Source organism: Manihot esculenta, chromosome 12, assembly GCF_001659605.2.
Source record: "Manihot esculenta cultivar AM560-2 chromosome 12, M.esculenta_v8, whole genome shotgun sequence".
NCBI classification, from domain to species: domain Eukaryota; kingdom Viridiplantae; phylum Streptophyta; class Magnoliopsida; order Malpighiales; family Euphorbiaceae; genus Manihot; species Manihot esculenta.
Genome location: NC_035172.2, coordinates 5,041,085 through 5,170,387, shown reverse-complemented (window position 1 = coordinate 5,170,387; position 129,303 = coordinate 5,041,085). Strand labels below are relative to the sequence as shown.

The window sequence follows — 129,303 nt, the reverse complement described above, 5'->3', positions numbered from 1 at the left end:
AGTCCATGGCCTTTCTCACAATGGGGAATCGACATCCTGGGACCTTTCCCCAAAACTACGGGGCAAAGGAAATTCGTAGTGGTGGCTGTGGAATACTTCTCGAAATGGCCAGAGGCAGAAGCAATAGCCACAATCACAGCTCGCAAGATGATAGATTTCGTATAGGGACATATCATCTGCAGATTTGGCATACCTAGAGTACTTATCTCAGACAACGGCAGACAATTTGACTGCAGCATTTTCAGAGCCTTCACGACGAACATGGGCATATGGCATAAGTTCTCCTCCGTGGCTCATCCTCAGACTAATGGCCAAACAGAAGTCACTAATAGAGCTATCCTTCAAGGATTAAAGAAACGGCTGGATGGCGCAAAGGAGAATTGGGCAGAAGAACTCAATAGCATACTATGGGCACTCCGAACCACTCCCAGAGCGCCCACTAAAGAAACACCGTTTGCACTTGCTTATGGCACAGAAGCCGTAGTTCCAGTTGAATTGCAGATCCCCACTCATCGAGTCCAATTCGTTAGTGAGAATACTAATGAGGATAAGTTAAGAAGCAACCTGGATGCTCTTGAGGAAGTTAGGGAAGAGGCCCAAGTCTGAACTGCTGCTTATCAACAACGGGCAGCACGGTATTACAACCAAAAGGTTAGGGAGAGAAGCTTAAAAGTGGGAGACCTGACCTTAAGAAACCTGGAAGCTACAGGAAAAAGAGCGACCGCGGGCAAGTTAGCACCGACCTGGGAAGGTCCTTTCAAGGTGACAAGAGTGGTCAAGCCAGGGGTGTACCGAATCGAAGATATGCAAGGAAACCCCGAGCCCCACGCTTGGAACATCCAGCACCTAAAAAGGTATTTCCCTTGAAATATTTGTAAAGAAAAACATTGTATTTTGACAAATATGAGTAAATAAAAATTATTTATACCATATGAATTATCTTTATGAATAACATTCCTCCATAAAAAAGAAAGAACAGGGCTCAGAAAGATCCCTCGAAACAAGGCCTCAGTTAGGCACAAAATCAGCTGAGATGACGAAGCAACAGTAAGGCCAATGAGCCTGAATCTTGTGAAAAACCTCAAGAAGGCACAAAAAATTGCCGGCGGGCCCCGAGGTCACCCCGGAACGGCCGGTGAGGATCTTAAAGATGCCTCCCGGAGCATGAAGACCGGGATCCCCTAGAACTCCCGGGAAAACAAAACAAAAAACTGCCGGCGGGGCCCCGAGGTCACCCCGGAACGGCCGGTGAGGATCTTAAAGATGCCTCCTGGAGCATGAAGACCGGGATCCCCTAGAACTCCCGGGAAAACAAAATAAAAAACTGCCGGCGGGGCCCCGAGGTCACCCCGGAACGGCCGGTGAGGATCTTAAAGATGCCTCCCGGAGTATGAAGACCGGGATCCCCTAGAACTCCCGGGAAAACAAAACAAAAAACTGCCGGCGGGCCCCGAGGTCACCCCGGAACGGCCGGTGAGGATCTTAAAGATGCCTCCCGGAGCATGAAGACCGGGATCCCCTAGAACTCCCGGGAAAACAAAACAAAAAAACTGCCGGCGGGGCCCCGAGGTCACTCCGGAACGGCCAGTGAGGATCTTAAAGATGCCTCCCGGAGCATGAAGACCGGGATCCCTTAGAACTCCCGGGAAAACAAAACAAAAAATTGCCGGCGGGCCCCGAGGCCACCCCGGAACAAAAACAGCCAGGGTCTCGTAAAGATCTCCTAAAAACAAAAATGGTCGGAGAAGGACTTAAGGGCCTCCCAAAATAAAAATTTCCCATATCATATGCAGGGACAACTTATAAAATACAGTTCCGACCTCATAAAAAAGAGAGGAGCCCAGAGCTACCAAGGCAAAATCAGGTTCCGACCTCCTGAAAAGGTTCGGGGCACAACAGCCAAAAAGCGCCGACCTCAAAACAGACGCTAACGCTAAAAGTTTGGCTATCGGGCAAAATGCCGAGCTCCCAGCTCGGATAGACCTATATTAAGCTCAAAGTCGAGCTCTCAGCTCGGATAGACTTGCATCCTCAAAAGCCCAAAGTATGAAGGCCAAAACAAAAGGCCGACGAGCTCCCAGCTCGGATAAGACCTATACTAAGCTCAAGGTCGAACTCCCAGCTCGGATAGGCTTGCATCCTCAAAAGCCTAAGGTATGAAGGCCAAAACAAAAGGCCGAGCTCATAAACGAAGAAACCTATAAAGAGGATAAATGAAGGAGAAAAAGGCTATACTCCCAAAATCAGTTTATCGGGAACAGACATCCAAATTCACAACCAAGAAGGAAAGACTAAAAGCAAAAAATAGATATGCTAGTCGCCATTAAAAGGTATGAGATTTGATCTCTCAAGACTATTAGCTAAGAGCTGAGCTCGCAACTTAAGATCAATTCGGAGCTTATGAATGAGGATACGTAATGTACGTTACAAATACGAAAAGTAGAGATAAAATTCCAAGATATATGAAGAACAAGAGTAGTTTGGAAAAAGAAAGCTGATATTTCATTAACATAGATATTACAATTTATCTTTCTAACGAGGTGGGAGGGTAAACAATCCTTAAATGACTTGCATCAGTAGGAATATCCTCGCCTACATTATTTCTATTTACAGCCACATCTGAAGGAAGCTCGGTATCTTTTGGATCAGAGCTCTCAACATTAACAACAGGGGCAACTTCTGACCCAAGGTGGAGGCCCTCCTCCTCAGAATCAGGGTCATCTTCCTTTGACCCAAGGACTTCCACGTCCTCCTCCTCTAGCTCAGATCCCTCTGAGGAAGACTCAGCTGGCCGGCCTTTGTCCCTCCGGCAATCTCCTCGGGGCATAGGAAAATCATCCTCCCCATATAGCACTGGCTCGCCATCTGAGTCCACTTCGGGCTTGCGAAGCTCGGCCAAAGGAGTATCAGAAGCATGTCTAGCTTCTCTTAAACCGCGATTGAAGCCAGTTACATACATACGGAAGGCTTTCTTAAGAATAGCCGATTTCATTTCACCAGAAGCTTTATATTCATTGAGATGTTCCTCACAGGCCTCAGCTACAAATTCCTTAAACTCAGAAGAGTCTTTGTAGTCCTGAAGATGAGCCTCACAGGCCTGCTCAATTTTCCTCTTCAGCTCGTCAGACTCCTGATACTCCGCTATACATTGCTCACGCTTTAGTTGAGCCTTATCCTCAACATGTTTTACTACCTTGAGCAGGGCTAAACACTTATGTTCCAGGGTCCTGACTTCATGGTTGAGTTGTTGGTGGCGAAGGTTGAACTCTTCAGCCGATGAAGCCAGGTCTCTGATACGATCAGAGCTCATACTCAATTCCTGCTCAAGGACCTCCACCCGAGCTAGGGCCATTTCCCTCTGAGCCTCCACTTCCTTCAGCTGAGCTTGAAGCTCTTCAAAATTAGCCTTTAAGGCCTCATATTGTTACTGGACCTCAGCTTTTTGCCTCACGGCCTCATCCCTTTCGCCAAGGGCCTCCGTCATAGAGGACAGCTGCTTCAAAACTTCTTTACAACGAACCTCCATTACAGCTGCCCTCTCATCAGACGCTTTGAGAACCCTGCGAGTCTGAGACAGCTCTGCTTCTAAAGACTTGGTATGCTCTGCTGACTCAGCCGCCTTCTCATCAGCCTTTTTAAGGGCCTCCAGCGCAGAATGCAACTCCACCTGGAGGGACTGGATCTGCTCCCGAGCGGCTACCAGATTACCCCTCGCGTCATTTGTTGCAGATAAGTTCTCCTCCAGACGCGCCTCTTCAATCCGGCGGTCTACAGACTCCTGGAGGGAGCGATCACGGACGTCCACCTCCATAAAGAGGCCCGTCACCTAGTACGGAAGAACAACTGTCAAGAAAAGGAAACAAAGCAAACTGAAAAGAAGTGAAAAAAGTAATTTACCATCAGAAGCATTTCCCTGATCGTGGATCCGAGCTCCTCACGAGAGCGAGATCGGAAGGATGCCTGCTCCTTGGTAGAGCTGGCTAAGAGACCAGTCAGGGCAAGAAGGCGTGGATCCGAGGCCTCTGTGATTCCGCCGAACATTCGCTCCCGGAGAAGTTCGGCAACAGCACTGGCCGGAGACTCGGAGGTAATGCCTGACGCGTTCAGAACATTGTCAGTAAGAGATAACGAAGGCATAGCAGAAACACCTTTCTCCTTCCCAATGGGAGGAAGAGCTGGAGAAGATACTGCAGCAATCCTGGACTTCTTCCGAGCAGGAGACGGGGCAGATGTTCCGGAGGGGGCTGGACGCTTGCCCCCGGTCTTTGATGAAATGCCCTCAGATCCCTCAGGCTCAGTCCTCGCAGGGGCAGGGGCATCTTGAGCAGAAACCTCTGAGATTTGGTCATCTAGGAGGATGATCTCCATCCCTGTCCCAGAGGCCTCCTTGTCTTCAGCAGCAGGGGATTTAGATTTTCCCCCTGGCACACCCCCAGGAGAATGGGCAATACCCTGCTCCACTTGTTCAGCACCTTGGGTCTGCTCCACAATAGCTAGGGAGGCTTCCCTCACAATCTCTGAGGAGGCTGGAACAGATCTAGACCCTTCAGCAGGCTTCGAAGTTGAGCTCGATCCACCCCGGCTAGACTGCCGAGATGACTTGGTACTGCGAGAGCTCGGCTTCGAAGCTCTAGAAGAAGCTTTGGCGGGAGGTCGGCTAACCTTCTTGGAGGAAGCAGCTTGAACCATCTCCTCAGCAATCTCAGTCACTGAACGCCCATCCCCAAAGGCGTCGAAAATGGCATGCATATTATCCCGAGACAGGACAAAGTTCTTGGGGAACTTGATCTCATCCATTTTTACCTCAGAAGCTGCAAAAGAAACGAAATTATAAAAAATCAGCATACTTTCCGATATTATGAGCAAAGAAGAAACAGAATAGTCGGACAAGGCATTATACCCGTGTCCCGGATATCCCTAAGATTGAACGCGAACATACACTTCTCGACGTCATACTTCCTCTCAACGGAAGTCAGTCGAAGCAGCTCGACCTGCTCAATAAGACTCAATTGGGGCAGCTCGTTGCAACCCGGAAAGATCTCCCCCCAACTTAGATCCACCTCCCACGTTCGGGCGGACCCTAATTTTAACTCCGCCACAAGGAAGTTCTCCACCCATCCCTTTATGGAGTCTTTGTACCCCGTGAAAAGAGATAACCCAATACGGGGGAAAAAATAATAGAAATTTTGAACCGCCCTAACCAGACGGAAAAAAGTGACAAACAGACAGGCTGTGGGTGTAAAACCCCAACTCAGGCAGATAGACTCAAAACAGGACATGAACAAAATGGAATTTGGGGATAACATCCGGGGAGTTACCCCGAAGTATTCAAAGACCTCAATAAAGAAAGGGGTAAAAGGAAACGGTAGACCGAATTCTCTCTGCTTCAAGAAAAACACTATACGACGACCCTCTTGGGGATCCACCAAACCCGGAGGGGGAGGGTAAGGAAGGACTATCCTTTCATTTGAAAAAGGTGCTCGAATGAGATACAACGGGGCATCTAAAAGTCTCTGGGAAATATACTTAGTTATATTGGAGGGTGTAATATGTGACTCGAGATTAACAACATCAGGAAGCTTTAAACTTGCCATGGAAGAACAAGGAAGCGTACTTGAGAACACAATGGGGTGAAAAATGCAGAAGGAGTTGCAGGAAGACAGAGAGCAGAAAAGAGCTAGTTTCTTCATAAGACAGAAGGAATTCGAGATGAAAGGCAATAATGAGACGGAACGTTGATCTGAACAGTTTTGTCTTGGAGCGGCGCGATCATTAATTACTCTCAAAGTTTACCCTCTCAACGGTTAGATAAGTAACCGGTGAGAAGGTAAAGGGGCAAAAAGATTATTGCTAGGCTTCTCCACATCCGTCAAGGGCCAAATCCGTGATTATAGCCCATCAATCAAAAGCCCATTCACCACCTACATAATACAAGCCCAACTCGCCAGTCAGAGCAACTTAGCCCGCAAGAACAACTCAACCTGCAAAATTCACCACTTCACCACCTCCATGGTAAATACCAAGGAAACAGAGGGGCAAGCCACGAAAAGACTCAAAAGTACAAGCAAATGGGAGCATGATAAAGGTCAGACTTGCTCATCGCTTAAAAAGTTATAAGATTTGACTTATCGTTATTGAACAAAAGCTGCGAGATCGGAAAGAGGCGATAAGGGCACCTCGGAATCATACAGAGCTGAGAGCTCAGAAATCAACTCAAGGATTAAAGACCGAGCTCACAGGTCGGATCAGTCCAGCACGAAAAACATAACTTGAGAGCTCGGTCGGCTACAGGAGGTTCAAAGCTCAATCCATCAAGTAAAGACCGAGCTCACAGGTCGGTTAGTCAAGCTCGGAAAAGTAAATCGACCGTCCAATTGGTTAAGTAGGCCCGGAGCTCGGCTCATCGACTAAAAGCAAGAGTTCACGAAATATGGTCAGTTCAGCTCGGAAAAAAACGAAACAAAGTTTAGTTGGCTAAGGCTACGAAGAAAAGCAGTATCAGTACTTCATCCATGACAGAGAAAGAACAAGTATGAGTAAAAAACAAGAATTTCATTAAAAGAAAAGTACATTACAGCACGTTACAAAGGCCTACACTACGGGATGAAAGACTATCCTTAAAGGATTTACATAACCACATACATCATCATCTACGTTTACATCACTGACATCCGCTCTACTATCTTAGTCTTAATTCCGGGGACTATCCTAGTACGGAAAGCGAGCTCTACAGGTCGGCTGAGCTCTGTCTTGTTATTATAGGGGAACTGGACAAGTTGATTCCCATAAGCATTTCTCACTGTTCCCCTAGGCAAACGTTCGGTTACCCAAGTGTGATGCACGGTACATTCGAACAAGCTCAGATATTATATGCCGGCCGTGCACCACGCATGAAAAACATAAGTCTTCGAGTTACGGCACCGAAGAGATCACAAAGCATACATTCGAAGAAATCGCTGGAGACTTGACTGAGTGCAGCTGATCTCAGTCCCTCATAACGTAAGCACCCCACACTGAAGGAAACAATAAGCTGATCTTTCTCGCCACTTCCATTTATATCAAAAGAAGATAACAGGGACATCAGAGAAATTTCTTTCTCCCTCTTGAGGGAAGGCAAAGTTAGAGCAAACTCCCCAGCAGCCCAGAACCTCTTTGGAGTCCGGACAACAAGCAGAGGAGGAGGCCGGCCAGACGACCTGGGTAAAGCAGTCTCAGCAGCTTGCCGAATAGTCCCACCCATCGGCCGCCCTACCAGAAGGATCTCCAAAGCACCGTCCAGACTCCTTAGAGGTAACATCAAATTTTCAAGAATTTTGAACTGACCCATTCTTATCTCAGGTACTGCAAAAAGTTTCAAAACAGAGACAAGTCATGTAACGACCCGGAAACCGATACCCCTCTGTAACGGCCCGAACCGCCACCGGCGCTAGGATCCAGATCGGCTTAAGGCCGCCGGGACCCGTAGCAAGCCAAACATACCTCCTATCACCTGGTCAAATCCCATACATGATCAAAACTTTAACATAAAACTCAAACATCTGATGTACAAACCGAGCCTGACCTGTATGCGACATAACTGAAAACATAAAGAACCCCCTACTAGAGCCCTCAACAAAACTCTAGCTGGGTCAACATAACATACATCAAGCCGGAGTCACATCCAAAGAACTAGAACCTAACCTGTGCATGCATCAAACCACAAACATAAGACCTCCACTAGGGTCCTCATCCATTACCACAGCGTGGTAAACAACACATGCCACCAGATTAGTTCAAGCACAACTCAACAGTAAAACATAACATCATGTATTAAAAAGGGGCTAACCAAGTCTTAGGGCCAAGCACAGTACTAATCTATAAACACAACTCTACTAACTTTACATTACATCTCATTATCTTAAAATCAACTTATATTACATTACATTATCTTAGTTTACAATACATGTCCACACAACTCTAATCTACTACAAGAGCAAGACCTTTACCCTTGACGTCCTCCTGGACTACTTCTGACCTACAAAACTGGGGTTAGGGGAGAGGGGTGAGCTGAAAAGCCCAGTGAGTAGAAACAAAGAAAACAGTTCATTAATTACATGCTCTCATGAAATGCGTCATAACACAAAGAAATCACATAACTGTAGCTTGTCCGTCTCGGGGTTCATGCAAATATCTACTCCCCACGGACCTGTTTCTGAGAGTTCTTTTTGCTAGCATCCTTTACTCTCAAGGATCGGACATGACCTCAAAATTCCCTCTGTCGGTGCCCGGCTCCCCCAAAGGAGCTCACACAGGACTTTCACATACATGACAGGGTACCGAGTCCACAGAGAGCTCACAGGGACTTTCCTATATGTACTTGTCCGGCTCTCAAAGGACTTACCCAAGACTCAATGACAGAAATGGGCTATTGAAGTCGCCTTGGTCCAAACCTCCTGAATCAACATCAAATAATGCAATGCGCCATATTCGTGAAACTAGTGCAATCAACCTATTACATATAAACATGATGCATGAGCATGCTTTAGGCATTAGATTTCGTACATAAAAGATTAAGTTTAGTTCTACTCACCTCTGGCAGACGCTGACTGACTCTGCAACTGCTAGCACTAATGGCCTCCTCGATCCCTCGGGTCCGATCCTACACAGGTGGACTCGAATGAGGTGCCAACTCACTCTAAACAGCTCATAAACATACCCCTAAAAACCCTCTAAAACATCACTTAAACATGCATAGAAAACACCCAAGAAACGGCTGGACAGGGCACTTTCGGCGGCACCTTCGGCGGTCGAAAGTCCCTTCCAGAGACGAAACTCGGGTAGGTTCGGCGGCAGGTTCGGCGGCCGAAACCCCAGGACAGAAACGAAACTCAGCCTTCGGGGGCACGTTCGGCAGCCGAAAGACTGCCTCCCATGCAGGTTCGGCGGCCGAACCTGGTCCCCTCTGGACGACAGGTCCGATTCTGCCAAGCCAAAAACCAAACTCAAAACACCCCAAATCCTTACATACTCTCTCCCAAACATGCATACTCACTCCCACATGCATAAAGGGGCATAAACTAACTTAAAACCCCAACAAAACATCATGTAATCATACATTGGGCACAAAACTCACATAAACCCTATCATGCATATCTACCCAAACACATACATCAAATCTCCTTAAAACTTACTTAAAACTCATTAAAACATAAAGAAAAGCAGAGATCTATACTAACCTCTTGGAGATTGAGGGTTGGTGTGACCCGAACCTTGGAGATGTGGAGGAAACTAGCTCCGGGGTCTCCAAGCTTCAAATCCTAGATCCAAGCTTAAAACTCTTCAAAACCAAGGATAAAACTCATAACACTTTGGAAAGTCAAAGGAAAACTTGAAATCGACCAAGGGAGGACATGAACTCACCTTAGCCCGAGAATGGGGAGAAAAACTCACCCATTTTCGGTCTGAGGCCTTTTATAGGCGACCGGCTGAGTCACCTTCGGCGGCCAAACCAGCACCCTAAAGTCCCCCATGTTCGGCGGCCGAACTTGAGGTTCGGCAGCCGAACCTGGTTTCTGCCCAACTCAACTTTCGGAAGCCAAAAGTCCATCCGAAACCATCTCATGTTCGGCGGCCGAACATCACCTTCGGCGGCCGAACCTGGGTTCTTCCTCCTTGGCCTTTTTCTCTTCAAAACTCAATTTTCTTTCAATTAAAACCCTTAAAATCATTTGAAAATATTTTTAGAAAATACATTTTACCCTTCTAGAGAGATCCAACACCCTAGATTCCGCCGGAAGGCAGGAATCCCGATGCCGGATTCTAGCCAGGCATTACATTCTTCCCCCCTTTAAGAACATTCGTCCCCGAATGTTCCACAAACAAACAGGCATCTCAAATCATAGCATCAATCATACATAAACAAGCAAGCAAACCAGCAAGCAAAACCTAAAAATCTCTCTCCTGAAAGAGAGACACAGGCACTGCTGGAGCAAAAACTCCCGGTTCTCCTAAGAACACTCTTCCAATAGGAGACACCTCTAGCAATACCCAACTTCTTCTGAAACTCATCCATCTTCTGCTGCGCTACTCTGACCTTACTCTTCTCTTCTCTTCTCTTCTTATCTTTACTAACTGGCTTCTTCTCACTGCTAACCCAAAACTAACTCTAACTCTCACAGGTAGTACCTGAAATTCAGATCTATCTTGGAAAAACAAATAGCTCCTACTAGCTGTCCCAATAGATCATCCATCCTGCATGGGAAATACCTGCCATTGGTAGTGACCTTGGTCAACTGTTTACAGTCGTTACAAAGTCTCAAGGATCTACCCTTCTTTTCCCACAACAACACTGGAACACTCCAGGGTAAGGTACTAGGCCGGATAAAACCCTTGTCTACCAAACCTCACCTCTATTCTGACTACTACCTCACTCTACGCAGGCGCCATCCTGTAGGGAAGGAAAGAAATGGTTCTGGGTCCAGACACCACTCCTACTCCAAACTCTAACTCCCTGACAGATGGTAAACCTGACAACTCGCCTGGGAAGACATCTAAGAACTCTCTCTAACAACTGGCACTGAGGCTGGTTCCCTGACCTGACTGCAAAACTCTCAAACAAGAGCTATAACCCTCTGACAACCCCTCCTACGTACCCTACGAACCTGATAGGCTGACCTCAAACCTCTAGGCATCCCTACCGTGTTCCCTCAGAAGAAAATCTCTGACCCATCCTGTCCTCAAAACTTGACTACCTTATCTCTACAGACCAAGATAGCACCATGAGCAGAAGAACCCAATCCAACCCTAAACTGACGTCCAGACAGTCAAGTCTAGGACCTCAAAGTCGGGTGGAAGGCATCTACCCTCAACTGACACTGAACTGGACCGGCAGACTGACTCTGCTACAGATGGATCACACTTGAGTCCACTGACCCAAAGAGAACACTCTAGCCTAGAAGCTATCACTCAACCCCCTACGGCTCCTAGAGCAACCAAAGAAAGAGAAAAACACCAGGGTTCACAAAACATACACATCAGAACATTCAAAAGTGAGCGTACCTGACACCACCATGTTCGATGTGTCTGCCTCTTGCTGAGCTTGGGTGAAGATCCGAGCTGAAGCTGACGGACCTTCTCCACGGGAACCTTCAGAAGAAAAGGCTGACCCTCTTCCTCTGCCTCGACCACTAACCTGAAGCATGGCTGAAGCTGCTGGCTGAGACTGTGCTACCTGGGGCACAGTAGGACACTCACGTGCCATGTGCCCTTCCTGACCGCATCTAAAACATAGATTAGTCCCAATCAGACAGACTCCCTTGTGCGGCCTTCCGCACCTCAAGCATCTTGAACTGCCTGAGCCAGAGCTTGAGCCACCAAAACCCAGACTAGCCTTCAACCGATTCCAAAACTTACTCTTCTTTGACTTTCTCAGGCCTTTGCCCCCCTTTTTAGTGGTGTTTCCCCACCTTTTATCTCTTGAGGCAGCTGTACTCAGAGTGGAGGGATCAATCCCTCCTGAACCCGAGATCCTGGAATCCTGAGTCCGAGCATCCTCCTAAGAATCTCCCATGCCTTCCTCTGACACTCTGATTCCCAAACTGACATCCCTTCTCTGAACATCCATCTCCACTTCCCTCATACTAGCTGACATTCTTCTTGGAGCCATTCCTTCTCTGCTTTCATCAAAAGACCTTCCAGGGTCCCTTGATGTTCCCCATCTGCTGACTCCCCACGACTGCGCTCTTGGCAGAGCAGGGGGAAAGGTATCCATACCTTCCCTCTCAGATGGAACTCCAATCGATTCCACAGATCGACGAGCACCTCGCATTCTGGCTCCTCTGAAGAACAACACACCAGCAATCAATCAATCATACAAGACAGGACTCAACATCCTATCCTAGTGGACATGATTCTTCCTATTGTGCTTGCCCTTCTATGACCTCTAAGTCAACCTCTTTCCGATGTGCAACACACCGTACTCTCGAGGCCCAAAGCTCTGATACCATTCTGTAACGACCCGGAAACCGATACCCCTCTGTAACGGCCCGAACCGCCACCGGCGCTAGGATCCAGATCGGCTTAAGGCCGCCGGGACCCGTAGCAAGCCAAACATACCTCCTATCACCTGGTCAAATCCCATACATGATCAAAACTTTAACATAAAACTCAAACATCTGATGTACAAACCGAGCCTGACCTGTATGCGACATAACTGAAAACATAAAGAACCCCCTACTAGAGCCCTCAACAAAACTCTAGCTGGGTCAACATAACATACATCAAGCCGGAGTCACATCCAAAGAACTAGAACCTAACCTGTGCATGCATCAAACCACAAACATAAGACCTCCACTAGGGTCCTCATCCATTACCACAGCGTGGTAAACAACACATGCCACCAGATTAGTTCAAGCACAACTCAACAGTAAAACATAACATCATGTATTAAAAAGGGGCTAACCAAGTCTTAGGGCCAAGCACAGTACTAATCCATAAACACAACTCTACTAACTTTACATTACATCTCATTATCTTAAAATCAACTTATATTACATTACATTATCTTAGTTTACAATACATGTCCACACAACTCTAATCTACTACAAGAGCAAGACCTTTACCCTTGACGTCCTCCTGGACTACTTCTGACCTACAAAACTGGGGTTAGGGGAGAGGGGTGAGCTGAAAAGCCCAGTGAGTAGAAACAAAGAAAACAGTTCATTAATTACATGCTCTCATGAAATGCGTCATAACACAAAGAAATCACATAACTGTAGCTTGTCCGTCTCGGGGTTCATGCAAATATCTACTCCCCACGGACCTGTTTCTGAGAGTTCTTTTTGCTAGCATCCTTTACTCTCAAGGATCGGACATGACCTCAAAATTCCCTCTGTCGGTGCCCGGCTCCCCCAAAGGAGCTCACACAGGACTTTCACATACATGACAGGGTACCGAGTCCACAGAGAGCTCACAGGGACTTTCCTATATGTACTTGTCCGGCTCTCAAAGGACTTACCCAAGACTCAATGACAGAAATGGGCTATTGAAGTCGCCTTGGTCCAAACCTCCTGAATCAACATCAAATAATGCAATGCGCCATATTCGTGAAACTAGTGCAATCAACCTATTACATATAAACATGATGCATGAGCATGCTTTAGGCATTAGATTTCGTACATAAAAGATTAAGTTTAGTTCTACTCACCTCTGGCAGACGCTGACTGACTCTGCAACTGCTAGCACTAATGGCCTCCTCGATCCCTCGGGTCCGATCCTACACAGGTGGACTCGAATGAGGTGCCAACTCACTCTAAACAGCTCATAAACATACCCCCAAAAACCCTCTAAAACATCACTTAAACATGCATAGAAAACACCCAAGAAACGGCTGGACAGGGCACTTTCGGCGGCACCTTCGGCGGCCGAAAGTCCCTTCCAGAGACAAAACTCGGGTAGGTTCGGCGGCAGGTTCGGCGGCCGAAACCCCAGGACAGAAACGAAACTCAGCCTTCGGGGGCACGTTCGACAGCCGAAAGACTGCCTCCCATGCAGGTTCGGCGGCCGAACTTGGTCCCCTCTGGACGACAGGTCCGATTCTGCCAAGCCAAAAACCAAACTCAAAACACCCCAAATCCTTACATACTCTCTCCCAAACATGCATACTCACTCCCACATGCATAAAGGGGCATAAACTAACTTAAAACCCCAACAAAACATCATGTAATCATACATTGGGCACAAAACTCACATAAACCCTATCATGCATATCTACCCAAACACATACATCAAATCTCCTTAAAACTTACTTAAAACTCATTAAAACATAAAGAAAAGCAGAGATCTATACTAACCTCTTGGAGATCGAGGGTTGGTGTGACCCGAACCTTGGAGATGTGGAGGAAACTAGCTCCGGGGTCTCCAAGCTTCAAATCCTAGATCCAAGCTTAAAACTCTTCAAAACCAAGGATAAAACTCATAACACTTTGGAAAGTCAAAGGAAAACTTGAAATCGACCAAGGGAGGACATGAACTCACCTTAGCCCGAGAATGGGGAGAAAAACTCGCCCATTTTCGGTCTGAGGCCTTTTATAGGCGACCGGCTGAGCCACCTTCGGCGGCCAAACCAGCACCCTAAAGTCCCCCATGTTCGGCGGCCGAACTTGAGGTTCGGCAGCCGAACCTGGTTTCTGCCCAACTCAACTTTCGGAAGCCAAAAGTCCATCCGAAACCATCTCATGTTCGGCGGCCGAACATCACCTTCGGCGGCCGAACCTGGGTTCTTCCTCCTTGGCCTTTTTCTCTTCAAAACTCAATTTTCTTTCAATTAAAACCCTTAAAATCATTTGAAAATATTTTTAGAAAACACATTTTACCCTTCTAGAGAGATCCAACACTCTAGATTCCGCCGGAACGCAGGAATCCCGATGCCGGATTCTAGCCGGGTATTACAAGTCAGAAATAATTCTCCATCAAGATGATAAAAGCAAGATTAAAACTAACCTCTGGGGCAACAAAGCAATACAAACTCAAGCTCACCTCATTCCGTTTGAAGAAGGCGTCAAATGGATCCTTTGCAGATAAAACAGAACAATCTCGCTGGAGGAAAGAAGCAGACAGAGAAATGGAAAGGAAGAACCTCTTGTTCCAGCAGAGGATTTGAGAATGAAGAAAAGTTAGCGTTGATATATACCCGGAGCCTGAGGCCTTAGCACGAGGCAGAGCTATGCTAGACTCTAAGCTAACGGTGTCAGAATTTTAAAGATATTCATGGAAAAGGAAAGAAAGGACATGTCCAGATAATGATGACAGGAAAGCAAAGACAGCAAAGAACACGAAAAATGGAGAAAAGCCAGAAAGGGGAAAGAGCAGATAGGATTCAGAAACTGCACAACGACAGAAAGATGAAAGGATGTTATTAAGGCACCTGAACACGAACAGACACGGTCATAATGGTTCTTGATATTCACCCCCTCGGCAGTGGGAGCAATAACTACCGAGAAGGTGAAGGGGCAATTGATGACCGCTGGATTTCTTCACCCCGGATCAGGGGCTTGACCACAGCCAAAGGCCCATAACGTAGAGGCCCACGCACCCGATATGCACAACAAGCCTGGCTCATGTAACCTTCAAGGTCGGGCTCAACCAAGCTTCTTCACTCAAATCGGCCCAGTCCGCGACCAGTAGGCCCTCTCCTCTCAGGTTCAGCGTCCGGCCCGACTCTCGGCCCAGCCCAGTATCCAGAGCCATACTCAGACAGCCTCGCAGATCCGCTCGAGCGTACGCACGAGGAGAATCAGAGGCCGTTACGCATGGAGCAGGCGGCTGATACCCTCGTACGCCCGAATATGTATGTCAGAGACGCGTGTCTCAATCCTGGAGAGGCCTTTACACGTCACCAGTAAGCATAGCGAAATGGATAAAAGGGGGATCCCCTCCCTTAAAAGTTTAAGTTTTATTCTCTAATACAAAACCCTTGTAAAACCCTATTCTATTGGATCTCAGATCATCACACATCATTATTAATTAAAAAATTATTAAATTTTTATTTTTTATTAATATATTATAATATTATTAAATTGATATATCATCGTGATGTATCTTATAATTTGTATAATTTTTCTTAAAAGTCCACACGGGTTACCATCACTCTTGTTAATATTATAACTATTTATAAAAAAAATTATATTTTTATAATTAATCTTTAAATATTATAAATATTTACAAATACATTCATATAATTTAATAATATTAAAAATTAAACTAAACTGTATTATATATATTTTATGTGAAAGTGGATTAAAGTGAAAAAATTGGTTCAAATAATTAAAAAAAGTGTATTGTGGGTTCAATTCTCTATTAAAAAATAGGATTTTTTTTAATTAAATGAGAATAATTTAATTTAAAAAAGTGAATTTAAATAATTCAATTTATCAGTTTGATTAAAATTTAGTCAGTTTTTATTGAATTGATTCGGTTCTATTAAATAGAAAGTTAATAACTTAAATTAAATTAAATTATAATTTGATTTTTGGTTAAATCAGTTTGATTTTAACAATCATAATTAAATTTTTTTTATTTAGAGATAGGGTGACTATTCGGTTGGTTCAGTTAAAAATCGAACAGAATTGAATAAACTAAAAATCAAAATTTTAGTATTTATGAAAACTGAACAGAATCGATTTTGATTAGAAATTGAATTAAACTGAATTGATTTAATTCGATTCAATTCAATTCGGTTTGATCGATTTTAATTTTTAATAAATATTTTATTTTTTAAGCTTTATTTTTAATATTTTAAAATTTAATTAAAATATTTTAATTTTAATATAATCTAATTTTTCTATATTATAGAAAATAATATATTATTATTATTAATCAGTTCGGTTCGATTTTTTTAATTTTTTTCTTATTAAAATCGAATCAAATCGAAATAATTAAAATTTTTGAAATTAAAAATCAAATCAAATTAAAATAAATAAAAAATTATGCTGAAATTTTAAATTAATTTAATTCAATCAATTTTTTTAATTTAAATCGAATGTTCACCCTTCCTTTTTTTGAAAGTATTTTAATTTTTTATAAAAATTAACTGTAAATTAATTATAATATAAGAGTAGAAATTAAATTATAATTTTTTTAATATAATTTTTAAATTATAATTTTTTAATATAATTTTTAAATTATAAATTTTTTAAAATATAAAAATTAAAATAGATATTTTATTAAATTAAAAAAATTAAGGTGCAGTTTACTTTATTATTTATTAAAAAGTCAAAATATAATAATTAACCTAGTAATATTTTAGGAAAAAATATATGGATAAAGTATTATTATTATATATTAATATAATCTGAAATAAACAAGTAACAAATATAAAATAAAATAATAAAATATACTTAAAATTATTAATTAATATTTACTAAAATTTAAATAACAAATTATTAAAGCTAATCCTAGATTTTTTGTCGGAATCCACAACCTAATCCTAGATTTGAAGTTTTCTCTTTTTAAAGATATCCTCGAATAATTATTTTTCTTTGTCAAGAAATAATTAATGTTGAGGTCATTCTTTGGGCAAAACTTAGATAATCAATGACGTCAGCAGCAAGCATTGAAACAACTGAAGTGAAATTCTCCCTCCGCTGTCTGTGATTTCACACGTGAAAAATTGTGGGTTTTTTTTAATCGGAAAAAAACCCTGGTTTACAAAATTAAATATTGATTCTAGAAAATGCCAATAAAAATCTTTTCTCCCCTTAAATTATTGAAGATAAGAAAAGGCTAAAATTAAACTAAAATTTTAAATTAATTTAATTTAATTAATTTTTTCGATTTGAACCAAACGTTACTTTGTTTAAGAGTATTTTAACCTTTTTATAAAAATTAACTGTAAATTAATTAGAATGTAAGAGTAGAAACTAAATTATAATTTTTTTAATTTAATTTTTAAAATATTTTGTTTTAAAATATAAAAATTAAAATAGATATTTTATTAAATTAAAAAAATTAAGGTGCAGTTTACTTTATTATTTATTAAAAAGTCAAAATATAATAATTAACCTAGTAATATTTTAGGAAAAAATATATGGATAAAGTATTATTATTATATATTAATATAATCTGAAATAAACAAGTAACAAATATAAAATAAAATAATAAAATATACTTAAAATTATTAATTAATATTTACTAAAATTTAAATAAGAAATTATTAAAGCTAATCCTAGATTTTTTGTCGGAATCCACAACCTAATCCTAGATTTGAAGTTTTCTCTTTTTAAAGATATCCTCGAATAATTATTTTTCTTTGTCAAGAAATAATTAATGTTGAGGTCATTCTTTGGGCAAAACTTAGATAATCAATGACGTCAGCAGCAAGCATTGAAACAACTGAAGTGAAATTCTCCCTCCGCTGTCTGTGATTTCACACGTGAAAAATTGTGGGTTTTTTTTAATCGGAAAAAAACCCTTGTTTACAAAATTAAATATTGATTCTAGAAAATGCCAATAAAAATCTTTTCTCCTCTTAAACTATTGAAGCAGAAAATGTCTATATAAGAAAAGTCTAATTTTTCAGGAAGTTATTGTTTATCCTTGCTACTCATCAGCGGTTCAGTCATTGTTTTCGTTCCCTAATCCACAAGTGCAACGAACAAAATAAACTTGACAAATTATTATTAAGTCCTTAAATTTTTAAAAAATTAATTATATAAAATAAATATTTATATTATTTAATTTTTCATATTAAAATTAAAATAAATTAATTAATAATTTTTTCAACAAAATTATTAATTTAATTTTATAAATATAAAAATATTTAAATTAAGTGATTTAGCAACTAGCTATATAGCCAACACAAAAGATTGTTGCCTATTTTGGAAGGATACATCACAATTGCTAAAATTAGTAATAAAAATTTTGCAACAAAAATATAAATTTATTATAGTAATATATGAATTGCTACATATTATTATTATTATTATTATTATTATTATTATTATAAAATTATGGTTATAATTATATTGTAATAAAATTGTGATTGCTGTTAAAAAGATAATTATTAATAAAAATAAGTATTATTAAAAAATAATTTTTTATTAATATTCATCATTATTATTATTATTATATATTTTTATGTATCATTAAAAATAATTATTATATTATTATTTATTATTTTTATAATAATAAAATTTATATTAATAAAAACTTTTTATTAATAATTATATAATAAATTATACAACAATTACAAATTACTTTTAATTTTTAATTACTTTCATATATATTTTATTAAATTTAGTAAGTAGATATATTGAAAGGGTTAGAGCAACGTGAATCCTTTCAAAAAGAAAGGGCCATATGAAATATGCATAATATATAATTTTGAAAAAGTTACTTCAATATTTATGAGATATTTCAAAATTCATATATATATATATATATCATTATTTTTAAAATTTAACATTTTAGTCTACATATTTTGCTATGTAAAAAAAATTTCTTTTTTAATTTGTTGAAATCAAAATATAAAGATTAAACTATTTATTTTTAAAAAATTAATAAATTTTAATTTTAATTTTAATATAATTACTAAAAAATGAAAAATATTATAAGATTTTATCAATAAACAAACAATAATTTTATGCTTTTATTTCACATTATTAAAAAGTTAATAATTTACTTTTATCGATTATTTTTTTTATAATTTAATAAATTATATAGCTATTTTTTATTTTTTATGGTTAAATTAATGATTAAAAAAACAATATATATTTATAGATATTTAAAAAATAAATTAACAAAAAACTAAATGGATTCACCCAATTAAATGGAATCAAAATATAATAATTAAATTATTAAATTAATATATCTCTTCAAAACTCGTATTATAATAAAATATTAAATGCGACGCAATCGATTTAAGTAATAGAAAGGAACTCATTTTTTTTTAAAAAAAATAGAAATAAAAACTCACCGTTACGTAGGTTGAGAGAATCCGACATAACATGATGAAACCAAATAAGATATCAGCTTCTAACGCAATAGTCAATCTCTTAATCCTCTTCGAAATTTTTAATGCACATATTGTATATGCAGGACTCTCTCTCATACTGACAAAAAGTATAAATAAGGTTTTTTTCTCTCTCACACTCATAAAAAAAAAACTCTCAAACACATCCTTTTACAAGCATTCTCTAAAAGTTTTATCTTTTTCCTTTCTATTTAATTTTTTTTATACTACTAAAAAATTTTAAATTTGATTTGAGTATCTCAAAGTCTCTATCGGAGTATATTCAATAAACTCCTGATTAATTTTTATATTTTATAAATTTTTTCTTTAAAATCAGATATAGAGAGACTTATATAAAATTTTAAAAGTATTCATCACTCATAAATTAATTATGAATTAACGATTAACCCATTAAATCAATTTATTATTTAGGTGTACACATTTGACGGACACATAGAGAAATTTAATTTTTGAGAAATACGATAACAATATTAAAAATAAATAAAAAGGTTTTTTATTTTATTTTTTATTTTTTTGTTTTTTTTAAAGTCCATAGCATTTCAGTGGTGAGGGTGTTTCTGTGGATCTAACTTATCTCTAGTTTTCAAGGAGGGCTATAGTTTATGTTTGGTATTAGTATTCTTAGGACCACGCCACCACGTCTATTGAATCCCATTTCTGTAAACTGTTTCAAGGCCGTAAACCTCTACATCATCCCCTTCTTGGTGGATTGATTTGATTGTGATTTGTTTGATTGGATAGGCTTCTTAATTTTTAGATTGATTTTTTAATTTGTATATCTAGTTTTAAATTTGGCTTTAGTGTAATTTATATTACAAATGAAAAATCACATTAGTGATACTAAAGTCGTGTCTCGAAAGATAAAATAATTTCAAATTTAAATCTCACTTGAAATTATTCAATATAAATTTTATAATTTATATTATAAAGACAACACTAGCCAGAATTTCGTCCATAAAACATATAATTATTCAGACCCGACTGTACGCATGAAACTATGTCGACGTCCGTTCTCGTACTAAAAATTATACATACAACGTAAAATAGTTATCATAGTCGAAGGTAAATAGATGACGAGAGCCAGAGCCACAACAGCACATAGCGATATCACAGCAGCACGAGTCTCATAAATCCCACACGACATCTTCCCGATCTTTATCTGAACAACATCAACCATTGAAATCGTCAAAAACACCACCCCAATCGTCGACGCCAACACCGACAAAAGTATCATGAAACCTCTACTTGGCTTTATCACTTTATATTCATGAGCTCGATCAATACGTATAGTTTCTTTGGTGTCTTGGACATTGATGAAAAGCTTGAGAGATTTCGCCACCAGGCTTGAAAGGAGGAAGCAAGCAAACGATAGTACTTCATAAAGAACAAGCCTCTTTTCCATCTTGACGTCCGGTGAACATTCCGGTCGATTATCAAGGCTTTGTTGAGTGGGAGATGCAAAGGCTAAGCCCAAGAAGATGGCTATTGTGAAAAGGGAGTTCACAGAAACGAGATCATCCAGTGCGCTTAATTGAACCTGTTTTGATTTTTCAAGTTTTTCTAATATTTCCTTCTTCCAGTTGCCGTCGTTTCCGACCAGTGGGCGTTGATCAGGCGTTTCCCTGAATTCTCAAGAATATATATACTTAGCTGTATGTAATTTACACAAACTGAAATCGTAATTAAGCAAATGGAAACAGAAAATAATTAATTTAAGTACCTGTCCATAATGTTTGTTGTTAATGCAATGGAAGGACAGTATGCAAGTTGAAGTTGCTATGGGATTTATGAGACTTTCTGCTTTGCCACTTGCTATATATAGCCAGAAATTTGTTTCGAAGGATGAGCAACTGATCTTTCATTCATGCTCGTAGCTTCAGATATTGAAATCCAATAATTTAAATTACAGCTCCATATTGATCGTAACACCAAGACTTTTTAAATTTATTTAAATTTATTTATTATCAAATTAAATTTGTAAATATAATTAAATAATTATTATTAAAATTATATAAAATTAAATAATTATATTTTTAAATTGTGTGTATTAATTAAAAATAAGGGTATTTTAATTATTTTATATATTAATATATTTAATAAATAAAACGTGACTAAATAGTTAATCATTTAAGAATATAAAAATAAAAATATTAAGTAAATAGATAAAATTTTAACACGAAATTTAAAGTTATTTAGGTGAATTATTCAATTAAATAATGTTTAAATTTTTATTATTTATTTATAGAATAAATTTATTTTAGTAAATAATTTATTCGTAACAACCAAAAAAAATAATTAATTAATTCATACATGTCACCTAACCACTGATCCTGAAAGAGCAAGTCAAATTAATGTTTTTGTCTCGTTATATTAAGGGGACAAAAAAGGTTACTGGCTTCATTGATGTCTACGTTTCATCTAAATAATGACCTCGCAGACCACGTGATTAGAAAGTTTAATTTTGTAGATAGATAGTAAAATTTAAATTATAATATTAAAATTAAAAAATAAATCCATTTAAAAAAATAAATAAATATTTTTACATGGAAGGGAATTACTAAATTATTTTTGAAATTAATAATTTTTTCAATATTTACTTTTTTAATTAAAAATTAAAAATTAAAAAAATAAAATATTTAACTTGTCAAATTTATTTAAATACACTTACTATAAGATAGTTAACGGTGAATATCATTTTTTCCGATACTTATTAAATAAAAATATATTAAAAATTGAATAAATAAAATAAACTCATTTGTAATTTGAGATAAATAAAAAAGTAAGTTCATTATTTATTATTATTATGAAATGAGAACAGTGATATTTTTAGTATGATTTTTGTTCTATTAATTTATAATAATAGACTTTTTTATCATAACATAATAAAATGTTCTTAAATGCTTATTACAAAGGAAAAAAAAGTTAAAATATTTATGTTAAAATTGTTATATTTTTATAAACTTAAATTTATAATAATTTTTTTTAAAAAAATAAAAATCGAGAGTTGTAATAGTAAAATTTAAAATTTTTCAGATTTATTCGGATACATCTATTATCAAATCAAATTATTCGGATACATCTATTATCAAATCAAATTAAATTATGAGTGCAATAATAAAATCAATAATAAAATTATTAAATTGTTAATTGAGTTATTTTATAAAATTTAGAAACTATATAATCGTCTATATTTTTATTAAGTTCTACATATTTTGGTAGATATGGTAATTTTCAAATTAACAGTAAATGCCTTCATCAGCGGAAAAGAATTACACCTAATCCAATTTTTTAAATATGAAAGTAAGATATTTGCGAATTTTATAAATGTGTGACATTTAAAATAAATTATTTGTTCGTAACAACCATAAAATAATTATTTATACAAATAATTTATACCTAACAACCAAAAAATAATTACTTAATTTCATTCATAGCATCTAACCACTGATAATGAAAAATCTAAGTGAAGTTAATTAATGTCTTTGTCTCATTATATATAGAAGTTTGTCCAAGTTTTATTAAAAGTATGACCTCGCTGATCAGGTGGTTAGAATTTCTTTTGAATTGCAAAATTTAAATTATAATATTAAAATTAAAAAAATATTTTTACATATTTCTCCGACAATTATTAACAAATAAATTTATAATTATTTTTAAATAAAAATATAATTAATATTGCATATTCTCTTTTTAATATATCTTACATTCATTAATTATTACATTAATTTTAAAATTAATAATTTTATTATTTCATGTCATACTACACAAGAATATATCATCAAGTTAATAATTTTTTTTTAATATGAGTTGTCATTTTAACTTATAATAATATATTTTGATATTAAAAGATCTTGGAGACCTACTAAACCTTGTGAATTTGCAGGCAGGCGACTAGAGATTTTGCATACAAAGTCACAGCAGACAATCTCTCTGACGCCCATGGCAACCAGAAGTTTAAATCGGATACTAGCAACTGTGATGATCTCTTCTGCAGCCCTCTCTCTCACCCCCAAGCCAGCTTTTGCCTGTACAGAACCAACTTTCTTTCTCTCTCTCTCTCTCTCTTTCTCTCATATAAGCATATAGATTTAACTCTTCTCCTTTGAAGCAGACTTAACTCATCCGGCAAGCACAGACTCCATCATTTTCGATGCTAAGGAGAAGATGAAAACAATGGGTTACCACTCATTTTTCACCAAAAAGGATCATGAAAGGTAAAGAATAAAGATTGTTTCTTCTTTATTTTGATTTCTTCTGAGCTTCAGCTTGATTAACTATGGCGTTGCTGCATTTCTGATACGAATATGAAGCAGTGGAGACAAGGGAAATGAGATGCATGATGAGATCAAATGTGGCAACGTTGTCAGTCGAGTGTTGCAGGTGGTGATTAAAGACTACAAGTGTCCAACACTTGATCATTCTGTGTCAGAATTGAATAAAACTAACTGTGGAACTTTCCCTCTAGAGAAAGGTTCGTCATCGTTTTCCCTGTCTGAAGATGAAGAATGCTACTGTTTTTGTATAGAAATTAATTTTGCTAAACGACATTTTGGCAATTTTGATGATTAAATTAACAGGGAAACTGTGAAACAAGTACTAAAGGATGAGAATTACCATGTTGAAAAGATGTATAGTTCAGAGGTTTGGTACCGGGATGTTAAAAAGGGTAAAGGTGCTATAGCAACAGATGATCAGATTTTACAGGTAACTGGTTGAATGCTCACCGTTGATTATGGCATCGAATAATTTTTTCATATATACAGGTTACAAAAATAATGAGATTTTACCTTGTTAATGGCAGCTGAGGATCCACTACAACCTTTATAATGATGCCGGAGATGCCCTTTTTAACAGTTTAAAGCACAAGACTTCTTCGGTGGAAGTCCACTTGTGCCATCAGACATTTGGGCCAGGTGACAAAAATAAAAAAATATAAAATATAAAATATAAACATGGATCCTTGAATTGTTAATCTAACTTTTTTTTTTTAATTTTAATTTCTAAAATAATGAACTAATTGATGCAGGAGTTGTGAAAGCGATTAAAGGCATGCGAGTAGGAGGAATAAGAAGGATTATTCTTCCTAAGGATACGGTTAGTATATATTATATTAGATTCACAAAACTATCGTGATTATGTGAATTAATTGTAATTAAAAAGTGAAAATATAATTATAATTTTTTATAAATAATTAATAATTTTATCATCAGTATTTTAAATAATTTATAATTTATTTTAATAATAATTTTTTTAATAATTTAATTGATAAATTTTATTATTATTTTATTTATTTTTTACCTATTTTTCTAATAAACACAAATAATTTTTATTAAATTTTCCTTAAAATTAAGTTGTAGTGCTAATACACTATAAAAAAAAGTTTCAGATTACTTGATCAATTTTACTAATCGATTTTCATCGGTCAGTAATTTCAATGAATTTATTAATAAATTTAAAATTTTATTAATAAATTTTAATATAAAAAATTGTATAAAAATTTACACAGAATTTAAAATTTATTGGTAATTCATTAGCAATAAATTTGAAAATTCATTATTAAATTTTATCATTAAATTAATAAGTAAAAAAAGTATTGAATTTATCGATGGATGCCATCCATTAATAAATCCGTTGATAAATTTCAAATGATAATCATAAAATTTTCACTATTTTTAAAAGAAATTTATATTTTTTGGTTATTAATATATTTATTATTATATTTTAAATCCGTTGGTGATTATTAAAATAAATTTACTAACGAATTATAAATCCGTTAATAATATGCGTTTATAAATATAGCCCCACCTCTTCTCCATTTATCATTAATTCATTTTATCATTTTCATTTCTTTCATTTTCTTTCCCTTTCTCTCATTTTCTTTTTTTTTCTATTACTTGCTTTCATTTCACTTTCTTATCTCATATTTTTTTATTCTCATTTTTTCTCTTCCTTTCATTTCTTATCCTTTTTTATCTCATTATCTTTCTCCTCTATAATTTTCTTTATTTTTCTCCATAGTTTTCCTTTCATTTTCTCCGTTTTCTTTTTTATTATTTTCTTCCCTTTCTTCTTTTATTCTTCATTTTCTCTATAATTATCATTCATATTATTTCCTGTCATATTATTTTCTTCTATCATTTTCTTTCTATCTATATTTTTTTGTTATTTAGTAATTTATTAACGGATTTCAGATCTATTAATAAATTATTTTTCTCTCAATTTACTAATAGATTTAAAATCCGTTAGTAAATCTATTAGTATTACTAGCAGATTTAGAATCATAAATTTTTTAACAACAGATTCTAATCCGTTAATAATTCATTGGTAATTTGTTTACTAACGAATTTTTACAAGATTACCAATAAAAAAAACTATCGGTAATCCAAACATTTTTTATAGTGATAGTTGTAGTAAAAATATTTTTTAAGAATTGAATATTAAATTTGTGCGTATATGCATAATATTAATTTGTGACTGCCTGCCTTCTGGTGTACAGATTATTTCTAGTGAAAACATCAAAGCGTATGGAGTCATGGATGTGGAGTTGGTTGCAGTTTGTGCATCCCCTGTGTGTTGCTCCTAACGTAAATCCTAAATAATAATAATAATAATACTTCAGTTGTCTTCCTTTTACAGACATTATTGTAATAAATAAGGTAGAAGTAGAAGGGGGCTGTGGACATGACAATGAATCAGATGAGAAATGAGAACCAGGCCCCCCCTAGTCTAGTCTTGAGTTTCTCTTAATCTATTCTGAATTTCTGATGGGTCATTTGATTTTATTTAAAAAAATATTTTCACTTTAATTTCTTGATATTGATGATGCATTTGACTATACAAAATTCATATAATTGGCCCTGGTGGTGGAAGGTTGGTTTGAGAATAATAAAGAAAAGAAAAATCTTTGCTAGTGCATACATACGAGTTTTTGTTTAAATCATGTAAAAAAAATTAAAGTTATGAAAATTAAAAAATTATTTTCAGATTTATGGCGTTAAATTTATTTGACAATTTTAAAATTTTTTTATTATAAAATAAATAATACATGCATGGTAAAAAAATTAAAATTAAAATAATTAAGTTTTAGAATATATTTTTAATAATTTTTTGAATTATGAATTGAATATTATTACTTTATTTATTAAGGAAGCAAACCCAACAAATAAAACCATTCAATTTAAAAATAAATATAAAAATAAAATTGAAGGATCGAAGCTCACGGAATTTTGGGAAGCTTACTGGGCTTTATCAAAATTACTCCGCTTATGGAAGTAGCGTAAGTCCCATGTAAATGGGTAGATATCAGCGATAATCGTAAGGGGATAGGATATCAATGTACTATCTTAATTTAAACTTTACTAATATTAGTAATACTTTAATTAAAAATTAATATTGATGACTCCTGAATTTTTTCACCTCGGTCGAGGGCCAGACCCGTGATACCAGCCCATTACTCAGAGACCCTCTAGCCCCACATTTGCTTCAGGTCCGGTCCCTTCTGCCTTAAGACCGGGCCCCAACAAGTTCCCTCCATCAGACCGGTCCAGCTCTTTTAGCCCAACTGACAGAATCTCCCTGGACTCAGCCTTAATTCTACACTCCGGCCTAACCTCTGATCTATGAAGAAAACCTACCCCTCCACCCTGTGGGTCCCTAAGTATGCGCGCTCGGACAGAATCAGATGCCGTTACGCATGGAGCAGGAACTTGATTTTCTCGTACGTCCATATCAACATAACAGGGACAAGTGGCCCAATGACAGACAGTCTGCCATACGTCACTGTCAGACAATGGAAATAAATAAAAGGAGGATTACCCTCCTCTAAGAGGGGGTCAAATTTTTTTCAGTTTTACAGAACTCTTGTAAAACTCTATTTTTCTGGATCACAGATTATCAAATATAATTATTCAAATTGGTTTTAAATTCAATTTATTATCGAAATAAAATTTAAATTTTGTTTAATGTCATATATTTTAATTAATAATTTAAATAAAAATATCTTTATTAATATTTTTTATTTAAAAATATTTAAATTTTAATTTTTAAATAAAAATATATAAAAAATTTTAGAAATATTATCATAAAATATATATTTTTATATTAAATTATTTATTTATATAAATAAATTCGAATAATACGTATCAAATAAATAAAATTTAAACTCGCCACGAATATTACATTTTAAATTTGAATTCTTCTTAAATCTAATTATAATTATTTAAATTCATTTGAATGGATCAAATTATATACTAAAAAATAAATACATGATTTATTGCTATCTCTAAGTATCAATCTCGAATTCATATATATTTAAATTTTGAATAAAAATTTTATAAAAATTTAATTTCAATTATTTCATTTTAATTATTTTTTAATAGAATAAATTCATTTTTTTAAATAAAACTATATAAGATTTTATAAAATATATTTTAAATTTTTTTTTACAAAACGAATAATACAGGACAAAAGAGTAAAAAGGGATTTATATAAGTTTATAAATGATCAAACTAACTTATAACTTTAAAAATGAACTTATTTATTTATATATTGATGACCGCTGGATTTCCCTACCCCCAATCCTGGGCCTAGATTAAGGCCATGGCCCATGAAAGGAAGGCCCGCAGGCTCTCTCAAGTAAAACAGGCCCGGATCTTCCGACCCCTGAGGCCGGACTCCACCAGATTCTTCCTAATCGAGATCGGCCAGCCTGTATAACCTCCCCACGGATTCTTTCTCCTCCTGGGTTCCGCGTCCAGCCCAGCTCTCGGCCCAGCCCAGGATCCAGAACGAGACTCGTCATACAGCCTGGCAGATCCGCTCGAGCGTACGCACGGGGAGAATCAGAGGCCGTTACGCATGGAGCAGGCGCCTGATATCCTCGTACGCCCATATCTGTATGGCAGAGACGCGTGGCCCTATCATAGGAGAGCCGTAGTACGTCATCAGCAAGCAGACAGAAAGGATAAAAGGGATACCCCTCTAGAGAGATAGGACAAGCTTTATTCTTCAATACCAAAACTCTTGTAAAACCCTATTCTATTGGATCTCAGATCATCATATATAATATTTTACGAGCTCATAAGTTTAAAAGTATGTTGGCGATGATCATCTTTTTATTTTAGTATTTATAAATACTAAATTTATAAGTTAATTTAATTAAATAAATTATTATATTACTCTTATTTAATTTTAAGATTTTAGCAGATATTTTATTTAATATTTTTATAATAATTTTAATAATAAACATACTAATAATATACTTATAAAGTACATATTACCAAATATGGCAACAGTGTATCAGTAATTTATAATTATTTTAACTAAATATATAATTACTTAAAATTTTAAAAAATTATAAGATTCAAATAATTTATAAGTATTAAATATTTACAAATAAATTTTATAAACTAAATCAAACACCTCAAAATTTTTCATATTTTATTTCGCGTCACTAGACAACTTGGATTTGAAGTCTAAATCTGAACAAAGCACAAATGACCGGTCATTTCTCATAAATAAAAAAAAATTAAAAAAATAAAAAAAATTAAAAATCTCTAATAATCGTTAAATATTATAATTTTTTTTTTAAAATACTCTCAATTTGAATTTATATTTCTAGTTTACTTGTTGTCAGAACTCATAACAAGTCTTCTATACATCCTGTTACACTTGATACAATTCTAAATATGATATTAAAAATATACTAAAATATTTCATTCATGAACCAAAACTCGACATGTATATAAACATAACTAGAAATATAAATTCATATTAGACCCCTCGTCAAATGCTCCAATATGATTTTCATTATATGTCTCAGTTTGGTTCAAACAAAGTTTAAATTTTAAAATTTTTACACAATAGGATCATGAACAAAGGAATTACAAAATAAAATTCAGACAAAACACAATTCTAAATCACAATTTATTTCACATTCATAACTATAACTATTACATTAGAATTATATCATAAAACACTGCTGACCTTCAGAATTAACTCCGGTCCTACAAATCTAGTATTAGAGAAAAGGGATAAGTCACTAGAGCCTAGTAAGTGGAAACGTAATCATAAAACAATTTAATAAAGTATATGATCGTATGAATGCGTCACAACACAAACAATTCACATGAAGATACATTTGTCACTAGTAACCCTCCATAATTTCAATAGTATCCAACCCACAATGGGTGCTACTTAGGACTTCCTCTTAAACCTAGCATATTTATAGTATCAGGAGCGTGAAATGAGCACTCTGATATTTCCTTTACATAATGCAAGGCATGTAAAATGGGCAACCTTGATCTTTTCATATCCGTCATAATATATCATAACATACTCCAGGGGTAGTGGGTTGTAATATCCGGCTAGACTCCGGTATCGGAATCCCTACCGCCCGGTGGAATCTCGGATGTCGGGAACCTCTAGAAGGGTAATATCATGTTTTTATAAAATGTTTTAAAGTATTTTATGTTTTTAAGTAAAAAGGAAGCTAAGTTTTGAATGAAAATAGCCTTGGAGGAAGACCTAGGTTCGGCCGCCGAATCCCAAGTTCGGCCGCCGAACATGCATGCCTTCGGGAGTGCTTTAGGCCCCCGAAAGCATAAGTGAGGGAAGCCCAGGTTCGGCCGCCGAACCTTATGTTCGGCCGCCGAAAGTGGCATGCATGCGGAGGCACGTTAGGCCCCCGAAAGTGGCCTGGCCAGCCACCTATAAAGGGGTACCCTTGTCCGAACGGGAGAGCTTTTCTCCCCATTTTCGGCCAAGGTGAGCTCTCCGCCATCCCTCCCCGTTTTTGAGTTTCTTCCTTCAGATCTTTCAAGATTTTCATGAGTTTTCACTTTGTTTTGAAGTTTTTGAGCTTTTGAGCAAGTTTTAGAGCTTGGAGACCCAAGGAGTTAAATCTCTCCCAACTCCAAGTTAGATCGCCTCTACTCTCGATCTTCAAGAGGTAAGAGCCGATCTTGAACTCATGTTGTGTTTTAAGTAAGTTTTGGGAAGATCTATGGGGTAGAAATGCATGCTAGCTTGTTGTGATGCTTATGGGTTTATGTATGTTATGTTCTTATGCAATGTGGCTTGTATGTGAGTTGTTTGATGTGTTGTAGTTGGGGTTTTTAATGGTTTGAAGCCCCTAGGAGCTTGTATGCTTGATTATGCATGTTGTAAAATAGGAAAATGCATGTTTGAAAGGTTTGAGAGGCGTTTATGCATGTTGGAGCTGAGTTTCTGCCATTTTGGAGAAGCTCAGGTTCGGCCGCCGAAGAGACTTTCGGCCGCCGAACCCGCTTGTGGAGGCAGCATTCGGCTGCCGAAGCCTGCCCCCGAAAGAGGACTTTCGTCTCTGGAGGGCAGTTTCGACCGCCGAAAGTGCCGCCGAACATACATGAGTTTCGTCTCTGTCTGGGAGTTTCTGTTGCCGAAGGTGCCGCCGAACCTGCCTGACTTTCGGCTCTGGAGGGACTTTCGGCCGCCGAACCTGCCGCCGAAAGTGCCCTGTCCAGCCTTCTTTTGCATGTTTTTCCATGTTTGTTTCAAGGTGTTTTAGGGGGTTTCTGGGGGATGTTTTAGAGTTATGTTCATGTTGGTTTGGTACCTCATTTGAGTCCACCTGTGTAGGTTCGGACCCGAGGAACTGAGGACCTCAGCAGTGAGTTGACTGCTTCAGAGTTTTTTGAGCTAGCCAGAGGTGAGTGGAATAAACCTTATGTTTTAAATTAATGAACGTTTTAGCATGAACCATGCATCACGAATGTCATGTGATATCCTAGGTTGTTTGCATTAGAATTCACTAATATGATGCATTGCATAATGTGATGATGATGTGGATGAATGTTGAATGATCCCCTAGTCCTCGTATGTTACGATATGATGATGATACGGTACGGAAAGACCAGTGAGGCCCATTCTATGCCCCTGGCACTATAGTAAGAGAAAGACCAGTGATGCCCATTCTACGCCCCTGGCACAGTTGGACTGTTATGTTATGCTATGTTATGTAAGGGAAAGACCAGTGAGGCCCATTCTACGCCCCTGGCACAGTTGACCATGTAGAGGACTATGGGTGACAAATTCATCCTTGATGTGATATGATTGTGTTGTGATGCATTCCATGTTATCATATGTTTTAAATGTTTTATTATTCTGCTCACTGGCTCTAGTAGCTCACCCCTCTCCCTTAACCCCCAGGTTTGCAGGTACGGGCTAGATCAGGAGTTCAAGAAGAGTAAAGTCATGCGTTATGTAATAGTTAGTTAGTGGACATGATAAATGGTTATGTAATGTAAAGAATAGCATAATGAAGTAATGTAATGATGTCTATGGATGTTAGAGGTGTGCTTGACCATAGAATGTTGTTATCCCTTTTAATACATGATCTTAGATGTTTTATGATGTTTATGTAAACCAACTCAACTCATGTTATGTCGCCCATAGGGGCATTGATGAGATCTCATAGAGGGGTCGATGTTTACGATCATGATTATGTTTAATGCATGTACAGGTTGAGTTTGGTAAAAGAATGAAAGAATGAATGTATGACAGGAAAAAGTTTTAAATTTTATGTATGTTGTTGATCATGTATGGGATTAAACAGGTTCACAGAATGTATGTTTGGCTTGCTACGGGTCCCGGCGGCCTTAAGCCGATCTGGATCCTAGCGCCGGTAGCGGTCCGGTTTCCGGGTCGTTACATGGGTTATCTAATATCTATCAACAACAACAATTACTTATGCAATTCATCATATTCGTGAATTCTAATGCAAAAAAACTAATCATATACACATCAAGAATACTTAAAACGTTTGATTTTTTTTAAAATAATAGTTTAGTTTAGTTCTAATAACCTCTGGCGGATGCAAGTTTAGTTTTGAAATAGTTATCTCACTATTGGTTTCTACAGTCTCCTAAATCTAATCCTACACAGATGTACTTAAGTGAGAGATCAAATATAACTTCTACAACACTTGACACTACTCCAAGAAACTTTTAAAAACATATAAGAAAACAAGTAGAAAACGGGCTGAGCATAGTGAGACAGTGGACTTTCGGTGGTAGGTTTGATGACCTAAAGTCCCTTTATAGATGCGAGGGTCAAACCTTTGAAGGTAGGTTAGGCAGGCTCGGCGGCCGAACTTAGGTCATATTATAATACAGAATTCAATTCTACCTCAACTAACAGCTGCCAGAATGCGATTAAACCCATGTGCAATAGCTCAAAAGTATACATATACAACTCAACACATCAAGAACTACTTGAAATTAATCCAAAATTAAACATGCATTCAATAAAACTATCAAATCAAAGAAACTCATCCAACTCTCAAATTTTTTTTAAACTTAATTCTGAACCCTTGCATGCAATGAAAATACTTAAAAAGTTTATAAACTTCTCAAAACTGAAAGAAAATTGAGAGTCCAACTCACCTCTTCGGAGAAAGCACAATACAGCAAGAAAGAAGTTGAGGAGAAAGAAATGAGCTCCGAAGGGTCTGATGGAAAAAACCTCGAGAATTCAACTTATATTTGGCAGTCTTAGGCTCATCTCTGCCTGAAAGAAGAGAGAAAAACTCTTTTCAAAATTGGGTTGGGGCCTTTTATAGCTGGGTCTGTCAACTTATATTTGGCGGTCGAACCTGAGAGGTTCGGCGGGCGAAATTTGATGATTTGAAAAATCTTTTTTTAAACACATTTTAAAATGTTTAAAATTTATTTTATATAAAAAAAATCTATTTTATCCTTCTAAAATTTCTAATTTCAAGATTTCAGATTCCAACAGAAATTATATCAAAAAATTAGAATTCTTATATCGGAGTTTAGCCAAGTATTATAATTTGAGTGTATATTTTCAAATCAATGAATCAATTATTGATTTTTCCAATGTCGTCAAACTAAATAATTTTCCTTTTATCAAAGACAGACAATTTCATTGGAATTGGGTTGAAACCCAAATCATACAATACAAGCTTGAAGAGAAAAAGCTTCCAAAGGCCCAACTATAAACAATTCAAATCCAGGATCCGGCCCACTAACCCTAAACCTAATGAATATGAAGATTCTAAAAGAAAATTTTTTCCTTTTGTCACTGTCGCCATCAATACCACTGTTCCAACCTTTGGAGCCACTAGAGATGAAGCAACTCCAAAACAACAAAACAACTAGTAATACACACAATCACTAGGCCAAAATCCCACCAACAACATAGGAGAAAACAAAAAGCAACAAAAGAGCGAGACTTCAACTTCAGCGCTAAACGGCTAAAAATAAAGAGAAGAACAAAAATTCCACCTCGAAAAGTTTTTTCTTAATATCGATGGTGCGATTAAAACCATATACATGGAGCCTCCAAGCCTCATGTCAATATACATGAGTTTGAGCAAAGATGAGAGCAATAAATCTGACCAAAAAAGAAGACACTGATCAAGTGACGTATGAATGAGTGGTAGATAAGGCTCCAAATGCCATCAGTGCTTAAGGTTAACAATAAAGGCGATCTTCTAGATATCGACCCTTGAAGGCATCCACCATGAAAGGAGTTCTCTCTTTGATTTAGTCTCCAATAAGAATACGATAGGAAAAACAAAAATACTTCACAAAAATTATCTCTTGTCATTATAACAAAAAACCAAAATAAAGAAACAAAAATAAACAATAAATAACTAAAAAAATAAAAAAGCCTTTTACTCTGGTAAGGGCGACCCATGCCTAATGAAGAGAATGAGAGCCCTCCTTGCTCTTTCTAGACAGGGAAAGCCACTTGCCGGCATAAAAAAACACTTGCTCTTAAGATAAAAAAAAAATTCATTGACAAAGAGAGAAAATTTTCTCCCTAGGAAGACTAGAGAGATAGAGAGAAGCGAGAAGTTTCGTAGGTCGTCTTGATGAAGGTTCTTCTGATCGGCGGCGAGAGAGCTTTGTCTTCTGCACCTCCTTCTCCTCGCCTGGCCATATATAGTGTTATCTCCTTTTGGAGTTTTTCTGTATTTGCCGCTCTTTTCGTTTTGGGCAGTTTCTAGGTTGAATATTTTATTTTAGGCCTTTTTGATTTTTACTTAGTGAAAGGTTTATTGGCTTTGATGTAAACGTCTTGAGATCGCGCCGATACGTCCAATATATATAATTTTGGATTGAATTCCTTGTAGAATCTGTTTAAACTTTCACATGTAGGATCTATTTAGATTTGTACACTTTTTATCCTCAGAACCTTTTCATACAATTAATTTTGCATAGCAAAAGAAAAAAAAAAGTCTAGAGAGAGCAAAGTGATTTGCCAATAAATGGTTTGGCTACAAAATATTTATATAAATGTATGTAACCAATACATGCCGTTTAAGCCATAAAAAAATAACCCCTTTTTTAAGCGGTGGGTCCAAAAACCTACGAATAAAAGATGTGATCGCGTACATCTCCGGTCTATCATGTTAGCCGTGCCGCTTCAGCACTCTGCAATCCTAGGGTTTTTACTGCTTCTGGTACGCTCATCAACACTTCACATTTTTTAGTGCCAAACTGTTTTCCCCTTCTCTTTCCCGCTGAAATTTCCGTTTGGTTTGCTAGAAAACTAGACTAAGGAAAAAAAAATGAAAAGAAAAAGAGTAATGGAAGATGAGATCATTAAAGCTAGATTTACAGGCCTTTCTTTTACTTCCTTGTTCACGTTAATTGCATTTTCACCGTGTCTTATTGGAATATTCATCTCAGGTACGGGTCTTAGAACTTTTCACTTTCTGTTGTCCCATGATTTTCTGGCAAACTCTGTCTAGTTTTCCATTGCAGGGGTTTGTAGAGTATAGACTACAAGTATAAGCAAAAATATCTCGATTTTATTTGGAATAGCTTTAAAATTAACCGTGAATCGTCAATAGGAGCTTTTGAATTGGGCATTTTTGAAAGATTTGAGGGACTATAGAATTGTGTAATGGACGCTCAGAATTCTTTGTTATTGATATCCAATTTACTTTGTTTCGGAAGCTATTTTTCCCTGCTAACAAACCTAAACAATGTTGGTACCGGTCTGAATATGCGATATAGTTGTAAAGCACAATTCTTTGCTTTCAAAAATTTTTGCAGCACAAGTATATTAAGAGTTTGGCCATTGATAAAATTCCTGCACTGTCATGATTGTGATGTGGCGTAAGGCCACTTCTTTCAGATTTGATGAAGGCGTTGGGACTTGATTCTTAGGTAACCAATTGTCTTCATTGTTTCAGTTAGCATTTTACATATTACAATCAGGACTTGTTCATGATGCAAGGGGTTATTTTTGCCTTCCTGGGTTGTGTTTATCCCAATTATGTGCTAGTTTAGCTTTCTATAGATTTTTTCCCCATGTTATATTGTTGTTTTTTCACCTATTTAAGCTCAAAACACATTGATTATTCAAATAAATCTAAAATTGAAAATGTGATTCTGATTTCCTGCATGCAGTTATTGGATGGATGAACCAATTGTCTAAATCTGATACTAAATCAAGAGCAGAATGGAGGGCTCATCTAATCAAGCATTTGATTCAGATGATAATGGAAGATGTTTTCATGATTATGACAGGCATGAATTTGCGGACAATGAGCTGTCAAAAAATGTTGGTTTATGTTCAGATGAGGTTGACAGTGTCATAGAGCAATCAAATGAAAATTTACTGTCAACGAGTGATATTGTGGAACCATATTTTGGCATGGAGTTCAACTCAAGGGATGATGCTCGAGAATTTTATATTGCTTATGGCAGGCATATAGGGTTTATTGTGCGCATCCATCATAACCGACGGTCTCGAGTAAATAACATGGTTATTGGTCAGGATTTTGTTTGCTCCAAGGAAGGCTTTCGTGAAAAGAAATACATATGCAGGAAAGACAGAGTTCTTCCTCCCCCACCCATAACCCGAGAAGGCTGTCCTGCAATGTTGAGGTTAGCTTTAAGGGATGGAGTTAAGTGGGTCGTCACCAAATTCATAAAAGAGCACAATCACCCATTAATGTCTCCTGATAAAGTACCATGGCGAGGATCTGCAAAAAATTTGTTCAGCGAGGTAGGTTATCTTTCTCAATACATTACAGAAGTACTTTTGATATTTTTCAATACATAACTATCTGTGCTGAAGTCTGTTGCCACTTAATTCATTCCAATTCCAAATACAAAAAACCAAAACTCATTACTTAACTAGCATTTGATATTTATATTCTAGTTCATGCCTTACAATGGAACATTTAGAATTTGTCAAAGGCAAAACTAAATTCTCAAAATTCACTCACTTATAAGACCAATCTTGGCACCATAATGCCCAAAACGACACCAATTTGTGGATCTAAACACCAAATTTGAAATTGAAAGCTTTTGGAAGGGCTCATTATTTGAATGCGCTTGCCATTCCTAATGCCAGCATGTGGGTCATACTCACCAGTGACGAATTGGCTGGTAGGAAGCCGTGATGAGGAGCAGAGGTCCCAGTGGTCACAAACACAGCCACCATGCACATAAATGGTGGCTGAGTTGGGCGTATCAAAGCCCACAAGTCCCATCTCTAAAATCTGTGATTCTTCTTCTTCCTTGATTGACTGAAAAGAAGGGAAGGGAGTTGTGTTGGTTGCTAGTGATGATGATAGGAGCCTTGGGAGGTCCAGTGGGCTTATCACAAGGGTCAGTTACATGGTTTTAAAGGTTTTCCAAGGAGCCGTTACTATTAAGGCCGTTATTTCACGACGATTAAAAATTGTGTCGGTAATGTCTGTCACGGCTATTATTGGCTGCGACTTAGTGGCCATAAAGGTTGTTACCTTCATTTGATGGGTAGAAATCTTTAAGATTGCTGCAAGAGACCACTTGCAGTGTAATGTATGAATTATTGAAGGTAGAAAATACTTTATCAACTTTAGGACTCTTCAAGTGCTATTAATCAACTTCTCTAGAAATTCTTGTGTTGTAGAGCTTAAATCATCCAAGATACTAAGTGGTTTTGAAGTGCTATTGAGCAAAAAGTTAGTTCTTATTATTTCTCAATAATTTCTAGATATTTTTAATTATTTTTTAGTGAATGTATAAATAAAAATAATTAGAAATTAGAAATTATAATATTAGATAACTTATATGTGAAATTCAGGATATAAGTTATTATTTTTTCAACAAGTTTTTAGATATTTTTCAATAATTTTTGAGTGAATGCATAATATTGCAAGAGACCACTTGCAGCGTAATGTATGAATTATTGAAGGTAGAAGACACTTTTTTCTTCATATTTGAAGCCTTCCACTTTCCTCCCAAGCCAAAATTTACCCTTTTTTTTTTAAATTTATTTCAAGTTTCTCTAAATTTTCTATCAACTTTAGGACTCTTCAAGCGCTATTAATCAACTTCTCTAGAAATTCTTGTGTTGAAGAGCTCAAATCATCCAAGATACTAAGTGGTTTTAAAGTGCTATTGAGCAAAAGGTTGGTTCTTATTTCTCAATAAGTTTTAGATATTTTTAATCATTTATTAGTGAATTCATAAATAAAAATAATTAGAAGTTAGAATGTTAGATAATTTACATGTGAAATTCAGGACATAAGTTCTTATTATTTTTTCAACAAGTTTTTAGATATTTTTCAATCATTTTTGAGTGAATGTATAATTAAAAATAATTAGAAGTTAGAATTCTAGATTAGAAATGTAGAATTTTAGAAGTTCAAAATTGTAACCTAATATCATTAATACTAATTATTAAATGAGTTTTATGCTCTTACAAATTATAATAAATGATAACTAAGTATCAAGTATAAAATATAAATATAAAATTTACAAAATTAAAAATCTATGAAAAATAAGTAGTAAGTATAAAAAAGAACATGACTTTAAATTAAAATATAGTTTCTTGAAATATTTTAAATTATGTTGCATAATGTAAATACTAAACGCATATTCTAGTAGTAATTGAGATTAATTATTATGTATGATGTTTAAAACTTATAGATTTCGTGTTTATTAGATATATTTATACTTATCATTAAGTTATATAATTTAATTTTGATTATACTTTTAAATATTTGCTAATTTCATGACCTTTATAAATTTTTCAAAAAAAAATTGCATAGCGATTCACCTTACTATTACATTATTACAATTAGTGCCATGTTTCCGTTACCAGCGAATTCACTAACATAACCATTAATCAGCAAATTCAGCCCCCCGGATCACATAATAAATTATGGATAAAAGTTTATGAATTCCAGCTTTTTCTGCTTTTATTCTTAACTTTCAGATAAAGAATGTGTGTCATCCTTGAGCACATGAACCAATTAAGGTAGTTCTGCCTTAGTTAACTGTTCTCTCCAGTCTTATTTTCATGGTTGCCTGCTAAACTCCAGAATTTTTCAGGATGAAAAGGATCGGAAAATACGAGAACTCACTAGTGAGCTTAACAATGAGAAACAACGATGTAAACGGCGGTGTGCTGCATACCAGGAACAATTACAAATGGTGTTGTCATATATAGAGGAACATACTAATCACTTGTCAAGTAAGGTTCAGGACGTTGTTAACAATGTAAAAAAACTAGAAAATGAGTTGCTGGATGATTCAGGTTGCAAATATGCGTAGAAAGGTCTGTACATTAGTGTTCCTTTTATCCATTTGCCTTATTGCAGTTTAACTAATTTTTTCTATCCATATTTTAACTGGGTTCATTGTGAATGCCATGCAATTTAGGTTTAACATTCGTAGGACTCTTGATTCTACAATGATCATTTTCGTGCCTTTGTTGCTGTAGGTTGCTTGTTGTTATTGAATTATTACCATGCAATGTCGTCTTGATAATTCACTGCTTAGTGCTTACTGTTTGCATTTGCTTTCCTCAGTGGGTGCTTCTGTAAGGTGCCAATTTGCATTTGCAAATCGATATATTGAATCAGTATCTTACCATTATGTTATAGCATTAATTATCACCATCTCCACTTTCTGCTTTGCCTCAGTCTCTGCTTTATGCAATTGAAGATTTGAAGAAAATGGGAAATCAGCAGGCAGAAAAAAAATTCTAGGAACTTAAGCTCTCTCTTGAATTAATAAGATAATCAAATCAAGAAGAATGCGTGTGGAGCTCTCCATGTTTATTTCAGGAGAGAACCAATGGAAGTGCCTGATAGAGGATTCTTAATTTTTTTTAATTTTTATTAAAAAAAAAAAAGAAATCGTTTTTTTAACAAATTTTGATATTTCAAGTATCATTTTCTTTTTCTTTTCTTTTTTCTCCACTTCCATTTTATCTACCTGTCTCAATTTTGATTGCCATTTTGAATATAATCCTAATTTCCTTAATTTTGAGTCTACTAAAGTTTCTAGCAGGTGTAACTGTTATTTTGATTTCTAAGGCTTTCTGTTGGGAGATGTTGTTATGAATGTAAATAAATCAAGCTACTCTTTGAACTATTCTAAGACTTAAGTTGATAGAAGTTTACTTTGATTTGATTTTTTTTCCCTAAATAGCTAAATTGAGTCTAATTTTTAACATCATCAATCTTTTAACAGTACTAAATTACATATCTTGAATGGATATAAGAAATTTCTCAATTAGGATTATCTAGATACACTTTCCCCCCAAGGGGAAGCCAACCCTGGTGCCTTATTGACTATTCATCCAGTGAGTGATAGGCAAAAATATATTATTATAATCCTTAAGGCAGCAGAGATGCCTTGGATCTTCTCTGCACTTAAAAGCATTCTTCAAAGACGAAATGAAATTAAGTTCTAATTGCTAAGATCTCATATTATTCCTATGTACCACAAAACCCCATCTACGAAAATTTTAGTAACCGATGTGAAATGCATCTATACTTATATTTTGGTTAAATTACTTTTTCATGCTTGATTTATTTTTAAACTAAAACAAATGTCCATTTATTTTTAAAATTCAATAGTTTAGTCCTTATATTATGATTTTGTCAAATTAAATTATAAAAATCAACATGAACAATAGCTATTAAAGCTAAAAAAAAAAAAGAAATCAGATGTGAATACAACAAGACATACAACAACCATAACTTAATTATATATAAGCCCTCATATCACAAATGACACGTATGAGCAATTCTTCAAATCTAGGGACAATAAGAAAATTCTTTACAAATTAGAATGAAAAAGAAACTTCATATTTGCAAAATTAAGTTTCTTTCCACTTTAATTTTTAAAAAATTTTCTTCCAAATCCCCTGATTTAAAAAAATAAAAAACAAAGTCTCAATTATTTTATTACAGATAATACAAAGAGGGTCTCCAGTACAAAACGCAAAAAGTTTCTTCTCTCTCTCTATATTTTTATTTTTCCCCAGAAATATTAAGTCCATAATAATTTAATCTTCTCTATGCATGTGAGAATTTAAATTGAATCTAGGGCAGCAAATCCGCCACCTTTCGTCATCTGCTTAAACTCCTTGAAATCGACCATCCCATTGCCGTCGACGTCCAACTTCTTTATCATCCTCTTGCAATCTTCTAAACCTCTTCCTTGGTTCAGCCCCAACGACGCCAAAACCGACCTCAACTCGTCCCACGTGATAAACCCATCGCCGTTCTTATCAAGAACATTGAATGCTTCTCTTATGTCTTCATCTTCATCCTTCTCGTTACTTATCGATTCATATAATCCTCCGAATTCATCAATATCCACAAACCCATCTCTATTACCATCCATCTTTTCTATCATTTGAATCAACTCTTTGTCGGATATAAAAATACCCAAATCTTGTAGCGACTCACCGAGTTCTTTCCTTGTTATCTTGCCATCTCCATTCTTATCAAACATTTGAAAAACTCTTTGTAGCTCTGCCGCATCCATGATAAAATATATATACAGCAAAAAATTTAACACCTAGGAGTTGATTAAATTATTTGTTAATAGAGAAGAGATTTAAGGCAAAGGGAAAGGGAAGAGAGAGAAGAGAGAGAGAGGAGATAAAAAAAAAAAAGGTGACGGAAGTCTGAGTTTGAGTCAGAGATTGAATGGAGAAGAGATGTAAAGAAAATGGCTTTAAAAGAATAAATTTGTGGAGCAAAGAGAAGGAGAAAGCAATGGCTATTTTTGTGTGAAAAACGCGTGGGAGAAGCAGGTTGAAGAAGACCAAGTAAATGGGAATTGGACCGCTAATCTTGCGCGTAAGCTGTTATTTTATATTATTAGATCAGACACGTGTCCATGATAAGCACATAGACCGAGCACAGATCGATACAATCAAGGATAAATGTAAATATAGCAAAAATGTAACTCTATTAATTCTTATCGATGTTATAAATAAGCATGTAATTGATGTGACTCTTGTAATATTATGTTTAATTTTTTATTGAAGTCCATTTATCAGATTTGAGAGATCGTAGAGACGAGCAGTGAATCAACTGCTACGGTGTTAGTGTTAGGCAAGCGTCAGTTAGAGATAAATAGAACTAAACTAATCTAATAAGTAGAACTAAACTAATCTATTGTTTTAAAGTTCATATATCACGAATGCCATGTTTATGTATTAGGATGTTGCATTAGAATTCACGAATATGACGCATTGCATATTTTACTGTTGTTGTGGATATATTGAATGACTAACTAGCCCTCGATATGATACGGAAGTTCAGGTCGAGATTCATTCTACGCCCCTGTCATTTATGGATATGTTATGTTATGTTTAAGCGAAAATTCTGAGAAGCTCCATCGAGAGCCGGACACTTTGGATTATGTAGATGGTTACTGATAACAAGTCCATCTTGTTGTGAATTGTTTGTGCTGTGACGCATTCCATATGAGTATATATTTATTAAACTGTTTTTATATTCTGCTCACTAGGATTTTGTACTTTATCCCTTTTTCCCAACTCCAGGTTTGCAGGGTCCAAGATAGCGTTGTGAAGTCGGCATAGTAGCTGGTATAATTAATGTGATAGAATAGTTATGGATATGTATTATTTTAATGGATTAGAATTGTGTTTTACTCTAATTTTTTTTACCTTGTAATCCCTATTAACATGATCCTTATGTAAAAGTTTTATGTATATGTTATGTTGAACCAAGTTGAGACATGTATGTTAACCATATTAGAGCATATGATGAGAGCTCTAGTATGGGTTTTATGTTTTCGATTTATGATACATGCATAGGTTAAGTTTGATTTCATGAAATGTTTAAGTAATTTTATAAATGTATGATCATGTATGAGATTTTATTAGATATACAGAATGTATAGTAGGCTTACTACGGATTCCGGCGATCTTAAGTATCTGAACCCTAACGCCGGTAGCAGTCCCGTTTTCGAATCGTTATAAAGACAATCACACAAATCTCAGTACCCTATATGTAGATGGGACAACCAGATTAAATCGGAACGAGACAGAAACAATACTACAGAGGCTAAACAAGTTGGCCGTCTCGTCACGTTTTGGCTTTTCCTTAATTAATAATACGATCGAGTATAAAACTTTGATTAATGGGATACAATTAACAATGGGACGGAGAGCTAAAACATTTCTGGCATATCACATTAATTAAATAATATTTTTTTTAATTTTTCGAACAATTGAATAAAAAAATCTAAAACTTTACGGTAATTTATATTTATATCTAATACTTTAGAAAATAAAAACAAATCTTTTTAATTTGTCACAATTACAAATAAAGAAAATTAAATTAAATTTATATAAATTAATAGTAAATTATAATATAATTCTTAAAATTTTATTTAAATAATAAAATAGTTCTTAAATATATATTTTTATTGCAACAATATTATTTTTTATTAATCTTATTATTCACTCCTTATTTTTATTTTTATAATATTATGAGAGATATAAATAAAACTAATAATATGAAAAAATAAAACTTCATAATTTAAAATATATAATATTTCATTTTATATAGAATATTATTAATAGAAAATAAAAATTTTCAAATATAAAAAATATATACATAATTTATAATATTAAATATAAATATTCAGTGAAATATTTTAATGTATATTATTAATGTGTGATATTTTATAGGATAGAAATTTATTTATAATAAATATTTATTTAATATAATATATTTAATATTATATAAAATCTATTTAATTTTAATATAAAATTTAAATTAAAAAATTATATATTTTATTAATAATATAAAATTTTAAAGACTATTGTAATTTACCATTCATTTATATAAATTTAATTTAATCCTTTAATTATAATTGTGATAAATTAAAAAAATTTAATTTTATTCTTTAAAATTTAAAGTGATAAATATAAATATAAATTATCATAAATATTTTAATTTTTTTTTATCAGATTTATCATTTCAACCTCGTTGACAAATAGAGGAGACTGAATACACGGTATGCGCAAGAGCACTAACAAGGACATATATGCAGATGATGATGTTGAGATATCTTTTGTCTTGAGTTATGTTTTACTGCTTTACTGTATTACTGTGTACTTACATGTAGAAGCTTTTATTTGTTCAGGGATCTTTTGTGTAATTTGCTTGTATGGCACGTGAGATCTCAGTGCATATAAAAGGATGTTCACTGTGCAGCACTGTAACGATCATTTTTTATATGAATGAGATTTATTTTTCTCTGATTCTTTACATAATACCAAAGTTTTTTTTTATCGATATTTAATTATTTATAAATATTTTATGTTTTAGTATAATTTTAAATATAATGAGAATGTATTAAATTTAAATATTATTTTAAAACAAAAATAATATATTTTTTATATGAGCAATAAATACTCCTATAAATTAAAATTAGATCTAACTTAAATTTAAGGAAAATGGAAATACTGTTGTTTTTCTATGAAAATAAATGTTTTACTTTTTAAATGTTATTTTTATATTCTGTAAAATTGTTTGATTTTTTCTTTCTAAATAAGTACTCTAATTTTCTGCAAACTACACTTATATATCTTCTTTCATTGTCGCCTTAATTATGTCAAACTCAATGTTATTAATTTTTATGATAATTATAAAATAAAAAAAATATTATTTAATCCATATGAAAAAAATTTTTAATTAATTTTTTAATTTTAAAAAATATATTAAATTTTTTTTAATGTTTTAAAAAATCTTTTAATTAGCTTTTTTATTAATTTTAATCATTAAATATTGTAAAAAAAAATATTTTTAATATGATGGACTTAATTAATAAACTTTTCATAAAATTTAAAAATTAACTAATAAGTTTTTTTAAAAAATAAAAATCAAATAGTAATTAATAAAAAAAATTAATTAATAAAATTTTAAAAATATTAAAAAATATTTTATAATATTTTTTGAAATCACACACCAATTAATAAATTTTTTCGTAAAAATTAAATATTAAATTTTCCTTATAAAAAACTAACATGTTAAATGTTTTTTAAAGTAAAATCTTATAATTTAATTTATAATAAAAAAATTTCTATAATTCCACGTTTCAGCATACTAAGTATTTGCCTCTAACATTGTTTTGTAATAAAAAAAGCTCCTATAATTCCAGGTCGTTAACAAAATAAGTATTTTGCTATAACATTGTTAAACATGGCTGACAAATTACAATTTTTCCCTTGATATTTATTGAAATTTATATATTATTTTTTTATTTTTAAATTTAATTTTTAAAATTTTATTTGATTAATTTTATTAAAGTTAATATTTTACAAATTGGTCCCAAGTGCTATAAGTACTAATAAGTTTTTATATTTAAAAATTTATCTCTTTATTTATTAAATTTATATAGATTAACTTTTTTGTAATTATCTCACTAATTTTTTTAAAAAAATATCTTATTCAACCAATTAAATTAAATTTTTATAAAATATTTGATTTCAAAGCAGGAGTAAAGAATTGTTTATTAAAAATGTGTGAATGAATTCAAAATATATAAATATAAATGGATTAACTAATAAACTATAATGTATTGACATTGAAATCCTCTTTAAAATAATGGCTTTTCAAATTTAAAATTCCAATAAAAATTAATTATAAAAAATGAAATCTTAATTAACTACATTAGTTTAAATAATCATATAACCATAGAGGCGATTTAAGTAGTGATTTCGCTTGATGTCTTCATCTCAGTCTTCCCTCCTCATCAAATTATTAAATACACCTAGTATTTCAATTGTACGAGTCATCAGGCGTTGTTTAAAAAATGTTCTACAAAAGAACATAGAGAAGTAACAAGACCACAATTTCCATTATTGGTAAAGGAGGCTAAAACAAAAAGTTAAATTGGAAGCAATATTAGAACGACGGCCTGATGACCGACGATCTATAAGCATTATAGTTTTGAGATGATCCCAAAAAATATCACAAATAAAAACCTCGAGGGGTCAATGAGGTAAACATCTTCTAACCATGACTCAACTCAAGCAATTATAGAAGACACACTTAAACTGGGGAAATATAAAGGGAGGCGAGGCAGTTTTCCACCTATTCTAATGCTTTAGGGGGCTTTTTACAAAATAAAGTTAAAAAAAAAAAAAATTCTTAAACCCTGATCCTCGAAAGAAAATTTCCCGGATCAGGGTGAATCGGTTTTTTACCGCATTTTATAAGTGCAGTAAGCTGTGTAGTAATAAAATGCGGTAAAGGAATGATTAATATAAAAAATAATTTTTTTAAAAAAATAAAATTCTACCGCACTTTTGAATTGCGGTAGAATTTTATTTAAATTTATTTTTAATAATTAAAATACTACCGCAATCTTAGAATGTTAAATTCTACGATGATCGATAATTTTTAATAATTAAATTAATATTTCAATTTACGTATTTTTAAAGTGCGGTAATATCAATTTCTCATTTTTACGCGTGCGGTAATGCGTAGAGTTTATTTAATATATTATATTAATTATATTTATTTATTTATAAAATTTATAGATAATTATAAAAATTATATTAATATTAATTATTTAATATAATTAATATTTAATATAATTTTTTCAATAATCTAAATATCTTATTAATTACTTCAATGAATAAAATATACAATATTTTTATAAATAATAAATAATATTAAATTACTTACCTGGAGATGGAGCAGTGAGAAATTGCAGCGTAGAGACATGGACGGAGCGGGAGCAGGGACACGGACGGAGCGGGAGCAAGGACACGGAAAGAAATTGCAGGAGATGGAGCAGCGTAGAGATGGAGAAAATTGCAGGAGATGGAGCAGCGTGGAGATGAGGGTTTTATAGTGAGCAGCGTGGAGATGGAGAAAATTGCAGGAGATGAAGCAGGAAAATTGCAGGAGATGGAGCAGCGTGGAGATGGAGAAAATCTCAGCAGTGTGGAGATGAGGGTTGATGGAGCAGGGACATGGTGGGGATTAAATTTATAGTGGGTTGGGAAATAAATCTACTCTACCGCACTTTAAAAGTGCGGTAGAGGACTTTCTCTGCCAGGTGCAGAGTCTCTGCACCTGGCAGAGATTCTACCGCACTTATAAAGTGCGGTAGAAGCTCCCTGCCTCCTGCTGACGGGGCAGAGACGGGTCTTGTCTCTGCCCTCGTCTTGTCTCTGCTCTCCTTCTACCGCACTTTTGAAGTGCGGTAAAATTTTTTTTTTTTTTAAATTATTTATTTTTTATTAACCGCTGACGGGGCAGAGACGAGACCCGTCTCTGCCCTCTCGGCCAGGTGCAGGGATTCCTGCACCTGGCAGAGACCACTTCTACCGCACTTTTAAAGTGCAGTAGAATTTTATTTGTTAAAAAAAATTTATTTTTTATATTAATCATCCCTTTACTGCATTTTATAAGTGCAGTAAAACATACCGCACTTATAAAATGTGTCACGGGTCCCTCTCCCATCTCCCGAGCCCACATGGCCCAGAACCTGAAGTCCGACCCTCCCGTGATTCATTCCATTGACCTCACAACCGCCGGGCAGGATTTGTCCCATGACCACACGAGGCCAATGGGATTTGGCCTAATATTCCCCACATAGGAATATTAGGTCGCCTCCCCCACCACTCGAACCCAAGACCTCTCCACACAAGAGTCCGGCGTTACGAGGGTGAGTACCAAGGCTTTACCGCACTTATAAAATGCGGTAAATGACCGATTCACCCTGGTTCGAGAAATTTTTTCTCGGGGACCAGGGTTTAAGAAATATTTTTTTTTTTTAACTTTATTTTGTAAAAAGCCCTAGAATGGAAGGGATTCCCTTGAACCCTGCCCATGTAAATATGTAATGGCCTAAAGCGAGGCTTTTTACAAAATAAAGTTAAAAAAAATATATTTCTTAAACCCTGGTCCCCGAGAAAAAATTTCCCGGACCAGGGTGAATCGGTCCTTTACCGCATTTTATAAGTGCGGTAAAGCGCGGTATGCTTTACCGCACTTATAAAATGCGGTAAAGGGATGATTAATATAAAAAATAAATTTTTTTTAACAAATAAAATTCTACCGCACTTTAAAAGTGCGGTAGAAGTGGTCTCTGCCTGCACCTGGCAGAGAGGGCAGAGACAGCGAGGCTTTTTACAAAATAAAGTTAAAAAAAATATATTTCTTAAACCCTGGTCCCCGAGAAAAAATTTCCCGGACCAGGGTGAATCGGTCCTTTACCGCATTTTATAAGTGCGGTAAAGCGCGGTATGCTTTACCGCACTTATAAAATGCGGTAAAGGGATGATTAATATAAAAAATAAATTTTTTTTAACAAATAAAATTCTACCGCACTTTAAAAGTGCGGTAGAAGTGGTCTCTGCCTGCACCTGGCAGAGAGGGCAGAGACGGGTCTCGTCTCTGCCCCGTCAGCGGTTAATAAAAAAAATAATTTTTTTTTTAAAAAAAAATTCTACCGCACTTCAAAAGTGCGGTAGAAGGAGAGCAGAGACAAGATCCGTCTTTGCCCCGTCAGCAGGAGGCAGGGAGCTTCTACCGCACTTTATAAGTGCGGTAGAATCTCTGCCAAGTGCAGAGACTCCTGCACCTGGCAGAGAAAGTCCTCTACCGCACTTTTAAAGTGCGGTAGAGGAGATTTATTTCCCAACTTCCCAACCCACTATAAATTTAATCCCCACCATGTCCCTGCTCCATCAACCCTCATCTCCACGCTGCTGAGATTTTCTCCATCTCCACGCTGCTCCATCTCCTGCAATTTTCTCCATCTTCACGCTGCTCCATCTCCTGCAATTTTCTCCATCTCCATGCTGCTCACTATAAAACCCTCATCTCCACGCTGCTCCATCTCCATCAATTTTCTCCATCTCCACGCTGCTCCATCTCCATCAATTTCTTTCCGTGTCCCTGCTCCCGCTCCGTCCGTGTCCGTGCTCCCGCTCCGTCCGTGTCCGTGCTCCCGCTCCGTCCGTGTCCGTGCTCCCGCTCCGTCCGTGTCCGTGCTCCCGCTCCGTCCGTGTCCGTGCTCCCGCTCCGTCCGTGTCCGTGCTCCCGCTCCGTCCGTGTCCGTGCTCCTTCTCCGTCCGTGTCCGTGTTCCTGCTCCGTCCGTGTCCGTGCTCCTGCTCCGTCCGTGTCTCTACGCTGCAATTTCTAACTGCTCCATCTCCAGGTAAGTAATTTAATATTATTTATTATTTATAAAAATATTGTATATTTTATTCTTTTAAGTAATTAATAAGATATTTAGATTATTGAAAAAATTATATTAAATTTTAGTTATATTAAATAATTAATATTAATATAATTTTTATAATTATCTATAAATTTCATACATAAATAAATAAATATAATTAATATAATATATTAAATAAACTCTACGCATTACCGCACTAATGCGTAAAATGAAAAATTGATATTACCGCACTTTTAAAGTACGGTAATACGTAAATTGAGATATTAATTTAATTATTAAAAATTATCAACCATCGCAGAATCTAACATTCTACCGCAATTTAAGATTGCGGTAGTATTTTAATTATTAAAAATAAATTTAAATAAAATTCTACGCACTTCAAAAGTGCGGTAGAATTTTATTTTTCTTAAAAAAATTATTTTTTATATTAATCACCCCTTTACCGCATTTTATAAGTGCGGTAAGCTTTACCGCACTTATAAAATGCGGTAAAGGACCAATTCACCCTGGTCCGAAAAATTTTTTCTCGAGGACCAGGGTTTAAGAAATTTTTTTTTTTTTTTTAACTTTATTTTGCAAAAAGCCCTCCATTCTAGCAGTTCTTATACAATCCAATTGCTTATCAAATTATCACCAAGTCCACAATCAACTACAAACTTATATAACCAATACCTTCACATCAGTAAGCACTGAGATCCTCAGTTCTATCTCTGGAAACTTGAAAAACTAAGTTAACAAGTTATGCACAATGGGCAACAGGTTAGTCTTGATGGGTTACTTGTATTTGAAGTTCAGTTCCAAAGAATTGACAAGCCTATGGCTTATGGCAACCAGAACTTTGATGCTAGATGCCTCAACACAAAAATAGTCAACTGATCATCAAATTGATACCCACTTCCCAGTATTACCAAAACTAAAAACAACTGTCCCAAATTTCGGAAGTCAGATGAATCCTCAACTTCTGATCATCTAAAAGATTTGATAACTTTTCTTTCCAAAGGCCTAGACTCATAAAATAAAAATAGTTGTAATTTTCCACATTAGTTGAATGCCATCTTGGGATTATCAACAGGATTATGGTGACGTACAATAAAACCAACCATCAAATGTTAAAAGCATTATCTGTAGATGGTTATTCCATCTCCACGTTCTACTGCTTAAACTGTCACTCTTGAGCATTTTTCACAATTCCCAAAGATCATCCAGTGCAGTGTCATTTTAAAACAACCCTTTTTTGTAGATTTTCTAACGGAATTACCACATATTCTTACATCACAAGGAGATATTGCATTTCAATTCAATTGGAATACCTATAAAATTTTCATTTTCGAACATCCTACAACAGGTCCCAATATCTGCAATTACTCTCACCCTCTTTTGTTAACAACATTTAAACTAGCAATCCTATGTCGTCGACAACTTCAACATTCTCAAACTGCTGTTGAGAACTTCTATCAGCAAGCATGTGAACTTGTTCATTTCAAACTACATTTACTCTCGGACAACTATAAGGGTTTAATGGTTCATTTGAATAGCAAATAGGGGAAAAGCACAGAGCACATTATGCTGTGCTTATTTCTACTATTCAAATAATTCGAGCACAGTTATGCAAGGGCTTTCATACTTTCAATGCCCAAAAACCTATAATACATTTCTTTTCCAACTTTTTTGCAGCAAATATCCCGTGCAAGTTACCCAGAAGCTTAAGGATCTATTTTTGTCATTCCATCAGACATTCAATACAATCTTATAGCTGAGTGCTTAAATGGTCAGTGGTCAGAATGTCAAGATTTTCAAAAACAAGCCTATTGTCATTTCATATCCCTAACAAATAACAATATAAAACATAACAATATCAAACTCCTAACATGAATTACGCAAGCCAAGTTAGGGTAAACAATGATTTTGCAGAAAATTCAAAATAACTAATCCAGAACATCGAATTAAGTTCAGCGCACCCAAAAGAAGGGAATCTTAGACATATCCCACATTCCAGGAAACAAAAACCCATTTCAAGGGTTCAAATTATTGAATATTCAATGCCAAACAGCAAGGTAAAGCAAAATTAACGCAAAACCCTGTAATCAATGTTCAGTTTAGGGGATATCCCAAGGCTTTGGCTCGGGGATCGCAACAACCATACCTTGAAGGTCTGGCGTAAGGACGACCTGGCATCCCAACCTAGCATGCTTGTTCAAAACCCTAGCTCTAGAATTCCTCTTCAAAACATACTCCTCATCATAAGATCTCGGTGGCAGCTTATCGAGCCACTCCTGGGCGATGCTGACCTCGCATTCAGCGGAGCAAGCGTCGATCTCCTCTAGTCGGTGGGACGCAGGGTCGATGAGACCTTTGTTGGTTAAAGCCTTGAGGAGAGTCTGGCCAGCGAGGCCGACTATCTCCTGCTTTTTACCGTCAAGGTCGACCGCGTAGAGCTTAACGATTCGATCGGCGACTTTGGCGGAGGAGGTGGTGGCGGTGGCAGAGGAGCGGATAAGGACGGATTTGGTGAAAAGAGAGAGGGAAGGTAGGCGGTTGAGTTGGGAGGAGAGTCTGTGGACGGTCGATATTGCCATTGTTGCGGGGGCTCTGAGGAATGGGGTTTCAGAGTCAGCTAACTGGTGTCGTTTGGAAACAGAAAGGGATTTCTCTACGGTTCGATCGATGTACAGTGCGAACACGTAATATCCAATGGTTTTTCATGGTTGTTTTTCTTTCTTTTAATAATTTTTTTTATAGCGTTGATTCAAGAATTACATTTTTTTTGAAATTTAATTGAAGATTAAATAAAATCCAGTAAAATTAAATTTTATTATTCAGAATACAACTTAAAATTTACAATTCAATTAAATTATATATAATTCATGTTTGATTTAATTCCATACAATTCACAATTAAAAATTATATGTTTTCATTTTTAAAACTGATGACCTGAGATCCAATAGAATAGAGTTTTATAAGGGCTTTGATATTGAAGAATCAAGCTTGGTCCATCTCTCTAGAGGGATATCCCTTTTATACTTTCCTCCTGCTTGTTGGTGAAGTATAACAGCTCTCCCATGATTGGGCCACGCGTCTCTGTCATACAGATATGGGCGTACGAGGATATCAGGCACCTGCTCCATGCGTAACGGCCTCTGATTCTCCCCCGTGCGTACGCTCGAGCGGATCTGCCAGGCTGTATGACGAGTCTCGTTCTGGATTCTGGGCTGGGCCGAAAGCTGGGTTGGACGCTGAACCCAGGAGGAGAAGGAATCCATGGGAAGGTTATACGGGCTGGGCCGATCTCGATGAGGAAGAATCTGGTGGAGTCCGGCCTCAGGGGTCTGATGATCTGGGCTTGTTTTGAGAGGACGTGCGGGCCTTCCTTTCATGGGCCGTGGCCGTAATCTAGGCCCAGGATTGGGGGTAGGGAAATCCAGCGGTTATCAATTGCCCATTCACCTTCTTGGCAGTTATTGCTCTAACTGCCGAGGGGGTGAATATCGAGAACCATTATGACCGCGTCTGTTCGCGTACAGATGCCTTCATAACTCCCTTTCATCTTTTTGCCATTCCTCATTTCTTGAATCCTATCTGCCTCTTTCCCTTTCTGGCCTTTCCTTACCTCTCAGATACTCTGCTCTTCTTTACTTTCCTGTCATTATCGCCTGGACATGCTTCTTTTTCCTTTCCCATGAATATCTTTTAAAGATCCTGACATCGTGGGCTTAGAGTCTAGAGTTATTTTGCGCCAAGACTTCAGATTTTGAGCATATATCAGTGTTGACTCCTCTTCACTTCTAGGGCCTTTGTCGGGGAAAGGGAGTCTTCTCTTCCAGCGAGATTCTCCTGTTTTTTCTGCAAAGGATCTATTTGACGCCTTCTTCAAACGGATTGAGGTGAGCCCGGGACTTCATTGCTTTGTTGCCCCAGGGGTTTGCTTTAATCTTGCTTTCGTTATCTTGACAAAAGATTATCCTGACTTGTCTCTGTTTGGAACTTTTTGCAGTACCTGAGATAAAGATGGGTCAGTCCAAATCTCTCGAAAATCTGATATTACCTCGAGGGAGTCTGAAGGTTGCTTCCGAGGTCCTCCTAATAGGGCGGTTGATGGGTGGAGCCATTTGGCAGGTCGTTGAAATTGTTTTACTCGGATCATCTGGCTGGCCTCCTCCTCCGGTTGTTGTTCGAACTCCAAAGAGGCTATGGGCTGTTGGGGGGTCTGTTTTGACTTTACCTCCCTTCGAGAAGGAAATTTCCCCGATGTCCATGTTGTCTGCTTTTGATATAAATGGAGGTGGCGAAAATGATCAATTTATTGTCCCCTTTGGTGTGGAGTACCTGTATTATGAGAGGCTGAGATCTGTCGCACTCAGTCAAGTTTCCGTCGATGCCTTCGAATATATGCTCTGTGATCTTCTTGAAGCCGTAACTCAAAGACTTATGTTTTTCATGTGTGACATACGAACAACATATAATATCTGAGCTTGTTCGTATGTATCGTGCATCACATTTGGGCAACCGAATGTTTGCCTATAGGGGAACAGTGAGAAATGCTTATGGGAATCAACTTATTCAGTTTCCCTATAATAACGAAGCGGGGCTCGGCCGACCTACAGAGCTCGTTTTCTGTACCCGAGAGTTCCTCTGTATCGAAAACTGGGATAGTGTGATGGGTGATAGTGATGTAAACGTAGACGATGTATCTGGTCATGTAAATCCTCTAAGGATAGTTTTTTATTCTGTAATATGGGTATTCGTAACGTGCTGTAATGAAACTTTCATTTTTTCGTTCATATTTGAACTATTCCTTCTTTATTATGAATGAGATGTTGAGACTGTTTTCTCCGTGGTTTTCTCTGAGAAGTCTACGATATTGTTTTTTCCTTCTTGCCTTTTAATTGACCCGACCCAGAATCCATTTAGCCAGTCTCAGTTTTTAGTTTACTCTTTCCGAGCTGTACCGACCGACCTGCGAGCTCGCTTTCGGTTTACTTTATCCAAGCGAGACCTACCGACCTGCGAGCTCTGTTTTCAATCAAGGGGTTAAGCTTCTGACCCATAACTTTCAATTTACTTTTTTCCGAGCTGGACTAACCGACCTGTGAGCTCTGTCTACGTTCAATGAGCCGAGCTCTAAGTTCCCTTAGCTTTCAATTTACTTTTTCTGAGCTGGACTAACCGACCTGTGAGCTCTGTCTTTAATCAATGGGCTGAACTTCTGACCCATAACTTTGTAAGATTCCGAGGCGTCTTCATTGCTTCGTTCTGGGCTCCTGGCCTTTGCTCAATGGTGATCCCTCTTAGGTGATAGGCTGGTCTGACCTTTATCATGCTTCCTCCTGTTTGTCTCCTTGGGTCTTTCTATGACTTACTCTTTTTCCTTAGTTTTTTACTGCCTGAGCGGTGATGATGTGCATTTTGCGTGTCAAGTCGTCCTGAGGGAGAGATTCGACTAGAGATCGGTTTCAAGGTTTTGACGACTTGAGTTTGTTTTATGCGGATAGCGTGTGGGCTTGGCCCTTTGTAGGGGTGGAGAAGCCCAGCGGTCATCTTCTTGCCCCTTTACCTTCTCGCCGATTATTATCTAACCGTTGAGAGGGTAAACTTCGAGAGCAATTAATGATCGCACCGCTCCAAGACAAAACTGCTCAGAACAACGTTTCATCTCATTATTGCCTTTCACTTCGAATTCTCTCTGTCTTCTGAAGAAATTTGCTCTCTTCTGCTCTCTGTTTTCCTGCAACTTCTTCTATTTTTTCCACCCTATTGCATTTTCAGGTATGCTTCTTTGCTCTTCCATGGAGGGTCCAAAGCTCCCGGATGTCGCTAATCTTAGGTTGCATATCACTTCTTCTACCATAAATAAACATATTTCTCGGAGGTATCTAGATACTTCGCTTTATCTTATTCGAGCTCCTTTCCAAAATGAAAGGATAGTTCTTCCAAACCCTCCCCCCCTGGTTTGATGGATCCCCAGAGGGGGCGTTGCCTAGTCTTTTTTCTCAAACAGAGGGATTTTGGTCTACCTTTCCCTTTTACTCCTTTTTTTGTCGAGGTTTTCCGATACTTCGGAGTAACTCCCCGGATGTTATCCCCAAATTCTATTCTGTTCATGAGTTGTTTCGAATCCATCTGCCGAAGCTGGGGTTTCACACCCACGGCCTGTCTGTTCGTCACTTTCTTCCGTCTCGTTAGGGCGGTTCAGAATTTCTATTATTTTTCCCCTCGTAGTGGGTTGTCTCTTTTCACGGGCTACAAGGATTCCATAAAGGGATGGGTTGAGAATTTCCTTGTGGCGGAGCTGAAATTAGAATCCGCCTTATCATGGGGAGTGGATCTAAGTTGGGAGAATGTTTCTCCGGGCTGCAATGACCTGCCCCGGTTGAGCCTTATTGAGCAGGTGGGATTGCTTCGACTGACTTTTGTTGAAAAGAAGTATGACGTCGAGAAGTGTATGTTCGTGTCTAATCTTAGGGATATCCGGGACACGGGTATAGTGCCTCGTCCAATGACTGTTTCTTTGTTGTAAATGATATTATAAAATGTGCTAATCCTTTATAGTTTCGTGTTTTTGCAGCTTCTGTCGTTGAAATGGAAGAGATCAGGCATCCGAAGAATTTAGTCCTATCTCGGGATAATATGCATGCAATTTTTGATGCCCTTCGGGCTGGGCGTTCTGTGCCTGAGGTCGCTGCAGAGGTGGCTCAAGTTGCTTCTTCCAAGAAAGTTAGCCGACCTCCTACCAAGGCTTCCTCTCGGGATCCTAAGCTGAGCTCTCGAGGCTCTAAGTCATCTCGGCCCTCTAGTCGTGGCAAGTCAGCCTTGACTATTAAGCCTATTGAAGAGTCTAAGTCTGCTCAAGGTTCTTCAGAGGGTGTGAGGGGAGTTTCTCTAGCCATTGTGAAGCAGACCGAGGTCGTTGAACAGGCACAGTTGGGTCTTGCTCGTTCTTCTGAAGAGGTGTCAGGGGGAAAACTTAAGTCCCCCGTTACCGAGGATGAGAAGGCCCCTGGGAAGGGGAAAGAGATCGTCCTTGTGGAGGATGACGTCTTAGAGGCGCCTGCCAAAAATGCCCCTGCCCCTGTGGGGGTCAGGTCTGAGTCTGGAGACTCCGTAGGGAAAACCGGGGACAAGCGTCCAGCGTCTCATGGAACACCTGCCCCTCCTCCTGCCCAGAAGAAGCCCAGGGTTTCCAAAGGATCTTCTCCTGCCCTTCCTCCTATTGGGAAGGGAAAAAATGTTCCTGTTGTGCTTCTATTGTCTTCTACTGACAACGACACAGTGAACGCAGCGGACATCACTTCTCAATCTCCGGCCAATGCCGTCGCCGAATTTCTTAGAGAACGGATGTTCGGCAGAGCTACAGAGGCCTCAGATCCATGCCTGCTTACCCTTACTGGTTTTTTAGCCAGTTCTACCAAGGAGCAAGCGTCCTTCCGATCCCGATCTCGTGAAGAGCTTGGGAATACAATCAGGGAGATGCTTTTGATGGTAAATTATTTTTCTCTCTCTTTCGGTCTTCTTTATTTCTTTCTTTTGATGGTTGTCCTCCCTTACTGGGTGACAGGTCTTTTTATGGAGGTGGACGCTCGCGACCACTCCCTCCGGGAGTCCGTGGATCGCCGGATCGAAGAGGCGCGCCTGGAGGAGAATATATCTGCCACCAATGACGCCAGGGACAATCTTATAGCTGCCCAGGAACATTCCCAGTCCCTCCAGGCGGAGTTGCACTCTGCGTTGGAGGCCCTTAAAAGAGCTGAAGACAAAGCGGCTGAGGCATCAGAGCACACCAAATCCCTGGAAGCAGAGTTGTCTCGTACTCGCAGGGTTCTCCAGGAGTCTGATGAGAGGACAGCTGAGGTGGAAGTTCGTTGTGTAGAAGTTTTAAAGCAGCTGTCCTCTATGACAGCGGCTCTTCAGGAAAGAGATGAGGCTGCAAGTCAAAGGGATGAAGTCCAGTGCCAATATGAAGCCTTAAAGGCTGATTCTGAAGGACTTCAAGTTCGCCTGAATGAGGTGAATGCTCAGAAGGAGAGGGCCTTGGCTCGGGTGGAAGTCCTTGAGCAGGAGCTGAGCACGAGCTCTAAACGTATCAGAGTCCTGGCTTCATCGGCGAAGGAGTCCCAACTTCGCCATCAACAGCTTAACCATGAAGTCAGGACTTTGGAACGTAAATGTTCAGCCCTGCTCGAGGTGGTGAAACATGCTGAAGGCAAGGTCCTGCTAGAACGCGAGAGGTTTCTAGCAGAATATCAGGAGTCGGAGGAGCTGAAAAGAAAGATTGAGCAGGCCTGTGAAGCTCACCTTCAGGACTACAAGGATTCTCCTGAGTGGAAGGCATTTATAGCTGAGGCCTGTGAAACACATCTTGACGAATATCTAGCCTCTGCAGACATGAAAGCTGCTATTCTTCAGAAAGCCTTCCGCATGTATGTAATTGGTTACAATCGCGGTATAAGAGAGGCTAGGCATGCTCCTGATACTCCTCTGGCAAAGCTTCATATGGCTGAAGTGGACTCTGATGGTGAGCCGGTGTTGTATGGAGAAGATGATTTCCCTATGCCTAGAGGGGACTATCGTGTCGGAGGTCCATCGGCTGTATCTTCTGAAGAAGAATCCGAGTCGGATGGGGAGGACCTGGGAGCCCTTGAGTCTGAAAAAGGCGACCCCGAATCTGGAGGGGAGGACCTCAATCCAGGGTTGGAGATTGCCCCTGTTGTTGATACTAAGACATTTGACCCAAAGGATGCCGGGCTTCCTCCAGATACAGTTGTAAATAAACATAATGTAGGCGAGGATGTTCTTACAAATGTAAGTCCTTTAAGGACTATCTTTCCTTCAACCTCGTCCGATAAGTAGATTGTAACAGCCCTGTATTCTTAATGAAATTTGAATTTCTTTTGACTTGAGCTGCTTTATAATTTATCTCTCCTTCTCGTAACTGTAATGCTTACATTGTATATTTTTATTCATAAGCTTTTTCTGAACTAGATTAGCCTTTAGTCATGAGCTCGATTGTCTGAACTTATAAGTCAGAGCACATACCTTCTACTAGTGATTAGCAGGGCTGCCTTTTTGCTTTTAGTTCTGTCTTGTCAGGAAATGAAGCTGAGGTCCTTTCTTCCCAAATTGCCCCCTTGACCTCCTCAACCTTTCATTGCATGAGTGTTGAGGGGGTAAATAATTTCTTCGGCTTCCTTGGTTATGAGCTCGGATGTCTATTTGACGAACTCGAGTTATGAGCGCGGTCCTTCAGCTTCGTATGGAATTGTTTTTTTTTTTTTTTTTATATCCGAGCTGAGAGCTCGGCTCTTTACTCTTCACTTAGGCTTTTACGCCTATGGCTTGTGATGCTTCGTATATCCCTGGATATCTTCCAGGCTGTTTGCTGTCTAGACCTCTTTGTAAGCTGAGCTTAGCGTTAGCGATCACTTTTTAAGTTCAGTACCTTTTGGCCATAGTGCTCCGAACTCCTTCGGGAGATCAGAGTTTGGCCTTTCTTTGATGCCTTTGGATGCATCTTTTTGTGAGGTCGGAACTGTATTTTTATGCCTTGTCCCTGCATATGATATGGGGAATTTTTGCTTAAAGATGGTCTTAAGGCCTTCTCTAGCTGTTTTTTACTTTGTTTTCCCGGGAGTTCTTAGGGGATCCCGGTCTTCTTTGTGTTTCCGGGACGACCTCGGGGCCTCACCGGCTGTTTTTTGCTTTGTTTTCCCGGGAGTTCTTAGGGGATCCCGGTCTTCTTTGTGTTTCCGGGACGACCTCGGGGCCTCGCCGGCTGTTTTTGTTCCAGGAGATCTTGGAACAATTGGTACTCACTCTCACCAGACTATTCCCTTAAAGTGGGAGGTCAAGGGTTCGAGTAGTGGGGGAGGCGACCTAATTTCCTAAGGGAAATTTGGGCCAAATCCACTTGGGGAAGGATGCACTCGATGCAAGAACCCAATGGGACAAATCCTGCCAGGAACCCGTGAGGGTGAATGGTTGTTAAGAGCTGTTCACGACGCCAGTGGAAAGCCCGAGGTGGCGAGAGGGCCGGTCTTCTTTGTGTTTCCGGGATGACCTCGGGGCCTCGCCGGTTGTTTTTGTTCCGGAGTGACCTCGGGGCCCCGCCGGCTGTTTGTGCTCTCAATTTGGTTTGCGATGTCAGGAAATCTAGGGGATCCTGTACACCTACCTTTCTTTTTCATGGAGGAATACTATTCATGATAATAAAGATAATCTCATTGTGTAAATAACTTGTTTCCTTCATATTCATCGGAATACAATGTTTTTCTTTACAACTATATCAAGGGAAATACCTCTTGAGGTGTTGAATATTCCAAGCGTGAGGCTCCTGGTTCCCTTGCATATCTTCAATCCAGTATACTCCTGGCCGGACTACTTTTGTTACCTTGAACGGGCCCTCCCAGGTCGGTGCTAGCTTACCAGCTGCCGCCCTTTTTCCTGTGGCTTCCAGGTTTCTTAAGGCTAGGTCTCCCACTTTCAAGCTTCTTTCTCTGACCTTTTGGTTGTAGTATCGTGCTGCCCGTTGTTGATAGGCGGCAGTTCGGACTTGAGCTTCTTCCCTGATTTCCTCAAGGGCATCCAGGTTGCTTCTTAGCTTGTCATCATTAGTGCTTTCATTAGCAAATTGGACTCGATGAGTAGGAATCTGCAACTCAACTGGGACTATGGCCTCTGTACCATAGGCAAGTGCAAAGGGCGTTTCCTTAGTGGGTGCTCTAGGGGTGGTTCGGAGTGTCCACAGGATGCTGTTGAGTTCTTCTGCCCAATTTGTCTTTGCCCCATCTAGTCGCTTTTTTAATCCTTGTAGGATGGCTCTGTTGGTGACCTCTGTTTGGCCATTAGTTTGAGGATGAGTCACAGAGGAGAATTTATGCCAGATACCCATGTTCGTGGTGAAAGCTCTGAAGGTGCTGCAATCAAACTGTCTGCCATTATCCGAAATAAGCACTCTGGGTACACCAAATCTGCAGATGATATGCCCCCACACAAAATCTATCATCTTTCGAGCTGTGATTGTGGCTATTGCTTCCGCCTCTGGCCATTTTGAGAAGTACACTACAGCCACCACTACAAATTTCCTCTGCCCCGTGGTTTTGGGGAAAGGTCCCAGGATGTCAATTCCCCATTGCGAGAAAGGCCATGGACTGGATATGCTAGCTTGAGGAGTGGCTGGAGTTTTGATGGCATTAGCAAATCTCTGGCATACGTCGCATCTTCGGACGAACTCTTCTGCTTCTTTTTTAACAGTGGGCCAATAATACCCTTGTCTGAATACTTTATTAGCTAATGTCCCTCCTCCCTCGTGGGCTCCACACATGCCTCTATGTATTTCTTCCATCACCTTCGTAGCCTCTTCCGGGTTCACGCATCGGAGCCACGGGCTGGACTTTCCTTTTCTGTATAAGGTCCCCCTTATCGCTTGGTAGTTAGCGGCACGAGCTGCTATCTTTTTGGCTTCATCTTTATCCTCGGGGAGTTTACCTTTTTCCAGGTACTCTAAGTAAGGGGTCATCCAAGTCGGGTTCTGTTCTACCTGCAATATTGTGTTAGTTTTATTAAAAGCAGGTGTATGGACCTGTTGTATGTACACTTCATCGGGAAGCTGTTCCAATTCTTCTCTGGATAATCGGCTAAGTAGATCTGCTTCCTCATTTTCTTCTCGGGGTATTCTTTGAAATCTGATGGTTACTCCTCGACTTGTGAGCTCGGCTTCTAAAGTTTTTACTTTAGCCAGGTAACTCTGCATAAGGGGGTCTCTAGCCTGATACATCCCTGTTACTTGGTTGATCACCAGCTAAGAGTCGCTGTTTATCTCGAGATCGGTTACTCCCACTTCCAGTGCCACTAACATCCCATTTATCAGGGCCTCATATTCTGCTACATTATTCGAGGCTTTGAACTCTAGACGTAAGGCGTAACATACTTTAAAATCCTCTGGCCCCTTAAGCAATATTCCGGCACCACTGCCCTCAGTGCCTGATGCTCCGTCTACATATAGCTTCCAGTTAAATTCTGGATGAGGCTCCCCCTCACGTTCCTGTCCTGCTATCCCTGAGGATGATCCTCCCTGCCCCTCGTTGTACGAGCACTCTGCTATGAAGTCAGCCAAAGCTTGAGACTTTATAGCTGTCCTGGGTCGATATTCTAGACAGTAAGGGCTGATCTCGACGGACCAAGCCAACATCCGACCTGAAGTTTCCGGCCTGCGTAGAATCTTCTTTAAGGGTTGGTCTGTCATCACAACTCCTTGGTGGCCTTCCAAGTAAACTTTGAATTTCCAGACTGCCAGCAATAGGGCGTAAGCCATTTTTTCGATGTTCGAATATCTGACCTCGGTATCTCTGAGTACCTTGCTGACGTAAAAAATGGGTTTCTGCTCCCCTTCTTCCTCCCTTACTAACACTGCGCTGACTGCTTGTTCTGAGGCTGCCAAGTATATCAAGAGTTCTTCTCCTTTCATAGGACTACTGAGCACGTGGGGCGAGCTGAGATATCTTTTAAGCTCTGCGAAGGCCTTTTGGCAGTCTTCTGTCCATTCAAAGTTTGGCACCTTCCTCAATTTTTTGAAAAGGGATAAGCATTTTTCTGCTGACCTTGACATGAATCGGTTGAGTGCTACTACTCTTCCGGTTAGTCTTTGGACGTCCCTTACGCAGGTCGGCTCTGGCATTTTCAATATGGCTTCTACCTTTTCCGGGTTAGGCTCGATGCCTTTTCCGCTCACCATGAATCCCAAGAATTTTCCTCCTCTAATAAAGAAAGCACATTTTGCTGGATTCAACTTCATTCTGTACTGGTTTAATACCCCGAATACCTCCCTCAAGTCCGCTATGTGCTGCTGAAAATTTGGGCTTTTGACCACCATATCATCTACATAAACTTCTACATTCCTGCCAATCTGATTTTTCAAGATTTTATTCATCAATCTTTGGTACGTTGCACCGGCATTCCTCAATCCGAATGGCATAGCTCTGTAGCAATAAGTCCCATCTTCAGTTATAAACGAGGTCTTTTTCTCATCCGACCTTTCCATTGGGATTTGATGATAACCAGACATAGCATCCAAAGAAGACATATAATCGAAACCGGCCGTAGAGTCGACCATTTTATTAATATCAGGAAGTGGATAACAATCTTTAGGGCAGGCCTTATTTAGGTCAGTAAAATCTATGCACATCCTATATTTGTCATTGGCTTTTTTGACTAATACAGGATTTGCTAGCCATTGTGGGTACATAACTTCCCTAATAAAGCCTGCCTCCTCGAGTTTCTGCACCTCCTCCCTGGTGGCCTGCTGCTTCTCTCTCCCTACTACTCTCTTCTTCTGCTTTACTGGCTTGGCCTCGGGGAGTACATTCAGTTTGTGTGTCATGACCTTAGGGTCAATTCCAGGCATGTCGGAGGGCTTCCAGGCGAAACTAGACGCATGACCTCGGATCAGGGCCATGACTTCAGCTTTTTGTTCTTCAGTGAGGCCGGCGTTTAGACTGAAGACTTTTTCTGCCTCTGCTTCTGACAAAGGGAAGATCTCCAGCTCCCCCACCGGTTCTATCCTGGCTTCTATTTTCTCATCCCGAACCTCTAGAACTTCCGAGTCAAGAGCTTTTTCAGTGGAGCTTGGTTCTGCTACTGTGGCTAAGTATACTGCTCTTGCCTCTTCCTGGCTGCCCCAGACTATTCCCACTCCTTCTTCTGTTGGAAATTTAAGCGCCAAATACCTGATACTGGTGACAGCTTCGAAATTGAACAGCGCAGGCCTCCCCAAGATCACATTATAGCTTAACGGAAGTTTGACCACTAAAAATACCTCTTGGTGAGTACGAGTTCTGGGTGCTTCACCCAAGGTGAGGGCCAGCTTCACCTTCCCTTCCACGAGCACCGATACTCCTCCGATCCCCTTGATTGGTGCCTGGTCTCGGACCAACTGTTCTTCCGGAATTCCCATCTGCTGAAAAACCCGGTATGGTAGCAAGTTGACTTTACTCCCGTCATCCACTAAGACCTTCTTTACCCGATAATTATGAATGACGGCTTCAATGACGAGCGCGTCGTCATGGGGCATCTGAATACCCTGAGCATCTTCTGAAGAGAAGGTGATGGTCATGGGAGAGTGGTCAACGATTTGCATGACCTCAGTACTGCTGCTCTCTCCCTCCCGATTTCTCTTCTTCCCTCGGCGGCCCATCCGACCTCCCGTTCCTCCAACAATCATGTTGATGGTCCCACTGGATCCATCATTCACTGGTCCCGTTCCTGCTCTCCTCGGCACCTGAACCGCCGGGCTGGATTGAGGCCTTTGTCCCTCTGATTTCTTTACAAAGTTCTTGAGGTGCCCCCTCTTTATTAACCTCTCGATCTCTGATATCAATTGGAAGCAGTTGTTGGTATCGTGGCCATGCGTCCGATGATATTGACAATATTTGTCAGGATTCCATTGGTCTGCTTCCGACTTCATAGGTTTGGGCCACTGGAGGAATTCCTTATTCTGGACAGCCATGAGCACCTTGGCTCTGGACGCATTTAGTGGAGTCGGCTTCTCAGGGACCCAAGGGGGAGGCAATCTTGACTCAGGGACTCGTGGAGGGGGCGGCCTTTGATCCCTTCGCTCCCAGGCCTGCTTGTACGGCTCGGGCCTTTTGCCGTGTTTCTTTTCGTGTTTCTCCGGCCTCCTTTCTTCTGAGGCTTTTTCTTTTCCTGTCATCCTTTTGGCAAATCGGCTTGTTACTAAGGCGTCATCCTGCCTTATATACTTCTCCGCTCTCTGCATCAGCTCGGCCAGGGAGGTCGGAGGCTTTCTGCTTAAGGAACCGAAGAACTCGGCAGAGGTCGTTCCCTTTTGCATTGCCTCTACCGCCCTTCCTTCATCGAGATCGGGAATCTGCAGGGCCTCCGTATTGAAACGAGCGACATACTCTCTGAGTGATTCACCCTCTTTCTGTCTTACTGTCTCCAAGTAGCTCGTCTTCCTCTCTGCTGGCACCCCGGCTATGAATCGACTGATGAAGCGAATGGCTAGGTCTCTGAAACTTCTGATACTTCCGGCCTCAAGGCTGTTGAACCACGCCCGCGCTGGTCCCGAGAGCGTCGTTGGAAATACTTTACACATTAAGGCATCTGACAGAGTCTGCAACTCCATGAAGGTCTTATAGTTCATGATGTACTCCCTCGGGTTACCAGTTCCATCATAAGCCGCCATTGATGGCATCATAAACTTCTTAGGGACAGTCTCTTGCTGCACCCACTTTGAGAAAGGGGAAGAAGTAGGCAAAGAGGTTTGGCTTTGGTCTTTCTTACCTAGCTCGGCTAGGAGCTGTTCTCTCAATTTCTTCAACTTTTGGTCCACCTTCTCGTCTTCTGGGCTGGGTTTTTTCTCCAGGTGGTATTCCTCCTCCTCTGCTTCAGTTCCCGTCCACCCGGTTATTTCGGCGGAATAGTTATCCACCTCCTCATTTTCTATCATCTCCCTCGCCCTCCTCGCATGGATTCGGGCCTCCGGTCCTTCCTCTTCGCCGGCTTTTCTTCCTCTTTCTTCAGTATTGCGGCTGCTAGTTTGAAGACGGTCAGGTGCAGGTCGGGGGTCATTGGTCTGAGGTTCCTCTACAACCGGGAGTGTATTTACTGGGGTGTTGAGGCCTCTCTGTTGCATTATCTGCCCCAACCAGTGGGCGGTATTCTGTAACTGGCAAGCCATGTTTTGAAGATCCTGGTTAGACAAGGTAACAGCGGGAGCATTCCCTGCCAAACTTGGCGAGGGATTAAGAGGAACAGGTGTTTGGTTGTTTAATGTCGTAGGACTAGAAAAGGAGAATTGCTGCCCCTCTTGGGCAGAGCTTAGGTCGTTTGGGACGTTAAGGTTACTTTCTTGGTGATTAGCCATCGTGGATCTCAGTGGGTTTTGTTAAGAGTGAAAACTCCGGTGATGAAAAGATCTCTGTCGTTTCCCACAGACGGCGCCAATTGATGACCTGAGATCCAATAGAATAGAGTTTTACAAGGGTTTTGATATTGAAGAATCAAGCTTGGTCCATCTCTCTAGAGGGGTATCCCTTTTATCCTTTCCTCCTGCTTGACGTATAACAGCTCTCCCATGATTGGGCCACGCGTCTCTGTCATACAGATATGGGCGTACGAGGATATCAGGCACCTGCTCCATGCGTAACGGCCTCTGATTCTCCCCCGTGCGTACGCTCGAGCGGATCTGCCAGGCTGTATGACGAGTCTCGTTCTGGATTCTGGGCTGGGCCGAAAGCTGGGTTGGACGCTGAACCCAGGAGGAGAAGGAATCCATGGGAAGGTTATACGGGCTGGGCCGATCTCGATGAGGAAGAATCTGGTGGAGTCCGGCCTCAGGGGTCTGATGATCTGGGCTTGTTTTGAGAGGACGTGCGGGCCTTCCTTTCATGGGTCGTGGCCGTAATCTAGGCCCAGGATTGGGGGTAGGGAAATCCAGCGGTCATCAAAAACTATTATTATTTTAAAACTATTCTCAATAACAAAATTATAATTTTCTATTTCTATCAAAAAAATTATGCATAGAAATTTATAATTATTAACAAACGTTAAAATTCAATAACAATATATAAATAAATATAAAATAAATTAGGAGATTATATTTTTATAAAGTAGAAAAATATCAGATAATAGCAATAATCATGGAAAAAAAGTAAAATATTACTTATTTTGAAATTTTCATATGAAATTTTAATTTTAAATAAATAAAAAATTAAGCAATAAGTTTTATGAGGGAAAAGAAAAAGGGAAATTTTTTTATTATACTAAGTAAAATGAATATTATTTTTTAGTATTAAGTAATAAAATATTAATTTTATTAATTTAGATCATAATTAATCCTTTAATATAATTAAAAGAAAATTATAAATTAATTTTTTTTAAAAAAATTATAGAGTAAAAATTGAGATCTTTCATATTTACTCAGATGCACTTACTATCATATTTATTTATTCTAAATGTACCTATTACCAGATTATATCTATGAATGAGTACTAAGGTTATAATTTAAAAAATTAAAAAAAAAATTGTTATTAGATTTTAATAATATTAATATGGATGCCATATTAACAGCTTCATTTTATTTTTGACCACAAAATATAATTAACAAATTACTTTTAAAGTAATAATAAAATTCCATTTCAAAAAAAACAAGTAATAATAAAATACAAAATTAAAAGTATTTGTTATAATTTGCAAGTGACAAAAGATTTTCCCTTTTTAACCATTTGGATCTTATTTTAATAACTTACTTATCCCAAAAAAAAAATTTATAATTATTTTGACATTAATTAAAAAATTAGTTAATATAATTAAAATAAAAAAATTATATTGTATCTCATAATATACTCGCTAATTATATCATTTTATTACTAAATTATCCTTTTTTTTAACTTAATTACTAAATCATCCTTAAAATTAATAAATTTTACTTTTTTAATTTTAGAATATATCAGGAAGCTAATAAATAATTTATCATTCCAAAAATATGATATATATAATTTTAAATAAATAAAAAAATTTTGCAATAAAAATAATATTTTTTATAATTTTTAATAATGTAATTTTTTTTAAAAAAATGTAAAAGCTATTGCTTTTTATCAAGGTCTAATAGGACTAGTACTAAAGAAGGGTAAAGTCCAACCTACATACTGAATAAGCTCAATAAATCAAAATAAAATTCAGAATAAAAAGCTACAACTACGAGCCCGAATTTAGAATTTAAAATCCGTATCTAGAATTCATGACTCGAATCCGATCTAGACTAGATCACCACCGCAAACTCATATCTGATTATAGAGTCACTATTTGAGGCACCAATAAAATAAGTAAGGAAAGAATACACTCATAGACCATCGACAGTAAATCTAAACAAAAATTACGGCAACACCAAAAAAAAAAAAAAATGACATATCAAACAAGTTTATATGCGACTAGATTCAAAATAAAAAAAGATTTGACTAGACAAAAACAACTCAATGAAGAGCAAGTAGCGACTCAAGAAAAGGCAAAATATAATGAAAAGAAGGTGCCATAGAATTCAGCCATCATCGGCTAAAGAGAACATGAAACATACCAAAATATGTTAGAAAAACATCACTCTAACTCTTCTAGATACTTTCGACATCCGAAACTCCATCGAAAAATAAAATTCTGATGCCGGACACTAGCCGGATATTACAATAACTACCGAATGCATCAATGCAATTTCGGAGATTATGGTGACATTAACAAAAATACTTTTTCTCACTAGAAAAGGCAAAACAGTTAGCTTTCATCTAAATTCAACAATTAATTTTCACGACAAACAGTAAGAACTTGTTAAAAAAAAAAAAAAACAAAAGAAATAATGCTGACCTCCTTCGACAAGAGTAAATAAGAGAGGATAAGGCGTTTTTTTATCTAAAGACAGGACAAAAACATAAATAAATAAAATAAAAACTGCCATCTTTTGTAGCATTGGCAAGTGTTTCAAAGCAGGTAAAAATATTTTATGAAAAATATTTAATTCATTTTCACTACATTAGTTTTATATTTATTTGCCCCTACTTTTTCTTTTTTAACATTTATTTTAATGTAAATGCTGAGAAAATTAAGTTGTAGGAGGTCTGTTATTAAAAAAAAAAAAGTTATTTGATCCATTTAATTTTACATATGGTCCCTATCTTCATGTTAATATGAATTTTACCATAAAATTTGTAATATAATTCATATCCTTAATGATTTCACGTCTTCATTTATTTTATGAAAATATTTTTAAAGAAAATACTTTTCATATTTTTTAAACACTTAAAAAATAAATATAAAAATTATTTTTAAAATAAATTAAAAAATTGAAAAAAATAACTTTTAAAAATATTTATCTATATATATATATATATATATATATATATATATATATATATATATATATATATATATAAAGTTAATGAAAAAAATATGTATTTTTTAATTTTATTGTAATTTTATGCTATATTTTTTTAATTAAAATTTAACATTTTAAAATTATTGTTGTAATTACTCGTTAAAAAAATTAATGAAATTACCACCTTAACGCTGTATTATTACATTAAATTAATAAAATTTAAAATTAACTGCCAAATAAATAATATACTTTATTTTATTATAATTCAACTCAATATTTTTATTTTTTTGTCTCCGGCCTTTGAATGTCTAATCAAATGCATCTTTTCATTACTTATATAGTTTGAAAACTTACAAAATTATCAAATTATTTTTTTATTATTAAATATATTTAAAAATTAATATTTATATTATTATTCAATTTTTAAAAAAATTTTATTAATAATTTTATAATAATAATTTATCTTAATCTTATTTTAATTAAAATTATTACCGGTCGATTTTTTTTAAATCTGTTTAATACGCTCATTATTTAGCATTACTTTTAAATTTATCGTTAAAAAAATAATATTATTAAATACAATGTTATTAAATATTAAAAAATCTAATATACTTATCATTTAGTATTACTTTCAAAACTATCGTTAAAAAATAATCTTTTTAAATATATTAATTATAAAATATTAAAAAAGAATTTAAAATAATATTTAATATAATTCAATTTGAAAATATTAAAAATAATAAAATATTTTTTTAACTTTCAAATATAATACTAAATCACGACTTTTTTTTAATTATATTAATAGGTAGACTAAATTTTAAAAAAATTAATATTATATGAATTAAATATTTAATTATATTTGGTTAAGCAATTTATTTAAAATTATAAATTCAGTTTCCAACCTTTCATCTCCTAAAAAATGTTTAACAAAATAAATAATACCAAAAAAATGTTATACTAGTTCTGTTACAATTTTATACTAAAATTTTATATTATTATCTATTTTATTCTTAAATATATTGACTTGCCCGTTAATAACGAAAATGACGTGCATTTCCATTTATTTTTAACGGTAAATAAGGATTAGAAAATTTTAAAATGTCATATTTTAATTAAAAAAAGTGTAATAGCAACAAAATAAAAAATACAATATATATATATATAAAACATTAATGAATCTGTAAAAGAGAAGATTTGAAATTGTTAGTACTTATGAGATTGTTAGTACTTATGAGCAACCATTACGATGCTCAAGTTAGTAAGTGCGAATGTAATAAATTATTTTGAACTCAAAATAATTATATAAAAACATTGATTTCTGTATATATTAGTTTTTATATTATAAGTTAGGGGAGATGATTCTCTTAAAAATTTGACCGCTAATCGCTAATGGATAAAAAATCTCGCGATTATAGATAAAATAGAGATATTCTGGATTATATCCGTCAGTAAATTTTCCTAAAATTTAAATTTTTAAAAATTTATTAATTAATTTTTTTATTAACTTTAGTAGTTAAATATTAAAAAAAAATTAAAATGTTCTCAATTTTTTAAAAAATTTTAGAGAGATTTTAATATATTATTTAAAAAAAAATTAATTACTGGTCAAATTTTTTAAAGATGAAATAGTAAATATTTAACAATTAAAATTAATGAAAATATTAATTAATATATATATTTTAAAAAAAATTGATAAATATTTTAATATATTTTTTAAAATTATTTAATTAATTAATGTTTTTATACATTATTTTACTATTTAAAATTTAAAATTATTTTAATTTTAATTTTGAACCATTTAAGTTATCACATATGAATTAAAAGTTACTTTTTATTTATATATACTTTTGTTTGATTATTGTCATTTGAATTATTTTAACCTATTTCACCACTTAATTATTAAACTTGCATTTTATTATTATTATTATTATTATTATATTCTTTCTTAAGCCAATTTTAAGATGTTTTTATTTTATGATAAAATGAATTTTACTTCGTACATCTCTATTATTGTAATAGAAAAAGAGAACATACTTTAAATGACAATTGTGCTATTATTGTGTTTTTGTAAGATTAGAGATGATTCACTGAATTTACAATTTCCCAATATTTTGATAATTGATAAATGTTGTACTTGCCGTGGGTAATCATGCTTGTATATTACTAAAAATAAGTGCAACACAAGCAAACCCTAGAGGCAAGCAATGGATCAGATGCATGTCTAATATCCTCAAGTAACTTTCTCTTTTCATTCAAGATTGTGTCAAAGCAACATCTTAGCAATCTACCATTTCCAAATTTCCTCAAACTAATAAGAAACAGCTAATCACACATGCACTTAAATTTCCCAAGTTATCAATTCCCATTACCAAAATTTCACTCCACCAAATCCTTCAGGTTTCATACAAGAATCTTTTCTGGGATTAGAGATTGAGCGTAGCTAAGAAAAGGGAAAAGAAATAATCATGGGAACCCACGGCTCATGCTCCAGCCTGCAAGCATACATGAGAGCCATCCAGAGCAAGATTACAAATCAGCAGACTCTTATCAAGGGAAACTTTGTCATTCTTCAAACTCAAGGGAAATCAGGTCCTGAAAAATCAGCATCTGTACAGATTTATAGCAGCAATGCAATCGACCCAAGTAAGTTGCACAATCATAAGTTCAGGAATTTTGACTTGTATCATTTTCTATCACCCTCAGAAGTTATATCATCTATGTAATATTTAAGCAGAGCAACTAACTTGAGAGTTTCTGAAAGAACTGTAAATTTTCTATCACCCAAGTAAGGATACATCGAAGTCTTGCTGATCTCATAGTTGGCATTGTTCCTGACAGGCACAGGCAAAGGGAAGTTGAGCCAGAAAGCCCACCTCAAGCATGGAAAGAGCAAGAAGAACGATGACATGAAAACAATAACATATAAAATAAAGCTCTACACTGAGCGAGAGTTTGGAATTCCAGGAGCATTTCTCATAACTAACCATCATAAACATGAGTTCTTCCTTGAATCTGCTACGCTTGAAGTTCTAGACAATCATATCATCCACTTTGACTGCAGGTCTTGGGTATACCCAGTCCAGAATACAAAATCGGATCGCCTGTTCTTCTCAAACACCGTAAGTTGAACAAAAAACAGAACATTTAAATGCTATAGTTCTACATTAAAAAGCAACTAAATACCATAAGCTTGTTCTGCTGGTAGAGTTATCTGCCAAAACAAACACCCAGTGCTTTGCTGGAACTAAGAAAGTCAGAACTTAAAAGCCTGAGAGGAGACGGAACTGGAGAGAGGAAGGAATGGGATCGAATCTACGATTATGATTACTACAATAATCTTGGTCGTCCAGATAAAGATCAAAAGCACAGTAGACCAATATTGGGTGGCTCTGAATCACATCCATATCCTAGAAGGGGAAGAACAGGTCTTCCTATCAGCAGCACTGGTATCTAACTTTATAACTCGGTTCTATCTGGGGAGGTGAAAAGATATCCCCCTCCCCCATTCTTCTTTCTTTTTGCAATTCTATTTCACTGCATGACTTTCACAATTTCATATGCTATCACTTTGTTATAGATCCTTCTACCAAGAGTCGGCCAGAAATTATCAACCTGGATACATATGTTCCTCCAGATGAGCGATTAGGCCCCAAAAAGCTTTCAGAGTTCATATCAAATTCAGTCCAGGCTGCAGTACATTTCCTTATTCCTGAAGCAAATTCCTTACTCAAACAAGGATCAAGTAGTTTCAAGTCATTTGAGGAGATAAGTAACCTGTTCTCTAGAAAGAGATATCAAATAGAGGAAACAGTCAAAGATAAACTGAAGAAAATGGTAACAGATGAGCTTTTTAAAGATATTATTCATGCAAGCAAACAGTCCATAAAATTCCCATTGCCTCAAATTATAACAGGTGATGCAGCTTGCAACCTGCTCTTACAATTTATAGTCTAAAAAACATGGATGTTTCATTTATTTGTTTTTAACATTTATAAACTAAGCTTGCATATATTTTCCAGAGGACGACTTAGCCTGGAGGGATGATGAAGAGTTTGGACATCAAATGCTTGCAGGAGTAAATCCAGCACGAATTCGATGTTTACAGGTTTCCCCATCCTTCACAGACTTCTGTTGAACTTGTTAATGATAGCCTAAACTAGCACCAATAATCCAATTCCTCCACTGACCTGCCAGGCAAAAAAGAAAAAGATTACAATTCATCCTGTTGATTTGTAATAAGGCATGCATCTTCCAACACATCCTAATATGACTGTATCTTGCAGAGGTTCCCTCCAGAAGGCAAAAATGGAATCAGTAAAATAAAGGCATCAGACATAGAGCACAACCTAAATGGTTTGGATCTTACTGGGGTACAAATCACTTCCACTTCCTTTTTTACTTCCAACAACCCAACAAGAATTTATTTTTTATTCCACATTTCAATTGGAAAAATGAGATCTTTTATCATTATTTATTTCTGTTTTGGACTTTCAAATGTACATCACAGGCAATGAGACAATGGAGGATATTCATCTTGGATCACCATGACTATCTCATGCCCTTTTTAGACAGAATAAACAAAAATGGTGTCTGTGCTTATGCATCTAGAACACTACTATTCTTACAAGATGATGCCACACTAAAACCAGTAGCAATAGAGCTGAGCTTGCCTGGGTCTATCAAGGACAGAGAGATCAGCCGGGTGTTTCTACCAGCAACTCAAGGCACACAAGCAGCACTTTGGCAGCTTGCCAAAGCTCATGTTGCAGCTAACGATTCAGCCTACCATCAACTAATCAGCCATTGGTGAGTCAAAATGCTTCTGTTTATCTTAGTGCTCGTATGTTCAAATCATTTCTGTGAGTATCAATATAGGTCCCCCATATGCCATTTGATGATAAAAATAAAATTCCAGAACACTTCAGATCTCATATGTCATTACGAATGATTCACAAAAGATGCATCCTTATTTGTGACAACATTTCCCAAGTTTTTCTTCCTTACAAGGTTTGCATTTTGTAGGTTGCACACACATGCAGTAGTTGAACCGTTTATCATTGCAACTAGACGGCAATTGAGTGTCATGCACCCAATTCACAGGCTATTAGATCCGCATTTCAAACACACTATGCATATCAATGCATTGGCTCGGAGTATCCTTATTAACTCCGGAGGGATCCTTGAGAAGACACTATTTACTGGAGAAATATCAGTGGAACTATCTTCTGAACTATATAAAGAGTGGAGATTTGATGAACAAGCTCTCCCTGCAGATCTTCTCAAAAGGTATTTCATTCCAAATGATAATTTCCATTCCATTTCCTTCCATCATTGACAGACAGGTGACAGATTAACTCAGGAAGGAACACAGAATGATTCACATATATGAGAACTATCCATTTTCAGAGTTTATATGGTCTGAAATCCAGGCTAATTGGCTAAGTAATAGACCCAAGGAGTTGTCCCCAAAAAAAAAAAATCAAGTGAAATAGAAAACTACATCCATAAAAAGCATTAATAGTAGGATACAATTTCATGTCTAATAAAAGAATGTTCACAGATTATTACTTTATCTCATGACACGCAAACAAATTCCACAGCATGCGCTGTAAGTACACCTGAAAGTGCTATCTGCCACAAAATAAGTGTGTGCTAAGAAATGATGAATCAATATTAGACATGACCATCATAGAAAGAAACATTTCTGAAGCTGCATGAAATAATTGGCAAGACAAGGAATGCATACACTACATCTAATTCTATCATTCTCTTATGGTTAATATTTTTCAGGCGACTGGCTCTGAAAGACCCAGACAATCCCATCACTGGGGTTCAGCTCCTCTTTGAGGATTATCCCTATGGCGCAGATGGACTTGAAATATGGGGTGCCATTAAGACATGGGTCAGAGATTTTTGCTCCATTTTCTACAAAGATGATGATTCAGTCAGTTCTGACATAGAAATCCAAGAATGGTGGTCAGAAATTAAAAATGTAGGTCATGGTGATAAGGGCAATGAGACATGGTGGTATGAAATGACAACTCTCACTAACCTAATAGAGGCTCTAACAACTCTCATATGGATTGCATCAGCCCTTCATGCCTCAGTTAATTTTGGACAATATGCATATGCCAGCTACCCTCCTAATCGCCCAATGCTATGTCGAAGATTTATTCCACGGGAAGGGGAAAAAGAATTTGCTGAGTTCCTAAGAGATCCAGATAAATACTATCTGAACATGTTGCCTGAGAGATTTGAAACAACCCTTGGCATAGCATTAACAGCGGTCCTCTCACAGCACAGCTCTGATGAAATGTACTTGGGACAGAGGCCATCAGGGTGGACTGACAATAAAGAAGTTGGGCAAAAATTTGAGAAGTTCAAGGAAGATCTTAAAGAGATTGAAAAGAAAATCTCCACAAGGAATGCCAATCCCAACTTGAAGAACAGATGGGGCCCTGCCAAGATACCTTATAAACTTCTTCACCCAGACACATCAAATGTTGAATCCAAAGCAGGCATCACAAATAAAGGGATCCCTAGCAGCATAACCATTTAATATACCTTCATCGTACTGCAATCTTTAAATGATAGTTATAAATATGAAGTGATTGTCCAAATAAGATTGCACAAGCATCTTAAGCACCACATTGTTCTGGTCCAACCCTAGCTATCATTACGTTCATCAACTGAATATGATTTTTGTTCTTTTTTAATAGGAGCTTGAAAATAATATTAATAGTATCAGGGAAAAAAAGGAATGCTTACAGATCATCTACAAAGTTTTTTTTCATACATATCAGTACTAAAGATTAAAAACATGACCACTTTCGTTTGATAATGTTTATTGAAATATCACTTAAAAGTCTCAATAAGTTAAAATTCTCTTAAATGGCAAGTCAAAATTTTTAATTTAACATCAGAAGTCAAAGAAATTTCCCCCCAATCAATATGGAAAAGGCGTACCCAATTTGCCAGCAACTACAGTAGTAAAACTTTATTCCCTGTGACCTAAAATTTCCCTGAGAACCAGCAACCCTGAAAACGTGTCAATCTTCTGATCTCTTCATTGGCACACAATTTATCAACAACATCTATCCTGAACAGCAAATGGTGTATAGTCAACAGTCCCAGGATTGCCCAAAACCATATCAGCAACCATTTCAGCAGTACCCAAAGCCTGCAAATTGGACAAAACAATGAATGGCACTTTTATCACCTAGACATTTACCCACTTAGAATACAGGGAATATAATTTTCAATTCCAATGGGAATAGCAAAATACAGTCAAGACAACAAAATCAGTTGCTCTCCACTTTAGCTTAAAACTGGAAGTACCACATCTACAATATGTAGGTAAAATAAAATATTAAATAGATCAGCTACTAAAGAACACAAATAGACAATTCTTACCATAGAAAGTCCTCCACCTTCATGCCCAGTTGCAATGAGGACATTCTTGAAATCAGGCAAAGGCCCAATCACCGGCTTCCCATCAGGCACTGGTAATAGTAAAATGTATTTTCTTATTTCAGAAGGTGGTGGCTCAAGCCTCAAACTATATTTTCAAATACTTGACTCTAGTTATTTAGAAATTATTTTATTTTCTTCTTCACAAACTTCATAGCATACAGAGTTACAGACTTACTGTAAGGGCGCAAGCCTATTCTCAGCTTTCGGCTCATGGTGAAATCTCTTAGGGACATCTCTTTTAGTTTGGGAAAGAACTCTCCAGCCCGGTTCCATATATAACCAACAATAGATTCATCCACTTCAGTATTAAAATCCAAAAACTGACGGCTGCTCCCTAAAAAGACAGACAGTAAATGATGATAAGGTTATGCAGATATATGACAAGATGTTCTCATTCTAAAGCCATGTCATTATGAAGAAAAAAGATTGGACACAAAATAGAAGTATCCAACATCATCCCAGAAACTGCGCACTATCTACCTTCACTGGCATATTTACTGGCACTAACAATCCGGCAATAGATCTGATGTGCAGGTCATTTATTATCCAATATCCCTATGTTGTCATGTGTAAAATCTAGAGTTCATTTGGAAAGATAGAAGACAGAAGGGAGAAGTTATTTTTCTTTTTTTTTTTCCAACAACTTGAAAAGGGAAAATAATTGTGAATGGTCCAGGTTAAAAATATGTCAATTATAATGAGACATTGACCTAAAGTGTTTCTTGCCTAAACTAATGAAGCTTTAAGCTTTCTGTGCATGTATATCAGGGAGGCATCTCAAAATATGTTCTAATCATTGTTAAGAAAGAATTAGAACTAGAATCCATAAGAATAGCACTTGGAGTCTTGGACTAGTATAAATGAAAAGTGAATGTCTTTTCTATACCAAAGAACTCATAACAAAAGAGTAAAAGCATTAAACACAACACAACACTGGTCATGCAAACTAAAAGCAATCGATTAGAAGCAATAAGTTTTTACTGCAATCTTGTAATAAAGGAAAAACATATCGAGGATTAGGCTATTGACAGACACTTAAGATTATCTATATTCCATCAAGTTGAAATTGAGAACTAAGAAGCAAGAGACAGAATAAACTCTTACCAAGAACAAGATTTCCCATTGAGTCCATTGTAGCTGTCATTGAAACGGACAGATTTTCCCCATGATCCAGTCCTGATGCTGAATTCGAGAGTTGCTTACCTGCACCATAGTGATTAACATAACCTGCCTCCATCACGCCATGATTCAATTTAAGGGAACTAAAGTTCTCAAGCACAAGCAAGTAACCCTGTGAGGAATATCAAGTTCAGAATAGGTGTCATGTACATGATTAAAAATGCATTACAAGAAAATCACCCACAAAGATCACCATATAAAGGCCCTCTAAAGGCCCTTGTTAACAGCAATGACATTGACAAGGAGAAAAATGAAGAGGAATTTAAATTCTATCACATATCAGGCAACATTTGAAACCATAAATTGGCACAGTGGTGTAAAGAACTCAAAAATCACCAATAAATTGACAGTGCCAGATACATCAAACATCTTGAACAATATTGAAACTGTAACTGGCCATTGCATGCACACCCATTTACATGTAGTCACGTCCAAAAAAAGATAATTCACAAATTTTGGAAGGGCATAGTAGCAAAAATTTAACACAGACAATGATTCCAAGGTGCTATGTAGGGAAAAACACCTATAGTGCCAACCCACAGCAGAAAAAATACAACCAATAAATTTTATGCAATTAACAGCCATTTCCAATGTTATCACAAGCTATTTCATAAAGCCAAGGGAAAAAAGGCAACTATTAAAAGACAATGATGGTGTTTTTGAAAAGTTTTGCACATATAAGCATATATAGCAACTTGATTACAGCTTGAGCTCAGCACTTGGCACTTATCATTCACAGTCACAACCAGTAATAAGTACCCGAGTCAGGTTAGGACAAAAGGTTAGAAAACTGACCATTTTTGGAAAATTAAGTTAGTTTCTCATGAGAAATATTTCAGGTCGTAGAAAGACGTAAAGAGTAAATGCAGAGATTCAACAATGATATATAGAGGTGGGAGAGGGAGTTAAAAAGAATAACAGAGAGATTATTAAGTGACAACATATCCAGGGGGAGAGAAAGAGGGAAAAAAAGCAACAAAAAGTTAGTTCACATCTAAATCCTGATTTCAACCTTCCGAGGTTTAACAGGAACATTTAAAGCAGTATCAGATTCTCTAAACAGGTCATGCATCAGAGACCCACTCCAACAACCAGCTGCAACTATAATGGCCTTCCTACTGTACAAGGTATTCTTGGAAGTCCGAACAGCTTCAACCTCTCCGTTGGTAGAAGATCTGAATACAGTTGATTATTTCAGAGACCGTAGCACTTCTAAATATGAATAATTCATACTTGTGTGTGTTTGTGTACTCAAAGCAATGAAAAAGGTATTAGAACAAACCTCAACAAACTCATCACAGGATCATGATAGAACTCTGCATATCTCCCTTTTGATGCAAACTGTCTATTAATCTACATATGAACCATAAAACATTTATGCTACTACATATGAATGTAAATAAATAAAGGTGCCTAAAAAGAAAAATAGGGAAAAAAAAGGACCTTTTCAATAAAGGCAACAGCCCGATGAGCATCCAATTGACAATCATCGGGAAGAAAGGCAGCGCCACCACTTTCCCCAATCTCTAGTGCAGGTTCCTCCAAATGCAAATCATGAGAGGACAAATACTCTGCTCTTAGTCCAGCTTCAGAGAGCTGCTTCACCCTCCTTTTCAAACTCTCAGCCTCTTCAGGGTTTCTACCCACTAACAAACTTCCTGAAATTACAAATTTACAAAATCAAACACAGCATAAGATAACTTATCAGACTACAGCAATAAGATAACTTAGACACGAGAGTTTTAAAAATACCGGTTTTCTTCCATCCCAACACCTCTAATGGACTCAAGCCCTGATAAGAGATGCCCTCGGCAAGCATTTCCCACAGTTTGTGACTTCTCTTTGTGAGCTCCCATGTGTCGCTCTCCGGTGACTTGTGCACCATCCATATGTAGCCCTGCCCTGGAACCACCCCAATGCCAAGCACAGAGTGAAAACGTCTTACTATCACTTTGCAATTCAGGAACTAGAAACTGCAAATATATATATATATATATCTTATGAATCGATAACCTGCACCGGTGGCGCCAGAACAAGGGACGGCTTTATCGACGACAGCGACAGATAGGTCCGATCCTATCAGGAACTGCCGGGCAATAGTTAACCCGACGATTCCGGCACCAATGATCACGACATCGAAGGTGTGAGTAGAAGCTGAGGTAACAGTTTTAGGTCGGAGTTTTGAGGTATTTTGATTTGAGATCGAAAGTGGTTTCACTGGGAAGTTGGAGCCAAAGAAGCTAGTTTTGAAAGTGGCGGGACATAAATGCTTCCTTGGAAGTGAAACGACGTCACGTTTACATGAACTGTACGGCGGAGAATATAGCGAGATGGAAGCCATTTTCGATTAGATCAATGTTTCAGTGGTGATAAGACCACTACTCTTGGGGAGAAGAAGAGCGATTCTAGGCAAGTAGCACTTCAGCCTGAGAGAGTCAACCAGTCAGCAGATCCTAGACAACTCGGTGACAGGTCCAGTGACGATTCACCATCACAGGCGTTTTCTAGACGCTGTAATTGTGGTAAATTATATTTTCATCCTTAATTTTTAAACGCTGTAAATGTTCGTCGGCGGAGGAAAGGCCAATGCTTACTACAAATAACAGCATAGGATGTTAAAGTGCGCTACTATAGACCATAATAAGCTCCTTAATAAAAGCCCAAAAAGAATCTTAGAGCTCAAATGGAAGAAGGATTGAGTTTTGGTATGGCCGATGGTCCACGGGAGAGCCATGGTGCACAGAGTCAAACTCTAGAAGCAACCTTACCCAAGTGAATAAGAATAAAGAAATTATCATAGTGTCTCATCGACGGTGGTAAACTTTTTTAGTGTCTCATTTATGCCTTTGAACACCATAGATTTATATGAGTTACCATCAAGAAGCAATGGGGAGAGAGGGTGGGGATCTCAGCCACTGATGGGCACAAACACAGTTACATGTCTAAAGACTCCATCAATAAATATACACTAAGGACAATTTTAATCACCGAGACATCAACACACATACAAAGCAACAAGCAAGGCAAAATAAAAACAATACTTGAGAACAGTGGACCTTTTTTCAAGGAAAAACTTAAAAAGAGCATATCTCAGAAACTAAAAGAACTCTATCTGGCTATACTATTTTAGCTGCTATAAAGGCGTCGTGGCTATCAGAGAGGGGAAAAGCAGAGCTATGGCCATCTCAATCTCCTTAGGCTTTGAGGGATTGAGAGCTATAGATCGTCTCCATGAATGTCCCTAAGGAATCCTCTCATGACTCATCCATTGAACCCCAGATTGAAAAATCCATACCATAGAGTCCATTCTTGCATGCAAAAAGTCCAAACATAATAATAATAATAATAATAATAATAAGGGTATTGAAAAAAAAAATCAAATATTTACTATTTTTATATTTATATCCTAAATTTAGAATTTTACAATAAAGCCAATTATTTCACATCTCAATTTTAGTCATTTATCTTAATTAATTCTAAAAAAAAAAAATTATAATTCAGGTGCCAAAATTATTCTTTAAAAATCTATTAGATAAAAAAATCTAGATGTTTATATTAATTTATATTTATATCTAAAACTTTAAATTTTAAATAATAAAATTAATTTTTTATTTTATTTTTCACGATTATAACTATAAAAATTAAATTAAATTTAAAAAAGTTAGTGACAAATTATAATATAGTTTCTAAAACTTTATATTAAAAAATATATAGTAATTTAATTTAAATTTATATTAAAAATATAGTCATATAGTGATCACTGAATTTTCTACAGTTTTGGGAACTAAGACCACTAAAAATGGAACCACCTTGTATGACAACAAATACATCAACTATGATACAACAATACAAATTATACAATGTTATTTTCTATTGTACAAGTCTTTCCTTTAACAATATATTCTATGCTGCTTTCAGCAGATGTTTCAAATGATTGTGTCTTTTCACAGACCCTATATCCATGCTTGTTACCTAATCAAACTCGCGTACAAGGTTGCAGCTAATGTAAGAACTGTTCTACTCAGAGTCTGAAGTGTTGGTGCACCAGAGCAAAACTTCGGTTGGAATCAAATTTAAAAGTGAGGGTTTAGGCTGAAAATATTTTTAATGAGTATGTTAACAAGAGTGATCTACCAGTTCTGGTTCTGGAATCTTACTTTTGTAAGGATGATAGTAGGCCACAGTATATGGCATTATCAGGCAAAGAAACCTCAGATGTGTCTATCTCCGGATTTACAACACTCATATAAACCTCCTGGCCCAGATACCATGAGTCCAGATTTTCTGCACGGAGATTCCATATACCAGCATTGTCTAGAGAAACTAAGATGGCAGTCCAAGCTCCTGGGAACACCTATAATCAAAGGAGAATAAGAAGTCATTTTCAAACCGATGGGGCTAAATTCCTTTCCATGAATCAATAATGCATTTCATACGTTAATCATGATCCTCAAATATTAAAATCAATGTATATAACCAACACCAATCTAAAATCAAGTTTAACAAACCCAATAATAAACTCAATTTCAAGTTTAATTTATCTAAAATAATAAAAAACTCAACACCTCTACAACAACCCAACACTAATTAATTTTAGAATCAATCCACATGACCTAATACTAATCCAATATTAATTTTAACAAAATTAATAATAAATTAATACTAATTTTAAAATCAGGTAAACAATGAATAATCCAAAACTAATTAATTTTATAATCAAAGTACCTAATCAATACTAATTTAATATCATCAATTTTAAATTACAAAATAAAAAAGGAAATTCAGCAACACAACAATAACTAAATTAATACTGATCAATTTTAAAATCAATATATATAATATAAAGTGACATTTATTATGAGCCGCATTTACAAATATTAATCTCTATTATAGAAGAAATTGATTTTTTTTTATTTTATAATTTTTTTCCCAAATGATGTGATTTCTGGTATATTTAATAATAATAAATTTGTTAAAAAATAAGAAACAACCATGGGAAGTAAGGGTGAGCATTCGGTCGATTCGATTTAAAATCGAATCGAATTGGATAAATCGAAAATTGAAATTTTAGTGTTTATGAAAATCGAATCGAACCGATTTTGGTCAGAAACCGAATCGAACTGAACTGATCTGATTCGGTTCGATTCGATTCAGTTTGATCGGTTATGATTTTTAATAATTTTTTTTTATTTTTTACACTTTAGTTTTAATATTTTAAAATTTAATTAAAATATTTTAATTTTAATATGATTTAATTTCTCTATATTATTGAAAAAACATATTATTATCACTAATTGGTTCGATTCAATTTTTTCGATTTTTTTTCTGATCAAAATTAAACCGAACCGAAATAACTGAAATTTTTAAAATTAAAAACCGAACTGAACCGAAATATATAAAAAAATCGAATTAAAATTTTAAATCAGTTCAATTCGATCGATTTTTTCGATTTGAACCGAATACTGGTCACGCGAAGGCCCTGTTTAACAAAATTAATAATTGCAACTTCAATTAAAGTGGGAAAACAAAATATTATTTTTAATATAAACTTTTGGGCTCATCAATTAGATCTTGTATATTTATTTTAAATTTATATACCATGGTAATTAAAAAATTAATAAAGATTTTATAATGTATGTATTTTGTATCATTTATGAATAAAACTACTAAATTTTCTACATTAAAAAAAGTATGCAAAATGTTTAAATTCATGAACTAGAGATGTTTATGAAAATTCACCCTTAATAAAAAAATATATATATATAATCCACTTTAATATATTTTGGTCCATCCCATATAACTAGACTTCAGGACACGAGAGTACCCTCGTCCCCTTATCTTCTTGTTCAAATTGAAAAAAAACAAATCTCAAACTTTAGTGTGCAAAAAAAATTTTTCCGAACAAAAATTTAATCTACAACATTTTAAAAGTACAATAAAATCTATCATACTCTTAAAGTGCAATAATAAAAAATAATTTAAAAAAAATTATATTACCGTAATATATTTTTCCAATTTGAAATGGGAAATTCTCCCTTCTAAAATTTAATTTTTATTTAATTAATTATTATATTATATTTTATTAATTTAATTTATTTAATTATATATTAAATTTATATAAATATAATTATAAAAATTATATTAATATTAATTATTTTAAATTATGTATAATTATATTAATATTAATATTAATTATTAATTATTAATTAAATTATATAATTAATAAAATTATATAATTAATAAAATGAATATAATATTATATTATAAATAATTTAAAATAATTAATATTAATAAATTAAATTAATAAAATATAATATACATTAATTAAATTAAATTTTAAAATATAGAATTCCACGTTTTAAAATGCACAAATACATTACCGCACTTTCTCACTAAACTCTAAGAGAGAGTGCTGTAAGCTGTATAGCACTTTTAAAGTGGGGTATTTGGAAAAAAAAATTTTCCAGAAGGTTTGAGAATTAACTTGAAAGGGTAAAAAGCCCCCGTTTCTTCTTCTTCTTCAATAAGGGGACATGCCTCTGCTTCCTGTAAAATCTGCAACACTAGCAGAAATATTGAAGATTTTTGTTTTTGGAGGAGGGAATAATAAGAAGAAGAAGAAGAAGAATGAGGGCTGCAGTGATTGGTTCCGGGATTACTGGGCTTGTTTCAGCTTATGTTCTTGCAAAAGCTGGAGTTAATGTTGTTTTGTACGAGAAAGATGATTATCTCGGCGGCCATTCTAAGACTGTTTCCATTGACGGCGTTGACGTTGACCTCGGTTTCATGGTCTTCAACCGCGTAAGTCACCACTGGTTTCCTTCTCCATTTTCTTAACTTTTCTTTTTCCTCTTCACCAGAATTTTAACAAAATATTATAACATGAAAAAATATGAATTCAATGGGAAATTGCATTGGCATGAGATTAATAATATAAGGGGGATTTGCTGGAATATTCTTGTCGTTTTGCTTGGAGAGAGGGCTGGAGATGGGTCTGGTTGAACGGAAAAGTGAACATCAGTTTCAGCTGAGAACTCACTATGCTGTCTATTGCAGAAAGTCAAGGCAAGGCCACTCAGCACAGGCTGCGCCTGTTCTGGATGTGTTTTCCTTATCCAGTGCTGTCGTTTTACTAGTTTTTTTGTCTAAACTTGTGAACCAAAACGGGACAAATGTTGATTTAGGTTGCTAGACACTTGTCTATCTTATTCCCTTTAAATAAATAGCAACAACTATGTTCTTTTCGGTGTTTTAATTTTGGGAAATATAATTTTTTAAATTCAATAAATAATTAATAAAATAACTTTTTTTACTTAAAGATCGACAATATTTGATGGATCTTATTATGATTGTTGGGAATTAACTAAAAAGTTTCTGTCAATAATTATTTTCCTTTTCCAAGAAGAAGGGAGAGCTATGGATCATTGCAATGTCATGTAGAAATAGGATCGGCACTACCATCAACTTTATTTATTTATTTTCAATTCTGGGCGGAAGAGACAATTCGATTTTTAGAGCAGTTTCTGCGAGCTATTGACCATGGAGGTTGATAACATATATGTATAAATTTTTGGGGACATCTACAGGTAACATATCCAAACATGATGGAGTTTTTTGAGAGTCTGGGAGTGGACATGGAGTTGTCTGATATGTCATTCGCTGTTAGCCTAGACAAGGGCCAGGGCTATGAATGGGGTACCAGAAATGGCCTCTCAGCTTTGTTTGCACAGAAGAAGAATCTTGTCGATCCACGCTTCTTGCGAATGCTTCGAGAACTAGTCAAGTTTAAGCATGACGTCCTCAGGTCACTGAGCAGCTCATTAGCATATATAATAGTTTCAGCATCCTCTGTCTTGATATGCTGACAAGTTCTTCAATTTTGTTTTTTTTTTTTTTACCCATTCCAGTTATCTTCAGATGCTTGAGAACAATCCTGACATTGATCGAAATGAAACGTTGGGGAATTTTATCAAGTGCAAGGGTTACTCTGATGTTTTTCAGAATGCTTATCTTGTGAGATTTCTGATACATTCTGCTCTGTCTCATTCTTTCCTCCCTGTGATTTTGTTGCTTTTTTTTTTTAATCTTGTTGGTTACTTCTTGTATGTAATGTAAGATTCCAATGTGCGGTTCCATATGGTCCTGCATTTCAGAGAAAGTTTTGAGCTTTTCTGCTTACTCTATACTCTCATTTTGCCGTAATCACCATTTGCTTCAGGTACACGTTCTCTCTCAGAGAAGTAGATTATTTATAGGTAGATGAGGCACATTTTGTGGGTATTTAAAAAATTTGATTGAATGTCATTTGATTCTCTCTGCAGCTCACTGGCCGCCCGCAGTGGCTTACTGTCAGATGTCGCTCCCATACTTATGTCAACAAGGTGCTCGCTTAATTGCTTTAGAAGCATGTTTCAGTCTTTATTTTGGCTGAACATTCTTTTCAACAAGTACGATATTTTGGTTCTTAGAATTGAACTAAAACTAAAATTTTTGATCGATCTCTTGTGAATTTGGAAAACAAATAAATCAGGTCAGAGAAATGCTGGAAAGCTGGGGCTGTCAGATCAGAACTAGCTGCGATGTCCTCTCAGTTTCCACTGACGATGAAGGTAAGCTTTAATGGCAATTATTATAATCTATAAGGACATGTACTTAAGATACCAAATAGTTAATGAAACTTCTTTAGCAGGTTGCAGAGTAGTTGGTGTAGATGGTTCAGAAGAAATGTTCACTGGGTGCATAATAGCTTCTCATGCCCCGGATACTTTGAAGATGCTAGGAGAGCAAGCAACACTTGATGAAAGAAGAATACTTGGTGCTTTCCAGTATGTGTACAGGTATCAGCTTTTACTCTTCTGTTTTGGTATCAATCATTATTTGGCTCTACCAGACGACTTGACAGGAATGCACATCATCTACAGCATGAAACTTTTGGGAATTGGAGTTGTCTATTTGAAAGTAAAAAGGTTCTATGAGCACTAGATTTGAATATGGTAATCTAGATGAATCCAATTCTCTGTGATAAACTGATGCAGCCTATCCCACCATTCCAAATTAATAGAGTTGAATGACATCCCTTTGAAATTGATCCAAAATTAAAACTTTTGATAAAATCATCAATAAGTACAAAGCTTTTGATTTGTTAATCCAATTAGCCATTCTTATAAGTTTATTTACTCAAAATGTGTAATAATTCTTTAATTTTCTACTGCAGTGACATCTTTGTTCATCATGATAAAGAATTTATGCCTAAAAACCCAGTAGCATGGTGTGCATGGAATTTCCTAGGAAGTGAAGACAACAAACTGTGCCTGACATATTGGCTGAATGTGCTTCAGGTTTGTAATGTGTTTTCTTGTGGAAAATGAACCTGTAGTGCTGGTTTGTAATTTATGTGGCAGTAGAATGTGCAATAGACACGTGAACACCCCCCCCCCCCACCCCTAACTAAAATTATGTTATTTAAACGCTTTAAAGTCTTGCAGAATCTTGGTGATACTGGTCTACCTTTTTTTGTGACGCTCAATCCAGATCATACACCAGACCACACTTTACTGAAGTGGACAACTAGCCATCCAGTCCCATCTGTAGCTGCAACAAATGCTGCACTTGAGTTTGAAAATATTCAAGGGAAGAGGGGACTTTGGTTTTGTGGAGCGTACCAGGGTAAGTGCTCTTGCATATATAAAAGAAATGACATCAATGTTGATAAACACTGAACTCCAATGATTCCTAAAGAGTTGAATCAGCTAAAACATCCTTTCCTCAATCTTGCTTCTTTTAGAGCTTAAGTTTCAAGTTCATTGGAGCTAGTATCTGTTGAGTGGGTCCCTCCAATATGGAGATCCCACAGCTTTTATGATGATATAATTAAAAAAAAAAAAAGAAATAAAAGGAGGGTGGATACAAAGCCATTTAATGAAGTATAATTACTTATAGATAATGCAGTAATTCAAACTTCAAAGACCGTCTAATAGGATGGTTTTGCTCGCATTAATCTTGGTTTGTTGCATTGATATATCTAATGCAGGAAGATAAGCTTATGGCTTTACTGTGACTGATCTGTTTATGGTTTCTGTACATTTCACAAATTCTGACTTAGCTTCATGATTGACTGATCATTTGTGCATAATATGTTTCATTTCTTTCAGGTTATGGTTTCCATGAGGATGGACTGAAGGTAGATGGTTAATAACAAGAACAAATATGTTTAATAAGATATAAAAAGGACTAAAGTTGTAGGATGCAGTGAAACCATATTCTTTCTCCTTTAGAAAATCTGTCCTTAAGAAAACAGGTAAAAATTCTTAATAATCAGTGTCTTATATTTCTCTATGTTATTTTTCCAAATGGTGTTCTTGATACTGGAAACTTGAAAACAACAACAATATACAATAAGGGACTTCCCCCCCCTCCCCTCTCATTTCAAGAATTCACTGAGTTGGTGTTCTTAAACTCACAAATGAGGTTTATTTGTTTGTAGTCTGGCATGCTTGCGGCACATGGTTTTCTTGGAAAAAGTTGTGCGCTTCTGAGCAATCCAAAACACATGGTACCGTCTATGTTAGAAATAGGGGCGCGCCTTGTTGTTACCAGATTTCTTGGAAATTACATCTCTACTGGCAGTTTAATGTGAGTTCAGTTATAAATATTATTACATCCTTTCTTGTATGATGTTGCTACTTGCTTATTGCATTCATAAAGACGCACTATATCTAGTGGCAATTCCTTGTCTTGCTACTGAACTATATGTAACAGTATATGGAGATTTTTATGAACATAAATAATTACATGACAGTATATTGGAGGAGGGAGGCACAATGTTTACCTTTGAGGGAACAGCTAAAAAGTGTTCTCTAAAAGTTGTTTTGAAAGTTCACAGTCCCCAGTTTTACTGGAAGGTATGTGCTTTGCTGCTATCATTTTATAATAGATGCATCATCAGTAGCGGGAAAATTTTGAACATAAAGAAAAAGGTCAACAAGCATTGCATATTCTTAATTAGAATGATGGCTTAGTGAAATGTGCAAAATTGTCACCTTCCCTAACAGCAACGAAAAAGTATTTCAGATAATGACACAGGCTGATTTAGGCCTTGCGGATGCATATATCAATGGTGATTTTTCCTTTGTTGACAAAGATGCAGGTCTTCTAAATCTTTTCATGGTGAGCTAATTGGTCCAAGTCCTACGCCAATCTGCTTCTGTATCAATTTTCAGTGGAGCTTCAATTTTTTTAATTGTTGCAGGTTCTCATTGCCAATAGGGATGCTAATACTACTACTGCATCAAAATTGAATCGGAAAAAGTATTCCGCAATAACTTACTCTCAGGATATGATATTACAATGACATTTCCTGAATCTTACTTAAATCTAGACTTCTACCTATGCTGACTTCAGGGGTTGGTGGACTCCCATGTTTTTCACTGCTAGTTTTGCATCTGCAAAATTTTTCATCCAGCACGTGTCAAGGCAAAATACTCTTACACAAGCTCGAAGGAATATCTCTCGTCATTATGACCTGGTATGATATCATGTGGAGTTAATTCCTCAGTCTGTTGGTGTCTTCTAAAATGCTTAAACAATAATGGAAGTTGATGAATCTTGACTCTGCTTCTCCAGCTAAGCTTTAAACTTACTAAATTAAGTAAATATCTGCATGTTTGCATAAAAATACTGGTCAAATATTAAATTTTAATAAATTAACTTACACATTCTTTTTGTTTTTTCGACAGAGTAATGATCTTTTTGCATTGTTCTTGGATGAAACAATGACATACTCCTCTGCTGTATTCAAGGTCAGAAACCCAACCTACTACTAGTCTTATTTTCAAACACAGCAGGAAAGCTGTAATTGCATTTAACTTGTGACATTTTTGTTTTTTGTTGTGCTACTTTGAAGACAGAAGATGAGGACTTGAAAGAAGCACAGATGAGAAAAATTTCACTCCTGATAGAAAAAGTGAGTCTGTTCCTTAGCCATTTGGGGAAAGTTCCAGATTTTCTCATTACACATTTTGAATGTCCATCATTTGTCCAATCTAGGCAAGAGTCAGTAAAGAACATGAAGTTCTTGAGATTGGTTTTGGTTGGGGAACCTTAGCTATTGAAGTTGTCAAAAGAACTGGATGCAGATATACTGGTATCACTCTATCTGAGGAGCAACTGAAGTATGCAGAAAACAAAGTAAAGGAAGCTGGCCTCCAGGTATCAAATTGAAGAATATTGCAATCCTAAAATCTAGATTGAATTTTAATTGCAACAATGGGAAGTGTAATAGGCAGATAATGTATGCTAAAGCTTATCCTTGCATATGAAACATATATGCAAATATATCCTTCAGTGATTAAGATTGAAGAGACTTCATTTTAAACCTTGATCAATTCTTGTATCAGGACAGCATCAGATTTCTACTTGCTGACTATCGCCAATTGCCTAAAAACATCAAATATGACAGAATCATATCTTGGTAAGAACTTCCATCTCCAAGATTATGTCTGACCATTGAATTCCTAACATATAGCTCGAGTTACAATGGCTTTTTCAGTGAAATGCTAGAAGCTGTCGGCCATGAATACATGGAGGAGTTCTTTGGTTGTTGCGATGCAGCATTAGCAAAAGATGGACTTATTGTTATGCAGGTAATGTCAAAATGATGAGAAACAAAATATTTTCCATGTCTGTGTTAGATGGTTGAAGTGTTGAATAAAGATTGATTCTTTTTCCTCAGTTCATATCAATACCTGAAGAACGTTATGAAGAGTACAGGCAAAGTTCAGACTTCATTAAGGAATATATATTTCCTGGTGCATGTTTGCCATCATTAACAAGGGTAACCACAGCAATGGCTGCTAAAACAAGACTCTGGTATAACATTAATTTGATTGTACAGCTCTATATCCCTTTTCTTTCTTCTTATTCTTTATCTAGAAATCTAACTTCACTTTTCTGTGTGGAAAGTTTGGAGCATGTGGAAAATGTAGGACTTCATTACTTCCAGACGCTGAGATGCTGGAGAAAAAATTTCTTGGAGAACCAAAGGTAAAACAATATGCTCTTCTGCATTTTTTTTCTGGGAAATACATTTTATGAAAGAATCTGAAAGAAAATGTGATTTCAAGATATTAATATTTTTTTTTTTTGGATGCTGGTGCATTAATTTCTTCTCAGCAAAATTCTGGCTTTGGGATTCAATGAAAAGTTCATTCGAACATGGGAGTACTATTTTGACTACTCTGCAGCTGGTTTTAAGACATACGCTTGGAGATTATCAGGTATTTCCAGCTCTATACTGTGCTGTCAAGTGATGGAGTTGTTCAAATTTCAACAGCTTGAAATATTTTTACTAGTGTTTAACATTTAGAACTAATAAGTTGAGCTCAATAGCACTAAGTTTTGCCTTAGTAGGACTATTAGGTCTCGAGTTTGGCTCCCGTCTAGAGCCAAATGAATTTAAAAAAACGAAAAAAGGGTGTAGCTCAGTATATACAAATGAGCAGCATAATGACGTATTTAGCTGCTAAATCTAAGTTTTCAAATTGTTTAATACTGCAGGTTGTTTTTACACGCCCAGGCAATGTGGCTGCACTGGGCAACCCATACAAAGGACTTCCTGCAGCATCTTATTGATTCTTTCTACTCAGAGAGGACAAACTGTCAAGAGTATTTGGTTTTTTTTGCTTCTCTATAACTTATATGTCATTAAATCATTTGTATCCCAAAATCTGAGGGGAATAAACTTTGCGCCAGCCTACTTAATTGAGATATGCCGATTTAATACTCTCTTTTTTTCCTTAAAAATAAGTGTTTGTTTTATGATTTAATTATTTTATTAAATATTTGTTCTTAATTTATCTTCAATAAGCAGAGTATTTCTAATATTACTCATCGCTCTATAATTTTTCTTCATCTTTCCATTTTTAATTGCTCTAAAATATTATCTGATTTCTTTTTTTTTTTTTACATTTTAATTAATATATAGATGAATTATTATAATTCTATTTTATTTTATTTTTAATATAATTTCTCATTAATTATTTATTTTTTTAAATAAAAATTCAAACAATTTCTTAGCATTTAATTCAAATGATGTGTTATTAATAACGATGTTATTATTTCATCTATACTTAGTATTCTAATTTCTCATACTTTACAATCCCCACTTATCATCATCAGATGGTGATTCAAGAGACCACCATAAAGTGGGTCGTGTTGGTAATAAACACATATTCAACCAGAGAGCGCTGGAGACTATCTATGTCCCTTCCCGCAGCTTATAATTGCAACACTCCGTTCTGACTCGGCGAAGTTACTATCCAAACTCGTCAGATAAGGAAAATCAAGACAATATCTTTATTAGAACTCAAATTCAGGGAGTGTCCATTCCTTTGGTGTATTTGATGGGCATGGTCTATATGGTGCTGAATGTTCAAATTTTGTTAAGGATAAGTTAGTGGAGACATTAGCTAAATTGCTGTTAAAAGTGGGAATAGCAATACAGTTGAGGAATTGTCCAATGATTAGATTACGTATGTCCAGTGATCACTGAATTTTCTACAGTTTTGGGAACTAAGACCACTAGAAATGGAACCACCTTGTATGACAAATTATACAATGTTATTTTCTATTCTACAAGTCTTTCCTCCAGTAATATATTCTATGCTGCTTTCAGCAGATGTTTCAAATGATTGTGTCTTTTCACAGAACCTATATCCATGCTTGTTACCTAATCAAACTCGCGTACAAGGTTGCAGCTAATGTAAGAACTGTTCTACTCAGAGTCTGAAGTGTTGGTGCACTAGAAAACTTGAACCTCTGAGCTTGGTCCCTGCCAAAAAGTGTAAAAGAAAGAACTGTGAAGGAGTATTGAGAAACCAGAGCAAAACTTCAGTTGGAATCAAATTCAAAAGTGAGGGTTTAGGCTGAAAATATTTTTTATGAGTATGTTAACAAGAGTGATCTACCAGTTCTGGTTCTGGAATCTTACTTTTGTAAGGATGATAGTAGGCCACAGTATATGGCATTATCAGGCAAAGAAACCTCAGATGTGTCCATCTCCGGATTTACAACACTCATATAAACCTCCTGGCCCAGATACCATGAGTCTAGATTTTCTGCACGGAGATTCCATATACCAGCATTGTCTAGAGAAACTAAGATGGCAGTCCAAGCTCCAGGAAACACCTATAATCAAAGGAGAATAAGAAGTTATTTTCAAACTGATGGGGCTAAATTCCTTTCCATGAATCAATAATGGATTTCATACGTTAATCATGTGACTTGAATTTTAGATATATTTTCTGATTGGCTGAATTGTGACTCGAACCGAAAAGTTCTGTGCAGTGACCTAAATTGAAAAAAAAATTGGAAATGCATTGAGAGCAAGGTGCCATGTTAACACACGGGTTAGGGTTTGAGAGCTCTAGGAGATGTATCACACTTTTTCATCTTAGTAGAACTTTTTCTCTACCTTAACCATGGACGTACCCGTGGACAAAGACCTTATGATTGAACCATGTTAAATTTTCTATATCTATTTTCTTCTCTCTTTATTGTGATTCAGGAGTGCATGTGTGCCTAATATTATGCGTTTGTTTCAATATCATAAAACTGTCTTTAACGCCATAGCAAGGTAAGTAATGGGAAAAGCCAGTACACAATTCTTTTTTTCAATCCTTTCCCTTCTCACTTCCTTTTTCCCTATACCTGCAGTAAAAATAATTGACCTATTCTGACACAATGCACAACACATCTACTATACAACAGAAATTCAGTTACCAATTACCACTTACATTATGAAGAAAATACACCATCCAGTATTTACCATCATTATGGAATAGGAAACACACACACTACGTGGGTGTCTGCTATGCAATATGACATTCATACAACATAGAATCATCGAAGTTCAATCTCTTAGTAAAGAAACACGGCCTTTTCCTTTTTCCATAATGTTTGAGGAGTGATCTTGAGTTTTGTTTTCCATAAAATACGTTCAGATATCACGCCTTTCCAGAAAATAAATAAATAAATCGGCGACAAACTCTTGCTAAAGTATTTGGAATGTAGATGAAAAGACAACTTACCTGTATAGTGCAGCGAGCAACACCATCCCATTTGTTGTATGTCCCTCTGCTATTCTCTGTCCACACTCCAAAGTCCATACTATAATGAAGACAAAGCAATTGCACAATTACATTTCTTATTTCCGCATTTTATTATTTAGGAATAGAGATGAAAAACATATCAAAACTGAAAAGCTCACCCCACAACAAAGAATGCATATCCATCCATATGGTAGCTTTGGACAGTGGTATCATTATTTTGAAAGATTATTTCCATAAAACCTTTGAAAGTGCCATTAATTAGAGATGTATCCACTTTTGGAGGTCTGTTCATTGGTCTATTTGGGAAGTCAAGCTTGTAGACACCTGAAATGTTGTATTGCTGAGCAAGCTTCAGGGGTGTTGGAGGTGGTAAGTACGAAATACCGTTAAGGGTAGTACGCCACTTCCCATTAATAAGCTCTGGGGGTCTATTGAGAATCACATATACATCCGTCACAGTAATATCACCATATCTGAAAGATCCCTGTGGATTTGGACGAGCAGCACCAGCTGAGACATTCCATCTGAAAATGCACCAGCATAGGAAAAATCTAAGAACAAGCAGCCTAGCATCATGAATATGAAAAGCAGATTTTTGCATATGATTTTCAGGGAAATTGAGCTAGATATGAGAGCAAACAATTGGCTTTCTGGTTTTAATGTTACATCAGTTCTCCCTTTCTATAAAACTTGCAACCAAAAGCTTGAAAGACAAACTCTACTCGGATTATTAATTAATCAGCATTCTGGTAAGGGGTAGAGCAATCTCTTTTAACAACTCAAAATGAAAAGGCATCTTCACTATTGATCCAAACAGATATACTTAACTACAACCTTATGGATCTTGCTTGATTCATTGAGAAATATGGATCTTGATCATTAGGAGGATCAGGAAGAATCCCTGAAGCAGGTCCCTGAGAATTGGAATAGTGCAAGATAGCAACTCCAGCAGCTTTAGTCCAGGCAGATGAATTTACATATCTAGGACTGGCAACAATGTAGTAATCACTGCTAGCATTTTGATCCATTGTAACCAAGAATGAATATGACTGACCCACATGAATGTCCATGTTTGCATAGTTTTGCTGAACAGTGTATGATCCTTCAGTCTCCACAAGAAGTAAGTTATGGTTCTGTATTCTGAAATTCAAACTAGTTGAGATACCAACATTGTGCACCCGGAGACGATATGTCTTTCCTGTTTAAGGTGAAATGTAAAGCATCTGACTATCCAAAAAAGTGCAGGAAAAAGTAACACAAAGCACTATCAGAGCATAAAAACCACAATGTCAATTAGCTGGCTGAAATCACACTCTAAATTAGAGAAGGGGGAAAAGAACTTGAATGGTTAACAGTGTATTGTTTCCCAGAGATTTCCTGCATGTTTGGACACTATATTCTTGTCATCACCCGAAGGAAGTAAACCTTGTTAATTTTCAAATTTGTGCAGGTTTTAAAGGGAGAGAGAAAATATATATTTTACAGTTTTCGGACCATGTATGGATATCTCATATAACAGGAATTAATTGAAATATGCTCTTCATATTATTTGAAAACATATATCCCTTTCCATTGGAAGAAGCCCGTGCAAAAAAAGGCATCTAGCAGGTAAGAGCTCAGATGACTTGATAAAGAACTGAAAATGAAATATTTTCACAAAATTTCATGAATTAAAGAACTCAATTGGAAGGGCAGAAACTCAAAGCAAAATCCGTGAAAATCAAGGCACACTTGTATCAATCGCCATGCAAGACAGATAGGATAACCAAGACACCCGATAACATATTCAAATGTTCCTATGTTGTTCTTTATATTTCACATTCCAATGAAACTATCTTCCAGATTGGGGGCAATGATATGATGGCACTTTCAACTTTTAATCATAACATTGAGAATGATGGGTTGCTACCATATTGTGGAAATATCATTTGACACCTATGAGATAACCAAACATCCTTTACCACATATGCCTACTAATTGGAATTTTTTGAAAAAAGAAATCAAATTTATAATTATACAATCATTTCCTCCAAGCAAGATGAAAGTTCTAAAGAAAAGATATAGTTACAAACTAAATGTGGGATGCACATCTCAGGAAATTACCAGGTTCAACATTTATTATCTGATAAGTAATGCCTTCTTGGACAAGTGCTTCATCATATCTGTAAGGACCAAATCCATTAATGAGGATACCGTCAGGACCTCCTATGTTATCTCCCTTTTCAACATGTTCTCTTAGTTCCTGTTTAACCATAAACATTGGTCAACCACATAAACTAAGAAACCAGGTCACCGCAAACAGAGGAATTATTCAGTGCACCCGATGCACATGCATCCTCACTAGTAAAGATATGGAGTCCACCCTCTTTATTTAATGAGAAACCCTTTTGTTTTGTGACGAGGGAGCCTGCACCAAGCGTATTGTATAATTTTTCCTACAAATAATAAGCCAAATACCATTTGAACTGACCTTATGACTCTTTGTATACCAGTCACTGATAAGAAGTGTAATATCTCCATCAGGCACAGCAAATGGTAATGGAATGACTTCCCTATTGTTTATAATAATTCCTCCATATCCACCTGCTGCTCTCTGGAAGTTGAGGGAAGCGAAGTAAAAGAAACTTCCTATCTGATCCTTAACCTGAAACTGATACGTCCAATTCCAACCAGCAGGAATCGGACAATTAGTCCCCAAAACACCATCTTGCCAGGAGTTTTTCCTATGTTGTACTCCATTCCTAGACCAAAGTAAACAACATAAGCATTAATGAATCCATTACCAGATTATGTTCTAACGTTGCAGTAAGCATATGCTATACTTTACCATGTAAGAAGCAGTGGCTCATCAAGTTCATTCTTGACATTGACAATCACATTCCAATTTGTAGTGACATTAAGAATTGGTCCAGGAAATTGCCCATTAATACCAATCACCTGTTATAATGATTCAAATAGCACCAATAGCAAATCAACGTCATTTTGGCATCAGATGACATAACTCGTTTCACAACACTAAAAACTAATGCACCCATTGGAAAATTTCTAATGGCTTTAAGAGCAAACTTGCAATTCAAACACCAAACTAGCTAAGTAATAATAAGAAACAAAAGGGAAAAGAAGAGGCAAGTATGTAATTATCATAAATCATCAATTATTATTGCAAAAGATGAGTACAAATATTGTAATTGATTGAGCAGACAGAATTGCAGTGAAGAAAAGAGAAAGAGAACCTTCTGCTTAACTCCCAGAGGGTATCCAGTAAGGTAGGAGACAGTCCAATCAAAGAGGACATAAGGGTCATCTGCCAAAGAACCAGGGACCAGACACCAAAGTAGTAGAAAGAAGAAGAAGGAGACGCGTGAGACATCACAAGGCATTGGATCCCTTATCTCTGACTATCTTTCCCTTGTTTTCTAAAGAAAGATGAAAGAAGTGGGAGTGGGATAATAAAATCCAAGAAAGCCACTTGGGATTCTGAAGAAGGCCATGTTGCAGACAGCTAGAGGACTTCTGCAGCTGCCAGTTCCAGAGGGGGCCCCAAGTTTTCAACTTTTTTAGAGAAATGGAGCCACATTTCATCCCCAGTCCCACTGCTGCTTCTTTCCATTGTTCACCGTGTTTATTGGACGGTGAAAGAGGAGAGAAAATAAAGAGGAAAGCACGGAGTTATTTTCTTTCCCTTCAGCTCGATTGGAAAATGAGAAGATGCCAAAAGCGTCTGTACCGACAACCGGGCTCATCAATCCCAAAATCCATGGATGTTTTTTGATCTTGTGTTTGTTTACTTTATTTTTGGAGTCCCTGCACGAGCAAAAAGAAAATATTAATTATATAATAAATATTTTTAAATAAAATTAAATTTTAGTTTCCAATGAAAAATTTTATTAATTAATTTTTTAATTTTAAAAAATATATTAAATTATTTTTAATATTTTAAAAATTTTAATAGATAATTTTTTATTAATTTTATAATTAAATATTTTACTATTTAATTTTTATAATTTTAAAAAATTGATTAATTAACTTTTAAAAATTTTAAAAATTTACTAATTAATTTTTTCAATTTTACATTTTTTTATAACATTTAATTGCTAGAATTAATAAAAAAAATTAATAATAAATTTTTTAATTGAAAATAATGTTTAATATATATATATATAATAATAGAAATAAGTTTAAAAATATTTATTATATTAATTATTTTTTAAAATTAATTATTAATTATTATATTGTTCAATTATAAAAAAATTGAAAAATAAGCACGGCTAGCATTTCTCTTTAAGTGGCCAAGCTACATCACGCCTCAACTTTAATGATTGAAAATTTTAAGTAATTGGGACTAGACACCTCTTTCTGCTTTCAATTATCTCCATTGACTTTATTTAATCTTTCTTTGACTTTTTACTCCTCACACATATCTAGATGCTTATAATCATATTGATTAATCAGAAACTAATTGGGGGAGCTTTTTTTTTTTTAAAAAAAAAAATTAAATTAAAGATTTTAAAATTAAAATAAGTAAAATTATAGGATATTTTTTAATAATAAATATATATTTCATACCACAAATAAAATATTATTTATTTATTCTCTTATTTTTTTATTTCTTTTTAAAAACTTATTTAATTTAATATCATTAAAATCAAATTAGCTATGGCAAGTAAGTGACAACAGGTAAATATTAAGATTGATGATCCCAGTTTTCATTTATTTGTTAGAACACATTCATCTTTAATTTAAATAGACAAGTAAAAGATTATTTATTTGTACTCTTATCTTTTATTTATTTTTTAAAATTCTTTTAACTGTAGTTTAAATATTATTAAAAACATATTATCTATTATGGCAGGTCTGTAAGTTAGAATAAGTAAAATATTATTGGTATGGCAGGTTTGTAATGTTTGTGCTTGTTTCAGTAGGACTCCTTTGATTCAAGGCCTGGGCCTATTGTGTTGTATATTTACCTTTAATGCAATTTCAACTTGCACTTTAAAGAAAAAAAAAAATCATATTTCATGGAATATTTTCTCTCTAGTTGGCTAGAGAGAGAATTTCCTCTCAACTTCCTCAGCTTCTCATCTCTTCGTTCGTTCTTCTCAGTAATAGTCGACCTCGGTAATTCAGTGGCTTCTCCTACCCAGGCTTTCTCTAGGCTTTTTGCTGAATTAGAAGTGAAAAAATTTTTATTCGAGGAATTGAGATCAGAAAAATTTTATTTGTTAATTTGAAATTCGGTTGCCACGGAATAACCGAAAAGAGCGCATGGCGCATGTATTACGGGCGTCAGACTCTGACGCCTCTCAAAAAAGTACCAGGTGAAGTCCTGGCACTTATTAGAGAGATGCCAAGTTACAGAGGGACTAGATATGTCTTAGCGCCTCTCAAAGAGGTGCATTATATATAATTAAATATAATTATAATTTAAATATATTATATATTATTATTTTAATGTATTATAAGTCATTTATATATTAAAATTAAAAATATAAAAAATTTATAAACTTCTTATTGATGTTTAGATAAAATTAATAATTTATAATGGACAAATAATAATGAAAAAGTAATAATATAACTAAATTTAATTTAAGAAATAAGAATGATGTTAATAACAATTAAATTTAATTATACAAAATTCACAATAATATTCTCAATGATGTCTAACGATGACCATATAAATGACCACCCATGTCACAATGTTGTGGTCTCCTCTCATCAGACCGTTTTGTGTTGTACCGACGCCCGTCAAATGATGACTCCTGTTGAGTCTCTTGAAAATTTCCAACATCATCGTCAGCCATAGATATATTTAAATCAGGAGGTTGAGATGGAGGTCTTGAACTCTCCCCAACAACTAGATCCTGAGTTGCAAAGCCGAAATCCCCTGAATAAGAGGTTGTAGAAAATAACTCAGGAAAATCCAAAGAAAATAAGCTAAGTCGGCTTGAGGGATCATCTAGTGATTGTCGGGGGAATGCTGGAGAAACAGACTCTGACGGTGTATGTGGTTGCGCAGGGGAGAAGAAGTCGAACGACGTGCTAGCCATGCCTTCCCCTCCAGCCTGATCGTAATTGGAAAGAGTTGGAGTAAATGACTGAAAAGGCATAGAAGAAAGCCCTGGTGCCCATCCTATATACTAACTTCGAAAATCGTCTCCATAAGTGGGCATGTGTAAAGATTGGCTCAATTCTGTATATGAGTCGTATGGATGAAATGCAACCGGTGATGGTATCTGCATTACACCAGGGTCTAGCGTAGGCCGTGGAATCTCCGTCTCCCTTGATGGCATGGTAGTGTGGCGACGATGTCGTGGAGGATTCCTCGAGGAGGAGGGTGCGTCATGTACATCATCTGGAAGCGGTTGGAAAGGTGGCGTCGGCTGTGGAGGTGGTATTTGGGAAATACGATCGAACATACGATGTAATACCCGGCTAGACTCCGGTATCGGAATCCCTACCGTCCGGTGGGATCTCGGATGTCGGAGACCTCTAGAAGGGTAAAATCATGTTTTTGTAAAATGTTTTCATGTTTTTAATGATTTTAAGTATTAAATTAAATGAGTTTTTTTGCATGAAAATAGCATTGGAGGAAAAACCCAGGTTCGGCCGCAGAAAGTCAAGTTCGGCTGCCGAACATGCATGCGTTTTGGAGGCACGTTAGGCCCCCGAAAGCATGAGTGAGGGAAGTCCAGGTTCGGCCGCCGAAAGTCAAGTTCGGCCGCCGAACATTGCATGGATGCGGAGGCACATTCGGCCCCCGAACGTGGTCTGGCCAGCCACTATAAAAGGGTCCCTTAGCCGAAAATGGGCGAGCTTTTCCCCATTTTCGGCCAAGGTGAGTTTTCCGCCGTCCCTCACCCATTTTTGATGTTCTTCCTCTAAATCTTTCAAGATTTTCACTTGTTTTCACTTGGTTTGGAAGATTTAAGCTTTTGAAACAAGTTTTGGAGCTTTGGAAACTCAGGAGCTCATTTTCGTGGATCTCCAAGTTTAGGTCGTCTCCCTCTCGATCTTCAAGAGGTAAGAGCCGATCTTAAGCTCCTTATGTGTTTTAAGTAAGTTTTATGCAAGATCTATGGGTAGAAATGCATGTTAGGTTATATGTTGAGTTTATGGGTTATATTGATGATTTGAGCAATGTATGTTGATTTTTATGTGTTTGAAGTGTTGTAGTTGGGGTATATGATAGTTTGAGACCCCTAGGTGTAATGTATGTGTGGTATGCATGTTGTAGAACGAGATTATGCGTGATTGGAGGTTTTGGGAGGCAAGAGGTTCGTTTGAACCAAGTTTCTGCCCTTCTGGCAGAAACTAGGTTCGGCCGCCGAAGGGAGTTTCGGCCGCCGAACCCCCTTTGTGGAGGCAGCATTCGGCTGCCGAAGTTGCCCCCGAAAAGAGACTTTCGTCTCTGTCTGGGACTTTCGGCCGCCGAAGGTGCCGCCGAAAGTGCCTAACTTTCGGATCTGTCCAGGACTTTCGGCCGCCGAAGGTGCCGCCGAAAGTGCCCTGTTCAGCCATTTCATGCATGTCTCTATGTGACATTTTCAGGATGTTTTAGGGGGTTTTTGGGGAGTATATTAGAGTTGTATTTACGTATGTTCGGCCCCTCATTTGAGTCCACCCGTGTAGGTTCGGACCCGAGGAACCGAGGACCCCAGCAGTGAGTCCAGCTACTTCGGTGTTGTCAGAGTCAGCCAGAGGTGAGTGGAACTAAACTTAATCTTTTAAATTAAATGTTTTATCATGTATCATGCATCATGATTATGCAATAGGATGATTGCATTAATTTTCACGAATATGCCGCATCGCATAAATTGTTGTTGATGTGGGTGAATGTTGGATGACCCAATTAGTCCAAGACAGGAAGACCAGGACCCCATGCTACGGCCTGGCACAGAGTAAGAAAGACCAGGCCCCAGTCTACAGGCCTGGCACAGAGTAAGGCACGGTTATGGGACTCGAAGACCAGGAGCCTAGAGGAGGCCCTGGAAAATGGTAAGTAATGTATGTATGACAGGAAGACCAGGACCCCATGCTACGGCCTGGCACAGAGTTAACTTGGACTATTTGGTGACAAGTTCACCCAACCCTTATGTGAATTGTTTGTGTTATGATGCATTTCATTAAAGCATAGTGTTAATATGTTTTATAGTTCAGCTCACTGGGCTTTTAGCTCACCCCTCTCCCTTTTTCCCCAAGCTTACAGGTACAGGATATAGTGCGGGAGTCCGGATAGAGTAAAGAAGTCATGCTTATGTAATAGCTAGCAATGGACATGATCAAATTGTAATGTAAAAGTACAGTATAGTATGTAATGAGTTTTATGGATGTTAGTATGTGCTTGACCATAGATTGTTGTATCCCTTTTATACATGATCTTAGAGATTTTGTGGATGTTTATGTAAACCAACTCAACAGATGTATGTTACCCATTGAGGGCACAGATGAGATCCCATAGAGGGATCAAAGTTATGTTAATGTTATGCACAGATTGAGTTTGGTTGATGTTCAATGGAAAGAAAAGTTTTAATTTTTATGCATATTGTTGATCATGTATGGGATTATACAGGTTTACAGGTTTTATGTCAGGCTTGCTACGGGTCCCGGCGACCTTAAGTCGACCCGGATCCTAGCGCCGGTAGCGGTCCGATTTTCGGGTCGTTACAGAATGGTATCAGAGCCCTAGGTTCATATAGTCGGACCTAGAGTGTCGGGCTCATAGAGGTTATAGAAGGTCAAGCACAATAGGAAAAGATCATGTCCACTAGGGTAGGATGTGGAGTCCTGTCTTGCATGATGATGTGAAATGCCATGATTTTATGCATGTGCATTAATGATATGCTATGATATGTGATGTATGTGATGAAGGTTCATGTGTGCCCACATGAACCATATGATGCTAATGTTGCTTGTGATGTGCACTGTTTTTCAGAAAACAGGATGAGAGGAACTCGTCGATCAGCAAGATTGACTGGAGTACCACCTGAGGATGAGGGCATGAGCGCCCGTCCTCCAGCATTGCCTAGGGCAATGTCAAGCAGGTCCAACAGAGAGAGAGCAGCAAGAGACCCTAGAAGGTCGTTGGATCTGGGTAGAAGCAGATCAGTCAGAGGAACTGTTCAGGGAGGAGCGTAAGAGGATATGGGGGATGATATGGACATAGAACAGAGGAGGGATGGCAGTTTGGGAGTCAGTATGTCAGAAGAAGGAATGGGAGAGTCCCAAGGAGGCACTCAGGCCTCGGGATTTGTACAGCCACCTCACTACCCACATTCCTCACAACATCCCGGGTATTCGATGGGAGGTACATCGGATTATCCTAGTTTTACCCCTTATCCCACACAGATGCCATACCCACCATACTACCCACCGTACTCTCAGTACCCAATGTATCCACCTCCACCCTACTATCCAAATCCAGCAAACCCTACCTCAGAAAATATTGCACCACCTCCACCACCTGCAGAACCAGCAGCCCCAGTTGCTCAACCACCTAGACCTAGCTCAGCCAGTGGGAGCAAGGTTAAGATGACAGACTATATGAAGCTGGGTGCTCCCCAGTTTGAAACCGGTGATGATCCGTTCGTGTATTTGGAGCGGGTCAAGGCAATTACAGACGAGATAGGGGCGGATGACAGTAGAGCCATTCAGATGGCTGGGTTCACGCTTAAGTGCAAGAAGGCACGGGAGTGGTTCAAGAATTATGTGAACCCGAGAGTGGACAACATGACTTGGGAAGAGTTTGCAAACGAGTTTGCAGGATGGGCTTTCCCTGATAGTTCAAGGGAATTGAAGATGATAGAATTCGAGCAGTTGAGGCAGACTGATGACATGAGTGTAGACGAATATACTGACAGGTTTATGGAGTTGCTGCCATTTGCTGGGCAGGACCTTAGCACAGACCAGAAGAAGTCGAGGAGGTATATCATGAAGCTCCATCCCAGGTATTCCTCCTTGGTACAGTCAGCAGATAGAGAGAGTTTTCACGCCATAGTAGACATGGCTAGGAGAATGGAGGCTAGTGCCATCATTCAGGGGACAGTTAAGCAGACAGTGGCACAAGCTTCTGGTTCTAAAACTCCGGGTGGGGGAAGGTTAGACCCCTCTACCCTGAGTGCAACAGCTTCAGGCAGTAAGAGATGGAGTAAACCCAAGGGTAAGAAGAATAAGTTCTGGAACAAGGTCAAGTCTAGTCTGGGATTTGGAAGTGGCTCAAGCTCTGATGCGGATAATGCAGTTTGTGCAAGGTGTGGTAGGCCACACAAGGGAGTATGTCGGTTTGGGACGAACGCCTGCTTCAGATGTGGTCAGGAGGGGCATATAGCTCAAGATTGTCCAAGAGCGGCCCCGATGGCTCAGTCCCAGCAGACAGCTTCAGGCAGTGTAGCGCAGCCAGCAGCTCCAGCCATGACTCAGGCCAGTGGCAGAGGCAGAGGGAGAGGAGCAGCCTCTTCTTCAGTGGGTTTCAGAGGTGAAGGTCCATCAGCCCCAGCACGGATCTTCACAATGACACAGCAGGAGGCAGATGCATCCAACACCGTGGTGGCAGGTAATCTCGTCATAGGTTGTTCGGATGTTTATGCATTGATGGACCCTGGTGCATCTCATTCTTTTATTGCTCCGAGGGCCGTAGAGAGGTTGGGATTGATGATCTCTGGGTTAGAGTGTCCTCTCTGGGTCAGTGGACCCAAGTGTGATCCATCAGTGGCAGAGTCAGTCTGTCAGTGTAGTCCAGTTTTTGTTGAGGGGAGATGCATGTCCGCCGACCTTGTGGTTCTAGATTTGACAGACTTTGACGTCATTCTAGGGATGGACTGGTTATCTACCCATGGTGCTACCTTGGACTGCAGGGACAAGGTAGTCAGGTTCAGAGGTCAGGATGGATCAGAGGTTGTCTTCAGAGGAGACAGGAGGGGTACACCTAGAGGTATGATCTCAGCTCTTCAGGCTCGTAGGTTGCTTAGGAGGGGATGTCAGGGGTATTTGGCTCATGTGAGAGAGCTTAATAGTCAGGTTAGAGAGCCCGCCTCGGTGCCAGTGGTTAGAGAGTTTTTAGATGTGTTCCCAGACGAACTGCCAGGTTTACCACCTGCTAGGGAGATAGAGTTCGAGATAGAACTAATGCCTGGAACTCGACCGATCTCTATCCCTCCCTACAGGATGGCGCCAGCAGAATTGAAAGAGTTGAAGGAGCAGTTGCAGGAGCTGGTAGACAAGGGCTTCATCCGACCGAGTACCTCACCCTGGGGTGCTCCAGTCTTGTTTGTGAGAAAGAAGGATGGATCCCTTAGACTTTGTATCGACTACAGGCAGTTGAACAAAGTCACTACCAAGAACAAGTACCCATTGCCAAGGATCGACGATCTATTTGACCAGCTAGCAGGAGCGGGTTGTTTCTCCAAAATAGATCTGAGATCGGGGTACCATCAGTTGAGGATCAGGGAAGAAGACGTGCCAAAGACGGCTTTCAGGACCAGATATGGGCACTTTGAGTTCCTTGTGATGCCGTTCGGGTTAACTAACGCCCCTGCAGCATTCATGGACCTCATGAATAGAGTGTTTAGCCAATACCTGGATCACTTCGTTATTGTCTTCATAGATGATATCTTAGTGTATTCCAGGGATGCAGAGGAGCATGCCCATCATCTGCGGTTGGTTCTACAGACCTTGAGGGAACATGGCTTGTATGCCAAGTTCTCTAAGTGTGAGTTCTGGCTAAGGAGCATTTCATTCTTGGTGTAATACCCGGCTAGACTCCGGTATCGGAATTCCTACCGTCCGGTGGAATCTCGGATGTCGGAGACCTCTAGAAGGGTAAAGACATGTTTTATAAAATGTTTTCATGAATTTTAATGTTTTAAAGTATGAAACTAAATGAGTTTTCGCATGAAAATAGCATTGGAGGAAAACCCAGGTTCGGCCGCCGAAAGCCAAGTTCGGCCGCCGAACATGCATGCGTTTTGGAGGCACGTTAGGCCCCCGAAAGCATGAGTGAGGGACGTCCAGGTTCGGCCGCCGAAAGCCAAGTTCGGCCGCCGAACATTTGCATGGATGCGGAGGCACATTCGGCCCCCGAACGTGGTCTGGCCAGCCACTATAAAAGGGTCCCTTAGCCGAAAATGGGCGAGCTTTTTCTCCCCATTTCGGCCAAGGTGAGCATTCCGCCATCCTTCCCCAATCTTGAGTTTTTCCTTCCTTTTTCCATGATTTTTACAAAGTTTATAACTTTGGTTTTGAAGATCTTTGAGCTTAGAACAAGTTTTGGAGCTTTGGGAACTCAGGAGCTCATTTTTGTGGATCTCCAAGTTTAGGTCGTCTCCCTCTCGATCTTCAAGAGGTAAAAGCCGATCTTAAGCTCCTTATATGTTTTAAGTAAGTTTTAAGTTGTTTTATGGGTAGAGATGCATGTTTAGGCTTGTTGATGAGTTTATGGGTTTTGATGTTTTGATGAACAATGTATGTTGTTTGTATGTGTTGAAGTGTTGTAGTTGGGGTAATTGATAGTTTGAGACCCCTAGGTGTGATGTATGGTGTTTATGCATGTTTTAGAACAAGTTTATGCATGATTGGTGAGTTTGAAGGCAAAAATGCTTAAGGGAGCCAAGTTTCTGCCCTTTGGCAGAAACCAGGTTCGGCAGCCGAAGGGGGTTTCGGCCGCCGAACATGGCTTGAGAGGCAGCTTTAGGCTGCCGAAGCTTGCCCCCGAAAGTTGGAGTTTCGGCTCTGTCCGAGACTTTCGGCCGCTGAAGGTGCCGCCGAACATGCATGAGTTTCGCCTCTGTCTGGGAGTTTCGGCCGCCGAAGGTGCCGCCGAACCTGCCTGACTTTCGGCTCTGGAGGGACTTCCGGTCGCCGAAGGTGCCGCCGAAAGTGCCCTGTCCAGCCTTTTCTTGCATGCTTCCTAGGAGTGTTTTGAGGTGTTTTTAGGAGGTTTTTGGGGGTATGTTTAGAGTTATGTTCTTGTTGTTTGGTGCCTCATTTGAGTCCACCTGTGTAGGTTCGGACCCGAGGAACCGAGACCCCCGGTTGTGAGATAGTCGTTCAGAGTTCGTTGTTAAAGCTTCAGTCATCAGGTGAGTGGAACAACCCCTTAAGTTTTAAAGTAAAGTAAATGAATAAATGAATGAATCATAAAGCATTGCCCATGCATCCTTATGCCATGCAATATTTCAGGATGTTTGCATTAGAATTCACGAATATGCTGCATTGCATAAATTGATGTTGATGTGGAGGGTTGTTGGGTGATCCATAGTCCTCTGATGTTATGTTATGATGATATGTTATGGAAGACCAGCGAGGCCCATTCTACGCCCCTGGCACTATGTAAGAGAAAGACCAGTGAGGCCCATTCTACGCCCCTGGCACTTTAGAATGTTATGCTATGTAAGAGAAAGACCAGTGAGGCCCATTCTACGCCCCTGGCATTTGGAGATGTTGAGGACTAATGGTGACAACACCATCCTTTATGTGATTAGCTGTGATGTGTTGTATTTCATGAAAGCATGAATAAGAAAAAGAAAGAAAAAGTTAAATAATAATAATAATAATAATAATAATAATAATAATAATAATAAAATGAATAATAATATACCTAAAAATGGAGGAATTAAAGCAAATGTTTTTAGTTTCTGCTCATTGGGCTTTATAGCTCACCCCCTCTCCCCTAACCCCAGTCTTGCAGGTGCAGAGTAGATAGAGAAGTCAGCAGAGTAAGAGAAGTTTATGTAATAGCTTAGCTGTGGACATGGTTTGTTGGAAATGTAAAAGTATGAGATGTAATGTATTGTAAGTTTGATAATGTGCTTGACTAGAGTCTGTTGTATTCCCTGTACACATGGTCTTGTATGAGATATAATGTTTTTACGATGCCTATGTAATCCAAGCCTATGTTATGTTATATTACCCCATTGGAGTATTTGATGAGGACTCCAATGAGGGGTTTATGTTATGTTTGTGCATGCACAGGCTAGGCTTGGCAGAGAAATGTTTGAATGAAAGAAAAGTTTTAATTTTATTTGTACGTTGTTGACCATGTATGGGATTAAACAGGTTCACGGGATGTATGTTTGGCTTGCTACGGGTTCTGGCGGCCTTAAGCCGACCTGAATCCTAGCGCCGGTAGCGGTCCGGTTTCCGGGTCGTTACAGAGTGGTATCAGAGCCCTAGGTTCATATGGTCGGACCTAGAATGTCGGGCTCATAGATGTGATAGAAAGTCAAGCACAATAGAAAATCATGTCCACTAGGATAGGATGTAGAGTCCTGTCTTGCATGATGATGTGAAATGCCATGAGATATGCTATGTATATGATGTGGGTTCATGTGTTTCCACATGAACCATTGGATGCTAATGTTTTGTTATCTGTGCTGTTTTTCAGTAAACAGAATGCGAGGAACTCGTCGATCAGCTAGATTGACTAGAGTACCACCGGAGGAGGAGGGCACGAGCGCCCGTCCTCCAGCATTGCCAAGGGCAATGTCAAGTAGGTCCAACAGGGACAGAGCAGTGGGAGACCCTAGAAGGTCTCTGGATCTGGGTAGAAGCAGATCAGTGAGAGGAACGGTTCAAGGAGGCAGGTCAGTGGATGTGGGAGAAGAGATGGATGTGGACCAGAGGAGGGATAGTAGTCTTGGTGTGAGCATGCCAGAAGAGGGCATGGGTGAGTCTCAGGGAGGCACTCAGGCCTCGGGGTTTGTTCCACCACCCCAGTACCCACCTTTTTCACCATACCCCGGGTATTCGATGGGAAGTACATCGGATTACCCCAGTTTTAATCCTTACCCTTCTCACATGCCATACCCACCTTCCTACCCACAGTATCCACAGTACCCTATGTACCCACCTCCATCCTTCCATCCAGGCGCAGCAAACCCTATCCCAGGGGATGCCGTACCTCCACCACCAGCAGAAACCGCAGTTACAGAAACCCAAAGACCTCAACCTACCTCATCTGGAGGGAGCAAGGCCAAGATGACCGACTATATGAAGTTGGGTGCTCCCCAGTTTGATACCGGTGATGATCCGTTTGTGTACCTGGAGAAGGTCAAAACAATTACAGATGAGATAGGGGCTGATGACAGTAGAGCCATTCAGATGGCTGGTTTCACTCTGAAATGCAAGAAGGCACGAGAGTGGTTCAAGAACTATGTGAAACCAAGGGTGGACAGTCTGTCATGGGAGGAGTTTGCGAATGAGTTCGCAGGATGGGCTTTCCCTGACAGTTCCAGGGAGCTGAAGGTGATTGAGTTTGAACAGCTGAAGCAGACAGATGAGATGGGTGTCGATGAGTACACCGATAGATTCTTAGAGTTGTTGCCGTTTGCTGGGCAACATCTGGACACAGATCCGAAGAAGTCGAGAAGGTATATCATGAGGCTCAATTCCAGGTATTCCTCTTTGATTCAGTCAGCTGATAGAGAAAGTTTCCATGCCATTATAGACATGGCCAGGAGAATGGAGGCCAGTGCCGTAATAGAGGGAAAAGTCAAGCAGTCAGTGGCACAGCCTTCTGGTTCTAAGACCCCAGGTGGGGGAAGGATAGACCCTTCATCCTTGAGTTCAGCTAGTAAGAAGTGGGGCAATACCACTAAGAAACCAAAGAAGAATAAGTTCTGGAGCAAGATCAAATCAGGTCTGGGATTAGGAGGTGGCTCAAGCTCTGGTGCTGATAACGCAGTGTGTGCAAGGTGTGGTAAGCTACACAGGGGGGTATGCCGGTTTGGGACGACAGCCTGCTACAGGTGTGGGCAAGAGGGACACATGTCTTGGGAATGTCCGAGAGCAGTTCCTACGGCACAGCCCCAGCAGACAACTTCGAGTAGCGTAGCACAGCCAGCAGCTTCAGCCGCAACACAGGCTAGTGGCAGAGGCCGAGGGAGAGGGTCAGCCTCTTCTTCATCAGTTTACAGAGGGGAAGGTCCGTCAGCTCCAGCACGGATCTTCACAATGACTCAGCAGGAGGCAAACGCATCCAACACCGTGGTGTCAGGTAATATCATCATTGGTTGTTCAGATGTTTATGCCTTAATGGACCCGGGTGCATCCCACTCTTTTGTTTCTCCGAGAGCGGTCGAGAGGTTGGGTTTGATGGTCTCTGGGTTAGAGTGTCCCCTATGGGTCAGCGGACCCAAATGTGACCCGTCAGTGGCAGAGTCAGTCTGCCAGTACAGTCCAGTTTTCATAGAGGGAAGATGCCTATCCGCCGACCTAGTGGTTCTAGACTTGACAGATTTTGACGTCATTCTAGGAATGGATTGGCTGTCTACCCATGGTGCTACCTTGGATTGCAGAGACAAGGTAGTTAAGTTCAGATGTCAGGATGGGTCAGAGGTTGTCTTTAGAGGAGACAGGGGGAGTACACCTAGAGGTTTAATATCAGCCCTACAGGCTCGTAGGCTGCTCAGGAGGGGTTGTCAGGGTTATCTAGCTCATGTGAGAGAGCTAGACAGAGATGTCAGAGAGCCCGCCTCAGTGCCTGTGGTTAGAGAGTTCTTAGATGTTTTTCCAGACGAGCTGCCAGGTTTACCGCCTCCTAGGGAGATAGAGTTCGAAATAGAATTGATGCCAGGAACCAGACCGATCTCTATCCCTCCCTACAGGATGGCGCCAGCAGAGCTGAAAGAGCTTAAAGAACAGTTGCAAGAGCTGGTAGACAAGGGTTTCATCCGACCGAGTGCCTCACCGTGGGGTGCTCCAGTGTTGTTCGTGAAAAAGAAGGATGGATCCCTCAGACTTTGTATCGACTATAGACAGTTGAACAAGGTTACTACCAAGAACAAGTACCCGTTGCCTAGGATCGATGATCTATTCGACCAGCTAGCAGGAGCAAGTTGTTTCTCCAAAATAGATCTGAGATTTGGGTATCATCAGCTGAGGATCAGAGATGAAGATGTACCAAAGACAGCATTCAGGACCAGATATGGGCATTTTGAGTTCCTAGTGATGCCGTTCGGGTTGACAAACGCCCCTGCAGCATTCATGGATCTCATGAACAGAGTATTTAGCCAATACCTGGATCACTTCGTTATTGTCTTCATAGATGATATCTTAGTGTATTCCAGGAATGCAGAAGAGCATGCCCATCATCTGCGGTTGGTCTTGCAGACTTTGAGGGAACATGGCTTGTATGCCAAGTTCTCTAAATGTGAATTCTGGCTGAGGAGCATTTCGTTCTTGGGGCATGTAGTGTCAGAGAATGGTATTGAGGTGGACCCCAAGAAGACAGAAACTGTAGCTAACTGGCCTAGACCCACTTCAGTGACAGAGATTAGAAGTTTCTTGGGTTTGGCAGGTTACTACAGGAGGTTCGTTTAGGACTTCTCAAAGATAGCAGCTCCTCTGACCAGGTTAACCAGGAAGAATCAGAAGTTTCTGTGGACCGACCAGTGCGAAGAGAGTTTTGAAGAGCTTAAGAAGAGGTTGACTTCAGCACCAGTTTTAGCTCTGCCATCTAGTAATGAGGACTTTACAGTCTTTTGTGATGCGTCCCGTGTGGGACTGGGTTGTGTACTGATGCAGAATGAGAGGGTGATTGCTTATGCTTTTAGGCAGCTGAAGAAGCATGAGTTGAATTACCCCACACACAACCTGGAGATGGCAGCAGTAATCTTTGCACTCAAGATGTGGAGGCACTACCTCTATGGGGTAAAATGTGAGATCTTTACAGATCATAAGAGCCTGCAGTACATCCTGAGTCAAAGAGATTTGAATTTGAGACAGAGAAGATGGGTAGAACTGCTCAGTGACTACGATTGCAAAATCCAGTATCATCCGGGTAAGGCTAATGTTGTAGCTGATGCCTTAAGCCGGAAATCGCTCGGCAGTCTATCCCACATCACAGCAGAACGAAGACCAGTAGTAAAGGAGTTCTACAAGCTCATCGAAGAAGGGCTACAGTTAGAGTTGTCGGGTACAGGTGCCTTGTTGGCTCAGATGAAAGTGACACCCGTGTTCCTTGAGCAAGTCGCTCAGAAACAGCATGAGGACCCCGAGTTAGTGAAGATTGCCAGGACTGTTCAGTTAGGCAAGAATGATGAGTTCAGATTTGACAACAAGGGGATCCTCCGCTATGGGAGTCGATTATGTGTACCAGATGACATTGGGCTAAAAGGAGACATTATGAGAGAGGCTCATAATGCAAGATACAGCATTCACCCCGGAGCCACCAAGATGTATCAAGATTTGAAGAAAGTTTATTGGTGGCCAGCAATGAAGAAAGAAGTGGCACAGTTCGTGTCAGCCTGCGAAGTGTGTCAGAGGGTGAAGCTGGAACATCAGAAGCCAGCTGGAATGCTTAACCCGCTACCGATTCCAGAATGGAAATGGGAAAACATAGCTATGGACTTCGTAGTAGGGTTACCGGCGACGTCCAACAGAGTGGACTCCATATGGGTGGTTGTGGACAGACTCACCAAATCTGCTCACTTCATCCCTGTCAGGAGTGACTACTCTGTGGACAAGTTGGCGCAGGTGTATGTGAATGAGATTGTCAGGCTGCACGGGGTTCCAGTGTCTATAGTGTCTGATAGAGGGCCCCAGTTCACTTCCAGGTTTTGGCGGAGTCTGCAGAGTGCTATGGGTACCAGGTTAGACTTCAGTACTGCCTTCCATCCCCAGACTGATGGACAGTCAGAGAGGACCATCCAGACAATAGAAGATATGCTCAGAATGTGTGTGCTAGATTTTGGCGGTTCTTGGAGGCAACATCTACCCTTAGTGGAGTTCGCCTACAATAACAGCTATCATGCTAGCATCGGGATGGCTCCATATGAAGCTTTATATGGGAGGAAGTGCAGGTCACCTGTTTGCTGGGAAGAAGTTGGAGAAAAGGCCTTGGCGGGGCCTGAGCTAGTAGAGATCACCAGCAGGGTGGTACCATTAATCAGAGAAAGAATCAAGACTGCTGCAAGCAGACAGAAGAGTTATGCAGACATCCGCAGAAGACTAGTAGAGTTTCAGGAGGGGGATCTGGTATTGCTCAAGGTGTCTCCAATGAAAGGAGTGGTTCGCTTCGGGAAGAAAGGTAAGCTAGCCCCACGATACATCGGACCCTTTGAAATCTTGCAAAAGATTGGGAATGTGTCGTACAAGCTGGATTTACCTGCTTCTATGGAGAGAATCCATCAGGTTTTCCATGTTTCCATGTTGAGGAAGTTTGTGTCAGATCCGAGCAAGGTTCTTAATGAGCCTGATGTGGAGGTCCAAGAGGATCTCACCTATGTTGAACAGCCAGTGCGGATCATAGACACCCAGATCAGAAAGTTAAGAAACAAGGAAATCCCGATGGTGAAAGTCCTGTGGAACCACCACAACTTGGAAGAATGCACTTGGGAGACACGAGAGTCTATGCTCCAGCAGTACCCTCATCTCTTTTAAGGTTAGTCCCTATGTGTTTTATATGTATGTTATGTTGTTTTACTATGCATGTACTAGTTGAGGAACATTCGGGGACGAATGTTCTTAAGGGGGGGAGAATGTAATACCCGGCTAGACTCCGGTATCGGAATTCCTACCGTCCGGTGGAATCTCGGATGTCGGAGACCTCTAGAAGGGTAAAGACATGTTTTATAAAATGTTTTCATGAATTTTAATGTTTTAAAGTATGAAACTAAATGAGTTTTCGCATGAAAATAACATTGGAGGAAAACCCAGGTTCGGCCGCCGAAAGCCAAGTTCGGCCGCCGAACATGCATGCGTTTTGGAGGCACGTTAGGCCCCCGAAAGCATGAGTGAGGGACGTCCAGGTTCGGCCGCCGAAAGCCAAGTTCGGCCGCCGAACATTTGCATGGATGCGGAGGCACATTCGGCCCCCGAACGTGGTCTGGCCAGCCACTATAAAAGGGTCCCTTAGCCGAAAATGGGCGAGCTTTTTCTCCCCATTTCGGCCAAGGTGAGCATTCCGCCATCCTTCCCCAATCTTGAGTTTTTCCTTCCTTTTTCCATGATTTTTACAAAGTTTATAACTTTGGTTTTGAAGATCTTTGAGCTTAGAACAAGTTTTGGAGCTTTGGGAACTCAGGAGCTCATTTTTGTGGATCTCCAAGTTTAGGTCGTCTCCCTCTCAATCTTCAAGAGGTAAAAGCCGATCTTAAGCTCCTTATATGTTTTAAGTAAGTTTTAAGTTGTTTTATGGGTAGAGATGCATGTTTAGGCTTGTTGATGAGTTTATGGGTTTTGATGTTTTGATGAACAATGTATGTTGTTTGTGTGTGTTGAAGTGTTGTAGTTGGGGTAATTGATAGTTTGAGACCCCTAGGTGTGATGTATGGTGTTTATGCATGTTTTAGAACAAGTTTATGCATGATTGGTGAGTTTGAAGGCAAAAATGCTTAAGGGAGCCAAGTTTCTGCCCTTTGGCAGAAACCAGGTTCGGCAGCCGAAGGGGGTTTCGGCCGCCGAACATGGCTTGAGAGGCAGCTTTAGGCTGCCGAAGCTTGCCCCCGAAAGTTGGAGTTTCGGCTCTGTCCGAGACTTTCGGCCGCCGAAGGTGCCGCCGAACATGCATGAGTTTCGCCTCTGTCTGGGAGTTTCGGCCGCCGAAAGTGCCGCCGAACCTGCCTGACTTTCGGCTCTGGAGGGACTTCCGGCCGCCGAAGGTGCCGCCGAAAGTGCCCTGTCCAGCCTTTTCTTGCATGCTTCCTAGGAGTGTTTTGAGGTGTTTTTAGGAGGTTTTTGGGGGTATGTTTAGAGTTATGTTCTTGTTGTTTGGTGCCTCATTTGAGTCCACCTGTGTAGGTTCGGACCCGAGGAACCGAGACCCCCGGTTGTGAGATAGTCGTTCAGAGTTCGTTGTTAAAGCTTCAGTCATCAGGTGAGTGGAACAACCCCTTAAGTTTTAAAGTAAAGTAAATGAATAAATGAATGAATCATAAAGCATTGCCCATGCATCCTTATGCCATGCAATATTTCAGGATGTTTGCATTAGAATTCACGAATATGCTGCATTGCATAAATTGATGTTGATGTGGAGGGTTGTTGGGTGATCCATAGTCCTCTGATGTTATGTTATGATGATATGTTATGGAAGACCAGCGAGGCCCATTCTACGCCCCTGGCACTATGTAAGAGAAAGACCAGTGAGGCCCATTCTACGCCCCTGGCACTTTAGAATGTTATGCTATGTAAGAGAAAGACCAGTGAGGCCCATTCTACGCCCCTGGCATTTGGAGATGTTGAGGACTAATGGTGACAACACCATCCTTTATGTGATTAGCTGTGATGTGTTGCATTTCATGAAAGCATGAATAAGAAAAAGAAAGAAAAAGTTAAATAATAATAATAATAATAATAATAATAAAATGAATAATAATATACCTAAAAATGGAGGAATTAAAGCAAATGTTTTTAGTTTCTGCTCATTGGGCTTTATAGCTCACCCCCTCTCCCCTAACCCCAGTCTTGCAGGTGCAGAGTAGATAGAGAAGTCAGCAGAGTAAGAGAAGTTTATGTAATAGCTTAGCTGTGGACATGGTTTGTTGGAAATGTAAAAGTATGAGATGTAATGTATTGTAAGTTTGATAATGTGCTTGACTAGAGTCTGTTGTATTCCCTGTACACATGGTCTTGTATGAGATATAATGTTTTTACGATGCCTATGTAATCCAAGCCTATGTTATGTTATATTACCCCATTGGAGTATTTGATGAGGACTCCAATGAGGGGTTTATGTTATGTTTGTGCATGCACAGGCTAGGCTTGGCAGAGAAATGTTTGAATGAAAGAAAAGTTTTAATTTTATTTGTACGTTGTTGACCATGTATGGGATTAAACAGGTTCACAGGATGTATGTTTGGCTTGCTACGGGTTCTGGCGGCCTTAAGCCGACCTGAATTCTAGCGCCGGTAGCGGTCCGGTTTCCGGGTCGTTACACTTGGGGCATGTAGTGTCAGAGAATGGGATTGAGGTAGACCCCAAGAAGACAGAAACTGTGGCTAACTGGCCTAGACCCACTTCAGTGACAGAGATCAGGAGTTTCTTGGGTTTGGCAGGTTACTACAGGAGGTTCGTTCAGGACTTCTCAAAGATAGCAGCTCCTCTGACCAGACTAACCAGGAAGAATCAGAAATTTGTGTGGACCGACCAGTGTGAGGAGAGTTTTGAAGAGCTTAAGAAGAGGTTGACTTCAGCACCAGTTTTAGCTCTGCCATCTAGTGGAGAGGACTTTACAGTCTTTTGTGATGCGTCCCGTGTGGGACTGGGTTGTGTGCTTATGCAGAATGAGAGGGTGATTGCTTATGCTTTTAGGCAGCTAAAGAAGCATGAGTTGAATTACCCCACACATGACCTTGAGATGGCAGCAGTAATCTTTGCACTCAAGATGTGGAGGCATTACCTCTATGGGGTAAAATGTGAGATCTTCACAGATCATAAAAGCTTGCAGTACATCCTGAGTCAAAGAGATTTGAATTTGAGACAGAGGAGATGGGTAGAGTTGCTGAGTGACTATGATTGCAAGATTCAGTACCATCCGGGTAAGGCGAATGTCGTGGCAGACGCCCTAAGCCGGAAGTCACTAGGCAGTCTATCCCACATCACGGCAAAGAGGAGACCGGTGGTGAAGGAGTTTTACAAGCTCATTGAGGAAGGTCTACAGATGGAGTTATCTGGTACAGGTGCCTTGGTCGCTCAGATGAAAGTGACACCCGTGTTTCTGGAGCAGGTGGCTCAGAAACAGCATGAGGACCCAGAGTTAGTGAAGATTGCCAGGACTGTTCAGTCAGGCAAGGACAGTGAGTTCAGATTCGACAATAAGGGGATCCTCCGCTATGGGAGTCGATTGTGTGTACCAGATGACATAGAGCTAAAAGGAGACATTATGAGAGAGGCTCATAATGCAAGATACAGCGTTCACCCCGGAGCCACCAAGATGTATCAAGATCTGAAAAAGGTTTATTGGTGGCCAGCTATGAAGAGAGAAGTGGCACAGTTTGTGTCAGCCTGCGAAGTATGTCAGAGGGTGAAGCTGGAACATCAGAAGCCGGCTGGAATGCTTAACCCGCTACCTATTCCAGAGTGGAAATGGGAGAATATAGCTATGGACTTCGTAGTGGGGTTACCGGCGGCGTCCAACAGATTGGACTCCATATGGGTGATTGTGGACAGACTCACCAAATCTGCTCACTTTATCCCTGTCAGGAGTGGCTATTCTGTGGACAAGTTGGCGCAGGTGTACGTTGATGAGATAGTCAGACTGCATGGGGTTCCTGTTTCTATAATGTCAGATAGAGGGCCCCAGTTCACCTCCAGGTTTTGGCGGAGTCTGCAGAATGCTATGGGTACTAGATTGGATTTCAGCACTGCCTTCCACCCACAGACAGATGGACAGTCAGAGAGGACCATCCAGACCATAGAGGATATGCTCAGAATGTGTGTGCTGGACTTTGGCGGTTCTTGGAGGCAGCATCTACCTTTGGTGGAGTTTGCCTACAATAACAGCCATCATGCTAGCATCGGGATGGCTCCATATGAAGCTTTATATGGAAGGAAGTGCAGATCACCTGTTTGCTGGGAAGAGGTAGGAGAGAGGTCCTTAGCAGGACCCGAACTAGTAGAGATCACCAGCAGGGTGGTGCCCATGATCAGAGAAAGAATCAAGACAGCTGCAAGCAGACAGAAGAGTTATGCAGACACCCGCAGAAGGCTAGTAGAGTTTCAGGAGGGGGATCTGGTATTGCTCAAGGTGTCTCCGATGAGAGGAGTGGTTCGGTTCGGGAAGAAAGGTAAGCTGGCTCCGCGGTACATCGGACCCTTTGAAGTCTTGCAAAAGATTGGGAATGTGTCGTACAAGCTGGATTTACCTGCTTCAATGAAAAGAATCCATCCGGTTTTCCATGTTTCTATGTTGAGGAAGTTCGTGTCAGATCCGGGCAAGGTTCTTAGTGAGCCTGATGTGGAGATCCAAGAGGATCTCACCTATGTTGAGCAGCCAGTACGGATCCTAGACACCCAGATCAGAAAGCTGAGAAACAAGGAAATCCCGATGGTGAAAGTCCTGTGGAACCACCACAATATGGAAGAATGCACTTGGGAGACACGGGAGTCTATGCTCCGGCAATATCCTCATCTCTTTTAAGGTTAGTCTCCTTGTGTTTTATGTGTATGATATGTTGTATGCCTTGCATGTGCTAGTGAGGAACATTCGGGGACGAATGTTCTTAAGGGGGGGAGAATGTAATACCCGGCTAGACTCCGGTATCGGAATCCCTACCGTCCGGTGGGATCTCGGATGTCGGAGACCCTAGAAGGGTAAAATCATGTTTTTGTAAAATATTTTCATGTTTTTAATGATTTTAAGTATTAAATTAAATGAGTTTTTTTGCATGAAAATAGCATTGGAGGAAAAACCCAGGTTCGGCCGCCGAAAGTCAAGTTCGGCCGCCGAACATGCATGCGTTTTGGAGGCACGTTAGGCCCCCGAAAGCATGAGTGAGGGAAGTCCAGGTTCGGCCGCCGAAAGTCAAGTTCGGCCGCCGAACATTGCATGGATGCGGAGGCACATTCGGCCCCCGAACGTGGTCTGGCCAGCCACTATAAAAGGGTCCCTTAGCCGAAAACGGGCGAGCTTTTCCCCATTTTCGGCCAAGGTGAGTTTTCCGCCGTCCCTCACCCATTTTTGATGTTCTTCCTCTAAATCTTTCAAGATTTTCACTTGTTTTCACTTGGTTTGGAAGATTTAAGCTTTTGAAACAAGTTTTGGAGCTTTGGGAACTCAGGAGCTCATTTTCGTGGATCTCCAAGTTTAGGTCGTCTCCCTCTCGATCTTCAAGAGGTAAGAGCCGATCTTAAGCTCCTTATGTGTTTTAAGTAAGTTTTATGCAAGATCTATGGGTAGAAATGCATGTTAGGTTATATGTTGAGTTTATGGGTTATATTGATGATTTGAGCAATGTATGTTGATTTTTATGTGTTTGAAGTGTTGTAGTTGGGGTATATGATAGTTTGAGACCCCTAGGTGTAATGTATGTGTGGTATGCATGTTGTAGAACGAGATTATGCGTGATTGGAGGTTTTGGGAGGCAAGAGGTTCGTTTGAACCAAGTTTCTGCCCTTCTGGCAGAAACCAGGTTCGGCCGCCGAAGGGAGTTTCGGCCGCCGAACCCCCTTTGTGGAGGCAGCATTCGGCTGCCGAAGTTACCCCCGAAAAGAGACTTTCGTCTCTGTCTGGGACTTTCGGCCGCCGAAGGTGCCGCCGAAAGTGCCCTGTTCAGCCATTTCATGCATGTCTCTATGTGACATTTTCAGGATGTTTTAGGGGGTTTTTGGGGAGTATATTAGAGTTGTATTTACGTATGTTCGGCCCCTCATTTGAGTCCACCCGTGTAGGTTCGGACCCGAGGAACCGAGGACCCCAGCAGTGAGTCCAGCTACTTCGGTGTTGTCAGAGTCAGCCAGAGGTGAGTGGAACTAAACTTAATCTTTTAAATTAAATGTTTTATCATGTATCATGCATCATGATTATGCAATAGGATGATTGCATTAGTTTTCACGAATATGCCGCATCGCATAAATTGTTGTTGATGTGGGTGAATGTTGGATGACCCAATTAGTCCAAGACAGGAAGACCAGGACCCCATGCTACGGCCTGGCACAGAGTAAGAAAGACCAGGCCCCAGTCTACAGGCCTGGCACAGAGTAAGGCACGGTTATGGGACTCGAAGACCAGGAGCCTAGAGGAGGCCCTGGAAAATGGTAAGTAATGTATGTATGACAGGAAGACCAGGACCCCATGCTACGGCCTGGCACAGAGTTAACTTGGACTATTTGGTGACAAGTTCACCCAACCCTTATGTGAATTGTTTGTGTTATGATGCATTTCATTAAAGCATAGTGTTAATATGTTTTATAGTTCAGCTCACTGGGCTTTTAGCTCACCCCTCTCCCTTTTCCCCCAAGCTTACAGGTACAGGATATAGTGCGGGAGTCCGGATAGAGTAAAGAAGTCATGCTTATGTAATAGCTAGCAATGGACATGATCAAATTGTAATGTAAAAGTACAGTATAGTATGTAATGAGTTTTATGGATGTTAGTATGTGCTTGACCATAGATTGTTGTATCCCTTTTATACATGATCTTAGAGATTTTGTGGATGTTTATGTAAACCAACTCAACAGATGTATGTTACCCATTGAGGGCACAGATGAGATCCCACAGAGGGATCAAAGTTATGTTAATGTTATGCACAGGTTGAGTTTGGTTGATGTTCAATGGAAAGAAAAGTTTTAATTTTTATGCATATTGTTGATCATGTATGGGATTATACAGGTTTACAGGTTTTATGTCAGGCTTGCTACGGGTCCCGGCGGCCTTAAGTCGACCCGAATCCTAGCGCCGGTAGCGGTCCGATTTTCGGGTCGTTACATACGAAGTGCATGAAACATCGAATTAATCGCATTTCCAATCTTGTTTACTGTTGGGTGACGAACTTGACTCGCCCATAAGCGGCAGTTCTCCAGACCATCCTCCTGTAAAATGTATTTGTTAAGATATATATCCCAAAAGTTAAGTAATGTAATTATTTTTATAATTAATACAGAAATGCAATGTTACCACAGCGCCGATTGATGCACCCTTTTGAGACATCCATCGACGTGCAATCATTCTGTACCATTCCATGTATTGTGAATGGTAATGTAATGGTTGGGTCAGAGTATTGCTGGTGACAATCTATCGGTGCTTTGATTCCCAGAGTGCAATCCAATGTTGGTTCTCGGTCATCTAGTTGGTAGCCGAAGAAGTTAATTTTATTGAATGCATATCATCTATTTGACGTGGTGGTTGTGAGATGGGTTGAGAAAATTCAAACTGTCTTAGCACCTTGTCAGGTTGATGCCACTCAACAATATGAAAATAAATTAGTGGAATAACCGATCTCCATATTTGTCTACCATATAGATAGTAATCTGACATAGCATCCACCACATCATCAGAGTATAGCTCCCATATAAATTGTGTAGATAAGATAATGTAAAATGTTAAAATTGTATAATTTGAATTGACATATAATTAAAAGGTAAAGAATGATGATCTCTTCGGCTTCCATGTGGTCAAGTTGGTACCGAAGTTGTACTAGCATATGCGTTGTAACTTCGGTAATACTTCTAGCATTACTCCACCTAGACAATGTATAGTTTGGAATTAGTAACAAGATGTTGGATTTGATGGCATACTAGTAAAATAAAATTGTATGACATATGGGTATAGCACATACCGACCGCCAATCGGTGTATCTGGAAGGGGATTTATTTGGGAGATGGTGGGGGCAATTATTTTTATTCTGTCCGATGCTCAAATCTGCAAAATATGCAGTGGCCCGCCCATTTGCTGCACCTGTGGTGATGTTGCTCTGCAAAACTCTTTATAAAGCCAAGCAAGGCAGGCTGCACCCCAGCTTTATTGACCACAGGTGTTGAAATTAGCGAGTAGTGGCAAAAAAATTAGATTGACCGTATGAGCAGACCGATCTACGAATAGCGATCTACCTATTAGCCGTAAAAGGAAAGCCCGAGCATGCCTCTGAATAGTAACATCATCAGCGTACTCTGGAATTTGGTCAAAGTTATCTCTCAATCAAGTGAGTGCAACGGTATTTCCCTTCATAACATCACGATCCGGGACCAACCCAAGCAAATCTTGACATAGTAATTGCCAAGGCTGTCCTGTAGACCCAGTAACAGCATTGTCATCAACAGGCAATCCAAATATTAGTTCCATATCTTGAAGTGTAATAGTACGCTCTCCATGGGGTAACATAAAAGTATGTGTCTCTGGTCTCCATCTCTCAACCAAAGCTGTTATGAGGTGGTGATCTAAGTGGAAGAAGCCTAATCGAACAGCTCCATAAAATCCATTAACACGGAGAAAAGGGATGAGCCTGTCATCAATATCATGACCATGTAATACGGTAGAGGATCGTCGGCATGTGATTACACCAGTCTCTTGTGGCTCATCCCACACGACTTGGGACCTATGAGATGCCTGGAAATATAGCAATGAAGTATCACATGATCCTGGGTTGATGAATAATCTACTGTCATTTCAGCCCTCCATTCCTGCAAAGAGTTATTACAACTGTCAATTCCCTTGGTTAATAATTTTAATTGCTAGACATGACGATAACATAACAGAAAGGAAAGAATAATGTGAATTCACAAGGCAATTCTTTGTTTTGGTACAAGTGATGAAGACAGAGAACGGGAGTGAATTGCTTAGTCATATGTCAATTATATATTTTCATTCAAGTGATAAAGAAAGTACATATAAGTGAAATGGTAAGTCACATGGCAAATATTAATTTTACTGCAAGTGACAAAGACACTACACTTTCATTATCACTAAACCCTAAAACCTAAACACTAAATTCTAAATCCTAAATCCTAAATCCTAAACCCGATTCCATAAACCCTAAACTATATATCCTAAACACTAAACCCTAAACTCGATTCCATAAACCCTAAACCCTAAACCCTAAACCAGATCCTCTAAACCCTAAATCCTAAATCATAAATCCAAAATTCGATTCCATAAACCCCAGTCCCTAAACCATAAAATAAATTCCATAAACCCTAAACCCTAAACTCGATTCCATAAATCCTAAACCCGATTCCATAAACCCTAAACCCTTATTCCTAAACGGTAGACCCAAAATCGATTCCAAAAACCCTAAACCCTAAATCTTAAATCCTTAACCCTATGTGAACTAGTCAGTCACATGGCAAAACATTACTTTTAGTTCAGATGACAAAGACAATAGGTGAAAGTGAACTATTAAGTGAGATGATAAATTTTATTGTTACTGCAAGTGACAAAGACAGTACATGAAAGTGAAATGTTAATTCATAATACTATTATTTATTTTGCTGCAGGTGATAAAGACAGAAGATAAAGACAAACTAGTTAGTCACATGGCAAACATTACTCCGAGTTCAGATGACAAAGACAATAGGTGAAAGTGAAATGTTAAGTGAGATGGTAAATTTTATTGTTACTGCAAGTGACAAAGACAGTACATGAAAGTGAAATGTTAATTCACAAGAGTATTATTTATTTTGTTGCAGGTGATAAAGACAGGAGATAATGACAAACTAGTTAGTCACATGGCAAACATTACTTTTAGTTCAGATGACAAAGACAATAGATGGAAGTGAACTGTTAAGTAGATGGTAAATTTTATTGTTATTGCAAGTGATAAAGACAATACATGAAAGTGAAATGTTAATTCACAAAACTATTATTTATTTTGCTACAAGTGATAAAGACAAGATATAAAGACAAACTAGTAATGTCGTGTCAGTTGATGGAAGTTAACAGCTTCAAATATTGATATGTCCGATAAAGACAAAGTAGATGGAAGTGAACTGCTATGTGAATTGGTAAATATGAATTAGTCCAAGTGAAAAAATTTTGTCTACATATACCAAATTATGCAGTTGCTGAGGATAGAGATACAAATACTATGGATGGTAGTTCTTCATATCATAGGAATAATTGTCTATGGATGCTGCTTACATTTAATGATGACTATGTGAGGGTGAGACAAACTGATAGGCGAGAGTATTACATCGGGCTCCATCGTGAATGGGCTTTTCGCGTTGAGGAGTCGAACAACCTTGTTATTGATTGCCATCAGCTTAATGCCCCAATTGTCAAATATCATTCTATAACAATGTCAATGAACTACATCTGCACATATGAGATTACACTAAGGAGGATCTGTGAAGAGAATAATCAACTGATGATACGTAGAAGCAGGTTTTATATGCTAGGTCTCGCTAATGAACAAGCGCATGCTAATGGTCGCTCGTTGTACGAAGAGGAGAGACTTAATGTAATGGCATCTCCTATGTATGCTTCAGATATTGATATGTCCGATGAGGAGTAATGTCATGTCCTGTAAGCTTAACCACTTTTCAATCGAAATAAGTAGTTATTCATAATAGTAATGTTGAAATGCCATTAAACTTAACTATTTCTTAAAAGTTGTAACTCTCAAACAAATATTTAAAGTGACATGAATTTGTCAACATGCGTAGTAACTATGCCTAATCCTCATCAAACATATCAATATCTGATGTACAATCGCTTGATAACATCATATTGCAGTACATTTGATACTGATTTACATTTTCATCCTCCAAAAATTCGTTTGCTTTGCTCTTGAAAAATTCTCTATTTAATCTAATAACTATTTTGTTGTTCTCCTCACGAATACGATAAAGTGCACAACGCAATTGTTCAATATTTGTTATTGACATTGTAATAGCTTTACGGCGCTGACACTTAATTCCAAATTGAACACATTTCTCTCGGAGAGATTTGGATTGCCGTAGATGAAACATCCATTCGCTTTGCATTATATTATATATATGGTCACTGTTGTGCATATGAGGATTTAGAGGATACACAAATTCATCATCCAGTAACCAACTTCTACCAATTGCTCGGAAAATATCACGTGGAGTGTAATTAATCATAATATGCCTACAACAATAAATAGACAGATCATTGTCAATATGTTAACATATTACATAACACAATCAATGCATGCAAACATTTCAACAGCATTTCGGTAGACAATGTGGCAAATATTTTGTAAAATCGCCACAATCATTGTCACTATAGTCAGACAGATCATTATCGTGTACGTTGAAATTGCTGGAACATGATAACTGGCTATCCTCATATACACTTGGAAATTCACTTTTTTCAGCATGATATTTATCCAGCCTCATTTCCATAAGCCTAATCTCCTTAAGTAGTTGATCCTTAAGCTTCTTAACTTCTTTACATGTATTGCGAGCCATGTCTGCCGATGTAGCTTTTGGAATAGGCAACTCATGATAGCCACAGTAAACTTTCAATTCGCATCGAATCTCCCACAAACGTTGCCAATCAGGTTGAGAAGCAATTGTCGCATTTCTAAAATTATAAAATTTTTTAGAATGATATCCGATAAATATATGGTTAGCAAAACCTTGTTCCAAACAAGCATAAATTGGTTGATTGGAAAAACATTGCTTGTGATCATACCATGAACAACTGTTTGGATCAATATATTTGTCTATTAGAGTTTTATGACTATTATATTTTTCCTTTCCTCTGCTTGATTGGCATGCTGATGACTCACAAAGATCTTTAGAGGATGACATTTTCTGAATGTAACATGTGTATGATCAAATGGTTAAATGTAATATACAATCAAGGAATCGTAATAAATTATAGATATTTGCAGAAAATAGGCCATGTAAAAATCATAAATTTGTATTCACACTACATATCTTTTTATTATGTCTCGATTGGCCACATATTGAACAATAATTTTTTCTGGGAATATTAGCTTTTGCAACCCTCTAATCCATTTCATTTTGGATCATTGATGACTTCGATCGCCCTTTTTTCCTAATTCGATTCTTGTTTGGAATTAGTGGTACTTTATAATATGCAGGCCAATAGTCTGAATTGTCCAATGGAGTGAACATGTCTTCGTAACATTTCAGTGTCTTTTCCATAATATAGTAGCTATCAACGAATTGCTCATAATCCACAGACCTCGACATGCATGCTGCTATGGCATGTGAACATGGGATATGCATCTTTTGAAATTTACCGCAACTACAAGTTCCTTCTATAAGCTTAACAACTTGTTTTTTACCTGATTTTGCACTTTAGACTTCGACAATCAATTCATCACGATTAAATGTTGTAACCCGATGGCCATTTGCTGACTGTGCATTTTTCTGTATGATTTCACCACAGGACTGGGTGAATCTATAGCTATCTTGTTGCTGTAGAAGCAATTGACTTCTTCTAGTGTCGAAGTAATATGCACATTGATAAAATATTTTTTCAATCATTACTGTAATAGGCAATGCTCGAAAGCCTTTTAGCATTTCATTGACAGACTCAATAGTGTTAGTCGTCATTGATTCATATTGTTTCCCACCATCGTGGGAACAAGTCCACTTCTCCAAAAGAATCTTCACGGCCCATTCAAAGGTCTCGAGATTTACTTCCTTAATTTTATTCATCGCGTCATAGAATTTCCTCCTTTGGTTATGATTGGTTGTTACGGTAAAAAATATAATATTGAATATGAATAGGTTATATATATTGAAATTTTTAATTTAAAATAAGTAATTGCAAATGAAGTTTTACTAGCCTTTCGCAAACATTCCTTCATTATTGCATTCTTGAATTTTGTGTTGTAATTGCTCAATATATGATGAATGCAGTATTGATGATTTCCACTTGGTGGTTGCCACCAATCTTGTTGCATTGATTTCTTAATTCTAGTGTGACGATCAGAAATAACACATAAATCTTCGCGTTCAGTGACATAAACTCTCAAACAAGACATGAACCATCCCCAATTATCCGAATCCTCCTTCTCAACAATTGCAAAAGCCAATGGAAATATCTAATTATTTCCATCAAGTCCTGTTGCACACAATATACACCCACTATATTTACAGTATAAGAATGTACCGTCAACAAAAATCACTAGCCGACAATGCTTGAATCCTTCAATCGATTAACGATAAGCCCAAAACATGCGATCAAATACATGGAAAGTACGATCGAAACGATCATTTATATAATGGGGGTTATCTTCAATTACAAAGATTGAACCAGGATTGAAGTGGCACACTGCATTCATGTATTTATGGAGCTTTCCATACGATTCATCCAATCCACCAAAAATTTTCCTAATTGCAAATTGTTTTGCCTTCTATGTCTTTGAATATGATGGTTCATATCCAATTTTATCTCTAACTTCTGCCTGAAGGGATTTTATTTTAATGTGTGGTTGTTCTTCTATCATAGGCAAAATAAATTGACATATAAATTTAGTATCCAATTGTGGATGGTCTTTTTCAACTGTTAGATTAGAATATGTATGTAGTCCATCATATGATACAATTCTCCACACGTCAGATCCCTCCTTCATTGATGCACACAGATGCCATTTACAATTATGTTTTTTATATTTGCATTTAATACTATATTTTTTTTCGTCATCTCATTAGAACAAAACTGATGATGTCTACGCAAATGATATTCCTTTGCTGCTGCCATGACAACATCTCTATTTGGAAAAATCATCCCATTTGAAAACTTCTTATTTGGATTCCAAAACATATCAGTCGGTGGCTTTGCATAAGGGTCTACATGCATTAATTCAAAATCTATTTCTGAAAATGGGGGTGGATGTACAAGTGGCAAAATAGGATTAGGATACTGAGCAATTGCATTACCATCACCTAATAATAAATCGCCGTCCCCAATCCAACCACTTACATCCTCGTTAATGTCAAAATCAGATAATCTTTCTGAATCAACATATTCATCAACTTCATCCACAACTTCATTGACCATGTTATCAACACTATTCATGATAAAGTCTTTCGTACAAAACAGATTAGTTGGACATACTATTATTTCATCTTGATCTTTATTATTGGCACGCAAAAGAGAGTATGAATTGTCTAAATCATTAGTACAAGAGGGACCAGCACAATCATCTTTCTCATTTCTATGAATATCTCTAACGACATCCACATAAAAAATTATACTTTCAGATCCTATTATATATACATAATCGTACATTATCTCTACATCGTCATCATTGATTAGCTGAACTAGTTCAAATTTGTAATCGTTACCACTAATAATTGGTTTTCTATATTGAATCTTGCATGTGAATTGATTATGGTCTGACAAATTTGTACGACGAACTATTTTCAAAAAAATATCATCATAAGTCAATCCGTTCATACGAAAGAAATTGTGCTGACTACCAACATAGTCGTAATCTAATTCGGTTCTAATAATATGACCATCGCAGTGTACAATGCCATAAGTCGAACAACTCATTTTTTGTCACATCTAGTCCACATTTCAAACATAACAAAGATAATATAAGTATTTAATTGACGTTAAATATTTAGTGCAATATAATTACTCGTACCTGTATGTTCTGATTAATGCGATCTAATAGCCTTACAATGAAGATTGTCTATCAAACTGCAATATAAAATTAAAATTTATATTTACCATCAAATACATTATATCATTAATAATTCCATAAAAATATCAAATAATAACAGCTATATTACTCCACATAAATTGTTAAATAAATATTTTTAAGTAACATTATATTAAAACTAGATCGGACTTTTTTTAATAAATCACAACATATAAATTTTTTTATATTAAAAAAATTATAAAATATATTAAATAATATAACTATCCTTCACAAATTCGTTGAGATTTTTAGTAAAATTGAGAAATTGTAGGACAGAATATAATAAGAATATCGAGAGATTGAAAGGGAGGGTGTATTGAGATTACGAATGGAAAATTTTGAGAATTTGTATAATTTAGGTTGTAATGAGGGAAATTGAGTAGATGGGTGGGAATGTGAGGAGTTGAGTAGAGGGTGGGAAAGTGAGATGAGGTGTTTATATATGGCAACCTGGCGCCGCTTAAATTGGCGCTAGAAGCATAGCGCCTCTTAAAGTGGCACCAAGTTTACGTGTTGCTTGAAGATCGCATCCTGGCGCCACTTTAAATAGCGCCAGGATGTGGTCTTCTAACAGTCTCAAGGCATATTCTAGAAGACGCCTCGGGACTTACATGCTACACCCGAGTCCTGACGCCACTTTAAGTGGCGCCAGGTTAACAGACTGCAACCTCGCACCATTTAAAGCAGCACCGAATTGCGGTCTTCTACCAGTCCCAAGGTGCCACACGCCTCGAGACTAACATGTCTGTCCCAAGTCTTGGCGCCACTTTAAGTGGCACCAAGACTTGGGACTCTCTTCATGGCAGAGATTCTCTGGTGGCGCCAAGACTTGGGACTCTCTTCATGGCAGAGATTCTCTGCCATGAAGAGACTTATCTTCATGGCAAAGAATCTATGCCATAAAGAGAGTGGCGCCACGCCTCCTAGACTGTCTCTTCAATGGCAGAGAATCATGAAAAGAGTGAAGAGGGTCAGTGGCGCTAGGACTTGGGACATGCATGTTAGTCCCGAGGCTTCCTAGACTTTCTCTTCTCTGCCATGAAAAGAAGTCTCTTCATGGCAGAGAATCTCTACCATGAAGAGAGCCTTGCGCCACTTAAAGTGGCGCAAGGCCTCTTCGTGGCAGACAATTGTGAGATAAAATTATTAATTTTTAAATATTTTAATTTTTATAATATACATATATATAAATTAAATATTTAATTATTCTATTTTTTTACTTATATTTATATGTATATATACATACATATAAATAAGCTCTTTATATTTATATTTTGTATTTATATTTTATTTTTAAAATATACATACATGTAAATTAAAATTTTATTTTGCCACTCTTGTCTTTTTGTTTGGTTCTTTTATTAAAAATTTAATATTTTATGTATGTAAATTAAATTATAATTTTTAATATACTTTTAATATTTTTATGCTTTTATAATTAATTACAATTAAATATAATATATTTTTTATTTTAAACCTTATTATTTAAGATCAATTATTTACGTATTATTTTATTTTAAACCTTATTATTTAAGATCAATTATTTACATATTACATTTTATACATTTTAATCTAAACCCTAATTATAAATAGTTATTAAATACAATTTTTACTAATAAATTTACAATAAAAATATTAATATTGAATATATGTAACACAACATAATAGACATTTTAAAATAAACAAAATATTACAAATTTAAAATACTAACAACTAATTACATAGATTATAAATTATCAATTTATTTTTAGATTTTTTGAATCTGCACTCTTCGCTTGAACATTTAGCAGATTTAAATGTTATTCCCCTTCTTTATTCTAAATAATCATACATATTTGCTTTATAACTTATACGTTCGCCTCCTCCTGAAATTAATAAGTCAGTGTATATACTGTTAAAAATATACATTAAATTAGATATTAAGCTTAACTATATACATATCTCTTAATTTTCTATTCTCTCTTTTACAGAATTTTTTTTACGAAATGAGAATACTGTATTGCAAATACATTCAAGCTGTATAATTCAATTTTTTATAAATACAAAAATAATATTTGACTATATCATAATAATTTACTATTTCGAATTTTGACTAAATAGAACTTAAAATCTTAAAATAACACAACAGAACAGTTTCTATCAAAACATCAACCATTTCTATAATCCGCATGTTATAACAAGAATAAATTATTTCTTGCAAACGATAATTAAGCTATAAAACATGTCGGAAAAAATTGCTCCGACAATTCATAGATTTCTTTCCACATTTTTTTCACTCTATTTTTAGCTAACTTACCTTGTTAAACTTTTAGAACAACGTAAATGTGCGCCATAAATCACCTAAAATTTTGAATTAATTTTTTTTAAGAGAAGGAGAAAGGGAAGAAAGAAGTGAGAAATGTGAAAATTAGTGGAACGTGTGGGTGTTTATAGGGCGAAGTAGAGAGGCTGGTGCCTCTTTGAGAGGTGTCAAGACATGTTTGGCGCCTCTTCACCTGACGCTTCTTTGAGAGGTGCCAAGACCCGCCACACACTCTTTTCGGCTATTACATTACAGCCAAATCCTAAATTGATAAATAAAATTTTCCCCGCCCTAAATTTCCAAATAAAAATTTCCCTACCTCTAATTCAGTAAAAAGCCCGCTTTCTCTAGTT

The 129,303-nt window shown here is 37.5% G+C and overlaps 8 protein-coding genes and 1 pseudogene across 28 annotated transcripts; 4 read left to right on the top strand and 5 right to left on the bottom strand.

Annotated features, from left to right (window-relative positions):
* Positions 1–20,380: 20,380 nt before the first annotated feature.
* LOC110628609 lies at positions 20,381–21,387 on the bottom strand. The gene is made up of 2 exons (XM_021775372.2): positions 21,228–21,387; positions 20,381–21,129 (listed from the first exon to the last, which is right to left on the bottom strand). Exons 1-2 carry the CDS (start codon positions 21,233–21,235, stop codon positions 20,526–20,528), a joined length of 612 nt encoding a protein of 203 aa, XP_021631064.1. The 5' UTR covers positions 21,236–21,387; the 3' UTR covers positions 20,381–20,525.
* Positions 21,388–23,325: 1,938 nt separating this feature from the next.
* On the top strand, positions 23,326–26,313 carry LOC110628855. Of its 3 annotated transcripts, none has more exons than XR_002490129.2 (7): positions 23,326–23,534; positions 23,619–23,721; positions 23,818–23,978; positions 24,085–24,211; positions 24,309–24,420; positions 24,534–24,601; positions 26,004–26,313. XR_002490129.2 is itself a non-coding variant. In XM_021775676.2 (7 exons), exons 4-7 carry the CDS (start codon positions 24,134–24,136, stop codon positions 26,088–26,090), a joined length of 345 nt encoding a protein of 114 aa, XP_021631368.1. In that variant the 5' UTR covers positions 23,326–23,534; positions 23,619–23,721; positions 23,821–23,978; positions 24,085–24,133; the 3' UTR covers positions 26,091–26,313. The 3 variants fall into 3 exon arrangements, 2 of the variants coding, with proteins under 2 accessions (XP_021631368.1, XP_043805063.1); XM_021775676.2 differs by having other exon boundaries at positions 23,821–23,978; XM_043949128.1 differs by having other exon boundaries at positions 23,326–23,721.
* Positions 26,314–34,839: 8,526 nt separating this feature from the next.
* Positions 34,840–40,383, top strand: LOC110627501 (protein FAR1-RELATED SEQUENCE 5). Of its 10 annotated transcripts, none has more exons than XM_021773841.2 (4): positions 34,846–34,973; positions 35,572–35,685; positions 35,929–36,529; positions 38,851–39,141. In XM_021773841.2, exons 3-4 carry the CDS (start codon positions 35,981–35,983, stop codon positions 39,070–39,072), a joined length of 771 nt encoding a protein of 256 aa, XP_021629533.1. In that variant the 5' UTR covers positions 34,846–34,973; positions 35,572–35,685; positions 35,929–35,980; the 3' UTR covers positions 39,073–39,141. The 10 variants fall into 10 exon arrangements, with proteins under 10 accessions (XP_021629538.1, XP_021629533.1, XP_043805042.1 ...); XM_021773842.2 differs by lacking the exon at positions 34,846–34,973 and adding an exon at positions 34,980–35,202; XM_021773846.2 differs by lacking the exon at positions 35,572–35,685 and having other exon boundaries at positions 34,840–34,973.
* Positions 40,384–40,494: 111 nt separating this feature from the next.
* LOC110628683 (calmodulin-like protein 3) lies at positions 40,495–41,517 on the bottom strand. The gene has a single exon (XM_021775475.2). The coding sequence runs from the start codon at positions 41,299–41,301 to the stop codon at positions 40,843–40,845; it is 459 nt and encodes a 152-aa protein (XP_021631167.1). The 5' UTR covers positions 41,302–41,517; the 3' UTR covers positions 40,495–40,842.
* A 9,370-nt stretch (positions 41,518–50,887) lies between these two features.
* LOC110628093 (ferredoxin-2, mitochondrial) lies at positions 50,888–51,672 on the bottom strand. Its single transcript, XM_021774579.2, has one exon. It carries the CDS (start codon positions 51,574–51,576, stop codon positions 51,097–51,099), a length of 480 nt encoding a protein of 159 aa, XP_021630271.1. The 5' UTR covers positions 51,577–51,672; the 3' UTR covers positions 50,888–51,096.
* Positions 51,673–70,205: 18,533 nt separating this feature from the next.
* On the bottom strand, positions 70,206–79,096 carry LOC110628092 (glycine oxidase). 9 transcript variants are annotated; one of them, XR_006347996.1, is made up of 12 exons: positions 78,537–79,096; positions 78,276–78,425; positions 77,967–78,181; positions 77,806–77,876; positions 77,536–77,698; positions 76,449–76,635; positions 75,520–75,678; positions 75,285–75,373; positions 74,838–75,051; positions 70,856–72,058; positions 70,616–70,702; positions 70,206–70,478 (listed from the first exon to the last, which is right to left on the bottom strand). XR_006347996.1 is itself a non-coding variant. In XM_021774578.2 (9 exons), the coding sequence occupies exons 1-9, from the start codon at positions 78,862–78,864 to the stop codon at positions 74,956–74,958; spliced, it is 1,458 nt and encodes a 485-aa protein (XP_021630270.1). In that variant the 5' UTR covers positions 78,865–79,096; the 3' UTR covers positions 74,646–74,955. The 9 variants fall into 9 exon arrangements, 1 of the variants encoding a protein (XP_021630270.1); XR_006347995.1 differs by having other exon boundaries at positions 70,206–70,586; positions 70,667–70,702; XR_006347997.1 differs by having other exon boundaries at positions 70,667–70,702.
* LOC110628091 (linoleate 9S-lipoxygenase 6) lies at positions 70,337–74,587 on the top strand. The gene is made up of 9 exons (XM_021774577.2): positions 70,337–70,514; positions 70,710–70,990; positions 71,077–71,317; positions 71,449–71,784; positions 71,891–71,976; positions 72,155–72,241; positions 72,379–72,677; positions 72,894–73,157; positions 73,662–74,587. Exons 1-9 carry the CDS (start codon positions 70,337–70,339, stop codon positions 74,428–74,430), a joined length of 2,541 nt encoding a protein of 846 aa, XP_021630269.1. The 3' UTR covers positions 74,431–74,587.
* Positions 79,097–80,408: 1,312 nt separating the features above from the next.
* On the bottom strand, positions 80,409–96,387 carry LOC110627818 (monocopper oxidase-like protein SKU5). Of its 2 annotated transcripts, XM_021774188.2 has the most exons (10): positions 95,863–96,387; positions 95,457–95,566; positions 95,100–95,370; positions 94,733–94,871; positions 93,464–93,827; positions 92,788–93,153; positions 92,609–92,687; positions 91,510–91,706; positions 91,322–91,350; positions 80,409–80,568 (listed from the first exon to the last, which is right to left on the bottom strand). In XM_021774188.2, the coding sequence occupies exons 1-10, from the start codon at positions 96,007–96,009 to the stop codon at positions 80,492–80,494; spliced, it is 1,779 nt and encodes a 592-aa protein (XP_021629880.1). In that variant the 5' UTR covers positions 96,010–96,387; the 3' UTR covers positions 80,409–80,491. The 2 variants fall into 2 exon arrangements, with proteins under 2 accessions (XP_021629880.1, XP_043804497.1); XM_043948562.1 differs by lacking the exon at positions 80,409–80,568 and having other exon boundaries at positions 91,024–91,350; positions 95,863–96,384.
* On the top strand, positions 82,933–90,323 carry LOC110627819 (annotated as a pseudogene).
* Positions 96,388–129,303: the final 32,916 nt, after the last annotated feature.

Bases quoted from the DNA above. Each gene is read 5' to 3' on its own strand.
- LOC110628093 (XM_021774579.2), bottom strand. From the start codon at position 51,576: ATGGCAATATCGACCGTCCACAGACTCTCCTCCCAACTCAACCGCCTA.
- LOC110628091 (XM_021774577.2), top strand. From the start codon at position 70,337: ATGGGAACCCACGGCTCATGCTCCAGCCTGCAAGCATACATGAGAGCC. The intron at 70,991-71,076 runs GTAAGTTGAACA...TTCTGCTGGTAG, and splicing joins GCCTGTTCTTCTCAAACACC to AGTTATCTGCCAAAACAAAC. The intron at 71,318-71,448 runs GTATCTAACTTT...ACTTTGTTATAG, and splicing joins TCTTCCTATCAGCAGCACTG to ATCCTTCTACCAAGAGTCGG.
- LOC110628092 (XM_021774578.2), bottom strand. From the start codon at position 78,864: ATGGCTTCCATCTCGCTATATTCTCCGCCGTACAGTTCATGTAAACGT. The intron at 75,679-76,448 runs GTAAGAGTTTAT...CTGTCTTTTTAG, and splicing joins AATGGGAAATCTTGTTCTTG to GGAGCAGCCGTCAGTTTTTG. The intron at 75,374-75,519 runs GTAAGTCTGTAA...TACTATTACCAG, and splicing joins AATAGGCTTGCGCCCTTACA to TGCCTGATGGGAAGCCGGTG.
- LOC110628683 (XM_021775475.2), bottom strand. From the start codon at position 41,301: ATGGATGCGGCAGAGCTACAAAGAGTTTTTCAAATGTTTGATAAGAAT.
- LOC110627501 (XM_043949108.1), top strand. From the start codon at position 35,981: ATGGAGGGCTCATCTAATCAAGCATTTGATTCAGATGATAATGGAAGA. The intron at 36,530-38,850 runs GTAGGTTATCTT...AGAATTTTTCAG, and splicing joins CAAAAAATTTGTTCAGCGAG to GATGAAAAGGATCGGAAAAT.
- LOC110628855 (XM_021775676.2), top strand. From the start codon at position 24,134: ATGTATAGTTCAGAGGTTTGGTACCGGGATGTTAAAAAGGGTAAAGGT. The intron at 24,421-24,533 runs GTGACAAAAATA...TAATTGATGCAG, and splicing joins CCATCAGACATTTGGGCCAG to GAGTTGTGAAAGCGATTAAA. The intron at 24,602-26,003 runs GTTAGTATATAT...TCTGGTGTACAG, and splicing joins TTATTCTTCCTAAGGATACG to ATTATTTCTAGTGAAAACAT.
- LOC110627818 (XM_021774188.2), bottom strand. From the start codon at position 96,009: ATGCCTTGTGATGTCTCACGCGTCTCCTTCTTCTTCTTTCTACTACTT. The intron at 93,828-94,732 runs GTAATTTCCTGA...CACCTTAAACAG, and splicing joins GATAATAAATGTTGAACCTG to GAAAGACATATCGTCTCCGG. The intron at 92,688-92,787 runs GTGAGCTTTTCA...TCTTCATTATAG, and splicing joins TATGCATTCTTTGTTGTGGG to TATGGACTTTGGAGTGTGGA.